This window comes from Lethenteron reissneri, chromosome 63 (genome assembly GCF_015708825.2).
Source record: "Lethenteron reissneri isolate LAM-NWPU_2019-01 chromosome 63, ASM1570882v1, whole genome shotgun sequence".
Classification (NCBI taxonomy): domain Eukaryota; kingdom Metazoa; phylum Chordata; class Hyperoartia; order Petromyzontiformes; family Petromyzontidae; genus Lethenteron; species Lethenteron reissneri.
In genome coordinates this window covers 2,743,327-2,886,105 of record NC_083841.1, presented here as the reverse complement: position 1 = coordinate 2,886,105, position 142,779 = coordinate 2,743,327, and the positions used below count along the sequence as shown (strand labels likewise).

At 54.1% G+C, this 142,779-nt stretch overlaps 7 protein-coding genes across 8 annotated transcripts; 3 read left to right on the top strand and 4 right to left on the bottom strand.

Moving 5' to 3' along the window:
• Positions 1-5,242: 5,242 nt before the first annotated feature.
• LOC133358701 (ankyrin repeat and SAM domain-containing protein 4B-like) lies at positions 5,243-14,703 on the bottom strand. The gene is made up of 5 exons (XM_061577132.1): positions 13,550-14,703; positions 9,681-9,939; positions 8,650-8,963; positions 7,591-7,800; positions 5,243-7,064 (listed from the first exon to the last, which is right to left on the bottom strand). Exons 1-5 carry the CDS (start codon positions 13,711-13,713, stop codon positions 6,686-6,688), a joined length of 1,326 nt encoding a protein of 441 aa, XP_061433116.1. The 5' UTR covers positions 13,714-14,703; the 3' UTR covers positions 5,243-6,685.
• A 13,540-nt stretch (positions 14,704-28,243) lies between these two features.
• On the top strand, positions 28,244-37,462 carry LOC133358708 (uncharacterized protein DDB_G0290587-like). 2 transcript variants are annotated; one of them, XM_061577147.1, is made up of 5 exons: positions 28,244-28,370; positions 32,809-33,050; positions 34,377-34,549; positions 35,180-35,613; positions 36,575-37,462. In XM_061577147.1, the coding sequence occupies exons 3-5, from the start codon at positions 34,491-34,493 to the stop codon at positions 37,072-37,074; spliced, it is 993 nt and encodes a 330-aa protein (XP_061433131.1). In that variant the 5' UTR covers positions 28,244-28,370; positions 32,809-33,050; positions 34,377-34,490; the 3' UTR covers positions 37,075-37,462. The 2 variants fall into 2 exon arrangements, with proteins under 2 accessions (XP_061433131.1, XP_061433130.1); XM_061577146.1 differs by lacking the exon at positions 28,244-28,370 and adding an exon at positions 29,426-29,518.
• Positions 37,463-38,080: 618 nt separating this feature from the next.
• On the bottom strand, positions 38,081-53,842 carry LOC133358698 (cytochrome b-c1 complex subunit 2, mitochondrial). Its single transcript, XM_061577128.1, has 14 exons — positions 53,711-53,842; positions 49,294-49,386; positions 48,618-48,767; positions 47,229-47,293; positions 46,329-46,385; positions 44,914-45,038; positions 44,435-44,532; positions 43,432-43,489; positions 42,344-42,439; positions 41,293-41,495; positions 40,166-40,246; positions 39,728-39,804; positions 39,138-39,291; positions 38,081-38,551 (listed from the first exon to the last, which is right to left on the bottom strand). The coding sequence occupies exons 1-14, from the start codon at positions 53,756-53,758 to the stop codon at positions 38,468-38,470; spliced, it is 1,389 nt and encodes a 462-aa protein (XP_061433112.1). The 5' UTR covers positions 53,759-53,842; the 3' UTR covers positions 38,081-38,467.
• A 3,077-nt stretch (positions 53,843-56,919) lies between these two features.
• LOC133358744 (NHP2-like protein 1) lies at positions 56,920-64,418 on the top strand. Its single transcript, XM_061577190.1, has 3 exons — positions 56,920-57,122; positions 58,143-58,263; positions 62,979-64,418. The coding sequence occupies exons 1-3, from the start codon at positions 57,120-57,122 to the stop codon at positions 63,239-63,241; spliced, it is 387 nt and encodes a 128-aa protein (XP_061433174.1). The 5' UTR covers positions 56,920-57,119; the 3' UTR covers positions 63,242-64,418.
• A 6,011-nt stretch (positions 64,419-70,429) lies between these two features.
• Positions 70,430-85,110, bottom strand: NATD1 (N-acetyltransferase domain containing 1). Its single transcript, XM_061577192.1, has 4 exons — positions 84,634-85,110; positions 80,663-80,796; positions 75,901-76,019; positions 70,430-74,891 (listed from the first exon to the last, which is right to left on the bottom strand). The coding sequence occupies exons 2-4, from the start codon at positions 80,763-80,765 to the stop codon at positions 74,775-74,777; spliced, it is 339 nt and encodes a 112-aa protein (XP_061433176.1). The 5' UTR covers positions 80,766-80,796; positions 84,634-85,110; the 3' UTR covers positions 70,430-74,774.
• Positions 85,111-92,213: 7,103 nt separating this feature from the next.
• Positions 92,214-102,911, top strand: TMEM11 (transmembrane protein 11). Its single transcript, XM_061577179.1, has 2 exons — positions 92,214-92,310; positions 100,059-102,911. The coding sequence occupies exons 1-2, from the start codon at positions 92,288-92,290 to the stop codon at positions 100,573-100,575; spliced, it is 540 nt and encodes a 179-aa protein (XP_061433163.1). The 5' UTR covers positions 92,214-92,287; the 3' UTR covers positions 100,576-102,911.
• Positions 102,912-105,974: 3,063 nt separating this feature from the next.
• On the bottom strand, positions 105,975-134,470 carry LOC133358663 (protein HID1-like). Its single transcript, XM_061577071.1, is given in 20 exon segments — positions 105,975-111,845; positions 112,588-112,733; positions 112,735-112,747; positions 113,570-113,661; positions 114,474-114,605; positions 115,347-115,558; positions 116,159-116,389; positions 117,731-117,895; positions 119,066-119,144; positions 120,070-120,221; positions 120,692-120,782; positions 121,468-121,608; positions 122,026-122,082; positions 123,177-123,432; positions 124,673-124,789; positions 125,536-125,642; positions 126,656-126,778; positions 127,499-127,669; positions 128,724-128,873; positions 134,303-134,470. Coding segments are annotated over 20 exon segments (2,565 nt in total). The 5' UTR covers positions 134,369-134,470; the 3' UTR covers positions 105,975-111,781.
• Positions 134,471-142,779: the final 8,309 nt, after the last annotated feature.

The window sequence follows — 142,779 nt, the reverse complement described above, 5'->3', positions numbered from 1 at the left end:
TCAAATATAGCCACTGTTGTTGGTCGCGAGCGGGAATCGAACTCTGGTCGGCGGGTGTCGTAGCGCAGCGTAGCGCTGACCTGCTCCGCTGCCGCTCCCAACAAGACCGCACGCACACCAACGGCCGCCGTTCACCACTCGGTGGCGGTGACGTCGCCACGCGCCCGTGCCTGTCCCAGGTGCACTTTGAGGCCGCGCGAAGTGTCGAAGGCTCGCTGGCCAAGAAGTCACGGGACTCGGTCAAGTTGCCATGGGTTGGCTGACTTGAGATGGCTGGCGGATGCACCAGCTGTGCCACACAACAACAACAACCGCCATTCGCCACTAAGTGGTTGTGACGTCACCACGACGCTTGTGCCACACACACACACACACAGGGACGCACTGACATACACCTCTGTATATAACACGACGTTGCATCCACAAGTGTGGGGGCGGGGAAGGAGTTGGGGAAGCGTTAGTGTCTCCTTCCTTACCCGCTTCCCTAAACAGGGTTTGACCACTCGGCAGTCAGGGTCAGGCGATCGCAGGACTTCCCTTCGACCAATCGCGCGCGTCGCCGGCAGTTTGCCGCGGCATTACCACCGCAAAAATAAGAATGTGTCTGTGTGTGTGTGTATATATACGTAAGCAAAAAAAAAATGATGTTAAGACGGAAATCGCTTTGGATGTTTATCGTTCCTGATCGCCGAGGGCTCCGAGCCACGTGGCTCCGATCCGCGTCGCTCCGAGATGCACAGATCAGAAAGTGGTGAGCGAGATGGAATGGGAGAGTTGAGAGAGCGGTCGACAGGAGGTGCAGATTCGTGAGAATGAAGCGGGATAGAGATAGCAGAGAGCAGTGGCAGATGAGGAATATAAACAAGACGTGCTGGAGAGATGTTAACTACTTCGCCCGGTATGCAGGAGGTTGCGGCTTCGATCCCGACCCTGACACCTGCTGTGAATTTTGGAGTTTGCGTGTCTCTCCCCCCCGTGGTAGCGTGGATTTTTGTCCTGGTCTTCCGTTTTTTTCCCCTTCACGTTTTCGAATCAACATCACGCGTTTCGAGTGTTTGGCTGCTATAAATGTTCACGTGGCGATGATGATGATGATAAACCCACTTCGTTGAGCTATCACTTGCGAAAGCCAGGTCACTTCTGAGAAAGAGCTACAAAGCTCGGTGAGCCTTATTCTACCTGGTTGAAATAATTAACAGAAATGTTCATAGTTTAGTTTAACGGAGAGGGCTGAGAGATCCCTGGAGCCAAAGAGGTTACCGATCGCGTTGCCGATCGCACGCGCGCTGCCTCACGGGCGATTATCCCTCTCTCCTTCGCGAGCGATGGGGACGGTTCAGTTCCGGCCGGTTCGTCTATTGCAGCCAGTTCATCTTCCTGTCGGCAGTTGGCTCCGGTGGGGCCGGGAATGCGTCTGCCGCACGCCAATCGTTTGATTCGACGCGTAATCAAGGTTGCTTGGGGTGAGGTCGCGTAAATGTGAGCCGTTAAACCCGCCGCCGTCATCCGACACGGCCAATCGGTTAAGATTTGTCGCATCAACAGAACGTGCCAATCCGGGAAACGCCGGTTGTGCGTTGGAGAGTAAAACCCACGGCGTACACGGTTTGATTTTGACGACGTTTCGTGGGGTGATCGCGACCAGCAGACTTGCCAGAATTGTTTTACTTTCCAACATTAGCCAATCGGCACCTTTTGTGTCACGTGACAAACCCTTCCTGATTGGCCATGTCGGGTGGTGGTGGTGGCGGGTTAACGGCACATTTATATATCACGCGATCTCACCAAAACATTGAAATAAACCTTTACGGCTAACATTGATCTGGAAACCACTACGACTACGACGACTACGACGACGAGCTTGCGTTAAACTGATTTGATGCACTTTACACAGGTCACCGGGATACACGGGTCACGGCGTTCTGGAACGACACCGGATGCAGCGTTCGATATATCTACTAGATTATATATACTACATTATATATATATATCCTCAATTGCAAACTCATTTATTTAAAACTTATTTTTGTGTTTAGTTTGTTGTCTTTTCCCCCCAACCGTGCTAACCTCCGATTAGCACGGCTGGCTACGTACGGCGCGAAAGAAGTTTAATCGTACGTACGTATCCGTAGACGAGTTACCCGTGCGGATGGAGTAGACGTGACGACGACGATGACGACGATGACGACGTTGACGTTCACACGGGACGTGTCGCCTCGCTCGGCCAGCCGAAGGCACCGTCTATTGAAGGCTTCCGTCGCGAGCGAGAACCCCCATCGGACGACGGCGCCGGTGGCGGCGTTGTTAATCCCCCCCCCCCCAGCCTGGACAGCGCTTGGGACGGAGCGGAGCTGCCCTCTCTTGACCGGATAGAGCCAGCGGTGACCGTGCCGGGTTTTGCTCGTTGCGAACTCAACAGATGTTGAGCGACGCTAAGCCCGGGGACGGTGCGGGCACCATTCGCAAACGCAGGCGCCGCCGGCCGCCACCTGCACGGGTCGCGGTGTACGGGACTTTGTGTACCTGTACGGGACGCGGTGTTTATACGGCGCACAGTAAATACTTCATTTCCTCTACGCTAACGAGCCGGCCCGGCACGGCTCGCTGGGCTCCAGGTTGTTTTTCCACCGCCGAGCCGTTGACCGTTGACGTCGCGCGCCGCGGCGAGCGAGCCGAGACGCGCGGTGACGCCGCGGCAGAGGTCGCAACCGGGTACCCGATACCCGTACCCTACCCGATACCCGGCTACCCGTACCCGGCCGGGTACGGGTAGCCATTTGCGACCCTGGTGCGGCCGGATACGGGTAGTCCGTGAGTCACTGGTGAGTAACAGTTTGTCACTCATTTCCCAACGTCTTGTCTCTTCTCACAATTCAAGTTCCTAGAATCAACCCACCCACGCCTGCAACATGGCTTCATCCCAGAGGTCGCAATCGGGTACCCGATACCCGTACCCTACCCGGCCGGGTACGGGTAGCCGGGTACGGGTACCCGTTTGCTACCGTGGTGCGGCCGGGCACGGGTAAGGAATCAAAACCCGTTTGCGACCTCTGCGCCGCGGTGACGCCGCGTCGTCATGGGGCCATACCGGCCGACGTCGCACGCGGTGAACGCGTCAGTGGCCACCGGCCCACTGGCCCTGGCCCTGCTCGGCCCCCCGAGCCAGATTCGGAAGTCTTCCTGCGAGGCCGGCTACAGCGGCGTAGCGCGGTTTCAGTTACCGGCTCGGCTCGGCGGAAAAAAAAATCTAATAAACTCGGCTCGGATGTGGCCAGCAGGGAGAAAAAAACCGCCTTTGAAAACGGACTTCATGACAAAGCCTGAAGAGAAGGCGGCCGCCATTCCTTCCTCCTGCAACGTATGCACGAATCCTCAATAAGCAGCCGGCCAAATATGACGTCTACTTAGACGCGAGCTTTCGCCTGGGCCAACGGAGAACGGAGAACGGGCCTCGCCGGATGCGTTTGGGTGTGCGCGCGATGACATCAAAAGTCCGTTCTGTGTGGTGTCTTCCGCGGCCGTCTAGAAAACGAGCCGTCGTGTTTCTCGCCCCGTAAACAAATGTTTGTCGTGTGTCTTGCGGTGCGAGTTTTATTTTTTTCATCTGTTCCGGCCGATTCGGTCGTCTCAGAAGCACCGGAGTTTCCGCTCGGCTCCTTTTTTTCTATTTAGCTTTTCAATTTTTGTATTTTATTTTTTATTTGGATCCCGCGTCGGTGCCAATCGGTCTGAGTGCGAGAGTCGTTTGGGGAATTTGACGAGGATGGATATTGCTGCTGCTGCTGCTGCACGCTCGCGCGCCGCTCCCGACAAAACTCAACCCTGACTTTTGGAACGGCGTAAACTATCCGGCTTCGACCGCCGCGCCGTCGTTCGGGCGCGACGTCCAACGTTTCCGCCGAGTGTTCCTCCTCCGCCGCGTGTCGGCCGCGAAACGTCGGACGTTGTGCCGATGACGGGAACGCAGGAAGGCCTCGCCGAGCGCGCTGCTCGTAGCAGCAGATGCGTTCCTGGAAAATTTCGAGGACACGCGTTAAGTGTGTTCTCGCAAACGGACGCAGAGCCAAACGCCGTCGTGTTCGCGTGCCAACGACGTCTGCCACGACGTTTAATGCCGTCTCGTCGCGATTGACGAGTTCTCTAACTTCCAAAAATATGTGATGCGGTTTTTTTTTATAATATATATTTAATATATTTTTGAACGCGTTGGAGTTGCGTTTTTTTTTTCTGTAAATTTCTTTTCCGGTTGTTATTTTTTTTCGTACGAGAGGAGAAATTATTTAGGGTGAAGGTGGAAAATGTGTTTTTTTACGCGCGGGCCCACCCCCAGAGTTTATACGAGGGATCAGAATGGCCCACGTGGCTGCACGTGGCACCGCGCGTGGTTCCGCTCGGCGCGTGTGGCTGGCTCTTCTGCGTCTACCAAAAGAACGCACGCGGGCGCGCGCGAGCGAGCGACGCGTGTATATAGTGCACCGGTGTGCCGTATGTCCACCACAGGTGGTACCGTATCACACCCAACTAAAGTACAATCTCATCGGGGACGTATCCATAAATATTTAGGTGCGCTGGGATCGCGATTCGCATACTCGCTTTGAATGTGAAAGCCAATTCGGTCTTCCTAATAAAGTCTGCCTTTCATTACACATTCACCTGAATCGCTGTGTGGTGATCATCCCCCTCCTGAGCTGCTCCTTTTACTCTTTAACCAGGACGAGGGGGTGGTGGTGTGGGGGGCGAATGGTGCATGACGCCTGCCTCTTTGATGATGCCACCACTTGTTCCAATCGTATAGTAGCGTCGTGTATAGTACTGGTAGAAACCTCCTGGTTAAACCAGCCCACAGGGGATTATTGTGTCCGTCTGTCGTGCATCCAAAAATGGGAGGGGTGGGGAGGGTGGGGGGTGGGGCTGGGTAGGGAGGGGCTGCTCACCCCGTGGTGCCCTTAAACGTTTAACCTACTCACACCGGCTTGTGCCTGCCCTCAGTCGGCCATATTTGCGGAATACACCACGCCGCCGTTGACCCTGGCCATTGACCTAGCAACCCAACGTTCCTACCAGCTCCCTCCGCAGGAATGTGTTAGTGCATCGTAGTATGTATGTTTAACTTCTTTCACACCGTACGTAGCCAACCGTGCTAATCGGAGGTGCGGGGGGGGGGGGTGAAGAACAAACTAAAAAGCACAAAAATCAGTTGTGAAGGAAAATCTTTTTAATTTACATTTAAAATTGCACAACTTGCAGTGGCTTCCTAACATCGGAAGGAAAGAGCATTCCAGACGGCCGCAGGTCCGCATCCGCTCTGCGAACATCTTAGCCGCACTGATCGGCTGGGGGGGGGGGGGTATATTTGTTACTTGGCAACAGCACAGCGGTCTTGCTAATAATGTCTAACTCGAGCTTGCTCATTCACAACCATTAACCCATCGGGTATCAGCCGCTTCGACTGCCATGGTGTGTGCAGTGGATGCGGTTTATGGGGTGGACCGTGCGCTTCGTGGCAGATCAAACCCCAGGCATCTCCTGCTTTGTGAAAGACCCAAAACAGAAGATCCCTTGGGTTCGATCTTGCGACCAAGCTCATGGGTCCATACTTTTTGTTTTTTTCGGTAAAGTCACGTAGGTAAAAAATAAAATAAATGAAAACAACTAAATAAAATCACGACTTTTCACTGTGGTAAGTGATTTTGGCTGTAACGGTTCCACCTGAAGACGGAAGCTTGTGTTGCCTCCGAAACGTCGTGATTTAATTTAATTTTCATTTATTTTATTTTTCTACCTACGTGACTTTACCGAAAAAACCAGAGTATGAATCCTTGCAGTCACGAAAGCTTCAAATCTAGAGCTCATGGGTCCACCCTAAACCGCACCCACTGCACAAAGCATGGCAGGAGATGCGGACGATGCCTGATGCGCAAATGAAAAATGTCAAAAAAGAAACTCTCCAGTAGCGGTGCGTGGTGACTGTGGTCGTCCAGAACGGAGACCGTAACAACAACAACGTATAACGCGCGCAATCAACCCCGGTCCACAAATACAAAGAAAACGTCGCAGGGGCGGTACACACTCACATCACGACCACTCCGCTGCTCGTGGTCGCGCTGACTTGGCCACCCAAATGTGAAATTGTAAGTTGTCGTCTCTGCGTCTCCATCGGCCGTACGACCGAAGACGAAGAAGTGGATCGTCGCGTTGCCTGTGGCGTGGCAACACGTGGGCAACTCCCGCGTTCAACGAGACACGTGACCAAGTGAGGAAGAGTAGGCCAAACACCCTGTAGAGGGGCTCTCCAGAGCTCACACTGGTGGAGGCCCCTCGCCTCTTCCCTCTGCGCCAGGGGCTTTCGAAGAAGAATCTACCGTTGGCACGTGGAGTGAAATGTCGGACGTCGCGCCGAAAATCGGTGCAACCCGGAAACACGACGGAGTGCTCATGACGACGATGTCGACGGCGACACGGCCGCCGCGGCATCGGCACGCGTTGTTGTTCGCCACGCTGGCCGGACGACGGCAAACCCAACGCGGCCGCTGGCGGGCGGCGGGGTCGGCACGACCACGGTGACGCCAACGGCGCAGTCGCAGCGGTGGCGGCCGCCGGGCACGAGCGTCCACGTTGGTCCCTCTCTTTCCTCTCTGTCCGCTCTTCTCTCTCCTCTCTGTCCGCTCCTCTCTCTCTCTCTCCGTCACAGCTTGGTGTCGCGAGCGACGCCCGCCGGCGCGGCCAGAGCCCTCCTGCGCTTGTCGACGGCCGCCATGACGCGCTTGCGGGGCCCGAGGGGCATGCCCAGGCTGGCGAGGTCGCCCTCGGAGCAGAGGAGCATCGCCTCGAGGTCGAGGCGCTCGCGGCGGCATGCTGGCGAAAACTCCTCCGCGCCGGCCGACGCCAGGAAGGCGTCCAGAGGGCCGCAGTCGTCGTCGTCGTCGCCGCCGCCGCCGCCACCGCCGTTGTCGTCCAGGCCCAGTTCCGCGTCCTCCCAAGGCATCTCTTCGCCGTCGCCCGAAGCCGGCTCGCCCTCCTCGTCCAGCATGTCCCACATGGCTTGCAGCGCCAGCGCGGACGAGCTTGTGGGTGGGAGACAAGGGGGGGGGGGAGCGAGGGGGGCAGTCGTCATTGGTGGATTTTTCTCCGGTCCTCCGGGTACGGGTAGCCGTTTGCGACCCTGGTGCGGCCGGGTACGGGTACGGGTAGGCCGTGAGTCACTGGTGAGTCACCGTTTGTCACTCATTTCGGGTAGGGTACGGGTAGGGTACGGGTACCCGTTTGCGACCCTGGTGCGGCCGGGTACGGGTACGGGTAAGGAATCAAAACCCGTTTGCGACCTCTGCATTCCGGTGACGTACATGGAACGTCATCGGAATGGGAGAGCGTCACGGCTCGGCTCCGACTCAAGCGAGCCGTGGCTCAGAGCCGCCGCGCTTACCTAGAGCCGGCCCTGAGCCAGGGTCCTGGCCAGGCTCAGGACTCCCAACGAGGCCCAGCCTGAGCCACGGCCGACCCCGAGCCCGCTACGTGCGTCCCGGCGTTTTTTGTGAATCGGAGAGGTGGCGGACCCCCCGCGCGCGTCGTCGCCGCCGCCGCGCTCTTTACCCGCCGCCTTCCCGGTGTGCCGGCAGAGCGCCGGGCCGCTCCGCGGAGCCGGCTCCATCCGCGGCGGAGGAGGAGGAGGAGGCCGGGACCGCGTTGCGCTGGCCCCTCACGCTCTCCGAGTCCACGTTGTACGCTCCGCCGCTCAGGAAGTTGCGACGGAACACCATGTTGCCGAGCCCCGGGCGGTTAAACACCGACTCCTCGCTCGCGCTGCGGAGAGAAAGGGTGGCGGAGGGCGAACAGTACTATGAACTAAACTATAAACTAAACTATGAACTAAACTGATCATTGGTTTTTTTTGGCGTCATCTGGTCCAACACCATGTGAGACTAGGCTCTAAGGAAACCTGTCTCGGGTGTGGACCAATCAACTTCAAGGACAGTGCATACATTATCAGAGTTGTGTTTTTTGTTTGCATTATGGCTGCAGATATTGTGGTCTATGCAAACATGACTCCTTGTAAAAAAAGGTGTCAGTTTTGTTGCCAGATAGAAGGGTAAAAAACCAATCTACTGGCAAATGAGGTTCCAATGGTATGAACTAAACTATGAACAGTACTATAAACTCAACTATGAACTAAACTATAAACTACTTTTATTTTAGTTTAAGGCTCCCCACCGAGTAGTAAGAAGCGTCATGGGCCATCACAAATGATGGCTCAGCGAAAGTGGCTCATCGGCACCGTGTTGGGAATTTATAGCAGCAGCTGAATACTCGGGGGATGGAGGGGGGGAGGAGAGATGGAGAGGGGGGGGATGGAGGGGGGGAGGGATGGAGGGGGGGAGGGAGAGGGGGAGGGGGGAATGGAGGGGGGGGCCCATGTTGTCACGCGCCGCTGTGTGACATTACTGCTCGATCTGCCCAAGTGGCCCCTCTGGTAAACAACAACAGCAGCAGCAGCCATAACTAACACCCCTCACTGCGCCTGCACGGCGTCTCCAGACGCGGTCGCACTCGGCCAGGGGACCACCCCAACCCCTGGGGGAAACCGAGCGAGCGAGCGAGCGAGCGAGCGAGTGCGCTCCTCATGCGGCCGCTCCCTCCCCGCCCTCCCCTTACTCTTCTTCCGAGTGCGGCTCCTCGGGCAACGATCCTCCCGCCGCCTTCTCCCATCCGCCTCCGCTCTTCCCCGGCTCCTCGTCCATCTCGCCGTCGCCGCCGGCTTCCTTCTGCCCGCCGGCGCGCGACACCGTGCCGATCTTGAGCTTCGCCTGGATGCGCGCGAAGGTGCCGAAGGTGCCGAAGCCCCGGCGCGAGCCGACGGCCGGCGCGGCCGCCCGGCCCTGGGTCCCCGACGCCGCCGCGGTTCGCTCCATGCGCTTCTGGTGCTTCTCCTGCAGCTTCGTGGTCTCGCCGACGCGCTTCTCCGCTTCCTGCGCGGCGAGATACATGGGAGAGTGCAGAGTCAACGATCGCGCGTCGCTTGCCGTCGCAACGACCCGCCACGCGGCCGCCGCCACGAGCAGTGGTCCAGGTCGTGCTGTGGCCGCCACCGTCGCGCGCATCCTCATTTCGGCGCGATGTCCGACGTTTCGCTCGGCACCCTCGGAGCTTCGGGAACGGATTTGGCATCGCCGTTGAAACAGCGCGTGGCCAGGGTCCCCTGGTGGCGATGGCGTTTTCACGCCGAACCGGTTACAAATATCGGCCACTCTTATAGGCAGTACGCCACCGCTGCCCACTCTTAAACACAAAGATCATCTCCCACGTGTAGCCTGTAACAGGCTGTTGGGGCAAGTGCTGTTAGCGAGCACCTATGAAAGCCAGAACGGCACACGAGGGGGTGGGTGGCCAGCATCACGCCAGTCCACCTTTGTCTCCCCGGTGGCGATGTTTTTACGCACCGCACCAGGTACTCATTTGAGGATGAGTCGACCTAGAGGAGGCCCAGGACCGGCTCAAATAATCGTCAGCGATGTTGGCCGTGAGCGGAAATCGAACTCGGGTCGCCGGGTTCGTAGCGCAGCGTGCTGACCGCTACACCACCTTCCGGCACACACACGTACACGCACACACACACACACACGTACACACACACACGTACACACGTATACACACACACGTACACACACACACACGCGCACGCTCACCCGCCGCGCCTTCTCCTTGGCGCGCGTGACTCCGCGCGGGTCCTTGCGCCCCTTGTCGGCGATGGCGGCGTCGAGCAACGCCACGCAGTCCGAGTTGGCGCGCAGCGCCGCCAGCTCCAGCGCCGAGTGGAAGTTGTTGTCCAGGGCCCAGAGGCCTGCGTCCATGTCGGCCAGGAAGGCCACGCACTCCAGGTGGCCCGCGCCCGCCGCCAGGTGCAGCGCCGAGTTGCCCCACAGGTCCGTGCGCTCGGGGTCTCCGCTGACGCACGCACGCACGCAGCATTCACCGACGGTGTCGTCGTCGTCGTTATTGGCGCCGTTGCTTCGCTAATAACGTCGGTGAGCACTGCCACAAGCGCCCGTGTGCCAGCGTTCACCAACATCGCCGGTATTGGCGCTGCTGCTGCTGCTACGCTCGTCGACCCAGCAAAGCGCTCAAAGCTGTCGCTCAGGAGTGTCCTGCCAGGTTTTTCGTAGTTACGAGGGCGACTTTTACTTGCGTGTGGGATTCCTAAGGTTAAACCCCTTTCCCATTCCGATGACGTACTCACACTCTGACGTACGTGTACGTCATCGGGTTTCCTTCCGATTCCATTCTGACGACGTACCGTGTACATCATCGGAACGGAATCTGAAGAAAAAACCAGGTAATTTTACCTGCACGTCTTTAGATTGGAAGACATACCGAGGCTCCCACAAGGCCATGCTGCAGGGGCGTGTGGCACAATTTGGCGCCAGCTGTCGTAGACAGCGGCGGTCGTGTCGCTACGGTTCTCTGCGGTGAGTAACGACGACTTTCTAAATGATATTAACGGCGAGCCGCTGGCGCGCGTTCCGAGATTCGGCGGTGAACGGGACGCACCACACCCTGCAACTTGCAGACGTCTCGGAAACGGGAGAGGGTTAAGGAATGTCCCCGTGATTTTTCATCATTTGTGATGTTTTGGCTATTACCGGTTACACTATGTGAGGTGTGTTTGTTTTAGCTATGGGAAGAAACTGGATCATCTGGAGGGAACCCATGCAGAACAGGAGGAGAGTGAGAAAATAGAAACTCCACTCTCTCACTCTGCAGAACAGGAGGAGAGAGAGATCATACAAACTCCACTCGCTCACATTCACTTACTCACACTGCAGAAATGGGAGAGATCATACAAACTCCACTCACTCTGCAGAACAGAGACACGCAAAGAGAGAGAGACACGCAAACTCCAAATATACAGCAGGCATCGTCAGGGTCGGGACCGAACCCACGATCTCCTGTATACCAGGCGAGGTAGTTAACATCTCCTAGCCACCGTGATGATGAGAGAGAGACACGCAAACTCCAAATATACAGCAGGTATCGTCAGGGTCGGGATCGAACCCACGACCTCCTGTATACCAGGCGAGGTAGTTAACATCTCCTAGTCACCGTGATGATGATAAGAGAGAGAGACACGCAAACTCCAAATATACAGCAGGCTTCGGGATCGGGACCGAACCCACGACCTCCTGTACACCAGGCGAGGTAGTTAACATCTCCTCGCCACCGTGATGATGAGAGAAAGAGAAAGACACGCAAACTCCAAATATACAGCAGGCGTCAGGGTCGGGATCGAACCCACGACCTCCTGTATACCAGGCGAGGTAGTTAACATCTCCTAGTCACCACACGCAAACTCCAAATATACAGCAGGCTTCGGGATCGGGACCGAACCCACGACCTCCTGTACACCAGGCGAGGTAGTTAACATCTCCTAGCCACCGTGATGATGATAAGAGAGAGAGACACGCAAACTTCAAATATACAACAGCAGGCATCGTCAGGGTCGGGATCAAACCCACGACCTCCTGTATACCGGGCGAGGTAGTTAACATCTCCTAGCCACCGTGATGATGATGATAAGAGAGAGAGACACGCAAACTCCAAATATACAGCAGGCCTCGGGATCGGGACCGAACCCACGACCTCCTGTATACCAGCGAGGTAGTTAACATCTCCTAGCCACCGTGATGATGATAAGAGAGAGAGACACGCAAACTTCAAATATACAACAGCAGGCATCGTCTAGGTCGGGATCGAACCCACGACCTCCTGTATACCAGGCGAGGTAGTTAACATCTCCTAGCCACCGTGGCGCCTTCTGCGAGAGCGAGTGGAACGTGTGTGGATGCAGAGACACGTTACAAGTCGAACATTAATGCATCATCTCATGAGATGGACAGAGGCGAGTGGCGTGCAGGTCCAGCTAAGTAAGCTGTATCTTATGTTGGGCTCACGGGATGCCCAGTGCCGGATGAAGCTAGGTGCGGGGCCTGTAGCATGATGTTATAAAGGGGCCCTAAATAAATAAAAACATTAATATTAAACACACGTATTTTTTTACTTGCACAGTAAAGTAATTGTATTTTTTCATTTGCTATACAGTCAGATAATACGACAAATCGCTAACCTTAAACACCCGCTCGTTCATAGAAGTCTAAGGGCAGTATAGTACTATAGTAATAGAGAAAGTACAGAATCACTGGTCCGGAATTGATAGCTTGAAAGCATTTAGCGTGGGGCCCTTGGAAGTGCGGAGCCCGTAGCATTTGCTACTTTTGCTACGAGGTGAACCCGGCACTGGGGATGCCCGCTATCATGGATGTGCACGTAGTTACATGTACACATTCGTCCACTGCTGGATGAGGACATGCCTCCTCCACCGTGCGGTCTCGTCGGATCTCGTAAGCTGTGGCGCGATGGTGGTGGTGATGGTGGTGGTGGTGGTGATGGTGGTTATGGTGGTGGTGATGGTGGTGATGGTGGTAATGGTGGTGGTGATGATGGTGATGGTGGTGATGGTGGTGGTGATGGTGGTGATGGTGGTGGTGATGGTAGTGGTGGTGGTGATGGTGGTGGTGATGGTGATGGTGGTGATGATGGTGGTGATCACAGTATCGATCTGGAGCCGTGTCGATGCTGACGTGGCGGCTAAAGTTGCCGCAGTGCCGGTGATGATCCTGATGGTGGCACCACGGTATTGACGACGATGGTGGATGGTGATGATGATGTGACCAATGACACAATGATGATGACGATGGTGGTGGTGATGATGATGTGACCAATGACACAATGATGATGACGATGGTGGTGGTGATGATGATGTGACCAATGACACAGTGATGATGGTGATGGTGGTGATGATGTTGTGACCAATGACACAGTGATGATGATGGTGATGGTGGTGATGATGTTGTGACCAATGACACAGTGATGATGGTGATGGTGGTGATGATGTTGTGACCAATGACACAGTGATGATGATGGTGATGATGATGTTGTGACCAATGCCGCAATGATGATGATGTTGATGGTAGTGATGATGTTGCAAATAATGACACAATGATGATGGTGATGATGATGATGTTGTGACCGATGCTACAATGATGATGAGATGATGGTGGTGGTGATGATGATGTTGTGACCAATGCCACAGTGATGGTTCTTGATGGTGGTGATGATGATGATGTTGCGACTAATGACATAATGATGATGATGGTGGTGGTGATGATGATGATGATGATGCGACTAATGACACAATGATGATGATGATGGTGGTGGTGACGATGATGATGATGATGATGTTGTGACCAATGACACACTGAAGATGACGATGGTGGTGATGATGTTGCGACTAATGACACAATGATGATGATGATGTGACCAATGACACAGTGATGATGGTGGTGATGATTATGATGTTATGACCAATGCCAAAATGAGGATGACGATGATGATGGTGGTGATGATGATGTTGTGACAAATGCCACAATGATGATAATGATGGTGATGATGATGATGTTGCCACCGATGCCACCGTGACGACGATGGCGACGCCACTCACCCACGGCTGACGCACAGACGCAGGGCCTCGAGGTGTCCCCGCGAGGCTGCCATGAGGGTCGGGCTGAGGCCCTCTGCGTCCGGAGTGTTGAGGTCACGGCGGGTCGCCTCCTTCAGCGGCTCCAGGAAGCCATCGCGGGCCGCGTTGTGGAATCGCACGGCCATCGTGACCTCTGCCACCACCAGCCACCAACCAACCACCACCCAACCACCAACTTTCACCACTACTCAACCACCAAGTCTCACCACCAACCAACCAACTCCCACCACAACCCAACCATCAACCAACCACCACACAACCAACTCCCACCACCACCCAACCACCAAGTCACACCACCACCCAGCCACCACCCAACCACAAACTCTTACCTCCACCCACCCAACTCCCACCACAACCCAACCATCAACCAACCACCACTACCCAACCAATCACCACCACCAACAACAAAGACAAGCGACACCACCGCCACCACCACCACGAGAACGGATGGCAGCGCTGAGTTGTGCCGGTTGTGGAGTCTCTTGTCCGTGGGGTGGTGGTGGTGGTGGTGGTAGAACGACGGATCAAGTCGCCTCCCCGCCGTTCGCGACCCTTCCCCACCCACCCCCTTCCTTCTCGTCACCTTCAAACGCCCAACAAAAACACTAACGGATTTATTAATTCGTATTTTTTTTGTTTTGTTTTACCGCATTAAAAAAAAAGTTTTTTTTACGCTAACCAATTCTTATTCTTCTTCATCTTTCGTATGGCATCGTGAAAAGCGACGGGTTTTTTCAATTTTGTTTTAATCCACTCAAAACCTCGCACGACCGCTCGCGCGTTCGAACCGATGGAAACTTCTCGACCGCGACGCTCACGGGCTCCAAAGGTCGCCCCCCTCTAATCGCGCGCTCGCACAAAAGACAAAGATCCCCCGTGCAGCCTTCGGCAGGTTGGGGGGGAGGGGCAAGTGCCGTCGAGGAGCGAGTAGCACCTTGCGAAGGCCGGCAACCCTCCGATCGTGTTTCGTTTGTTGGGCAGCTTTGGGGGGGAAAGAGCTTTATTGCTCATAAGATTCCTCCTCCAGTGTGAATAAAGATTCTGATGTGGGTTGGGTGGCCAGCACCACGCCCGGCCGACCTCGTCTGCCCACGGCGCCGATGTCCTGTGCACACGGCACCAGGTGCTCATTGAAGACCGAGCTGACCTAGGGGCGGCCCAGAACCGATATTTCCCATCGCCGGTGTTGGTCGTGGAGCGGGAGACGAACTCTGTCGGGTTCGCCCGGGCACCGCAGCGCCGTGCGCTAACCGCTGCGCCACCGCTCTCCACGCGCACGCGCGCGCGCGTACACGCGCGTGGCCACGTCAGCCACGCGCGCCTTGTTCGTTTTGAGTGAACCCCGCCTCGCACCCCCCCCCCACCTCTCCGTCCGTGGCACATCGTGGTGGTGTCCCTGCAATCCACACTGCGTCAAAGCTCATCACTGGAGCGGATGGGGAACGTTTGCATTCGTTTAAGGGCCGTCCATCCTATTAGGTTGTTTTTCGGTGAAGTCACGTAGGTAAAAAATTATAATAAAATAAAATAAAAAATTAACCCGTAAATCCTTTATATGCGTGGCGGCTAGAGTCATCTCGTCCTCTGGCTTGAGATGGCTGTCACCTATGGGTCAGATGATTGTCTGCCAGCATTAAGCAATTGGTAATTTCATATTTTAAAATGTTTCCCTAAACAGTGTAAAATTTTGGAAAAAAATTTTCACGAAAATTAATTGTCACGCACAACGAGTCTGTGTGCAAAATGTCAGCTCGATTGGATCACGGGAAGTGGGTTATAAAACGACCGAAAGATTTGCACGGGCGTAAGCAAGCAAGCAAGCACGCAAGCAAGTGAACTTAATATAAAGGATTTAAAAATAAATGAAAATAACTCAATTAAGTCACGACGTTTCGGAGGCAACACAAGTCTCCGTCTTCAGGTGGGACCGTCACCTTGCAGCATCTGGCTACGGGCCGTCCATAAATGACGTCACGCACCTGGGGAGGGGGGGGGTCAGACATTTGTGACGATGTGTGACGAGGGGGGGGGGGGTGAGAAATGTGACGTCACATCAAAATGCGCAACTTTAAATAAATATAGACGACACGTTCTACTTAATTAAATAGACTTTTTCATAAATGTTTTCTCCTACAACATCAGAGTGCAGCGCCACATTAAATACGCACTACAATGACAATAGTTTAAAGCGATTTGAAGCATGTTTTATTTTGGGGGGGGGCAGAGCTTTGTGACGTCATATTTGAGGGGGGGTCTGACTTTTTGTGACGCCGCGTGACGAGAGGGGGGGGGTCAAAAATCGTCCAAAATCGCGTGACGTCATTTATGGACGGCCCCTTATGACGATCGTGAAGAACACAATGAAAACTGTTGCTTTTCACAATGCCATGCGAAAGAAGAAGAGGAGTTCGAAGCACCCTCCCTCGTCTGGTATGCAGGAGGGTCATAGGTTCGATCCCGACCCCTGACACCTGCTGTATTATTGGAGTTTGCGTGTCTCTCTGTACAGAACGAGGATACAAAATGCTGCAAGGTGACACTGACGGCTGCTCCGGCTGGAGCACGCCATGTACCACACACGTGTCGGTGATGTGCACGTCTTCTTCGAACGCCCCTCTCTGTACCAGCGTGGACAGCACCCTCGTGTTCACCTTCTGAAGCGCTCGCTCGTCACCGTGGCGTGCGCGATGACCACCACAACCACCACAACCACCACCACAACCACCACCACCACAACCACCACCACCACAACCACCACCACCACCACAACCACCACCACAACCACCACCATCACAACCACCACAACCACCACCACCATCACCACCACCACAACCACCACCACCACAACCACCACCATCACAACCACCACCACAACCACAACCACCACCACCACGTGGCTTTTCTTTCGTGTTGTGCGCGGTGCGTTTAGCGCCACAGCGCGTGGATTTGTAGCGTTTGTTTGTATTGCTGGTGGCTTTGTGTGTTTCATATCGGAATCGTCTCCAGTGCTGTTGCTGCTGGCGGCAATAAAAGTTGTTTAAAAGTCAAAAGTCTCTCTCGATGTCTCGATGTCTCTCTCTACCCCTCGTGATCGCGTGGATTTTCTCCGGGACCTCCGGGTTTTCCCTGCCACGTTTTAGAATTAACGTCGCGCGTTAAAGACAGCATTTGTCTGCTGCTAAAAGCTCTACGTCATGAGGCCTCCTTTGCCAGTACCAAAACAGACTAATAGGGGTTTTCCCCTTTTTTCTGGCAACAAAACTGACACCTTCTTGGTTCTTTCGGTAAAGTCACGTGACTTTACCAAAAGAACCAAGAAGATGAATCCCTGCAGTCACGAAAGCTTTACATCGAAAACTGACACCTTTGGCAAGGAATCATGTTTACATTAACCACAATACTTGCAGTCAAATGCGTCATCTGGTCAAACACCATATGAGACTAGGCTCTAAGAAAAGCTGTCTCTGCTGTGGACCAATCAGTTACCAAGGACAATGCATAAATGATCAGAGTTGTGTTTTTTGTTTGCATTTGACTGCAAGTATTGTGATTAATGTTAACATGATTCCTTGCAAAAGGTGTCAGTTTTGTTGCCAGAAAAAAGGGGAAAACCCCTATTAGTAAGAGCTCTAAATAAAAAAAAATAGTCTTACTAAAATAGTATTCTCCATATTCTGTGGGTCTTTCGATAAAATCACGTAGATAGGTTCAAAGAAAATAAAAAATAACCAAAAACCACGTTTTTTTTTTATAACGACTGCTTGTGTTGCGATCGAAACGTAGTTTTTTGTTATTTCGTTATTTTCTTTGAACCTATCTACGTGACTTTATCGAAAGACCCAAAGAATATGAATTCCTGCAGTCACGAAAGCTTTAAGTCAAGAAATAGTATTATACTGGTAGGAGCCTCTGGTTACACCAGCCCACAGGGGATTATTGTATCCGTCGTGCAGGGAGGGGCTGGGTAGGGAGGGGAGAGTGGGGAGGGGCTGGGTGGGGAGGGTGGGGCTGGGTGGGGAGTGTGGGGAGGGGCTGGGTGGGGAGGGTGGGCTGGGTGGGGAGGGGAGGGTGGGGAGGGGCTGGGTGGGGAGGGGAGGGTGGGGAGGGAGGGTGGGGCTGGGTGGGGAGGGTGGGGAGGGGCTGGGTGGGGGGGGTGAGGAGGGGATGGGTGGGGAGGGTGGGGCTGGGTGGGGGGGATGGGAGGGGTGGGGCTGGGTGGGGAGGGGCTGGTCACCCCGTGGTGCCCTTATAAAACTCAACGTTTAACCTACTCACGCCGGCTTGTGCCCGCCACTCACAGTCGGGCATATTTGCGGAATACACCACGCCGCCGTTGACCCTGGCCATTGACCGAGCAACCCAACGTTCCTACCAGCTCCCTCCGCAGGACAATGTGTTCAGCGCGTGGACATTTACAGCAGCAGATAACGTATGCTCCCCCCCCCCCCCGCACCTACGATTAGCGCGGTTGGCTACGTACGGTGCGAAAAAACTTCTACAGGTGAGTCGCCTCGAGTTGTCGTGGGGTGGCCAGGGGGTTACCCCGCACAGAACCCTCCCTCCCCACCTCGTGGCTACCGAGGAGCCGGAGGTCACCGTCGCTGGGTCAACGACGACTGAACGACGACGGATGCATTGCAGCCCGTCCGCCCTTTGGACCTGCGGGTGGTCGTGGTGGTAATGGTGGTGGGTTGTGGCTTTGCTGTTAATAAAGTGAGCCAAGTTTTATTGTTCTAGCAGAATTGCACCTGGGCGGGGGAGTTTACTGCGGGGGTCTCGTGGGTTGGGTGGAAGGTAATGGCAGCCAATACACTCTGCCGTATGATAAGCGTGCAACTTAGTTAAGTTTTTGTGTTCCTTCTTGTTATTATGATGGGTTTTTGTTGTATGTATGTGAGTCGTGTGTGCGGTGATTCTGTGCGTTGCTGTGGGTTTGGACGCCGAGGCCTGGCGTACAAGTATGCAAAGTATGATCTGTATTTTGATTTAGTGTGCTGATATTAAAGGTGCATTGAAACATGTTGATACTCCGACTGATGCTCCTACTGTTGTGGAGTGACTCATGCAGCCAGCTATGGCTGCAGAGTTTGGTAGTACATGTTGTTTACGTCGTTTATTGTGAAAATTCGGTCACAGTTCCTGTGATCACTGTTTCATTGCTTTCATGGCTTTATTTTGGTGATTTTTGAAAAGTTTTTTGGTTTGGCCATGTTTGTTTGTTGTAGTGCGGAGTTAGACTGATGGCCTTAATCTAAGTTCTCTTGTGGTTGTTGTTGTTTGACTTGCATCCTACTGGGATATTTGCACAGGGTTGGTGTACGGTGATTTTTCTGCAATATTTTGCTGTCTTTTCTTGGATTTTCTGTTTGCACATAGTCACTTCAAGATGTTTTCTTGTTCATGTTTTTTTGTTTGTTGCGGTTGCATCCGATTCAAGAGCCGAATGGCTCACAGGGCTATACCTAATAAATGAACTTTTTTTTTTTAACAAGAAGACAGCGTGGAAACTAAAACTAAACACGTGTTTTGTTTTGTTCTAACAGGTAAAGGTCCCACGGGCTAAGCCGCTTCTTTTTTCAGAAGCGACCTCGCCAAGAAGGATAGCCCCAGTGAAGTGGCTTATCGCGTGGACATTTATAGCATTACGGACATTATAAACGTGGAGGTACAAACCGGAGGACCCGGAGAAAAATCCACGCGACCACGGGAGGAGAGAGAGACTGTGGGGGTCGCTAGCCCCCGAAATCCCTCCCTCGATAATGCTAACGGCCGGGCTAGCATCATCAATCGCCCCCCCGCTGCTAAGCGAACCGCTGCTAAGTTCCTCACCCATGGTGTGGGAGCCGTCGCCCGAGGGTTCCACTCCACCGCGGGTCCGCGTAGCAGGCATGGTTAATTACGTACGCGCACACCCACACACACAGCTCTGTACGGCACTCACTCTTGCGCTTCTCTGCGCCGCGCTGGCCGCTCACGTTACAATCGCGCACCTGGGGTACGCCGATTACGCACGCCGCGAGCTTACGCACACACAGTACCACACGCGTTCCCACACGCAACCCGCGCGCTCAGCTCCGCGCAGCGCTCACTCACGTGGCGAACCACTGTGCACACAGCGCACCCACACGCTCACACTGCACGACAAGATCACGCGAGACCACGCTTCGCTATTAATGATTTATTATATGCCACCTGCGAATTGATGTTGAATCAGTGAGTCGACGAGGCTGGCCTATTCCACTAAACCTGTACCTATTCCCTATTTATCGGCTATGATTCTAATTCCCCTTCTTACTCACTGTTAAGTGTCCACGGCGGTCCGCTGATCCTTCTGTTAACCGCGTGCCTCGGTGCGTCGCACGGACGTCCGGGTCGCTGGCTCGAGCTGCGTCTGGTCGCCTGGCGCTGGAGTAAGAGAGCGATTTCCCCTCTGCGCTCCTCTATTTATCCTCCCTACCTCCCAAAGGGGATGCTGCGCTGAACAATGGGCTCGTGCACCCCAAGCCCGCGCACCGCAGTCCCCAGGCGCTGTTGATATGCTAATCAGTGTGCTGCGTGCAAGGCGTAAATCCTAATTACTCCCTTACCCTTCCTACCAATGGGGCTTGCGCGCTCAAGCGCAATTATCCCAACCCTCCATGACTATGCGCAACAGCCCCTGTGACCCCGCTATTCATGCTGTCCCGTGCCTCCCCTGCTCGCCCCGTCGACCCGTGGGAGTGTGTGTGGGGGGAAATGCGCCTCAACCGCGGTGGCCGAATGCCCCACGCCACGACCTACCATATTAAGGCCGGCCGCAGCGCCGCGGTGCCACGTAGCACGGGGAGGTCATCCAATTCCCTGATCGCCGGAAACCGTGAGAATTAATCCCGATAAGGGTCTCTCGGATAAAAACCGGTCGATCAGGTGACCTTCCCTTCCAGCTCTATGGGGGGGGGGGGGGATGCGTGCGGGTGTGTGCTTATGTGGGGCGGGTGATGGGGGGCAGTGCGGTGGGGGAAGCCGGGCGGCTCCCTGGTTCGGCAGAGCGGCCCCGTCGTTGTGGCACCACATAGCCCCCCGGGGTGCCAGTCCCCGTCCCGGGTTGACTGGAGCACCTCGCCTGGGTTGCCCCCACGAGGTATCGCCGCGGGGTCCGCGGGATTCGCCCGGCCCTTGTGGCTGGCCTCGGGGGTGGCGGCTCCGTCTCCTGGGGCTCCGGCGGTGGTCTCCTCCTCCATTCCAACGGCTCCCCTCGGCCTCTGGCACCTGCGGGCTGGGGAACAAACTCAGAGGCGGTGGGGTTTAAGGGTCGCCGTCCTCGTCGCCCCCGGCCCCGCCCGGGGCCCCTCGGAGCCCGGGGCTCCGTGGGGCCCATGTACTGCGCGAGGCCCCCGGGCACGGGGGGTGGGGGGACCCCGGGGTTTCGGGGTACTTGGACGGCGGGGCTCCCCCCCTCGGGGGCTGCTCGCCACGGCTTCAGTCGGCGGATGTTGACCACCATCTCCCGGCCCCTCTCTCCTCCCTGAATCAGCACCGTCCATGGTGAGATCTGCCGTCTCACAATCCAGGGTCCTCGCCAGTAGGTGGTCAGCTTCCCCACCTGTCCGGCACCGACGCGGGGAGTGTACAGCCACACCTCGGAGCCCGCAGTGTAGAAGGGGGGCTCCATACGGGGTCGGGCGCCCTGCTCTTGCCGCTGGTGCGCGGCCTCTCCGTGCGGGCAGGCTCGGCCCCTGGCCCCTCGCAGGGTCTCCAGCAAGTGCTCCACGGGGTGGCTCCCTTCCTCCCGTTGCGGCGGAGGAACACCGAACAGCAGATCTGCGGGCAGGCGAGACTCGCGACCAAACATCATTAGGAACGGGGTCTGTCCTGTAGAGGTGTGAACGGCGGTGGTGTAGGCGAACAGGGCATAGGGAAGGTGTTCGTCCCAGTCCTGTTGATTCGCGGCCGCCATGCGTTTAAGCTTCCCGGCCAGAGTCTGGTTCATCCTCTCTACCATCCCGTTCGCCTGGGGGTGATACGCCGTGGTTCGGTCCTTCTGGATCCCGAACTCTCGGCACAGCGCCTGAAATAATTCGGCCTCGAATTCACTACCCTGGTCGGTAATGACTCGTTCGGGGATCCCGCACTTAAGTACATAGTTTTCCACGAAGGCCCGGGCCACTACAAGGGCTGTTTTATCTGGGATAGCCACCGCCACGGGGTAGCGGGTGAAGTATTCCACCGCTACGAGAATATATCGGTTGCCCCGGTGGGATCGTGGAAAGGGCCCCTGCAGGTCGATTCCGACCAACTGATTCGTCCGACTGACTCGGAACGGCCTCAGGGGTACCTGGTACCTCGCCGGCTTTTGCCCACACTGCTGACAGGCCCGGCAGCCCTGCACCCAGGCGGCCACATCTTGTGCCAATTTGGGCCAGAGATACTGGCGACGCAGGGTCTCCCGGGTGCGCCGTTCCCCATCATGGCCCCCGAGTGGGTGGTCATGCACCAGCCGTAGCAGCTGGGGTCGCACCTGGGCAGGAACACAGATGCCCCCCGGCTGGCCGGCCTCGGTTAACTCCCGTACCACTCCGTTCCGCACACACAACCGGGCATACAAACCGCTCCAGGGTCCTGGTAGGGCGCTCTTTTCCTCCCGCAGTGCCGCCTCCACTGCCGCCAGATCCGGATCTCGCTGCTGGGTCTGTCTCAGCTGCTCGTCGTTTAGGCCCGGGAAGGCGCAGCCGACGTCCTCCTGGATCCGTCCGATCGGGTCCCGAGCCGCGGGTCCCGCGCTTGCCGGGCGGTCGACGGGATCCTCAGTGCCACCTGTGAGGGTTTCTGTGGCGCACACTGCACTCTCCCTCGCTGGGGGGGGGTCAGTGGCCGCGGCCTCTCGGGGGTCCGTTGCCTGCCGGCAGCGTCCCGCCGTGAAACACGGGCAGGCCTCCTCCGCCCTCGTCTCGGCGTACACCGTGGGTCGCCTCGATAAGGCGTCCGCGTTTGCATGCGTCCGGCCAGCCCGATACTCGATTTGCAGGTTGTACTCCTGCAACTGCGCCAACCACCGGGCCATCTGCCCCCGCGGCTCCTTGAATGTAAGAAGAAACTGCAGAGCATAATGGTCAGTGCGTACGCGACATCTCCTGCCGTACAAATACGGCCGGAACTGTTTGCATGCGAAAATCACGGCGTACAACTCTTGGCGGGTCACGCAATAGTTCAGCTCGGCCCCACTCAAGGTCCGGCTGGCGTACGCGATGACTCGTTCCGTCCCATCCTGTACCTGTGACAACACCGCGCCCAGCCCGCTGCTGCAGGCGTCGGTGTCCAAAATAAAATCGGTGGTAAAATCGGGGAAAGCGAGGGTGGGGGCGTGGGTGAGGTGGTCTTTGAGAGTGGTGAAGGCCGTCTGGCAGGCCCCCGTCCACTGGTAGGGGTGCTTAGGGGAGGTGAGTTGGGTGAGGGGGCGTGCAATCTCGCTGAATCCCTTTACAAATCGACGATAATAGGTGGCGAGCCCCAAAAATGATCTGATCTCCGTCAGATTCCTTGGCCGTGGCCACTCCACTACGGCGCGTACCTTCTCCGGATCGGTGCGCACGCCTGCCTCGCTGACGCGATGCCCGAGGTACCCCACCTCGCGTTGTGCGATGTAACACTTACGTGGCTTGAGCTTGAGATGAGCCGCTCGCAGCCGCTGGAACACCTCTCGAAGCCTGGACCAATGCTCAGACAAAGATCTACTGAACACTATCACATCGTCCAAGTAAATCAGGCACTGTTCCCACTGCAAGCCCCGCATCACCAACTCCATCAACCGCTGGAACGTCGCGGGCGCGTTAGTGAGTCCGAACGGCAACACTCGAAACTCAAACAGGCCCATCGGGGTGGTGAATGCTGTTTTTGGCCGATCCTCCTCCGTCATCTCCACCTGCCAGTAACCGGACGCCAGATCGAGGGTGGAAAAATACCGCGCTCCTGCGAGACTGTCGAAGGTGTCGTCGATGCGAGGTATGGGGAAGGCATCGCCGAGCGTGACTGCGTTTAGTTTACGGTAATCGACGCAGAATCGGGTTGACCCATCCTTTTTCGTTACTAGTACCACCGGGGCTGACCAGGGGCTCGCCGAGGGCTGAATTATGTTATCGCGAAGCATGTCCCCAACTGCCTCTTTGATTTGGACGCGTTCGGGTGCGCCCACTCGGTACGCAGGGAGTTTGATGGGTCGGGCTGCACCGGTGTCAATTTGATGCTTAACAAGGTCGGTCCGACCCACGTCCGAGTCGTGTTCGCTGAACACGTCGGCATACTCCCGCAGTAACTCGCGCAACCGATCGGCCTCTCCCTTAGGTAAATCCGCCCATGGAACATGTAACGCGTCGAGCAGGGGAACGACCTCGGCTCGGGGAGTCGGGCCGACTCGCCAGGCCAGGTCCTGGTCACCCTCAGGACGCCCGGGGTCCTCAGCCCAGAGTGCGAACACCGAGTCGTTAGAGTGGCGTGCGTGCAGGGGGTGTACGGTGGCTATTGGGGTGCGCCGTCGCAGTATCGCTGGGGTATTGTGGGGGTTAAACATCCGCATAAACAATCGGTCCCCATCTGCGTTTACCAATGTGGCGGATCCCACTAACCCATACCGTTTTGCCAACTCCGGGTGAGGAGTTAGCATTACCTCTCCTGATGGTCGGAGCGCGGGGTCGATGGGGGATGTTGCCACCGGCACCAGCATCTCGGTGAGCGGGCCGATGGTGACTGCCGTCGCCAGGATAGCGGCCACAGGTGCGAAGCGGGGGCGCGTCGGTTCTCGTCCCAAGAATGGTATCCGCTCGCCGTTGCTCTCCATGGTGGCGCATCGCTGGCGGGGTTGCACGTTGAGTCCCAGCCGTTCTAAGAGGTCGGTACCTGCGATACACTCGTGACACAACGCACTCGACACGTAGAACTCCTGCGTGCACACCTGACTGCCTATGCGGACCTCTAGGGTGGCTCTCCCCAGCAGCCCCATTCCGGCTCCGCTCGCAGTGTGCAGCGCGCGGTCCGGTGCCTGCAGGTGACGCACGTCGACCCCGATCGCGCTGCAGTGCGCTGCGCTCACGAGCGAGGCCACCGCCCCCGTGTCCAGTAGGATGCGGGTACGCACTCCGTTTACCTCCCCTTCCACCAGCGACGTGGCCCCCGTGATCCCCGCCACCAGCTCCCGCAGCCAGTCGCCGGGAGTCACCGTTTCCGTGGGCGTTGTTGCTGGAACCTGTGTGGAGATCACTCGCTCGCCATTATTCTCATTATCGTCCATTTGTATCGGGACCGCGTCGATTGCACCCCTAGTTGGTCCGCTCACTAGGAGGCGTTGGAGTTTAACCCCCGCGCCTGCCTAGCTCGGGTGATTTCAGGACAGTCTCTCACTAGATGCCCTCGGCGATCGCACATATAACATGCCCGGGGAGGGGGGGCGGTTCCGTAGCGGGTCCCCTGTCCGCTCCCTCCCCCCCCATTACGCCGCTGTCCACCCTCTGCCTCTAGTCGGGCTACCCTCCCAGATAACCCTCCCACCGTGGCGCGTAGGTCCCCCATTTCGGATTGGATGGTCTCAACGGAGGATTGCAGTTGGGTCATATTTTTATTCGTTTCCTCGCGTACCTGGGTTACCCTCTCACCTACTTGGTTTACCTTGTTGTCTATCTGGGTTACCTGGCCGGAGACATCCTTTATACCCGTTTGTATACCGGCAACCCATCCCGGAGTTGTCTCGCGGGACACTGGAGGCTCTCTTTCCCGGCCCCTTACCGTCCTCGCGAGCTCCTGTTCCTCCTCCTCGTCTTCCGAGAGCAGGCTCGCAATGGCGCGCTCTCGTCCCAGCCCCCGGAGCTGCGCGCGTTCGCTGTGAATTCTTTCACACTTACGTGCGCGCTCGACAAGGGCGTTAAAGGGAAGACGTGGGCAGCTCATGTCTGGCTGCCACCACGCCGTGCGAGACAGGTACCGCTGGATTTTCTCGGCGGCCAGTTCCTCAATAACATCAGTTGCGTACCCCGGGCGTGCGATCTTTGTTAACTCGCGCACATCCTCGGCGTAATCACGTAGATCTTCGCCAGGTTGGCGCCGGCGCGCCTCTAAGGCCGATTTTGCTTCCTCCTCGTCACGCGTGCCAAACCGCTGATCGAGTCGGCGCATCAGCTCCTCTAGCTGTGTCTGTGCGCTCGCGGGTAACGCTTCTACAAAATCGGCTGCCCGCCCATCAAGATTCATATTAAGTTGACGTACTGCCTGCGCGTCCGTCCATCCATTAATTTCCTTGGCCCCTAAGAGATTGCGGGCGAATGCCTTCCACGAAGGGGCCCCCCGGCCGGTAAATATTAGTCTTATTTTAGCGTGAGGTAACGCGGGGGTCCGTACCGCTTCCGACACCAATTTGTGGGGGTCGCTAGCCCCCGAAATCCCTCCCTCGATAATGCTAACGGCCGGGCTAGCATCATCAATCGCCCCCCCGCTGCTAAGCGAACCGCTGCTAAGTTCCTCACCCATGGTGTGGGAGCCGTCGCCCGAGGGTTCCACTCCACCGCGGGTCCGCGTAGCAGGCATGGTTAATTACGTACGCGCACACCCACACACACAGCTCTGTACGGCACTCACTCTTGCGCTTCTCTGCGCCGCGCTGGCCGCTCACGTTACAATCGCGCACCTGGGGTACGCCGATTACGCACGCCGCGAGCTTACGCACACACAGTACCACACGCGTTCCCACACGCAACCCGCGCGCTCAGCTCCGCGCAGCGCTCACTCACGTGGCGAACCACTGTGCACACAGCGCACCCACACGCTCACACTGCACGACAAGATCACGCGAGACCACGCTTCGCTATTAATGATTTATTATATGCCACCTGCGAATTGATGTTGAATCAGTGAGTCGACGAGGCTGGCCTATTCCACTAAACCTGTACCTATTCCCTATTTATCGGCTATGATTCTAATTCCCCTTCTTACTCACTGTTAAGTGTCCACGGCGGTCCGCTGATCCTTCTGTTAACCGCGTGCCTCGGTGCGTCGCACGGACGTCCGGGTCGCTGGCTCGAGCTGCGTCTGGTCGCCTGGCGCTGGAGTAAGAGAGCGATTTCCCCTCTGCGCTCCTCTATTTATCCTCCCTACCTCCCAAAGGGGATGCTGCGCTGAACAATGGGCTCGTGCACCCCAAGCCCGCGCACCGCAGTCCCCAGGCGCTGTTGATATGCTAATCAGTGTGCTGCGTGCAAGGCGTAAATCCTAATTACTCCCTTACCCTTCCTACCAATGGGGCTTGCGCGCTCAAGCGCAATTATCCCAACCCTCCATGACTATGCGCAACAGCCCCTGTGACCCCGCTATTCATGCTGTCCCGTGCCTCCCCTGCTCGCCCCGTCGACCCGTGGGAGTGTGTGTGGGGGGAAATGCGCCTCAACCGCGGTGGCCGAATGCCCCACGCCACGACCTACCATATTAAGGCCGGCCGCAGCGCCGCGGTGCCACGTAGCACGGGGAGGTCATCCAATTCCCTGATCGCCGGAAACCGTGAGAATTAATCCCGATAAGGGTCTCTCGGATAAAAACCGGTCGATCAGGTGACCTTCCCTTCCAGCTCTATGGGGGGGGGGGGATGCGTGCGGGTGTGTGCTTATGTGGGGCGGGTGATGGGGGGCAGTGCGGTGGGGGAAGCCGGGCGGCTCCCTGGTTCGGCAGAGCGGCCCCGTCGTTGTGGCACCACAAGACACGCAAACCCGAAATATACAGCAGCAGCAGCAGGCGTCAGGGTCGGGGTAGAACCCACGACCTCCTGTATACCAGGCGAGGTAGTTATCATCTCACCACGGAGAGAGACGAAAACTCCAAATATACAGCAGCAGGCGTCAAGGTCGAGATCGAACCCACGACCTCCTGTAGACCAGGCGAGGTAGTTAACATCTCCTAGCCACCGTGTTGATGATGAGAGAGAGAGACTCGCAAACTGCAAATATACAGCAGCAACAGGCGTCAGGGTCGGGATCGGGATCGAACCCACGACCTCCTCTACACCAGGCGAGGTAGTTACCATCTCGCCAACCACGGCGCCCAATGTGGTGGACAGGCGAGGTTGGCAAATTAAGCATCGCTCCTCCGCCCTCCGTTGTTGCTGGAGGGCGACTGCCTCCAACTGCCCAGTAGCAGCGTCCTTCACGAGCCTCCTCCACAGAGGCCGATCTTGACACTGCTGGTACCAGTCAACGGCAAGTCCACTCAGCTCCACATCCTCCCGTACCGCATCAGCTCCATATCTTCTCCAGCCCGTGCCGCGCCCGTTGAGCCCCCTCTATGGGGCCAAACAGAAGCTGCTTGGACATGCGGTGGCTGGGCACACACGCACGCACACACGACGCGTGACGCACTCTAAAGACGACGATTCAAAACCGAGTCGGCTACGATTTATCTCCACTGCTGGATGGAGGTCTCCCCCCCCCCGCTCCCTGCCCCCCACCCCCCAACGCCTCGGGGCTGTCAACATTTCCACGATGCAAGAATCCCCCTACCCCCACCGCTCATTTGGAAGCAACGTTTCGACTTTGCGTGATTTTACGGTCACCACCAAAGTGTTGACAATAATTTGGGATTACGACAAGAGGGGCGGGGTGGGGGTGGGGGGTGACGGTTTTGCCGGTCGAAGCTCAGACTCGGGGTGACTCGGCGGGGTGACTCGGCGCGGTGACCCATCGTCCCCTGCCTTGCTCGGAGTCAAGCAGCCGCGATATTCACGACCGCGTGGGCGAGAGAGAGAGATGCGTGGGACGTCGGCTCAGGTTGGCTACGAGTAGGTGGATTACACAAAACGAACACGATTTTTTTTAAAACGAAACAATAAAATGCTTTAACCGTATTCGTATGAAAAATTAGTCCGAAGGCTTGAGTTGAAGATCAGTTCAAGGTGGACGAAAATGAGTGGTTTTGTGGGTGAGTGGGTTTGTGGGTGAGTGAGTGGGTGAGTGAATAGGTGTGTGGGTGAGTGGGTGTGTGGGTGAGTGGGTGAGTGGGTTTGTGGGTGAGCGGTTATGTGGGTGAGTATGTAGATGAGTAGGTATGTGGGTGAGTGGTTATGTGGGTGGATGAGTGAGTAGGTATGTGAGTGGGTGAGTAGGTGGGTGGGTATGCGAGTGGGTGAGTTGGTGGGTGGGTGAGTGGGTGAGGCGTGTGGGTGAGTGGGTGGGGTGTGTAGGTGAGTGGGTTTGTGGGTGAGTGGGTGGCTGGGGTTTGTAGGTGAGTGGGTGGGGTGTGTAGGTGAGTGGGTGAGTAGGTGGGTGGGTATGTGAGTGTGTGGGTGAGTGAGTGTGTAGGTGAGTGGGTGAGTGGGTGGGTGAGTAGGTGGGTGGGTATGTGGGGAGTAGGTGAGTGTGTTGGGTGTGTGGGTGAGTGGATATGTAAGTGTTTAACGAGAGTAGCCACCCTTCCGATAGTTGCCTATCGAGCATCCCATGACGAAAGAGATGTATGCACATGTTTTGAACTTCTTTCGCACCGTACGAAGCCCACCGCGCTCATCGGAAAGGTGTTCGGTAACATCGGTGTCCATCGTGTGCTCGAGTCCTCGCTTGCAACATCAACGCCGTGCGGTCAACCGCAACCGAGATCCGGGTACGAATCAACGCCGGCCACCCGAACACCCAAAACATCGCAACCGATGGACCGACCGTCCGTGCCAAACGCGGTCGGGTCAAACTCGGCCACGTGGTAACCCAACGACCACTTTGACGGCCCCCCCCCAACCCCACCCACCACTACCCCACACATCGACGGCCACCTTATCAGCGAACTGGGCTAGGATTCAAACCGGCGACCTCTGAACCATGAGGCAATTGCGGCGACCCTATAAGCCGCGCACGGAGTACAGTAGGCACACAGAGCGCGAGAGGAGCGCTGGCGGTGAGGGCGATGGGACCGAGGCTCGTGTGAATACGCGCAAAGGTAAACAACAACAACAACAAACAAACAAACAACCCACGACGCAGCGTCGCTCACCGGGTACAGCGCCGGGATGACGGCCACGGCATCGGGCTGCGCGCGTCCCAAGCCGCTGTCGTGCTCGGGTCACGGTCTCGTCGAGAGGGGAGCGCGTCTCTCGGATTGTGCCGCTGACAGAGAGGTCACGGGGATGGGGAGGGAAGGGGCCGGCGAGCGAGGCGAGATCGGGCGGCTGGCAAGCGCTGGGGGAAGTGCGTTCTTCAGCCTCGATTGAAAACTCGGGTCTTTAAAGCTGTTGGTTTGTTGTGTGTTCGTTTGCTGTACTTCCTCCAGCGCCTCCGATGTACGTTGAACTTCTTTCGTACCGTACGTAGCCAAACGCGCTAATCGGATGTGCGGGGGTGTAGGACAGCAACACTAAACACACAACAACAACGACAACAACAACACGCAGTTCTAAAGAAATTAGCTTTCAATCTCGACGAATTCAAAGTTGGACCGCTCCAGCGGCGTCCTCGTATCGGATGGAAGAGCGTTCCAGACGGCCAGAGAAGCGCGTCCTGAAGCACGCGACGCGGTGGCCGCCGTCTTTGTTCGACGTCTGAGCCAAAGGACACTTGCGTGATGATGGTTCACGTTCCTTGCCGAGATCAGCTCGAGTAGGGTGCGATTCAAGTTCAACATGCACGCGTACGATGACTCCGTACGCAGTTTGCACGGGTAGCCGAGTGGACAACGAAGATGTTGGTGATCATCACGGGGAGCTGTGGAGGCGTTACGCGTCTCGTCGCACTTGGAGAGTCGTACAAACCTGGGAGGGGCCGTGGGGCCTTTAGAATCAGAATCATAAACGGTTTTAATCGCCATGTAAGTTTGCACATACAAGGAATTCACTATGGCAGGACGGTGCATACATTTAACAAGTAGGAATCTTAAAAACTTATATACGAGGTATACATTCTAACTATACTAACGTTACAAAGTATAAGTAATACTAAAGGGCTAAAATATATAAAATTATGAATAAGTAGACCTTATAAAATGCGAAATGTAAAATGTTAATTAGCCGTATTAAACAATCTTGAGAGCAGGTCACGTCAGGAATGGCAAGTGGAAACATTGTAACTCACACACGGGTTCAGATTTAAAGCTTTCGTGACTGCAGGGATTCATATTCTTGGTTCTTTCGGTAAAGTCACGTAGAAGGGAAGTAATAAAATAATACAAATATAACGTAATAAAATAAAATTCTCACGACGTTTCGGCCACAACGCAAGCAGCCGTCCTCAGGTGAAGAACAGAGCTGGGACGCTGTCTTTCCGACAGCCCTGTTCTTCACCTGAGGACGGCTGCTTGCGTTGTGGCCGAAACGTCGTGAAATTTTAATTTTATCACGTTTTATTTTTATTCTTTTGTTATATCCCTTCTGCGTCACACACATGTATTCATGATAGAGGGTTTTTGGGTTAGATCGCGTAAATACGAATGTGTCGTTAAACCCGCCACCACCCGACACAGCCAATGAGTGAAGTTTGTCACGTGATCAGCCAGACAGCCACAACTCTGGCTGTCCGCCTGATGACGCCCGTTGTAATTACCGGCAAAACGCCGTACTCGAATTGTAAATGTTGTGGGTTTTATTCACTGACACATAACCGGTGCGCTTACGCCGAACGAAAATTCGGCGTGAGCACAACTGGAAAATCACGGAGACTTTTTTTTTATTCCGACAAACGACGCATAGACCACGACGCGTCCGGAAATCATCAAACGAGAGGTCACCCGGGGAGGCTGCGTCACGGGTGTCCCGTGGAGGTGTTGGGGTTAATTATTTTAAATTGTTTTAAATTGTTTCGCTGTCTCCCCGACAGACCTGGTCTTCACCTGAGGACGGCTGCTTGCGTTGTGGCCGAAACGTCGTGAGAATTTTATTTTATTATGTTTTATTTTTATTATTTTATTAGTTCCCTTCTACGTGACTTTACCGAAAGAACCAATAATATGTTTTACAGTCGTTTTAATATCCCATGGATTATTCTTTTTTTGTATTGTAGAAAGTTACATAGCTGGTGTATTTCTAGGTTAGGAGTCGCGTTTGCAATGACTGTCCCAAACATATCCCCAATGTTTAGTATTAAGCTAACGAGATAATTCGTGCCAATTTACGAAATGTCATTTTACGGGTCTTTTTTTTTGTTCTTTCATCGAAGAACGCATCCCTTTCGTAAAAATCGTGGGGGTGCCTCTATTATTTATTTCTTCAAAGTTTTTCTGGCTGGCTGGGCGGCCATGCGGGCGGGGGCTCGTGTCTGCGGGGGTGCTGGGGGCGGGGAGAGACAGCTGAGTGCGGGGTGCGGGGTGCGTGGGTAGGCCGTGGGGGTAGGCGCGCGCAGAGGAGGTACGTGGGTAGGGGGGCGACTGGTGGCATATGCGTCTGGGTGGGAGGGGGGGGGAGCTAGGGGTTGTCACGCACGCGAGGGGGACACCCAGGGGCAGGGAGGTAGGGACGCTGGGGGGTTGGACCATCATCCAACGACGGATACCTTCACTGCGTTATTTTTTCAAAGTTTTGCTGGCTGGCTGGCTGATTTAATATCCTGGCGTGGCAATTGAAACGGTACAAGCTCCTTAAATCCCTCCCCGCCCCACCCACTGCCTCTGTCCACCCATCAGTATAAAGAGGTTAACCCCCAGTCAAAGGTGCGGGAGTCACCCGCGAGTATTACGATTTGAGCGATCTGATTTTAGTGTTTTAGAGGTTTGGTCATCCTTCGCCTCGTCTCCTCGGTCGGGAGATCACTCGGTTACCTTTGCTGCCACCCATCGCCTGGAACTGCCTTGCCCCAGACATCCGCGCCGTCAGCTCCCCGCAACTGTGCAAGTCCACACCCTTAACCTTTCCCCCGTTCCATTGACGTACGCGGACATCGGTAAAAGGGCCACGCAGGAGGTGGCCGCGTGGCGCTGTTTCTGCGCCGGCTATCGTAGGGTGGCGGCGGTCGTGTCGCTACAGTTCTCTGCGGTGAGTAACGACGTCTTTTAAAACAAACGACGGCGCTGCTGTCCCCTGCGGCTCTCTGAAAAATGTTTGAATGCCGAACCGCTCGCGGCATTCCGAGATTCGGCGGCGGCGGCGGCGAATGGGACGCCCACCCAACGTCTAGGAACGGGAAAGGAGGGTTAAGAGAGTTTTCTCCTCCGAGCCACCCGCCCACCTCGGCTCAAGTGTCAGCTGTAATCGTTGTGAACCCCCCTCTCCTCCCCGCTATCTCTGACCCTAACCACCCCGACAGTTCGAGCTGCATTGCCGAGCCGCACCGCAGCGGTGGCCGAAGCTCGATAGGACGGACTGCTTCGGGAGATTCTGCACCGGCTGACGGCAGGAGCTGGTGCAGCGTGGGGCACCACCTGAGGCTTGCCGAGCCTTGGGGCCTGGCTGTGCAGGTGCAGCGGGGTGCAGGGGCAGAGCTGCTGCTGCTGTAAGCAGGCGCGACGACGCACGGAACACGCACGGGCCAAACGCGACCCACGAGAGGTGAGTATGTTGAACTTCTTTCGCACCGCACGTAGCCAACCACGCGCTAAAGTACTTTTAAAAACGAAACTGTTTTTATTTTAACAGGCAAGGTCCACTGGAACTGTGTAACTCTTTTTGCCGAAGCGACCTCGCCAGAAATGATAGCTCAACGAAGTGGGCTTACCACGTGAAAATCTATAGCAGGCAAATACTCTAAGACGCATGTTGATTCAGGGAAAACCCGGAGTAGCTCGGAGAAAAATCCACAAAAGTCTGCCTCAGCAGCAGACCATGCTTTCCCACCTGATGACAGACGCTTGTGTTGCGCCCGAAACGTCGTCATTTATTTTAGTTATTTTCATTTTATTATTTTCATTATTATTATTTCTATTTTTCATCTACGTGACTTTACCGAAAGAACCAAAGAGTATGGATCATTGCAGTCACGAAAACTTCAAATCTAGAATAAACCTAGTAAACTTAGAAATACAATGCAATACAACACACAGAGAGTCGGCTAACATAACAGTCAACACCCTACCTGGTTCATCTTGGGACCTCCTTTGCCAGTACCAAAATATACTAATAGGGTTTTTCCCCTTTTTTTCTGGCAACAAAAACTGACACCTTTTGCAAGGAATCATGCGTACATTAACCACAATACTTGCAGTCAAATGCAAACAAAAAACAATACTCTGATAATGTATGCATTCTTTAAAACTGATTGGTCCACACCAGAGCCAGCTTTCTTTAGAGCCTAGTCTCATATGGTGTTCGACCAGAAGACCCTACCTGGTTGATTACGTTCTTCAAAATATTGCTAAATTTGAGAGAGACAAAACAGACACGGAGACACACAGACAGACACGTAAGCAGAGAGTGATAACACAGAGACACACAGAGAGACACACCACCCGACACAGCCAACTAGGAAGGGTTGTCACGTAAACAAAACGTGGCCAATCCGTCACTCATACAGCACACCGGTGTGTTGGAGAGCCAAGCCACAACATTTACAATCAGAGTACAAGATTTTATTATCGATTATATTGGTCGCGAAAGCCGAGTTTTCCTGGAATTGCGTCGGAATTGAATGGCACACCACACTAAGAGTACACTCACCGATGTGTGTGCGTGCGTGTGTGCGCGTGCGTGTGTGCGCGTGTGCATGCGTGTATGTGCGTGTGTGCGTGTGTGTGCGTGTGTGTGCGTGCGTACGTGTGTGCGTGTGCGTGCGTGTGTGTGCGTGTGTGCGTGCGCGTGTGTGCGTATGCGCGTGTATGTATGCGTGTGTGTATGCGTGCGTGTGTCTGTGTGTGCGTGCGTGTGCGCCCACCCCTACAGGAGACTTGCTGGTCAAGTTGAAGGCGCGTGGCGGGGGGGGGCAGGGAGAAAACCAGGCTGGGCTACTCACACCGAGAACTCCGTCGTCTTCTGAGAGTCGCTGGGGGGGAGGGCATGCCGGTCACCGCGTGCGGTGATCACATGGCAACGACGGCAGCATGCGGAGACCAGACGTACGCACGCGCACGGGTGTCCGGTACTTGTAGCTGGCTAGAATCAGTGGGTGTCTGGTACTTGTGGGGAACTGGGTAGGATCAGTGGGTGTCTGGTACTTGTAACTGGCTAGAATCAGTGGGTGTCTGGTATTTGTGGGGTCTGGCTAGAATCAGTGTGTGTCCGGTACTTGTAGCTGGCTAGAATCAGTGGGTGTCTGGTACTTGTGGGGAACCGGGTAGGATCAGTGGGTGTCTGGTACTTGTAACTGGCTAGAATCAGTGGGTGTCTGGTATTTGTGGGGTCTGGCTGGAATCAGTGGGTGTCTGGTACTTGTGGGGACTGGCTAGAATCAGTGGGTGTCTGGTACTTGTGGGGTCTGGCTGGAATCAGTGGGTGTCTGGTACTTGTGGGGACTGGCTAGAATCAGTAGGTGTCTGGTACTTGTGGGGACTGGATCAGTGGGTGTCTGGTACTTGTGGGTGTCTGGCCGGGATCAGTGGGTGTCTGGTACTTGTGGCTGGCTAACTGGCACGGGAAGGCATTTTGTTGGCCCGTGTGCTGCACCCACGCACCAGATGCCCCTCCTCCTCCCCACAACGCGCCCATCTGGGGTTTCACCACCTTGTCTCTGTTCCTCGTACCCACAGCAGCGATAACTCTGCACCAGAGTCCACCGTGAACAAAGGCGCCGCTGCCACCACCACAGCCGCCACTACCACCGCCACCACCACCACCACCGCCGCCACCACCGCCACCACCACCACCACCACCGCCGCCACCACCACCGCCACCACCACCACCACCGCCGCCACCACCGCCGCCGCCACCACCACCACCACCGCCACCGCCACATCCGCCGCCACCACCACCACCGCCGCCACCACCACCGCCGCCACCACCACCACCACCGCTGGCACCGCCACCACCGCCACCACCGCCACCACCATTAACACCACCGCCACCACCACCGGCACCACCATTAACACCACCGCCACCACCACCGCCACCACCGCCACCCCCGCCCCTGTTCCGGATCCGGTTCCCCATCACCACGCGGCTAAGCACATCCCTGTGGTGCCAGGTAAGCCGTTGTCACCGTGTTGGAGTCAGGTAAATAAAGATGTTGTGGGGTGCTATCGCTTCGGACCCCTTTCGTTTACAATCACTTTACGTGGAGCGCTCTTGCCAACAACATCCGCTAAGCCGGCAGCGTGCATCTATCAAGACGGGCGTCCGCCGACGAAAACTCAAGATGCCAAAACCATATTCTTGGTTCTTTCGGTAAAGTCACGTAGAAGGGAAATAATAAAATAATATTGATATAAAACAATATCAATATTATTTTATTATTTCCCTTTTACGTGACTTTACCGAAAGAACCAAGAATATGGTTTTGGCATCTTGAGTTTTATATTAATATTCTTTTATTATTTCCCTTCTACGTGACTTTACCGAAAGAACCAAGAATATGAATCCTTGCAAAGCTTTAAATCAAGATGCCAAAACCAGTCGCGTTTGCTCGCTTTGAACAATCGCCGCTGCATATTTGCGTGTGGAATGCCAATAGGTCGACGGACTAAAAGGTACCGTTGCGTCGAGAGAGACGGAAGGAATTCTAAGTACGGTCCGTTTCTCCTACACCGCCGCGTGTTTTCACAACGCGAGTTGGATACGACGCGATGAATAAACATGGGGGAACGCAATTTTCATAACACGGATGAGAATTTGACATAACGCAATCAAGGAATAAGCAGTGGTACGGCTGCCTCGGCGTGGCGTCTCACAAGGCATTGGGATGCTGCTGGATGCTTCTAGATGCAACCCACACACCACAACCTTGGTTCAGCCCACATACGCATCTCGTGTTTTCGCCGACTGCGCTTACCGTATATTATTTATTATAACTTGAGGAACACAACTCCTACCGCGTTATAGGAGAACAGACTGCACTGCGTTTGTTCAACTGCTCTACGTTGGATTCCCTCCAGCGAAGCAGTCCCCCCGTTTCACCGCTCCCCCACCCCCCTCCTCCTCCGACCCAGTCCCAGCCGGGCGGCTCCACACCTTGACGGTGGGGCCGGCGCCGCACAGCGACGTGGTGCTGCACACGTGCGCGTGCGCGGAGCGGACGGGCGGCGCCGCCGTGGAGGAGACGCAGCCGATGACCTCCAAGACACAAACGTTTCGGCAGCAGCAGCAGCAGCAGCTGGGCCGGCGCGCGGAACGGACGCTCTTCGGACTGGACGGGCTGCAGCCCGAGAAGCCGCCCGCCGGTGCCGGCAAGCGCGAGCAAGCGCCGCTAACTCTGCTGCAGCAGCAGCAGAGCGCAAAGAGAAGCAAGAAGCTCGGCCAGTGGGAGCAGCTGAAGGCGGGCGCGCTGGCGAGGCTGGAGTGGCTGTGCCTGCAGCTGTACCCCAAGCGCGCCGGCGCCGCCCAGGGCACGGGCAGCGACAGGGGCGGCGCGCAGCAGCCGCTGCCGCGGCGAGGCGAGGACGACGAGGGGGCGGCCGGGTCGGAACGGCAGGAGGACACCGTGGTGTAGGCGGGCGGGCGGGCGGGACGTGGACCGGCGTGCCGTGGGACGCCGCGAGCTCGGCGGGCGGCAGCGGCCGTCGCCGGAACGGCGCAGGGAATCGGCTCGGACCGGTGCAACGCTCCGGTTGCCGGGTCGTCGGCGGCCCCCCGTGGATTCACGTACGGTCAGACTGTCGGCGGCACCACTGGATTGGTGGATTTTCTACTGCGAAAAAACTTTACATGGTGGAAAGTAAAACGAGCTCTGCTCGGAGAGCCGGGTGTTGAATGGCAATCGCGCGTCCGTCACGGGGACGTGCGGCGATATTTCAAGGCGTTGTTAGATCTACGTCGATGCTGCCACCGCCGCCATTGTCGTCATCGTCAAGTTTGAAAATACTAAATAAATTATTCATTGCGAGGGGTTGTTGTGGTTGTTGTGGTTGTTGTTGCTCTGGAGAACCGGTCCATGATCGACGTTCGGTCGCCGCGTCATCCGTCGCGATTTCCCACTCAACGGAGCGGTGCCGCGCGGAGGCTGCCGCCATCTTCCACTGGCTTGACTGCCCGAGTGCGACATTGCAGTCGTTGGCTCCGCATGGACATCAGCGGCTGTACCAAAGAAGACCATTGCCGGGTGGGGGAGGGGGGGGGAGTATACTGCGTCACGTTGGAATTCGTCGACACGTACTAATTCGTACCCGCCTTGTCTTTTTTGCAAGTGGCGGCTCACAAGCCTGGGCCCCTCCCCGGCCTTCCCCTCACCCCCCTAGACCCCCTAGCCCCCCTACCCCCTAGCCCCCCGCAAGCAGCTAACTGAAAAACCCCTGGCTCCAAGCCAAGCTCATCGGAGCAGCAGCTGACCCATGACGCTCGCCGTCGGCGCCGATGCCCAAGTGGCTCGGTGATCGCACAAACCGCCGCCGCCGCGAGTTTCGCTCGGGCAACGCGTGAGAGGGGGGGCGGTGCGTGGGAGGGAGCCCAGCTCACTCGGCCGGAGGTCTCAAGTCAGCTCAGCCAAGGCAACAACGCGGTCACACGGGGGACTCGCGCCCCGATAACTTTATTTCGTGAGGTGCACAGCGACGGCACATTTCATTGTACGAGGCTCGCCAAACGACGTCGTGGGGCCACTCAACACAGTCCCCCCCCCCCGCTCTGCCCCGGGCGTGCGCGAGCCAACGAAACGGCGCGGCGAAAAACCGCGATGGGAGCCGGCGTAACGGTTAAAACGACAACAGGACTTCGCTTCCCTCTCACTCGCTGTCGTGGAGGGGGGGAAAAAAACACCCGGCAAAGCCAGAGAAAGACAAAAAATAAACGGGGTGGGAATAGAAATGATATTATGATGTCGGAGACCAGCTGGTGACGACGGCGGTGGTGGAAGTGACGGCTGGTTCCTGGCAAGCGACGGTGCCTCCTCACAGCTCGTCGGCGAACGGCGTGCTGCGCAGATTTCCGCTGGCTGCCACCGTCTTCTTTCCCGTCACAAACTTCTTGGCGGCCTGGACGCCGCGCACGAAGCACACAGGGAGATCCACCACCACTCCCCCCACCACCACCACTCCCCCCACCACCACCACTCCCCCACCACCACCGCCGCCACCGCTGCGCAGCTGTTATCTGTGGCTCTCGAAGCAAAGTGCCGGTGCACGCCTGTCAAACAGCACTGTGCAGGCAACGAGGGACCACACAAAGGTCCCAGTGGGCAGCGAACACATCCCAAACCCCGGGGCTCCTTAACGTGTACGCGGCGGCTCGTCACACGCGGCCTTCCGAATTGCTCTTCGCCAAGCCACTAATCTGTTCGTGCGAACGGCAATTAATTCGGGAGCTAAATGCCAATGAAAGCGGGCTGCTGCTCGCCACGACGAGAGAGCTTCAGGACAGAGCGAGTCGGTTTGCTGTTCCTCCCGCGTTGTCGGAGCGCAGACTACAGTGGTGCACTGTACGTTCCATTCCCCAGGCCCCTAATGGGGAGCAGAGCGGGTGAGGCCGTCACCGGGCCGGCCCCCCAACCAGGGCGTACTCTGCCCCCCCCCCCCCAATCGCACATGCTCTCGGCCCCCCCCCAAATCGCGTGGAGCTTACAGCGATGACGTCGGCGGACTTGACGGCGTCGATGGCCTGCAGCACGCTGGGCGGTGCCGTGTAGGCGTTGGTTTCTATCACCTGGGTGCTGAGCTCATCCACCAGAGCATCCTTCCCCTCCAGCGCCATGAGGAAGCTCGCCTTCAGCTGGTTCCTGCACACGGGCCGCGGCCGTTCGTCAGTGATCGTGTACTTGACCTCGACGGTGGTGGTGGTGATGTTTAACCAGTTGACAGCCTGAGACATTGGTAGTGAAGATGATGACGGTGATGGTGACATTGACAGTGGTAGTGACGGTGATGTCGGCGGTAGAAATGATGGTGATGTTGGTGGTATTGATGATGGTGATTACCAAGACGGTGACATTGATGACAGTGAGGATGGTAGTAATAACAGCAATGGTAGCGACGATGATTTCGGTGATCAAGACGATGATTACGACGATGGCGATAATTACGGTGGCGATGACGACGGTGATGTTGATTATGGTAACGATGATGGTGGTGGAGGTGGTGGTGATACAAAAACCCAAATGCACACGCACGTACGGCACGGCTCATCGCCCCCCACCACACCAAACCCTCACTCACTGGGCCCGCTGGAATTCTCCGGCCGACAGATTCCCCTCGGCGATCGTCTTCACCTTCCCCACGGCGGCTTGCAGAACCTGCGGGTTATGCACGCGCGCGCACGCCTCCATGAAGGTACAGAAACTTAGAGGAGGTGGGGGGAGATTGGGCTCGCCGCTGCCCCAACCACTGAGTGGGGAAACCGCGAGCGGGGTGTTTGCACTTTTACGTGGGGAGTGAAGAACTTAAGGAGAGTAGAGGGAGGCGGGGGGAAGCAGTGGGGGGGGGGGGGGGGAGAGGGGCGAAGGGAAGGGAGGGGGGAGGGAGGGGGAATGGAAACAAGAAAAGGAGGAACACGTAGAAAGGAATCGCATGGCGCTTAACAAACTGATCAACCTCTCACAGTCCCATAGGGCGGTTACCACAGGTGTAATCACAGCGCATGTGGCGTGCACTCGCCTTGTCCACTTCGCCGCTGTTGCAGACGGCGTAGATGCCGAAGAGGCCCGAGTCCCTGTAGCTGCTGTTGAATGCGGATGCCTGCAGCAGACGCACACAGCCATGCCACCTTAATTCCGGGCGAGCCAAACGAAGAGACGCGACGGGAAGGCGATGGCACACGGACATCGTACAGAGTCGCCCGGCCCGGGTAAACAATGCTTAGGATCCCCGAATTAGACATGCAATGAATCGCAACCCCCGTGATCTAAGACTAAACAGCTGTAAAGAAACTATTTGTATTTTCCCAGGTAAGGCCCATTTGGCATTTAAAGCTTTTTTTCAGAAGCGACCTGGCCACAAACGACAGTTCAACGGTAGTGGCTTATCACGTGAAAATGTATAGCGGCCAAATACTCTAAAACGCGCGATGTTGATTTTAAATGTGGGATGGAAAACCGGAGGACCCGGAGAAAAATCCACGCGACCACGGGAGGGAGAGAGAGAGAGATGCAAACTCCAAATATACAGCAGCAGCAGGCGTCAGGGTCGGGATCGAACCCACGACCTCCTGCATACCAGGCGAGGTAGTCAACATCTCCCAGCCACCTTGATGATGAGAGAGAGACACGCAGACTCCAAATACACAGCAGCAGCAGGCGTCAGGGTCGGGATCGAACCCACGACCTCCTGCATACCAGGCGAGGGAGTCAACATCTCGCTACCGCGGCGCATTTGGGTTCAGGGCGCTGAACTGGCACCGCTGAAATCCAGCTATCAGCCGCCTCTAACTAAACCCGGTTCCCAAGTGCAGTGTAGTTGATGGTCTCGGCCCCACGTCACCAACGCTCGCACAGAAAAACCCGTGGCAGGAAATGTGGGAGAGCGCTTCACTTGCCTAAATTCCACCTCCCGAGGATAAAAAAATCGTCGATCTGACGGACGCGCGACGAAACATTTCTCTCGGCGAGAGGGGGCGGCCGGGAACGCTGCCGCCCCCCCTGGCTTTGGCGCAGCAGATCGGAGTTATCTCTGCGACTTCCGTTCTCAAAACACGACGGACGGCACCCGCTCCGCCCCGCGACAGACACGCTTGCGTCTCGCGGCGTGACGCCGACAGCACCGACCGCGAACACCGCCGGACTCACGGCGAAGGGGTGGCCTGCGGCCTTGGCGATGGCGCCGCCGATCTTGCCGCCCACGGCGTCGGTGCCGCGCTTGATGCAGGGCCCGGCGCCCAGCACGTGCTGCAGCAGGGAGAAGGCGCGAGCCTCCGGCGTGCCCCACGGCGCGCCCTCGCCCGCCACCGCCACGTGCGTCAGCTCACCGGAGCCGTGCACGCGCACGTTGCCTGCGCGCCACAGTTGCGTACCGTTTGCGCGCGCCAATCGGTGCACTCGTTGTTGCCGACGTTGGTGTTGTTACGGTCATTCAGAACAGACCGTCCAACGTATGTGAAGACGCGATGGCCCGATCGGCAAATACCAATGAGACATCAAAGCGGTACACTCCGCTACTCCTGACCCAGTCAAGTTCAAGTTCATTTATTAGGTATAGCCCTGTGAGCCATTCGGCTCTTGAATCGGGTGCAACCGCAACAAACAAAAAACATGAACAAAAAAACATCTTAAAGTGAATATGTGACTGAGTGCAAATAGAAAATCCAAGAAAAGACAGCAAAATATTGCAGAAAAAACACCGTACACTTTTGTACGGCTGCAGTCAGCAATAAATGTATTCGTTACTACGATTGCATTGGAATCGACCGCCGGTTCCTGACTTTTCCAGCATCGCTGCTTTTTGTGTTTATCGTTTGTTACCCTTTCCCCGTACCTCCCGACTAGCATGGTTGGCTATGTATGGTGCGAAAGAAGTTAAACATACAAACGACTGTACACTACACACTTCACTACTAAACAGTACACTGCACTACTATACACTCCATTACTATACGCAACACTGTACGCTTCGATTAGCACGGTTGATTACGTACCGTGCAAAATAAGCTTAACATACATCATCATAACGCCACGGCCCACGTCGATAATTCACGGGTAGAATTGCAGGCAGTGGCGCATGGCCTTACGAGTAGGCCATGCCCCGCTGGCTCGCTCAGAGACCTCCACGCGAACCTTGCCGATCAACTCCCTACCACAGGTGAGAATGCGTAGACTGCAGAGGCGTCAGGAAAGCGCTCACCTCCGACGTAGTTGGCCTTGACGGAGGTTGAGCCGATGCCTCCGCGCACGTTCAGGAACTGCTCCGCCAGCTGCTTGAGCAGCTTGTGTTCCACCCCTGCGGCGACGCAGAGTTTAGACGCGACGCGCGGCCAAACCCACGACTGAAAACCGTGAACACAGCGTTGGCCAAAAAATATCCCAACGCTTCAAAAAATTCAACTACAAATTACTCAATTGAGATCACGCGCACAGCTGTATAAAAGAGACTTGCGACTCAGTGCTGCTTTCCTGGCTAAGCAAGCGTAATGATTATCTCCTACGACTGATGTATGTGTGTATGTTGAACGTCATCGGCACCGTACGTAGCCAACCGTGAAAATCGGAGGCACAAAAAAATCGAAGAACGAATCTGTTACAGAAGCCACCTGCACCGCCACCATAAAGACAAGGCAGACGCAAGTAACCAACCAACGAATGCCAAGGCCCTACACTTTGAAATAGTTTTCAGCCAGTGCTCCCAAGAGCACCAATCCTAACCCCATAAGTAGGTGACCGTAAGAGCCACCGATGGCGAAGACCTCACGGGCTAGACCAGGGGTCGGCAAACCTACAACCCCGAAGCCACATGGGGTGTGGCTCTTTGGCTGCCCCCATGCGGGAAGCCGTTTTTTTGAAAGGGGAAAACAAAACCCTTAAATCTTAAAACATAATTTACCGCAAATATTTCTAAAATGACAGGGAATGGGTCACCATGGAATGTCTTGGTGGCAACAAAATGTACAGCATTGTTAACGAATAACTAATGGGGACAAAAGGTAAAGACGCAGTTTATCCCATCACGTATCTTGTTTATTTAAGCCAGAACCCGTGTTATCATCCGCTGCATACCCGCCGCTGTGCATGTGTACACGTAGCTCCGCGTGTGATGCGGCTCTCCCAACTATTTTGGTCAAGCACAAAAACAAAGAAATGGCCCTTCCTCTTTGCAAGGTTGCCGACGCCTGGGCTAGCCAACAACAATCTCCTAGGCCCTTAAGAGTTGTTTTGCTTCTGGTGAATTTACGCGGAGTGGAATCGACATTTGAGGTGAGGCGTGTGGGAGCTCACCGACGCCCACCAGTGCCATCCGCGCGCTGGTGTAGTGGTGTTGAACGTAGTCGTGCAGCTGTCCAAACACAGCGGAACACGCAGCAATCAACGTCGTGCACACGCACACAAAGACAAAAGATCCCGCCCCCCCCCCCCCCCCATGTAGCCTTAACAGACTGTTTAGCGAGCAGCACCTACGCAGGCCGGCACAGCACACGAGGGGGTGGTGGGTGGCAAACACCACGCCCGGCCGCCTTTGTCTCGCCAGGTGGCGATGTTTACACACCGCACCAGGTACTCATTTGAGGCCGAGTCGACCTAGGGGAGGCCCAGGACCGGTTCATATAATCGTCACTGGTGTTGGCCGTGAGCGGGAATCAAACTCGGGTCGCTGAGTTCACATCGCAGTGCGCTAACCGCTACAACTACCGCACTCACAAGACAAAGATCCCCCGTGTAGCCTTAACAGACTGTTGGGGTCAAGTGTTGTTAACGAGTAGCACATATGAAGGCCGGCACGGCACACGAAGGGGTGGGGTGGTGAGCACCACGCCCGGCCGCTTTTGTCTCCCTCGTGGCAACGTTTATACACCGCACCAGGTACTCATTTGAAGGGAGGCCCGGGACCGGTTCAGATAATCCTCACTGGTGTTGGTGGCCGTTAGCGGGAACTTGATTTCGACGCCCCCTTGTGGCCAACTGGACTGCTATTTGTCGCATAACGCTGCCACATACCGCCCCCCATAGTTACGCCCGTGACCAAACCCGGTGACTGTTTGTCCCCCCCGGTACTGACATTTGATAGAAACCAGCGGGACACACAGACATTCTTGGCCCATTACAGCAGTAAATGCCAAAACACCTCCCCCCTCCGTGCCAGTGACTCGATCAACCCGAGTTTCTCTACAACCACGATGTTCGCCTGACACTGCTTTTCTCATCGGGTGATACCGGGCTCTGTGTCTGGGCCACAGAGCCCGGTATGCTCATGCGGGTGCCATGTGCCAGGCCCCAAACTAACCATGTCGTGTGAGAAGGCCCCAATCATGAAGTCAGGGCAGTACAGCGAGTTGGCCAGAGTGTTTTTGAAGGCGGCTGCGTGCAGGTTCTCCATTACACCTGCGCACACAAAGACGGACACACACACACCCCCCCCCACAAGTTCTGTTAGCGAGCACCTGGAATGGAAGATGGCCACCTTCGCGCGGCCCACTCTGTTAAGCGAGAAATCATGACGAATTCCATCAACCGCGGTGACCGAACATCGTTCATCGATCTCCCGGTCTCCAGAGCAACAACCTACGAAGGTCGGCACGGCATACAAGGGGAGGTGGTGGGTAGCCAGCACCGCGCCTCGCCGCATTTGTCGAATTGGTGGCGATTTCTATTCGCGCTGCGCCAGGTACCGCCGATTGAGGCCGAATCCACTCAAGGCCCAAGAGCGGCTCTCGCTGTGGCCGTATCTCGCCGCGCCGGTGCGCGTGCCGCCGGTAGGCTCACCGACGGCGGGGTTCAACAGAGCGAGCGACTTCTCCAGCTGGAGACGCGGAGCCGCATCCTGCAGCTCCCACGGGCGGAACTCCTGCGCCAGCGTCACGTTCACCAGCACTTCCATCAGGTTGTCCCTGCCACGACGGGAGGGCATCGGACGCACACAAAGGTCAGTTCAGTCACTCGTTTTGACGTTCGCCGTCGCAGCCTCCGTGCAGTTTACGACATCCTGCGGAGTTTTAGTCATTCGCTGGCAGTCTAGACCAGGATTCGGCAAACCTGCGGCTCCCGTGCCGCATGCGGTGGCTCTTTGGCTTCCCCCCTTAGGGGCAGCCGTTCTTTGTTGTTGTTGTAAAAGCTTAAATCTTAAACGTGATTTAACGTAAAGATAACTGATTAAATAAGGCAGGGAATGAATGTGTCGCTCTGGAATGTCTTGGTGACGATAATACGTAAAAAAACTGTGTTGTTCAAGAATAAGGGAGGAAATAAACTTAAACAAACGCAGTTTATTCCATCACCGAATTTTGTTAAGAAAAGTCAGGATTTTTTGCCATCCGCTGTATAGCCGCTGCTGTGTTTGTGCATGCGCACAAGTAGCTCTCTCTGCGTGTGATGCGGCTCATTAGAAAGGTCAAAGACAAAAACATGGCTCTTCTTTTTTGAAAGGTTGCCCAGCCCTGGTCTAGTCGACTTAACACCGGCCCAGTGGCTCGGCGGTCAAGCGAGCGGCTCGCAATCGCAAGGTGTAGAGACGAAAATCCTGGTTGAGGGTTGTTAGTCAAGCCAATCATCCCCCTCTCCAAAGACAAACGAAACAGGTACCACCTTGTGGGAAAATCGGCAGTGGTTGTCCTATGCAAAGACTCGCCTCCACAATCACAAACGTGGAATTTATACTCACCCGAGGTAGGAAATGACAATCAGTTGGTCAAATGTCGAGTTGGTGCAATCACCCCAACGTTTAGAGTGCATTTTATTTTCCGGAGCATTTCATCGTCCAGACAAGACGGTATTTTACCAGGTAAGGCCCCACTGAGCTATAAAGCTCTTTTTCAGAAGCGACCTGTCCATCACAAATGATAGCTCAACGAAGTGGCTTATCGTGTGGAAAATTTATAGCAGCCAAATATTTTAATCGCACGTCGATTCTAAACGCGGAGGGGACAACCAGAAGACCCGGAAAAAATACGACCTTGGACAGAGAGAGAACTCCAAATATACAGCAGCAGGCGTCAGGGTCGGGATGGAACCCACGACCTCCTGCATAGCCGGCAAGAGAGTTAACATCTCGCCACCACGGTGGCCCTTTGTTCCAGGGATTCGAGACGTACGAGAGGTGCGGTACAATAAGTAATAAATGACGCCGACGACGACGATGATGATGATGAAGAGTAGCGTGCTGGCGTGGGAGGGGGACTCACACGTGGTCTCGCTGGCAGTCCAACAAGTACATTATGTGCTCCCGCGTCGTCAGAACACTGTGAACAATGGGCAGAGACACACGCGGCACGCTCAGCATCGCCGGCGCACTCAACACACACAGCACTGCCGGCACCGATGCCAGCAGTGAGCATCGCAGTCAAGGCAATGATGGTGAAGGCTGGGCGGGAGGTTTATGAAGGAAATTGCTCACGCCAAAACTGGAGGAAAGGTCTCCACTCACGGGAGCTCCAAAGGGGCGTATTTTTGATCTACTATTGCACACTAGCTAGACATCGGAAGAGATGGGGAGTACCCACGCTTTACCCCACCGCATGTGACTTGCCAATCGTCTTAACTGCGGTTGAACTCATTTATACTGCCAGGTGGACAGAGGCAGAGAGATTTAAGAAACGTGCCCGCCTTTTAATCTGCCACGCCGAGAGATCGAACCAGAAACCTCTGTTTGCAAATCTAGCGTGCTATTAAAACCACAGCAGTACCGACAAATGCAATAACAGTGGCACATTGGTTGGCGCACGGCACTCTTGAACCAGGTCAACCGAGTTCGATTCGTGAGCTTGCGGTGATGGTAAGGGTGATAGCGGGTGTGCGGTGAGGACATCGTTAATACTACTGTGGAGGTTTTCATGTTCGTGCTGTTTTAGCTCTCCGATGTTTTCGCCGCGATGCGCTGGATTTCGTTCCGCGAGCCGAGAGCTTCCTCAAAAACTGAAGGAACGTCAGCGAAGCGTCGGAGGGGACATCGTGTGAAAGACGCGGGTTCAACCAGAGAGCACGTTGGGAGAGCGAGAAGGCCCAACCACGAAAACCTACACGGCAGCGATTAAGAGGTTAAGGTGGTGGCAATGGGGGTGTGGTGGGTGAGTACAATGACTAACTTGAAGTTAGCGCCGAGCTCTTCGATGGCACGAGTGATCCTGAACATTGAAGCGCCCTTGGTAGTCTATGGGGACAAGGGACAGGAGGCACGTCACCTCAAGGAGCTGCTGTTTCTTCCACTTCATATTTTTTGTACGGGGGATGATGTAGATTGCAGAACTACAATTTCACAATCAAGTGGGTCAAGCCAGACAACCGTGTGAGGAATGCCTCAAGGAGCTCACGCACGACCATGAACATACGCACACATTTATCAAGACATGCTACCAAACACACACACACACATCTAATATGCAAACTCTGCGAGTGCCAGAGTGAACTGATGAAATTCCAAAGGGGGATATTTTCGACCTGGCAACACCCAGGTTTCGAATTTGAGCATGCTGTTGATTAAAAGTGGTTCTGAGCACAGAAGCATAGTTGTGATACAAATTATTTCATGCATACACTTTAGAATTTTTAGGGTAATATCTGTTTTTTAATAGCTACTAATTAATGAGTAACTGTTTGTATACGTTATTTAAGACTTTTCATTTAGAAATATTCTTTAAATATAATTTGTACCTAGGCCCCATGAGGTATATGGTGCATAGCACAAGCTCCAACATTATAAATCGATATTGACCGATGTAATGTGTTGTCTTTTTGTTATTCATACAATCCAAGCATGATCAAAGTTGAATATCAACTACTGCGTGGCCCTGTCATCGCACCTCTGATTAGCAGGGCTACCTATGTACGGTGCGAAAGAATTCCAACGTACGCACATCTGAAAATCATATTTGGCCCTCGGTGAGTTTAAGTTCAAGTTCATTTCAAGTTCAAGTCCATTTATTAGGTATAGCCCTGTGAGCCGTTCGGCTCTTGAATCGGGTGCAACCGCAACAAACAAAAAACTAAAACACGAACAAAAAACATCTTAAAGTGAATATGTGACTAAGTGCAAACAGAAAATCCAAGAAAAGACAGCAAAATATTGCAGAAAAAAACACCGTACACCAACGCTGTGTGCAAAAATCCCAGTGGGATGCAAGTCAAACAACAACAACCACAAGACAACTTAGATTAAGGTGAGGATTGGGCTTCCCATTCCTGGGCACACACAAACATCAACAATAACAACCGCCATTCGCCACTAAGTGGCGGTGACGTCACCACGATGCTTGTGCCAGGCCAAGTGCGCGGTGCCGGACGGGCAACACTGTCGTGGACAATGCTGTGTGGGGAGGTCCAATGCCCATTGGCCTCTCCCCTCATGGCGTCTGTGACCACCACAGTGGCTAAACGGGGGCTCTGGACGGGTGCGAGGGGCTGGTAACCCCTCCACCCTCAATTAATTACCACTAAGCTACGATATAAACACAAACATCGGGCACGCGCACACCTACCAGGTTGGCGTAGGTGCGCAGGCAGTGCGTGATGCCCAGGTTGTCTCCGGTTTCGTAGCGGCTGCCGGCCCTCACGAGCAGAGCCACCTTGGACACGGGCGAGTAGTCCTCAAGGGAGGCCACCACCAGGCCGCTGCTCAGCTTCGACACCTGAGGGTCGGGGAGGGGGTGGCGGTCGGTAGCTCATTTGACCCCAACCTGACGTCCCGGCCCTGCCCAACTGAGATGAAACACAGCAGCCTAGCACCAGACATGTTTTATTTTCATAGTGGCTGTGCGCTGTGAAGAGACTTGCCCGTTTTCTACCACTGACTGAGGGTTGTAAACAGGTGATGGCCAAAAATGGCTCAATGCTTATTCGAGTAGGAAATCACTTTTTTTTTACAACACTGCACTGGATTTGGGGGTGGGGTGTAATTGATCATGGAGGATCTGTGATATGCAACGTACTTGATCAGCCTCCTAGCTGTGGACATGAATTTCTTGATTGAAAACTAATTTGTTTAGAACTGCTTTTTGCGTTTAATGTGTCCTTCCCCCGCACCTCCAATTAACAGGGTTGGCTACACACAGTACACGTTCTCTCTGCGCCATGAACTACCATAACCCTCTCAGTGTCTCCACCTCACCCGCCCCCCCCGGCCGCCCACCACCTATAAGAGACACCGACACCCACCTGCACATCTTGGGGTGCTAGCGGAGCATGAGACTCCTTCGTGGACTTGAGCGGCTGACTCAGCGGCGATGCGAGCGCAGAGTACTGCCGTCTCTAATGAGGGAGGAGGGGGAGCGGAGGGATATGGGGGGGATGACAGCCAAGGCACAAACAGCGAGATGAAACTGTTAAGGTGCGTCTCTCAGCACTGCATCACCTAGACGTGGAACGGTCTGTAAATCAACAAAATTTATTGACTTAAATTCTAGATTTGAAGTTTTCGTGACTGCAAGGATTCATACTCTTTGGTTTTTTCGGTAAAGTCACGTAGTTAAAAAATAAAAATAAATGAAAAACTAAATAAAATCACTGATTTCATTTAGTAAAAATTTAAATTAATGAAAAACTAAATGAAATCACTGATTTAATTTCGTTTTTCATTTATATTTTACCTACGTGAGAACGTAATCAACCAGACAGGGTGTTGCCTGTTATGTTAGCCGACTATCTGTGTTGTATTGCATTATATTTCTCAGTTTACTAGGTTTTTTTTCTCTTTCATTTGTACCTGATGATGATTGCTTGTGTTGCAATCGAAACGTCGTGTGCTATTATTTCATTTATTATTTTCTCTTTCTACGTGACTTTGCGTATTTCGTTCTACACGAAAAAAAAAACCTCATGTATTGTGTGCAGGTATGCAGTTCAATGTCGGACACCTGATATAACTTGTCTACAATCTTCTCATATACCAGTTGTTCCACATTTACCCGACATAAAAAGATACAATCAATTAACTTTCCATGCATAAAACTACGTTTCGTCTTATTTGTGTCGGAAGGCACCATTTAAAAAGTGTGCTCCAATGTGATCGTGTGTCCTAGTTTCCTACGCATTTCTAACTAGTCGGTAGAAATATGAGTGTACAAGTGTCCGTAATGAAACCTATTCGTCCAGCTCATGTTCATTTCCCACCGGTGGTGAGATGTTATCTCCCACGCCTGTTATGGAAGAGGTCGTAGGTTAATATTTAGAAACATGCGTTTCGATTAAGTAGCTGCTATACATGTCCACATGGTGAGTAGCCTCGTTGAGCTATCATTTGTGGCCAGGTCACGACTCAAAAAGAAGCTGGTCGCTCAGTGGGCTTTACGTGGTCAGATAATAAGTATAACCCGTAAAAACAAAGTTTTTCACTATAAATCCTTTATATGCGTGGCAGCGAACTTAATATAAAGGATTTAAAATATATTCGCCTGTGGAGGACGCGGGGATCGATCCCGCAACCTTTGGCATGGGAAGCGAGGGCGCTACCAACTGCGCTACTCCGCCACGGCCTGTGGAGAAGCTACGCTCTGGGCTCTTATACTGTGACGTTCAGCCAAAGCGATGAATGAGTTATATTTAAATATATGTAAAATAATTTTTTTTTGTCTAAAAAGTGTAAAATTTTGGGAATTTTTTTTCACGAACATTAATTGTCTGGCACAACGAGTCTGTGTGGAAAATGTCAGCTCGATTGGATCACCGGAAGTGGGTTAAAAAACGACCGAAAGATTTGCACGGTCGTAAGCAAGCAAGCAAGCACGCAAGCATGCGAACTTAATATAAAGGATTTAAAAATAGTTTAGCTTTATTTGTATGTTTCATAAAGTGATTTACATTTACACTACTTTGCACTCTAATTGTGTTTTTATATTGTGTGTTGCTGTAACGTTCGTACCTGCCCCCACTGGACACCTGTGAAAAATAACTTTATAGCTCATCGTATTCCTCCAGTATAAATACATTCAGATTTTTTGTTTGATCCCAACCCTGACGCCTGTATATTTGGAGTTTGCGTGTTCTCCCCGTGGTCGCGTGGATTTTCCCTCCACATTTAAAACACATGTTTTCCTTATTTATGGTAGAATATAGTATTGTCATCGGTATGACATAAGTATACCAAGTTTGCAGTCGATACCACATTGGGAAGTGGGTAAAAATTGTGTTACAAGATTTGAGGATACAACAACGACAAGAACTTTTTTCAAATTTTCTTGCTGTGCATTTCACACCTGATGATGATTGCTTGTGTTGCAGTCGAAACGTCGTGAGAATGTAATTGTTTATTATTTTTATTATTTTATTGTTTCCCTTCTACGTGACTTTACCGAAAGAACCAAGAATATGAATCCCTGCAGTCACGAAAGCTTTAAATCAAAATATAAGACAGAGTGAGTTAAATAAAATCGTGTAAAATAGCTACATTGCCCAGTGACCATGATGTTTCCCCTCAATGGAAACAATAATCTAGCAATAAACAACGTTCTGAAAAGTGCTAGTATACACGTGTTGGTGCTTTAAGCAGTGTCTGTACGGCATTTGCCGCACACCGGTACATTTAGACTCACTGACCATAACATAATCATAGTTCACAAAGCGCCCAAATGTGACCACATCTCAAGAGATTGTTCAAATCCTGTAGTGGATATGCATGCAAGTTTATTTATTTCAAGTTCATTTATTAGGTATAGCCCTGTGAGCCATTCGGCTCTTGAATCGGGTGCAACCCCAACAAACAAAAACATGAACAAGAAAACATCTTAAAGTGACTATGTGACTATGTGCAGTTCCTTTGCCACGTGTATATGCTGTTAACGTCACCTGCGCTCAGGTCACGGGTGCTTTTTATCGAGGAAATTTATTTTGCTATCGTCAATCCACTGCTGGATGGATGAGGGCCTACCACCACGCCGTGCGACTGGGTCTACACGACCACACTTTACCACTAAGTTGTCTTGTGGTTGTTGTTGTTTGACTTGCATCCCACTGGGATATTTGCACAGGGTTGGTGTACGGTGATTTTTTCTGCAATATTTTGCTGTCTTTTCTTGGATTTTCTGTTTGCACATATTAACTTTAAGATGTTTACTTGTTCATGTTTTTGTTTTTTGTTTGTTGCGGTTGCACCCGATTCAAGAGCCGAATGGCTCACAGGGCTATACCTAATAAATGAACTTGAACTTTAAACCACTTCGACCTTGCGCACCTGGACAATGACTTCCATGTCTGTTCACTCTCGAATTACACGATTGCTGCTTCAGTGATTAACAACAGCTCTGCTGAACACACAGCCAATATATTTGACCATAACGCGTAGGCTGTCGCGACCAATATTATCGATAATGAAGGGTTTTCATCAGGCGACAATTCTGATGAGGCTGGTTGTAATCTCCAGCGCGAAACGTCGTTCACGAATTGTAAATGTTGTGGTTTAACTCTCCAACACACCGGTGTGCTCAAGTCGTAACTAATTGACACGTTTTATTTACGCGACAAACCTTACTAATGACCATACTTCACCACTCCGACCTTGCACACACAGACCTAACTTTAGCCTCTGAATTGCCTCGTGTAAGACGCTTCAAAGCACCGGTCACACACACACACACATCCCCGGCTTGCACGCAAGCCCGTCATCGCAAACTTGAAGTTTTCAAGTTCAACGAGAAAGAGAGAACGAGAGGGAGAGTCGAGGGTTGAAAGAGACGGTGAGGGGTGGTGGTGAGTGGGGTGGTGGTGGTGAGGGATGGTGGTGAGGGGGGGTGGTGGTGAGGGATGGTGGTGAGGGGGGGTGGTGAGGGGGGGTGGTGGTGGTGGTGAGGGATGGTGGTGAGGGATGGTGGTGAGGGGGGGTGGTGGTGGTGGTGAGGGATGGTGGTGAGGGGGGATGGTGAGGGGGGGTGGTGGTGGTGGTGAGGGATGGTGGTGAGGGATGGTGGTGAGGGGGGGTGGTGGTGGTGGTGAGGGATGGTGGTGAGGGGGGGTGGTGGTGAGGGGGTGGTGAGTGGGGTGGTGTGGAGCGATGGTGGTGAGGGGGGTGGTGAGGGGGGTGGTGAGGGGGGTGGTGGTATGGGCTGGTGGTGAGGGGGGTGGTGGGGGTGATGGTGGTGAGGGTGGTGGTGGTGAGGGTGGTGGTGTGGGCTGGTGGTGAGTGGGGTGGTGGTGAGGGTGGTGGTGAGGGTGGTGTGGGCTGGTGGTGAGGGGGGTAGTGGTGAGGGTGGTGGTGGTGAGGGTGGTGGTGAGGGGCTGGTGGTGGTGAGGGTGGTGTGGGCTGGTGGTGAGTGGGAGGGTGGTGAGGGGGGTGTAGGTGAGGGGGGTGGTGGTGAGGGTGGTGGTGAGGGCTGGTGGTGGTGAGGGTGGTGGTGAGGGTGGTGGTGGTGAGGGTGGTGGTGGTGAGGGTGGTGAGGGGGCTGGTGGTGAGGGGGGTAGTCGGTGGCCAACAGCCGAACGAAGCCTGTCCCGCTGGGCCGCAGCCGCGACCTCTGCGTGGACGAGCTCTTGCAGCGGCGGCAAAAGAGGTGTGGTACAGGGGAGTGGGTGGTGTGAAACCGCGGCCGAAGACTGTAACGAGAGAGTAGGAGACAAGGGGAGAGAGAAAGAGAGAGAGGCTCACGCCGAGTTGAGGTCCGAGCGCCAACGCCGATCTCCTGAGTGCCGCCATCGCCTCGTCTCTTGCCCGCAGCAGCCTCCAAGGTGACAGCGCAGCCGCACTTCCGCTACGTCACTTCCGTTGCCCCCCCCCCCCCCGCGAGAATTCGATTTACGACGATTCCGATTTATTGGATCGATTCATTTTCGCGCTGTCGATTCGGAGTCGATGATGATTATTGATTTGTGTGTGTGTGCGGTTGAACTTCTTTCGCGCCGTACGTTGCCCGCTCTCTCTCGCGCTGCGTCACTTCCGTTCCCCACACCCCCCCCCCCCGCGAAAACTCGATTTACGACGATTCCGATTTTATGCATCGATTCATAATCACGCTGTCGATTCCGAGTCGGGGATGATTATTTATTGATTTGTGCGTGCGGTTGAACTTCTTTCGCGCCGTACGTGGCATCAAAATAACAATAAACTAAAACAACAAAGAGCAGTTAGTGAGTTTTCGTGTCGAGATTGAAAAAGTTGCATCTGTAGACTGTACGGATTGAGATCGATTATGCGTTAAACTGTGATGGAAAACAGAATTTCTAAGCTGCTGCTATTTCACGCTGTATGTCGATTGTTATACCAGGCCGACGATGTCTTAATCGAATCGTGAGGGAAAATGTATCGATTAACGACTCCAGATTTTCCCTTCACATTTATAATCAACGTGGTGTTTTTGTATTTTGCTGCGATAAATGTGCAGGTGATAAGCCACTTCGTTCGCTTCTGACAAATAGCTAATAGCTCATTTTTAGTGATTTGCTTAGGGGCGTCCATAAATGACGTCACGCGATTTTGGACGAGTTTTGACCCCCCCCCCCCTCGTCACGCGGCGTCACAAAAAGTCAGACCCCCCCCCCCTCAAAAATGACGTCACAAAGCTCTGCCCCCCCCCCAAAAAAAATATAAAACATGCTTCAAATCGCGTTAAACTATTGTCATTGTAGTGCGTATTTAATGTGGCGCTGCACTCTGATGTTGTAGGAGAACACATTTATTAAAAAGTCTATTTAATTAAGTGGAACGTGTTGTCTATATTTATTTAAAGTTGCGCATTTTGATGTGACGTCACGTTTCTCAAACCCCCCCCCCCCTCGTCACACATCGTCACAATGTCTAACCCCCCCCCCCCCAGGTGCGTGACGTCATTTATGGACGGCCCCTTACCTTTCCTATACTTTTTACTCCATATTATTTTTTGTATTGTTTGTTGTTGTAACTTTCCTACTCGTCCCTTACTGGACATCTTCATAGCTCATCGTATTTCTCCAGGATAAATAAACATTCTGAATCTGTGTTGGGATTGGAAGAGCCATGGGCAGTCGTCCGTTGATGACGTTACGTCCTGTGCTGCAACACTTCCCTAACCAAGATGGCCACTAACACCCACGAAAGGTGACCACTCACACACCACTAAAGATAGCCGCTGACACACCCCCACTAAAGATGGCCGCTCACACACACCTACTAAAGATGGCCGCTCACACACACCTACTAAAGATGGCCGCTCACACACACCTACTAAAGATGGCCGCTCACACACACCTACTAAAGATGGCCGCTCACACACACCTACTAAAGATGGCCGCTCACATACGCCCACTAAAGATGGCCGCTCACATACACCCACTAAAGATGGCCGCTCACATACACCCACTAAAGATGGCCGCTCACATACACCCACTAAAGATGGCCGCTCACATACACCCACTAAAGATGGCCACTCACATACACCCACTAAAGATGGCCACTCATACACACCTACTAAAGATGACCGCTTACACACCCCCACTAAAGATGGCCGCTCACACCCCCACTAAAGATGGCCGCTCACACACACCTACTAAAGATGGCCGCTCACATACACCCACTAAGGATGGCCGCTCACACCCCCACTAAAGATGGCCGCTCACACACACCTACTAAAGATGGCCGCTCACATACACCCACTAAGGATGGCCGCTCACATACGCCCACTAAAGATGGCCGCTCACACACACCTACTAAAGATGGCCGCTCACATACACCCACTAAATATGGCCGCTCACATACACCTACTAAAGATGGCCGCTCACATACACCCACTAAGGATGGCCGCTCACACCCCCACTAAAGATGGCCGCTCACACACACCTACTAAAGATGGCCGCTCACACACACCCACTAAAGATGGCCACTCTCACACACCCCCACTAAAGATGGCCGCTCACATACACCCACTAAAGATGGCTACTCACATACGCCCACTAAAGATGGCCGCTCACACCCCCACTAACCTTTAACCTTCTAGAAAACAAACAAAAACTCAAACACGTTCGTCAATAAAACTGCGCCCTTAAAAGAAAGAGAAAAAAAACGTCCATCCTGCTCATACGCTCCATCTGTCACAGCTAATCGGAAGTGGGCGGGGCGAGCTTATCGGAAGTGGGCGGGGCGAGCTAATCGGAAGTATGGATGCTCGGAAGTGGGCGGGGCAAATCGGAAGTGAGTGAGACTACTCGAAAGTGGGCGGGGCTAATCGGAAATGGGCGGGCTAATCAAAAGTGGGCGGGACTACTCGGAAGTGGGCGGGGCTAATCGGAAGTGGGCGGGGCTAATCGGAAGTGGGCGGGGTTAATCGGAAGTGGGCGGGGCTAATCGGAAATGGGCGGGCTAATCAAAAGTGGGCGGGACTACTCGGAAGTGGGCGGGGCTAATCGGAAGTGGGCGGGGCTAATCGGAAATGGGCGGGGCTAATCAAAAGTGGGTGAGACTACTCGAAAGTGGGCGGGGCTAATCTGAAGTGGGCGGGGCTAATCGGAAATGGGCGGGGCTAATCAAAAGTGGGTGAGACTACTCGAAAGTGGGCGGGGCTAATCGGAAGTGGGCGGGGCTAATCGGAAGTGGGCGGGGCTAATCGGAAGTGGGCGGGGCTACTCGGAAATGGGCGGGGCTAATCAAAAGTGGGCGAGACTGCTCGAAAGTGGGCGGGGCTAATCGGAAGTGGGCGGGGCTAATCAAAAGTGGGCGGGACTACTCGAAAGTGGGCGGGGCTACTCGAAAGTGGGCGGGGCTAATCGGAAGTGGGCGGGGCTAATCGGAAGTGGGCGGTGCTAATCGGAAGTGGGCGGGGCTAATCGGAAGTGGGCGGGGCTAACCGGAAGTGGACGGGGCTAATCGGAAGTGGGCGGGGCTAATCGGAAGTGGGCGGGGCGTCGCATCGGCAGAGAACTTCACTCCACGTGGTCGCTTCTCCTCCTCCGACTTCCCGCGCCCGCGAGGTTCCTCCGTGAAGCGAATCGCCGCCGAGAGGAACCGAGCGGCTCGTTTCGTTCTTCCCGCGCTCAGAGAGAGACACGAGCACAGCATCAGCCCACCCCGGCCGCCTGGAACTTTCGCGATGGTGAGGAACAGTCGGGGAGGGAGCAGCTGCGGCGGCGTGGTGCGGCCTAGTCGCGCAGGCTTCACGGCGCACGTGTGCGAGGAGAGTTTGGGGTTGTAAGCGATGAACACTTTTAGTCGGCGACACAAACTTTAAACAACTAACTGTGGAAGAGGCGACGTTTTTAGGGTAGTGGATTTTAATATCGCGTTAGCGAGAGGGGAGGGATAATCTACGAAGAAAGGGGCCCTTGGCCCTGATTGTAGCCTGTTATATTTAAATGTTAAGGGACCAAACGCGTTGGTGGTTAATGTGTTGCGAGATATTTTTGTGCTATTGCTGCACAACCATTTAGTTTGTTTGGTGGTGATAGTGGTGCTGCATTTTAGCGGCGGTGCTGATGGTGAGCACTGCTTGTGGGAGACTCGTGGTGGTAGTTGATTGAAGGGGAGCGGTAGTGTAGCGGTTAGCGGCCAACACCGGTGACGATTAACTGAACCGGTCCTAGGTCGACTCGGCCTCAAATGAGTACCTGGTGCGGTGTGTAAACATCGCCACCGGGGAGACAAAGGCGGTCGGGCGTGGCGCTGGCCACCCACCCCCTCGTGTACCTGTTCCCCCACCCACTTAGGGCGCCGGCGTGCGCGACCACCAAAGGTGGAGTGGCTTTCTCGCCATGTGGGAGGTGGTGGGAATGATATTCTTAGGTTTTTTCGCTAAAGTCACGTAGGTAAAACATCAAAATTAATAAAAATAAAATAAAGATCACGACGTTTCGGAGGCAACACAAGTCTCCGTCATCAAGTGAGGCAATGAATCATTGCCTCACTTGATGCAGCTAATCTGGCTGTGACGGTCCCACCTGATGACGGAGACTTGTGTTGCCTCCGAAACGTCGTGATCTTTATTTTATTTGTATTAATTTTAATGTTTTACCTACGTGACTTTACCGAAAAAACCTAAGAATATGAATCATTGCAGTCACGAAAGCTTCAAATCTAGAAGTGGTGGGAATGAATTTATTTGTCTATTATTTTGCAGAGTGAAGCGGAGGTGAACCCCAAGGCGTACCCGTTGGCGGACGCCACCCTCACCAAGACGATGCTGGACTTGGTGCAGCAGGCGTCCAACTACAAGCAGCTGCGCAAGGGAGCCAACGAGGGTGAGAGAGTGTGGGGGGGGCTTACATGAACGGAATGTGCTCCCTCGGTTGTTTGCGATCGTCGCTGTCCGCGAAGTCGCAAACCTGGAACTTCTACACGGCTGCATTGAGAGAGCGGTAGAGCGATGAGAGGCAGAGGGATGGGAGGTGAAGCGATGAGATGTAAGGGGATGATAGGCAGAGGGATGGGAGGCAGAGGGATGATAGGCAGAGGGATGGGAGGCAGAGGGATGGGAGGCAGAGGGATGGGAGGCAGAGGGATGGGAGGCAGAGGGATGGGAGGCAGAGGGATGGGAGGCAGAGGGATGTGAGGCAGAGGGATGTGAGGCGGAGGGATGGGAGGCAGAGGGATGGGAGGCAGAGGGATGGGAGGCAGAGGGATGGGAGGCAGAGGGATGGGAGGCAGAGGGATGGGAGGCAGAGGGATGGGAGGGAGAGGGATGGGAGGCAGAGGGATGATAGACAGAGGGATGGGAGGGAGAGGGATGGGAGGCAGAGGGATGATAGACAGAGGGATGATAGACAGAGGGATGGGAGGCAGAGGGATGGGAGGCAGAGGGATGGGAGGCAGAGGGATGGGAGGCAGAGGGATGGGAGGGAGAGGGATGGGAGGCAGAGGGATGGGAGGCAGAGGGATGGGAGGCAGAGGGATGGGAGGGAGAGGGATGGGAGGCAGAGGGATGGGAGGCAGAGGGATGGGAGGCAGAGGGATGGGAGGCAGAGGGATGGGAGGGAGAGGGATGGGAGGCAGAGGGATGGGAGAGGGATGGGAGGCAGAGGGATGGGAGGCAGAGGGATGGGAGAGGGATGGGAGGCGGAGGGATGGGAGGTGAAGCGATGAGATGTAAGGGGATGATAGGCAGAGGGATGTGAGGGAGAGGGATGATAGACAGAGGGATGGGAGGGAGAGGGATGGGAGGCAGAGGGATGGGAGGGAGAGGGATGGGAGGCAGAGGGATGGGAGGCAGAGGGATGGGAGGCGGAGGGATGGGAGGCAGAGGGATGGGAGGCAGAGGGATGGGAGGCAGAGGGATGGGAGGCAGAGGGATGGGAGGGAGAGGGATGGGAGGGAGAGGGATGGGAGGCAGAGGGATGGGAGGCGGAGGGATGGGAGGCAGAGGGATGGGAGGCAGAGGGATGGGAGGCAGAGGGATGGGAGGCAGAGGGATGGGAGGCAGAGGGATGGGAGGGAGAGGGATGGGAGGCAGAGGGATGGGAGGCAGAGGGATGGGAGGCAGAGGGATGGGAGGGAGAGGGATGGGAGGCGGAGGGATGGGAGGCGGAGGGATGTGAGGCGGAGGGATGGGAGGCAGAGGGATGGGAGGCAGAGAGATGGGAGGGAGAGGGATGGGAGGCGGAGGGATGGGAGGCGGAGGGATGGGAGGCGGAGGGATGGGAGGCGGAGGGATGTGAGGCGGAGGGATGTGAGGCGGAGGGATGGGAGGCGGAGGGATGGGAGGCGGAGGGATGGGAGGCGGAGGGATGGGAGGCGGAGGGATGGGAGGCGGAGGGATGGGAGGCGGAGGGATGGGAGGCAGAGGGATGGGAGGCGGAGGGATGGGAGGCGGAGGGATGGGAGGCGGAGGGATGGGAGGCGGAGGGATGTGAGGCGGAGGGATGTGAGGCAGAGGGATGATAGGCAGAGGGATGGGAGGCAGAGGGATGGGAGGCAGAGGGATGGGAGGCAGAGGGATGGGAGGGAGAGGGATGGGAGGCAGAGGGATGGGAGGCAGAGGGATGGGAGGCAGAGGGATGGGAGGCAGAGGGATGGGAGGCAGAGGGATGGGAGGCAGAGGGATGGGGAGGCAGAGGGATGGGAGGCAGAGGGATGGGAGGCAGAGGGATGGAGGCAGAGGGATGGGAGGCAGAGGATGGGAGGCAGAGGGAGGGAGGCAGAGGGATGGGAGGCAGAGGGATGGGGGCAGAGGGATGGGAGGCAGAGGGATGGGAGGCAGAGGGATGGGAGGCAGAGGGATGGGAGGCAGAGGGATAGGAGGCAGAGGGATGGGAGGCAGAGGGATGGAGGCAGAGGGATGGGAGGCAGAGGGATGGGAGGCAGAGGGATGGAGGCAGAGGGATGGGAGGCAGAGTGATGGGAGGCAGAGGGATGGAGGCAGAGGATGGGAGCAGAGGCGGATGGAAGGCAGAGGGATGGGAGCAGAGGGATGGGAGGCAGAGGGATGGGAGGCAGAGGGATGGGAGGCAGAGGGATGGGAGGCAGGATGGAGGCAGAGGGATGGGAGGCAGAGGGATGGGAGGCAGAGGGTATGGGAGGCAGAGGGATGGGAGGCAGAGGGATGGGAGGCAGAGGGATGGGAGGCAGAGGGATGGGATGGCAGAGGGATGGGAGGCACGAGGATGGGAGGCAGAGGGATGGAGGCAGAGGGATGGGAGGCAGAGGGATGGGAGGCAGAGGGATGGGAGGCAGAGGGATGGGAGGCAGAGGGATGGGAGGCAGAGGGATGGGAGGGCAGAGGGATGGGATGCAGAGGGATGGGAGGGCAGAGGATGGGAGGCAGAGGGATGGGAGGCAGAGGGATGGGAGGCAGAGGGATGGGAGGCAGAGGGATGGGAGGCAGAGGGATGGGAGGCAGAGGGATGGGAGGCAGAGGGATGGGAGGCAGAGGGGATGGGAGGCAGAGGGATGGGAGGCAGAGGGATGGGAGGCAGAGGGATGGGAGGCAGAGGGATGGGAGGCAGAGGGATGGGAGGCAGAGGGATGGGAGGCAGAGGGATGGGAGGCAGAGGGATGGGAGGCAGAGGGATGGGAGGCAGAGGGATGGGAGGCAGAGGGATGGGAGGCAGAGGGATGGGAGGCAGAGGGATGGGAGGCAGAGGGATGGGAGGCAGAGGGATGGGAGGCAGAGGGATGGGAGGCAGAGGGATGGGAGGCAGAGGGATGGGAGGCAAGAGGGATGGGAGGCAGAGGGATGGGAGGCAGAGGGATGGAGGCAGAGGGATGGGGAGGGCAGAGGGATGGGAGGCAGAGGGATGGGAGGCAGAGGGATGGGAGGCAGAGGGATGGGAGGCAGAGGGATGGGAGGCAGAGGGATGGGAGGCAGAGGGATGGGAGGCAGAGGATGGAGGCAGAGGGATGGGAGGCAGAGGGATGGGAGGCAGAGGGATGGGAGGCAGAGGGATGGGCAGAGGGTGGGAGGCAGAGATGGGAGGCAGAGGGTGGAGGCAGAGGGATGGGAGGCAGAGGGATGGGAGGCAGAGGGATGGGAGGCAGGGGGATGGGAGGCAGAGGGATGGGAGGGAGAGGATGGGAGGGAGAGGGATGAGAGGTGAAGCGAATGAGATGTAAGGGGATGATAGGCAGAGGGATGGGAGGCAGAGGGATGGGAGGCAGAGGGATGGGAGGGAGAGGGATGATAGACAGAGGGATGGGAGGGAGAGGGATGGGAGGCAGAGGGATGGGAGGCGGAGGGATGGGAGGCAGAGGGATGGGAGGGAGAGGGATGAGAGGTGAAGCGATGAGATGTAAGGGGATGATAGGCAGAGGTATGGGAGGCAGAGGGATGATAGGCAGAGGGATGATAGGCGGAGGGATGGGAGGGAGAGGGATGAGAGGTAAGGGGGTGGGAGGTAAGGAGATGATTGCGCAGCAAAGTGATGCGCAGCATTCTCGTAGTTTAAGATAAGTTTATCCATAAATTATTTATTTTGTTTATTAAAAAATGTATTGTTAACATTTTCAATTATTTAATAGCTTTTGTATTTATCCGCAAAATTTGATATGCACGAGAATCTCCGGAACGTATCCCTCGCGAGTAACAAAGGGATACTGTGTTTATGTATCCACTATATACACAAATGCATACACAATATCCATACCTGTCAACTCATACGGTCTACCCGTATTCTTGTACAGGGAAATTTTATTTTCAGGTCCATACACCATACAGCCGTTTCAATACGGGCAAAAACATTTATTTGTTTGTGTTTCTCCCTTGTGATGGGACTTTGTAGAATAAACGTCGAGATTCACAAGGGGCGTGGGGTGACCAGTAAGGTCTGAATTGGTCTGTAATAAGGCAGTGGGCACTGATAACGGGTTGACGGGTATCAATAGATAAACGTACCTGCGGAGCGTGTCATGTTAGAACACGCGTGTTCTCGGTCAGCATGTTGAACAGCAGTGCGGTGGGGCTTGTGTGATGGGAGTTCGATCGCTCGCTACGGCCAATGTCGGTCACAGGTGAAATCTGAACTCCTCCTGGGGTCACATGCTCCCTCAATCTTTACCAAGCCACGCTTGACCAGCAGGGTGAAGTATGGTCAAACGGGCCCCCCCCCCCCCGCGACTGGCGTGGCCTTTGATCCGAGGATGGATTGACGGACCCGTAGCAAGAAAGTATTTTTTTTATTTTTTATGCGATGTGGCAAAACCACCTTGAACCCAAAAGCCGATGGGTGCAGGGCTTGTGAACCGTCATTCTAGAAATAATGAGAGCTTGCAGGGTGTGCCACTCGCTAGGTCATATAGTACATTATAATATGGCAATTAATAATCCGATTCGCACACCTCGAGAAATTGTCACAAATTGGACTCCCAATTCGATTCCACAAAACTGATTCCTCCCTCCCTTGCACCCTCACCTTCCCCTACTGCCGTTCCTCCACCCTCTTCTACCCCTCTGCCCTCCTACCTCGCGTATCACCCTCTCTCTCTCACTTTCCTCCTCGCTCTGTCGCTCCCTCCTCCCGCGCAGCCACCAAGACTCTGAACCGCGGCACGTCCGAGTTCATCGTGATGGCGGCCGACGCGGAGCCACTGGAGATCATCCTGCACCTGCCGCTGCTGTGCGAGGACAAGAACGTGCCGTACGTGTTCGTGCGCTCCAAGCAGGCGCTGGGACGCGCCTGCGGCGTCTCGCGGCCCGTCGTCGCCTGCTCCGTCACCATCAAGGAGGGGTCGCAGCTCAAGCCGCAGATCCAGGCGGCGCAGCAGAGCATCGAGAGGCTGCTCGTGTGAGGCGGTCGCCGCGGCAGGAGAGGGCCCCCCCCCCAGAGGTCGCAACCGGGTACCTGATACCCGTACCCTACCCGATAGCCGGCTACCTGTACCCAGCCGGGTACGGGTACCCGTTTGCGACCCTGGTGCGGCCGGGTATGGGTACGGGTAGGCCGTGAGTCACTGATGAGTAACTGTTTGTCACTCATTTCCCAACGTCTTGTCTCTTCTCACAATTCAAGTTCCTAGAATCAACCCACCCGCGCCTGCAACATGGCTTCATCCCAGAGGTCGCAATCAGGTACCCGATACCCGTACCCTACCCGTACCCGGCTGGGTACCCGGCTGGGTACGGGTACCCGTTTGCGACCCTGGTGCGGCCGGGTACGGGTAAGGAATCAAAACCCGTTTGCGATCTCTGGCCCCCCCCCCCCTCCCCGCAGCGGTAGATAGCTCAAGCCTATCGCCGTGGGGAAAATTTATAGCAGCAGCTGAAAAGTCTAAAATGCGTGATGTTAATTTTCTGAATGTGGAGGGAGGAAAACCGGGGGACCCGGAGAAAAATTCCACGCGGCCACGGGAGGAGAGAGAACATGCAAACTCCAAATATACAGATGTCAGTGTTAAAATCGAACCGACTCCGTCCTGTATACAAGGCGAGGTAGTTAACATCTCTTAGCCACCGTGGCGCCCCTAACGGCTGGGGTCAGTGGTGCCCAGGTGGTGGGGGGGTAATTGGACAGGCCCCACCACCCAATAAAAATTTCACTATTTAAAGAAACCTCGTGATTTTGTCAAATTGCTGAAAGTTGCTGCATGCGTCACCTGTGTGGGTTCCACGCTCTTGTGTTGCTGGCCCCGTCTTTGTTTTTTTTGGCAGAGGGTCTGCGACCGGTTCACGCTGGGACGGCGCAAAGCCAATCGGCCGTCGCTTGTTATATTTCCGTTGATGTAATGTCTCTCGTTCGTTCTGTGGGAGACTTTTGCGACGGTGGAGTGTGACGCACTGGGCCGCCTTAATTTGGCTTCGCCTTGGAAGCCAGCAGGTGAATGGGTGTGTGTAACAAGAGTAGAGGGTTATATTGCTTTTCCTTCAAATTTCTACTTATTTGGTTTTGATCAATGATTTCATCGTAAGCCTTTGTAACGATGCGTTTTATTCATTGTAAGCTTTTGTAATAAAACTACTGGAAATACGCGCGGAGAAAGAGCTGTCATTTTATTTTCATTTTGGTCCCGAGTGACACTGTTTGCACAATGGACCTGCTCCCCACACCTCGCCGCTTTGATTTTATCTCCTTAAGCCGCAGTTGAAAGGTAAGGGAGATAGTTTCCTAAACCTCCCCTGCATCTCCATCCAGCAGTAAGCAGGGAAACTTCTTCACAATTCTAGCAAATTGCCTGATGAAGCTGGTTGTAATCCTCAGCAAAACGTCACAGTACAGGTAGTCCCCGAGTTACGATCTTACGATGGCGATAGCGACAAAATTGCCATCAACAACCTAACATCGTTCAAGTATGCAGACGACTGACAGAATCTTGGTGAGTAGAGTACAATGATACGATACGTTCAAGGTATGTGAAAAGTTTTTATAGCAGATAGGATTGTTTCCTGAAAACTTTCTATTAAATTGCAGTTCATATAGGTAGGCTAAGAATTTACCTTGTTTTTTTACTTTAAATTTTACTGTGCAATACAGTATTGTACTTAATAAATACAGTATATAGTTTATACAGTACGGTACTGTAAATTGCTGTTTTGCTAAATTATCATCGTTCTTTGACTCCTGGGTATGCTAGCCCATCTTCGACTTACGATGGGGTCGTAATGCATCTCCCATCATAAGTAGAGGACTGCCTGTACTTGGATTGTAACAGTGAATTTACTCTTAACACCGGTTAGTGCCGTAGTAACCAATTGGCACGTTTTTTGTTCAAGTGTCGAAACATTCTAATTGGCTGAGGTGGGTAGACCCATATATCTAACCTGAAAAAAATCCCTTTTATGAATATTGGTCGTGAAAGCCTACTACGTATTAAACATGATTGGTGCACCAGGGTTTAAGGCACGTGCAAATCCAGCACTGGAGGCAGCAAGTAGCAAGGGTTGGTGGATTGCAGCCCATCAAGGAGATGCCATACCCTGGATTACCACCATCTGGCAGTTCAGCCAAAACTTCCCACTGGTTTCAGTGCTCCAGCTTCCTAGAGAGAGCAGAAGCAACAAAAGCAATCCTGGACTCGGAAATTATTCGGTCGTACAGTGGTACCTTGGTATACGACCGCTTTGGCATACGTCGAATTTGGTACACGTCGTGTTTTGACGAGACAAACATGTCTTGGGATACGATGTCTTGCTTGGGATACGAGGCGCTTGCTAGAACTTGTATGGGCCGGGATGAGTCACCGCGTACCCGCGGAACCCTGTTCACGACCGAAACAAAGCGCTGCTCCTCAGTCTGCCTGTAGATCTCGTTCATTCTTAGCAGAAGGCAAAAACAAACTTCAACGGAGAGGTTTTTAGTAAAACTCAAACCTGGTGAGCCTCAACCCAGTTCCAAGTCAAAAGAAAGACAGAAAAGAGAAAAGACCCCAGAATTTCAGCTTCCTGAAGTTTTAATGGAAGGGGACTCCTTCCAAAAAATAACATCTCCTCCCTCTCCTCTCCACCATCCTCCAGCAAGGAAAAGTGATATTTAAAAAAAAAGGCAATCTTAAAAAAAATATTTATGCATTTCTTTTAATTTATGTATGCATTTTAGTAATAAGTAGTGTCTAAATTATTTTATACAACCCCATTAATGTATAATATGCCATATAAAATATAATTTCTTATACTCTGGAACAGATTATTTCCTTTCGCTTTATTTCTTATGGGGAAATTTCGTTTGGTGTATGTCATTTTCGGTAGAAGTCCTACCTTCTGGAACGAATTAACGACGTATTACCGAGGTACCACTGTACTTCTTCGGCCGCGGTGCACGAAGAACAAACTCGCAAACACAACTTTGGTCAGCCGGTGCTCTCTGAAGAAGGCCCGTTGCCCAAAACGTTGCCCGTCGCAAGAATGTTTTTTTGTTTTTAAAGGCCAAACATTATTACACTGGTCAACAAAAATAAAAAACTTTTTTTTTCTGGCCTGGACTTTAGCAGCTGTTCTAGACTAATTTCAGGGTGCTGATTCCAAATCTGATCTCAGATTTGCTCTATCACATTTTTATGCTATCGGCATACCCCATGTTCATTGATTTTACCCAAAATTAACTCTGTCACTTATGATTGCAAGTTGTTGCCAGTCAGTGACTGCTTTAGTGTTAAAATATGGTGCTGTATTTTTAGGATAGTGTGTTTATAATATAATTTCATGTAGATATCCACATTTATTTAATATTTTTCTTCTGCAGTTTTTATTGAAAATGCAATATTTGATATCTCAAAAACCTGATGTGATAGGCAAAAACTGATGCCAGATTTGGAATCAGCACCCCAAAATTACCTTACAACCGTTGGAATACCTTATGCCAGAAAAAGTGTGTTGACCAGTGTTATTGGCGGTCATGCCGAGTTTCTCGGATCAAAAAAATTTACCCGTAAAAACAAAGTTTTTCACTATAAATCCTTTATATGCGTGGCATCGGGGCGGCTAGATTCCTCTTGTCCTCTGGCTTGAGATGGCTGCCACCATTAAGCAATTGGTAATTAAATATTTTTAAAAATTTCCCTAAACAGTGTAAAATTGTTGGAAAAAAATTTCACGAAAATTAATTGTCACGCACAACGAGTCTGTGTGCAAAATGTCAGCTCGATTGGATCACGGGAAGTGGGTTAAAAAACGACCGAAAGATTTGCACGGTCGTAAGCAAGCAAGCACGCAAGCAAGTGAACTTAATATAAAGAATTTTTAAAAAGGGGGTGGTGGGGGGGGGGCGACACTGACATTCGCGAATAAACGGAGAAAATTTTTAAACGGCCCGGCATTGTACACAGAAACTTTTAATCGTTTTTTTTTGTTTTGGACACACGAAATAGCAAAAAAATTACACATTGGTCTACGGGCAAACGACAAACATGGACATTCCCCCACGGACCGTGGTTATATACCGTGTCGCAGGCGACGCACAACCTGATCGCGCGCGGGTGCACAAAACTTGTCAGCTTTTGTTCCGTTTAACATGTTGTAGGCTTTCGCGACCAAAATCATCCATAATGTAGGTTTTTTTGGGGGTAGATTGTGTAAATATAAATGTGGTTAAACCCACCACCACCCGACACAGCCAAATTAGTGAGGTTTGTCACGTAAACAGAACGTGCCAATTCGCTACTAATACAGCACTAGTGTATAGTGTAGTGTGTGGTGTATAGTGTAGTACACTAGTACAGCACAATCCTCCTGTTTCGTTCCTTAAATAGAGGGGTAGATGTGATGACGTCACTTGTGAAACCTTTCACGTGCAAAGGGGGGGGGGGGGAGGGATTAATTAATGCGTATAAATTACAATGGGTATCCATTGCCGGTTGGAACGAAACAGAAGGATGTCTCCACAAATCTGGCTGTCGCCTGATGATGCTGGTTGTAATTACTGTCGAAACGTCGTACTCATTGTAAATGTTGTGGATTTGCTCTCCAACACACAACCGGTGTGCTGTACTAGTAACGAATTGGCCACGTTCTGTTTACATGACAAGCCTTAATAACTATCTGTGTCGGTTGGTGGCGGGTTTAACGACATTTATATTTACGCGACGTAACCAAAAAAACGAATATTATGGAGATTTTGTTCCGTTTTTAATCGTACGTCATCACAAAGCCCTCAAAACGACGGCCGCTGCCAGACGGCACGCTTAGTATTAAAAATATTAACCCCTTTCCCGTTCCGAGACTGCCTGGAGGTTGCAGGGTGGGTGGGTGTCCCGTTGACTGACGAATCTCGGAACGTGCGAGCGATTCGGCGTTAATTTTATTTGGAAAAGCGCAGCAGCAGCAGCAGCAGCTAAAGACGTTGTTACTCGCCGCAGAGAATCGGCAGCGACACGACCGCCGCCACTCTACGCTAGCTGGCGCCAGACTGCGCCCGCACGCCCTCCCGTGTGGCCTTGTGGGAGCCTCGGTATCGATAGAGTTACTTGACTTTTCTTTCCGATTATGTTTCGATGACGTACGCTTGACATAACTGCAATGGGAAAGGGCAAAAAAAAAATGTTGACATTGGAGGCCGAGATGGCTAGAAATGAGATGCGGCATTAACACTGTGCCCGAAATACTGGGTTACGTTCACATATCCGATGTTCACATATCCGCCTAGAGCACCGGGATAGGTGCTTGCGATTGGCCGAGTGATAATGACCGAAGAACATTTCTTTGGTTCTTTCGGTTAAGTCACGTCTAAAGATAAAATAATAAATTAAATAATAGCATATTATGACGTTTCGATTGCAACACAAGCAATCATCATCAGGCATAAAAGAAATGGCAACAAAAATCTAACTAGAAAACTATAGACAGACATACAAGCAGACAGACATCACAACGGCACACAGAGAGAGAACACATATCGGCTGATCTTAATTTTGGAGCTTTCGTGACTGCAGGAATTATTCTTTGGTTAGATACGTGTTCTCTCTCTGTGTGTCTTTGTGATGTCTGTCTGCTTGTATGTCTGTCTATAGTTTTCTAGTTAGATTTTTGTTGCCATTTCTTTTATGCCTGATGATGATTGCTTGTGTTGCAATCGAAACGTCGTAATATGCTATTATTTAATTTATTATTTTATCTTTAGACGTGACTTAACCGAAAGAACCAAAGAATAATTCCTGCAGTCACGAAAGCTCCAAAATTAAGATTGACCGAAGAACACTTTGCCATTGCATACGACGGTTTGATTTTCTGAGCAGCTGAACCCGAAACCACGACGCCATCGCCACCGTGCGACGTCGCCACTTGTGCGTGCGTAGAACTTCTTTCGCACCGTACGTAGTCAACCCGCGCGTCTGCTCTGCTCTCGGGGTCGTCGTCGACGCAACTTCACGACGGCAACTCCAAGTGAACTCTCAACATCAAATGCACGGATACGCGACTGGCCACGCTCGCCCTCACATCCGTTCTCGGGCAGGAGGCAGCGTGCGATGCGCTAAGACGCGTGGAGCGATCGCACGGCGGAAAACGTGCAATGTCTCTGAAAACGTTTTAAGACCTGGCATTGGCGGAGGCCAAAATGACCCAAGATGCACCGCACGTAGCCAACCGTGATAATCGGAGGGTGGGCGAGTGTGTGGCTGAGTGACTGTGAGTCTGTGTGTGTGTAGGTTCAACTTCTTTCGCACCGTACGTAGCCAACCGTGCTAATTGTAGTATTAAAGCCGTGAAGCGGTGTTGGAAATTCCACATTCCTATGGCGGGAGAACGAGTATTAAAAAAAATCGACAAGACAGTCGACCTTACCCCACAGCAGTGTTCCTTATTCTAGCAAACCAGGCGGGACGATGGGCTGCGCGTGTTACGACAGGCGGTCAAATAGTCGTGATCCCGATTTATTAAACCCCTTGGCCATTCTGGGACTGTCTGCAAGTCGCACGGTTGGGGCGGGGGGGGGGGATGTGGGGCGTCACGTTCACCGCCGTATCTCGGGAACTCGCGAGCGACTCGCCGTGACTTTTACTTAGAGAGGCACAGCAGCAGCAGCGGCAGCAGCGCCGTTGTTTGTTAAAAGACGTTGCCGCAGAGAGCCGTAGCGACACGACCGCCGCACTCTCTACGACAGCTTGGCGCCAACGCTGTGCCCACACGCCCCTCCCCGCGTGGCCTTGTGGGAGCCTCGGTACCAACCAAGTTATTTTATTTTGTCATCCGTTTCCGTTCCGATGACGTGCACGCACGCACGCACACGTACGTCACCATAACGGCATTTGGAAGAAAACGTGACTATGTCCACGTACGTCAGCGGAACGGGAAAAAGGGTTAAAATGGGCGAGGTCGCACGCAATCGTCAAACGCGTAATTTACCTCCTGGACAACGATCCTCCCTTAGCACCAACGCACTCCGCTCTAAGACGCCACAAACACGACCCCAGAGCGACCGCTTCCCCTCCATCAATCCTCCACCTTTTTAAAACTCACCGCCCCCCCTCAATTCCACCTCCCATTTGCCCCCCCACCACCGCGCCCCCCCACCACCGCCCCCCCCCCCCCCACCGCCCCCCAACCAACCCCGCTTACACGCACGGCGCACAGCACGATCACGAGCACAACAAAGACGAACCGCCCTGCTACGCCGCTGGCCGCCCATTCGCCCCGCAACTCCGAACCCACCAACCCCGTCACGTCGGCTCTCCGAAGCCGAGGCCCGGTCCTTCCCCGAGCCTGCGCGACGCCCCAGAAGGGCGCCCTCGCAGAGGATCCCGCTGTCCATTGCCGTCGGCGTACTGCAACTTCTACGCTCCCGCGTCTACCGCCCCCCCACCACCGCCGCCACTTCACCGACACCACGCGCTGACGCGGCGCCGACTGGCACGCGCGCGAGTGGCGTTGCGAGCCGCCCGTCCGGCGGTGGAGCGTCCCGAGGGCTGCACGTGTGCTCGACCTGCACACGGGTGTAAGACGGAAGCCGCAGTGCGCTGAAGTCTCCAAAATGGTTTGTGGACTGGAGGGGGGGTGTTGATGTCCAAAAACGAAACGACTCGTTGCGTGTGGACCACGGGGAGAGAGGGGGAGAGAGAAATATGCAAACTTCACACATACAGGCGTCGGGGTCGGGGATCGAACCCACGCCCGCTCCTGCACGTTGAACTGCTTTCGCACCGCACGTAGCCAAACCGTGCCAATGGGTGGGTGCGGGATGCTTACGCGCGTTCTGCAACAAAAGCTCAAGGGCCCCCATTGTTGCTCACGTCACGGACAAAATGTTTCCCCAGCCGCTGGCGCAGCGACTGGACCGCTCTCACCCCGTCGATGGGCATCTGTGATAGGTAATAAAAAAACATTGAAGCTTTGTAGCTCATCGGATTCCTCCGGTCTAAACAAAGATTCCGATTCTGGAAACATGCCCGCCTCCATCCCCTCCGCTGAACTCGGCGAGACCCATCTTCCACTGACAAACAATCATCGCCATCATCATCATCATCAATATCATCAGCCATGATCAATCCACTGCTGGACGATGACCGTCCCCGCACGGTCCTGCGATGTACCAACTTGCCCATTGCCCTGCGCATGATTGATAGTAGAAGTCTCCAGTGTAGCCCAAATAAAATCATTTTAATTAATACCAATACGATAGGGGTGTAGTGATGCTTTGGTCCATTGCACTGCTCGCCACAAATGAACCACAATACCTTTCAAACTCCGGTCATCATCGCAGCGGCAGCGGCTTTTGGCTAAGCCATCGAGCAAAGACGGTGGTGGTCACCACATCGCGCGGCGCTTTCAGATGCGCTTCTTTGGCCGTCTGGAAACGCTCTTCCTTCCAATATTCAGAAGCTGCTGGAGCTATGAAACTTGAAAATCGTCGAGATTGAAAAGTAATTTCTTTCGAAGTGCTTTTTTGTGTTTAGTTCGTTGTCCTTCCATTGCACCTACGGTTAGCACGATCGGCTACGTACGGTGCGAAAGAAGTTCAACGTACATACGTACGCAATCCAATCGTACGCGCCGCATAAACCGCGGAGGCCGCTGCCATTCGCCGCGGCGTCAAAAGCCATTTTTGGAATCGGTTTTCTCCCATCGGCCGCGGCGACGATTAACCGCGGCGCGACTGCCGCCGGGGACGGCCTTGCGGCACGCGGCCTACGCCAAAGTGCTCCGTGGTTGAAGGCGCCGCCAAACCGTGGCGCGCGGCCCAACTCGACGCAACGTCTCTCCGGGAAGTCGTCTCCGCCCGGGAGAATTTGCGTCTCTCCCAAATCGCGTTTCCTCGCCGTGGAGTTTGCAGCGTCGCCGCCGCTCCCCCCCCCTCCCCTACCTCTCGCACCCGCCGGATCTGCGGACGAACGTGAACGTGGACGCCGGGTGTGACGAACAGGGCGGACGTTCAAATAATAAAAGCTCGGGTACTACAACGACGACGACGAGCCATCGAATACGGTTACAGGCCAGAAAGACTACAATGCGGTAAAATAAAAAAATAACAAAAAATAGCACCACAACAAATCCAACACGGAAAACACGCGCACGCACGGACACGCGGACTTACAGATGCGCGGACACACGCACGCACGGACTTACGTGCGCACGCAAACGGACACACACGGACTCGCAGACACACACGGACACGTACTAGCTACCTAAGACAATAAATAAAAACTAAGGCACTAAGTCGAGGATGGCAGGGGGAGAGTGGTGGGGGGGGGCGGATGCGAAGCTTGGACCATGCTCGCGACAGTAATAACGACGTCAAACGGGGGTTGTGTGCACGACGATTCAAATAAACCCGGGGAGATCGTGACGGAGGGAGTGAGGAGCAGAGGTCGCAAACGGGTTTTGATTCCTTACCCGTACCCGGCCGCACCAGGGTCACAAAAGGGTATCCGTACCCGTCCGTACCCGTACCCTACCCTACCCGGCCGGGTAAGGGTAGGGTACAGGTATCGGGTACCCGGTTGCGATCTCTGGGATGAAGCCATGTTGCAGGCGCGGGTGGGTTGATTCTAGGAACTTGAATTGTGAGAAGAGACAAGACGTTGGGAAATAAGTGACAAACAGTTACTCACCAGTGACTCACGGTCTACCCGTACCCGGCCGCACCAGGGTCGCGAACGGGTAGCCGGGTATCGGGTAGGGTACGGGTATCGGGTACCCGGTTGCGACCTCTGGTGAGGAGCGTGAGATACAGAGGGAGAGAGAGCGCGAGAGTGTGGAGAGATCAAGAACCTACAGAAGCTCCAGTGATTTTATGGCCTTGCCCTCCAAATTCAAACTCCTCCTGCCTCCAGCAGAACTCACGGGTGTGGCCGGCCATTTGCAACGGGGAGCGGTAGCGCAGCCGCACTACGAACCACCTGCGGCCCGGGTTCGATTACCGCTCACGGACAACACTGGTGACGATTATCTGAACCGGTCCGGGGTCTCCCTCTAGGTGGACTCGGCCTCAAATGAGTACCTGGTGCGTTCCGTAAACATCGCCACCAGGGAGACAAAAGCGGCCGGGCATGGCGTTGGCCACCCATCCCCTTCGTGCGCCGTGCCGGCCTTCGTAGGTGCCGCTACTCGCTAACCGCACTTGCCCCAACAGTCTGTTTACAGGATACACGGGGGGATCTTTGTCTTTGTGCAGCCCAACGATTCTCTACCCAGTCCCTTGACGAATCACTTCGCCCAGTTGCACGACACCACGATGCCGTTACCTCACCCACCGACTTTCTCACCAGACACCACGACATGTTTACACGGCTCAGTGACTTCTCTACCCCAGTGACTCTCTACCCAGTGGCTAACCTCCACTGTACTTTTCCCCAATCAATGTCTACTTAGCCCAATGACCGCACAGCCAAATGACTCTCTGCACAGCCCCATGATGCGTTCCTAAAACCAACGACTCTCTTACCCATCCAAAACACTTTCCACCCAGTACAATAACTGCCCACCCCAATAACTGCCTCTCCAGTCCAGCTATATGGCTCTGCGCAGACAAATGACTCTCTGATCCAATGCCGTGACGCATCCTTACCTCGATGTCCCTCTGCACAACCCCGAAAAAACTTTTCTTTGACAGGCCAATTAATTTCTGTCCACTCCCAAATCACTCTGCCCGACCCAATGACCCTCTACACCCGGTCTCGTTATGCGTCGCTTCGCCCAAACACTCTAACCCAGCGCGGCGACTCCCTCGTCCAGCCCAAGCGCACGCTGCCCGAAACCGAAGGGACAGCATGGTGTGTCCCCCGCCCCACCCCGGGAGGGCCTACGCACAACCCTCAACGGATCACCGCTCTCCGCGACAACGCGGGCAGCCGGGCAATCGCACCGCGGGCTCCAGCGCCCGCGACCGCGACGTCCCCCACCGCGGTGAAACCGGGATTCCGAAGCGGCGGGAGTAAAAACGGCGGCAGCGTCGTCGTCGTCGTTGTGTGTCGAGTTAATCCGCCCCCGTGCCTTCCGCCCGGCGTGTGGCTACGGTGGGCCGCCCTCCTCAACGGCCGTGCCATCGCACGCTTCCCAAAGTTCTCTCTCGAGCGCCGCCGCCGCCGCCGAACAGTTCTGGAACCACCCCACCCCTGCGTCCTCACCGCCTCTTCCGCCTCCGCAGCGGCGGTGGCGGCGGCAGGGGCCGTCCATCGCACGCGCGGCACGAGTCCCACGCGTCTCCCGGCAAACGCTCGGGCACCATCGCCAGCGCCGGCGAGGAGATGGCAGCTCCCCTCCACCACCACCACCCGACCCCCGCCGCCCTTCACCGCCGCCCACCGGAGGACCGGACGTACTAACCAGGGCGACGCAGCCGAGCACCGTCGGCGTTGCCCGGTTACCGTTGCCGGGTTACCGTTGCCCCGGTGGAGGCGAGGGAAGGGGGAGGGGGGGTTGCCGTGGGCGACGAGGCGGCGGGAGGAAGAGGCGACGGCGGCGTCAGTTCTGCACCCGCTGCAGGTACTGAGGTAAGGGGTTGTCCTTGATGAACTTCTGGATGTACCAGCACGTGATGTGCGCCTTCAGGTCCTCCTCCACCACGAAGTCCATGGAGGCCTTGGGCCGGAGGGCGAGGCGGTGGGGGTGGCGGCACGGACGGGTGGGAGGGGTGGGGTGACAAGAGGAAAGATCCACACAGATCCCCCGTGTAACCCGATAACGGGCAAATGCTCTATAAATTTACACATTTCAACTTAAAACGAAACTTTTTTTATTTTATTTGACCAGGTGAGGCCCCGCGGAGCCACGTAGCTCTTTTGTCAGAAGCGACCTGGCCACCAATGACAGCTCAACGAAGTGGATTATCATCTTCTTAGGTTTTTTTGGTAAAGTCACGTAGGTACAAAATGAAATTAAAAATAATAAAAGTTTCAGAGGCAACACAAGTCTCCGTCATCAGGTGGGACCGTCACAGCCAGATTTACTGTATCAAGCAAAAACGTCGTGATTTTTTATTGCTTCTTATTTTATTTCTATTATTACTTTTATTAATTTTAATTTCATTTTTTACCTACGTGACTTTACCGAAAAAACCTAAGATCATGAATCCTTGCAGTCACGAAAGCTTCAAATCTAGAATGTATTATCATCATCGCTTGGAAATTTAGAGCATGGCGATTCTAAAATGTGGAGGGAAAAAAAACGGAGGCACCAGGATAAAAATCCATGTGACCACGTGGAATGAGAGCACGCAAATTGCAAATATACAGCAGCAGCAGGCGTCAAGGTCGGGATCGAACCCACGACCTCCTGTACACCAGGCGAGGTAGTTAACATCTCGCCACGGAGAGAAATGCAAACTCCAAATATACAGCAGCAGGCGTCAAGGTCGGGATCGAACCCACGACCTCCTGCATACCCGGCGAGGTAGTTAACATCTCACCACCACGGCGGATGGCTTTCATAGTCGAAACCATGACCCACGCATGGTTCACGATTAAGTTTTGGGTCAGCTTGCTGCTGGGTGAGTAAAATGTGAGAGACGTGCTGGTTTCACCGGGACAGCCGTGTGGGTTCACCGGGAGATGGAGACAGAGAGAGAGTTAAGCGCCGTGTGCCGGGGCACCTTGGCGAGCAGGCGTGCGATGCCGCGCCCGCGGTAGCCGTCCGGCACCTCGGTGTGCTGCAAGTCCACCGTCTTCTTGCCGATGTACTCGTAGAGCAGCACGGCCCGGTCACTGTAACCTGCGCGGCACAAAGGTGAAAATCCTCCCACCCCCACGCTCCCCCCGCGTAGCCTCCACAGGCTGTTGGGGTGAGTGCTGATAGCGAACAACTCCGAACGCAGTGTGGATGGGACGGAACAGGACCAATTTTTTATTTTATTTTACCAGGTAAGGCCCCACCCGAAGCGACGTGGTCACAAATGACAGCTCAACGAAGTTGATCATCATCGCGTGAAAATGCGTAGCAGGGAAATACTCTCAAAGCGCGCCGATTCTTAATGCGGACGGAAAAACCGGAGGACCCGAGAGAAAAATCCACGCGGCCACAAGGAGAGAGAGAGAGACACGAAAACTCCAAATATACGGCGTCAGGGTTGCGGTGCGAAAAAAAGTTCAACATGCACACACACAAAAAGTCGGGATCGAACCCACGACCTCCTGCATACCAGGCCAGGGAGTCAGCATCTCGCCACCGTGGCACCCCCTGGGTAAGACGGTCACTCTGGCAGACCGAGTCCTCAACAGGCGTGGCGCATTTCGATTTAAAGCTTTCGTGACTGCAGGGATTCTTCTTCTTGGTTCTTTCGGTAAAGTCACGTAGAAGGGAAATAATAAAATAAGAAAAAAAAGAATTTTTATTTTATTATTTCCCTTCTACGTGACTTTACCGAAAGAACCAAGAAGAGGCAATCAAGGGGGTGGAGGAATCAAGGGGTGAATGTCAGAGCAAGCGTCCACGGCAGTAGCGACAGAAGAGCGCAGATCCCAGGCCTATCCCCTCTCGTTCTCCAGTGCCCGCCAGCTGGAGAGCACAGCAGAGGTACCAGCAGAGGTCGCAAACGGGTTTTGATTCCTTACCCATACCCGGCCGCACCAGGGTCGCAAACGGCTACCCGTACCCGGCCGGGTACGGGTAGCCGTTCCCTACCCGTACCCGTACCCTACCCGAAATGAGTGACAAACAGTTACTCACCAGTGACTCACGGCCTACCCGTACCCGTACCCGGCTGCACCAGGGTCGCAAACGGCTACCCGTACCCGGCCAGGTACGGGTAGCCGGGTATCGGGTAGGGTACGGGTATCGGGTACCCGGTTGCGACCTCTGGGCACCAGGCACGGCCTTTAGCCTTTGCAATCCATCCTGAGAATCCACGTTGTGCCTCGCCACCTTCACGGCGAGGAGGGATTCAAGCCACGGCGGCCACTGAACGACCTGACGATGGGGGCGGTGGGGGGGGGAACCTACGTTTGGCTCCGTGAGCCTTTGTCTTTGCGGGCGGAAGCCCAAGGATTCGGACAAAGATGCAGTTTGGCAGCACGAACCTTAGTTGTCTGGTGATAATTGGTTTTATACCCTTCTATCTGGCATCAAAACTGACACATTTTTTACAAGGAGTCATGTTTGCATAGACCACAATACCTGCAGTCATAATGCAAAAAAAAACCATAACTCTGATAATGTGCATTGTCCTTGAAGTTGATTGGTCCACACCCGAGACAGCTTTCCTTAGAGCCTAGTCTCACATGGGTTGGACCAGATGACGCCAAAAGGCGCACAACTCAAAGACAATGTATCATCACAGTATGAAAGCTCGGGGAAAGCATTTACACCATTGGAACCTCCTTTGCCAGTACCAAAATAGGGTAATTGTTTTTTTACCCTTTTATCTGGCAACAAAACTGACACATTTTTTGTAAAAAAAGGTGTCAGTTTTGATGCCAGATAGAAGGGTAAAAAACCAATTATCATATTTTTACTGGCAAATGAGGTTCCAATGGTACCTTGTCTGGTATACAGGAGGTCGCGGGTTCGATCCCAAGCCCGACGCCTGCTGCTGTATATTTGTAGTTTGCGTGTTCTCCTCGTGTTCGCGTGCATCGTTCAAGTATGCAGACGACGAACAGAATCTTGGCGAGTACAGTACAATGTGATACGTTACGATACGTTCAATGCATGTTTACGATACGTAGCTTTAGCGATTTCATTTTAAGGTTACCACGATACGATACGTTCAATGCAAGTTAAAAGTTTTCATGGCAGATAGGATTGTTTCCTGAAAAAACTTTCTATTAAATTGCAGTTCATATAGGTAGCCTAAGAATTTACCTTGTTTTTTTAACTTTACATTTTACTGTGCAATACAGTATTGTACTTAATAAATACAGTATATAAAGTTTATACAGTACGGTACTGTAAATTGCTCTGTTTTGCTAAATTATCACCGTTCTTTAAGACTCCTGGGTAGGCTAGGCCATCTTCGACTGACGATATTTTCGACTTACGATATTTTCGACTTACGATGGGGTCGTCGTAACGCATCTCCATGCTAAGTAGAGGACTGCCTGTATTACGGTGTACTGCAGTTCTGTGTGTGGTTTGTCCAAGTTGTGTTGCCGCACCCCAGCAGAAGCCGTTGTTCGACTGCTGTGGGTAGGTACAATCAACGTCAAACACATAGTGGTGTGTACGTATGATGAACTTCTTTGCACCGTACGTAGCTAAGCGTGCTAATCAAAGTATATAGTAGTGTAGTGCATAGTAGTGTATAGTAGTGTAGTGCATAGTAGCGTATAGTAGTGTAGTGCATAGTAGTGTATAGTAGTGTAGTATATAGTAGTGTATCGTAGTGTAGTGCATAGTAGTGTATAGTAGTGTAGTGCATAGTAGTGTATAGTAGTGTAGTGCATAGTAGTGTATAGTAGTGTAGTATATAGTAGTGTATCGTAGTGTAGTGCATAGTAGTGTATAGTAGTGTAGTGCATAGTAGCGTATAGTAGTGTAGTGCATAGTAGTGTATAGTAGTGTAGTATATAGTAGTGTATCGTAGTGTAGTGCATAGTAGTGTATAGTAGTGTAGTGCATAGTAGTGTATAGTAGTGTAGTGCATAGTAGTGTAGTGCATAGTAGCGTATAGTAGTGTAGTGCATAGTAGTGTATAGTAGTGTAGTGCATAGTAGTGTATAGTAGTGTAGTGCATAGTAGTGCATAGTAGTGTAGTGCATAGTAGTGTATAGTAGTGTAGTGCATAGTAGTGTATAGTAGTGTAGTATATAGTAGTGTATAGTAGTGTAGTGCATAGTAGTGTATAGTAGTGTAGTGCATAGTAGTGTATAGTAGTGTAGTGCATAGTAGTGTATAGTAGTGTAGTGCATAGTAGTGTATAGTAGTGTAGTGCATAGTAGTGTATAGTAGTGTAGTATATAGTAGTGTATAGTAGTGTAGTGCATAGTAGTGTATAGTAGTGTAGTGCATAGTAGTGTATAGTAGTGTAGTGCATAGTAGTGTATAGTAGTGTAGTATATAGTAGTGTATCGTAGTGTAGTGCATAGTAGTGTATAGTAGTGTAGTGCATAGTAGCGTATAGTAGTGTAGTGCATAGTAGTGTATAGTAGTGTAGTATATAGTAGTGTATAGTAGTGTAGTGCATAGTAGTGTATAGTAGTGTAGTGCATAGTAGTGTATAGTAGTGTAGTGCATAGTAGTGTATAGTAGTGTAGTGCATAGTAGTGTATAGTAGTGTAGTATATAGTAGTGTATAGTAGTGTAGTGCATAGTAGTGTATAGTAGTATAGTATATAGTAGTGTATAGTAGTGTATAGTAGTATAGTATATAGTAGTGTATAGTAGTGTATAGTAGTGTAGTATAGTAGTGTATAGTAGTGTAGTGCATAGTAGTGTATAGTAGTGTAGTGCATAGTAGTGTATAGTAGTGTAGTGCATAGTAGTGTATAGTAGTGTAGTGCATAGTAGTGTATAGTAGTGTAGTGCATAGTAGTGTATAGTAGTGTAGTGTATAGCAGAGGTGTGGACTCGAGTCATGTGACTTAGACTCGAGTCAGACTCGAGTCATGAATTTGATGACTTTAGACTCGACTTGGACTTGCATAACAATGACTTTGTCCCACCTCTGGTGTATAGTAGTGTAGTATATAGTAGTGTATTGTAGTGTAGTGCATAGTAGTGTATAGTAGTGTAGTATATAGTAGTGTATCGTAGTGTAGTGTATAGTAGTGTAGTGTATAGTAGTGTAGTATAGAGTAGTGTAGTGTATAGTAGTGTAGTGTATAGTGTAGTGTATAGTAGTGTAGTGTATAGAGTAGTGTCGTATAGAGTAGTGGAGTGTATAGTAGTGTATAGTAGTGTAGTGTATAGTGTAGTGTATAGTAGTGTAGTGTATAGTAGTGTAGTATAGAGTAGTGGAGTGTATAGTAGTGTAGTGTATAGTGTAGTGTATAGTAGTGTAGTGTATAGTAGTATAGTATAGAGTAGTGTAGTGTATAGTGCAGTGTATAGTAGTGTAGTGTATAGTGGTATAGTATAGAATAGTGTAGTGTATAGTGTAGTGTATAGTAGTGTAGTGTATAGTGGTGTGTACGTGTGTTGAACTTCTTTCGCATCGTACGTAAACAACCGCGCTAATCGGAGGTACGGAAGTCGGACTAAAACAACCGAGTGACTGAATCAATGAATAGGCTCAATGAGACAAATTACTGAATTAATTACCGAAAGGATGAGTGAATAAATGTGCCAATGAACGAGTGAATGGCTGTGCGAACGGGTGACCCGTTGACCGAGTTTGACGGAATAAGTGACCGAATGACCCGGCATGACTGAAAGTCAATGAATGACTGAATGACAGGGAATGAGCGCGCAGGCCTCACCATTGAGGCGAATGAAGAACTGCCTCTTCTTGCGGTCGTGCTCAACCCTGACGAGGCTCCCGTTCTCGGCCTGCATCAGCACGTACGACGCCGCGTCCGCCATCTCCTCGTCGCCCTCCTCCTCCTCGTAGTCCCTGCAGCACAACCGCCACAACCGCAAATGTCAACCACCGAACCATGACTGACCATCACCAGCACGTGCGACGCAGCATCGGCAATCACCGCCACCGCCACACAGCATAACATAACCGCCGTTCACCACTAAGTGTCGGTGCCAGGGCAGGTGCACTGAGGCCGCGTGAAGTATCGAAGGCCCACTGGTAGGAGGTCACGGAACAGACCCAGCAGGTGCCATGAATTGACTGAATGAGATGGCTGGCAGATGCCACCACCTGTGCTTCCCACTGTGCCAACTCCCTGCGCTTGAGCCACCCGGCACTCCGTGAGCGTCACTCCTCTGCCCTCCATTGAGTCATTCACGAGCCTCCTCCAATAACCATCATCAGCTGATACAACTCCACACTCCTCCTGCACACTCCTCCACATCCACACTCACACTCCTCACTCACACTCCTCCACACTCCACCTCCTCCACACTCACACTCCTCACTCACACTCCTCCACACTCACACTCCTCACTCACACTCCTCCACACTCCACCTCCTCCACACTCACACTCCTCACTCACTCCTCCACACTCCACCTCCTCCACACTCACACTCCTCACTCACTCCTCCACACTCCACCTCCTCCACACTCACACTCCTCACTCACACTCCTCCACATCCACACTCCTCCTCCACACTCCCCCTCCACATCCACACTCACACTCCTCACTCACACTCCTCCACATCCACACTCCTCCTCCACACTCCCCCTCCACATCCACACTCACACTCCTCACTCACACTCCTCCACATCCACACTCCTCCTCCACACTCCCCCTCCACATCCACACTCACACTCCTCACTCACACTCCTCCACACCCACACTCCTCCTCCACACTCCCCCTCCACATCCACACTCACACTCCTCACTCACACTCCTCCACATCCACACTCCTCCTCCACACTCCCCCTCCACATCCACACTCACACTCCTCACTCACACTCCTCCACATCCACACTCCTCCTCCACACTCCCCCTCCACATCCACACTCACACTCCTCACTCACACTCCTCCACATCCACACTCCTCCTCCACACTCCCCCTCCACATCCACACTCACACTCCTCACTCACACTCCTCCACACCCACACTCCTCCTCCACACTCCCCCTCCACATCCACACTCACACTCCTCACTCACACTCCTCCACACCCACACTCCTCCTCCACACTCCTCCTCCACACCCACACTCCTCCTCCACACCCACACTCCTCCTCCACACCCACACTCCTCCTCCACACAACTCCACACTCCTCCTCCACACCCACACTCCTCCTCCACACTCCGCCCTCCACATCCACACTCCTACAGCACGACCATCAACAACCACCACTAACCGCCAGCACACACGATCCAGTATCCACCATCCCCCCTCCTCCTCCTCCTCCATCCTGGAGCGCAAACACTACAACCACTATTGCCCGCCATGGCCTCCACAACCATCACAACCACACAGCACAACAACCACAACCAACCACTCACCAGAATTACCATCGACCACTCACCATCAACACCTCCATTAACTATCACCACCTACAACAACTACCACAACCAACACCATCAACCTCTAACCACAACCAAATAAACACCACAAACCGCCACCCGCCAATAATCACCACCGCTATCAACCACTAAAAACCACAACTATTAACCATCGCTAACCACTACCTCCAACAACAATTCCCAAACGCCACCATTCACTAACCGCTACCATCATCAACAACCACCACCGCATTAAACAACCGTCATCACACCACCACAATCATCTTCACCCTCAACTACATCTACCACACAACCATCTTCACCCTCAACCTCAACCACATCTACCACACAACCATCTTCACCCTCAACGACATCTACCACACAACCATCTTCACCCTCAACAACATCTACCACACAACCATCTTCACCCTCAACCACAACTACCACACAACCATCTTCACCCTCAACAACAACTACCACACAACCATCTTCACCCCCAACTACATCTACCACACAACCATCTTCACCGTCAACCACAACTACCACACAACCATCTTCACCCACACAACCATCTTCACCCTCACCCACATCTACCACACAACCATCTTCACCCTCAACAACAACTACCACACAACCATCTTCACCCCCAACTACATCTACCACACAACCATCTTCACCGTCAACCACAACTACCACACAACCATCTTCACCCTCACCCACATCTACCACACAACCATCTTCACCCTCACCCACATCTACCACACAACCATCTTCACCCTCAACTACATCTACCACACAACCATCTTCACCCTCAACTACATCTACCACACAACCACCTTCACCCTCAACAACATCTACCACACAACCATCTTCACCCTCAACAACATCTACCACACAACCATCTTCACCCTCAACAACATCTACCACACAACCACCTTCACCCTCAACAACATCTACCACACAACCATCTTCACCCTCAACAACATTTACCACACAACCATCTTCACCCCCAACCTCAACCACATCTACCACACAACCACATCTACCACAACCATATTCACCCTCAACCACATATCCCACACAACCATCTTCATTCACCGCCACATCTACCACAACAGACAAAGATCCCCCCCACAGTATAGCCTGTAACAGACTGCTGGGGCAAGTGCTGTTAGCGAGTGGCACCTATGAAGGCCGGCACAGCACACGAAGGGGGTCGGTGGCCATCACCACAACCATCACCACAACCATCACCACAACCAGCACCACAACCACCTTCACGAGCACAACTAAAACTAAACTTCCCTGGCAACCACCGTCACAACCACTGAGTGCACAGCCTGCAAACACACACACAGCACATCTCAGCAGTCACCACCACCAACATCAACAACAACAACCACTAGGCCTGCCACCACAGCCAAAGCCCCACCACCACCACCACCAAAGACAAAGACACCCGTACAGCCTTAACAGACTGTTTGGGGCAAGTGCTGTTAGCGAGTGGTACCGATGAAGGCCGGGAGGACGAACTCTGTCTAATCCAACAACACCAGCACCACCACCACTGCCACCATGACCACCACCTCCACCCGAACCCGGGCCACTCCGTCAGCACCTCACGATGCCGAGTGGATGAGGTCACCCGATCCGTTTGGTCCACACGGAGAGGCCACCAGACCCGTGCCAAACCCACCAGACCCGTGCCGAGCCCACTAGACCCGTGCCAAACCCACCAGACCCGTGCCTAGGCCACCAGACCCGTGCCGAGCCCACCAGACCCTATCCCACCAGACCCGTGCCGAGCTCACCAGGCCCGTGCCTAGGCCACCAGACCCGTGCCGAACCCACCAGACCCGTGCCGAGCTCACCAGACCCGTGCAGAGCTCACCAGGCCCGTGCCTAGGCCACCAGACCCGTGCCGAACCCACCAGACCCGAGCCGAGCCCACCAGACCCTATCCCACCAGACCCGTGCCGAGCTCACCAGGCCCGTGCCTAGGCCACCAGACCCGTGCCGAACCCACCAGACCCGAGCCGAGCCCACCAGACCCGTGCCGAGCCCACCAGACCCTATCCCACCAGACCCGAGCCGAGCTCACCAGACCCGTGCCTAGGCCACCAGACCCGTGCCGAACTCACCAGACCCGTGCCGAGCACCAACCAGACACCAGACCCTATCCCACCAGACCCGAACCGGGCTCACCAGACCCGTGCCGAGCCCACCAGACCCGTGCCGAGTACCCACCAGACCCTATCCCACCAGACCCGTGCCGAGCCCACCAGACCCTATCCCACCAGACCCGTGCCGAGCACCCACCAGATTCAATCCGACGAGCCGAACAAACGTGACCCGGCCCCGACTCGTTCCGTCCCGCACAGCGGAGATCCCGGGGTCGACTCGGCACCAACCCCCACCACCCACCCGATCTCGGTCCACCCAAACCCCGGGGGGGGTCCGGCCCGGCCCGCTCCGTGCAGGCAGCCTCAGCAGCACGGGGCAGTGGTTGTTGTTGTTGACGACGATGATGATGAAGACGCAGGGCCGGTGTGGGTTGTGTGCGTCGCGTTCAGCTGTCTTAGTTCGCGGCTGGGACAAACAAAGCCGTGATGATGATGATCCTTCTTTTCTCTCCTCCTTCTCTCTTCCTTTCTCCTCCTCCTCCCGTCCCGCGTATCTCGTCCTCTCCGCCTCCTCCTCCTCCCTTCTCTTCCTCCCGTCTCGCGTCGTCCTCCTCCTCTCTCTCCTCTAGTCGTCCTCTTCGTCGTCCCGGGCTGGGCGACTCAGCGGGGACAGCGGCGGTGATCAGCTGGAGGACCACGTGACCGGGCCCGGGCGAAACCATTACGGAGGGGGGGGAGGCGTGGTGATTGAGTTTAAACGCCCCGTAATTAAGCTAATTAATATAAATGTGTTACATATTTACATATTAAATACAAGTAAGTTTATATATATCCATAAATGTCCCTTCACGTAAAAAAACATTTTTTTTCACGTAAACCATCAGCCACACTGGCTCCCTCGTTGCAGAGCTGAAGTTTTAATTGAAAGCTTTCGTGACTTGCAGGGATTCATATTCTTGGTTCTTTCGGTAAAGTCATCACGTAGAAGGGAAATAATAAAATAATAAAAATATTAAACAATACAAATTCTCACGACCTTTCGACTGCAACACAAGCAATCATCATCAAGGTGTGAAATCCACAGCAAATTTTCTTGCTGTGGATTTCACACCTGATGATGATTGCTTGTGTTGCAGTCGAAACGTCGTGAGAATTTTTATTGTTTTATATTTTATTGTTTTATATTTGTATTATTTTTTTTCATTTCCCTTCTACGTGACTTTACCGAAAGAACCAACAATATAATGTTGAAGTTCTTCAGCGCCGATTGGTTCAGCACGAGCACAAACCTCACATTGTCTCAGCACATCAATCAAGCGGAACTCCGAGCCGGCTTTGACATTAAGTGTCTCATCGGCAGCCTTGAACCAAAGCACCGACGTTTTGAAAATAACATTTTGTTTCCTCCCTTATCGTAAATATTCATTTTTTTTATTTTCAAAAAAATATCACCGTAGCGCAAAGATTGGTGCTTGGATACAAATCATCACATTTGCAAAATGTGATGATTTGTATCTGAGATCCTTACCCGCGTATGGACAGTTCAAATTATCACGTGCAATTGTATCGAGGGATTATTTTGTGTTGTCTTGGTGTGGTCTGGGACTATTTTGTTGTTGTTGTTGTTTTTCCGCCTTGCCCAAGCTTGCATTTAGTGTTGAAACATCGGCAGGAATGTATTAACTCCTGCAGTTCGGAATTGTATACATTTGTTGTTTTTATAAATGTTTCGTCATTTCATTGCCTCTTTCTCTATTGTGCACTACTATCGGGGTTTTTTCTACTGTGTTTGTTGTTGTAACTTGCTGACCCCGTGCCCCTGCTGGACATGGGTCAAAGTTCAACACAAAACGACACAAAATAATCATTACTGAAAGAGGTAATGTGGCTTGGGGGGGGGGGGGGTTCATCCAGTAGTGGATAGATCATGGACGATGTTGATGATGTGGAGCGAGGATGTTTGGGTCTCAAATGTAATGCTTATTCTGGACGTCCACATTGCCTACGGTGGCTATGAGATGTTAACTGCCTCGCCTGGTATACAGGTGGTCGTGGGTTCGATCCCGACTCTGATGCCTGCTGCGTATTTGGAGTTTGCGTGTCTCTCTCTCTCATCATCATCATCACGGTGGCTATGAGATGTTAACTACCTCGCCTGGTATACAGGAGGTCGTGGGTTCCATCCCGACTCTGATGCCTGCTGCGTATTTAGAGTTTGCGTGTCTCTCTCTCATCATCATCACCACGGTGGCTATGAGATGTTAACTACCTCGCCTGGTGTGCAGGAGGTCGTGGGTTCCATCCCGACCCTGACACCTATTAACCATCGCTAACCACCACCTCCAACAACAATTCCCAAACGCCACCATTCACGAACCGCTACCATTATCAACAACCACCACCAGCAATCACTAATTATCAGTAACCACCACCTAAAACAAATCGCTAACCACAACAACCTCCAACAACTTACAATCAGCACCCACTAAGCACTACCACCACCAACCTCCAATAACGTGGAGTTCAATCCCGACCCTGACGCCTGCTGCTGCTGTATATTTGGAGTATGCGTGTCTCTCTTCCCGTGGTCACGTGGATTTTTCTCGAGCTCGTCAGGTTTTTCCGTCCACATTTAGAATCAACGTACAATTTGTATTGTATTTCATTGCTCTACATTTACACGTGATGATGATGATCCAAATTTCGATTTAAAGCTTTCGTAACTGCAGGGATTCATCTTCTTGGTTCTTTCGGTAAAGTCGCGATCTAACCCAAAAAAACCCTCTATCATAGATACCTGTGTGTGACGCAGAAGGGAAATAACAAAATAATAAAAATAAAACGTAATAAAATAAAATTATCACGACGTTTCGGCCACAACACAAGCAGCCGTCCTCAGGTGAAGAACAGGTCTTTCGGAAAGACAGCGTCTGAATGAGCACCACCAGGCTTGGAAGCGTATATTTAAGCTGGGTTGAAGGGGGAAGGGCGCCTTGGCAAATAAATTTGCATATCAAGAGGAATCTAGAATAAATATGCTAAATTCCTCTTGATATGCAAATTCCTTTGTCAAGGCGCCCTTCCCCCTCCAACCCAGCTTAAATATACGCTGCCAAGCATGCTGGTGCTCATTCAGACGCTGTCTTTCCGACAGACCTGTTCTTCACCTGAGGACGGCTGCTTGCGTTGTGGCCGAAACGTCGTGAGAATAATTGTATTATGTTTTATTTTTATTATTTTATTATTTCCCTTCTACGTGACTTTACCGAAAGAACCAAGAAGATGATGATCCACTCCGTTCTGATTGAATTTCTGATAGCCAGATCGCTTCTGAAAAAGAGCTGTATAGCTCAGTGGGGCCTTAATAGGTAAATTAAAAAGTTTAGTCGAGTCGGAGGCAACGTTAATTAAGAATGTTAAAAAAATATATTTATAAAGAATGCACATTACGATCAGTTACACAACATTAGGGGCCGTCCATAAATGACGTCAAGCGATTTTGGACGATTTTTGACTCGCCCCCCTCGTCACAAAAAGTCAGACCCCCCTCAAATATGACGTCACAAAGCTCTGCCCCCCCCCCCAAAATAAAAATGCTTCAAATCGCTTAAAACTATTGTCATTGTGGTGCGTATTTAATGTGGCGCTGCACTCTGATGTTCTAGGAGAAAAAAATATCAAAAAGTCTATTTAAGTAGAACGTGTTGCCTATATTTATTTAAAGTTGCGCATTTTGATGTGACGTCACATTTCTCACTCCCCCCCCCCCCCACTCGTCACACATCGTCACAAATGTCTGACCCCCCCCCCTAGGGTGCGTGACGTTATTTATGGACGGCCCCTTATTAATTGATTTAACTTATGATTGACTGTAACCACGATGACGTCACGTAACATATTATTTAAATTGGTAACAGCAGTTTAATTATTTAGATCTTTAATTACAATAAACACGATGACGTCACGTAACATATATGTAAACTGGTAACAGCAATTTAATTCTTTACATATTTAATACCAATAGTGTGCATTCGTTTCATTGTACATTTCCTCAGGAAATGAAGAACAGGGGTAGAACAAAATATCGATATGAGCCAATTGATATCACGATATTGCACACAAAACGAACGGTACGATTATCGTGGGTCTAATATCGTACGATATATTGCTGGGGAAGGTCGGGCCGAGGAGAGGGGGGGGGGGGTAGCCCAAGTGGAGTTATCCACAGCGAGTGAGGACTCTTGACGTGGTGTGCCGAGTTCAATACCAGCTCGCCTGGCCGGACCAGACCAGCTGGAATTGAACCCTGGGCGAGACCATTGTGGCAGTCGGGGCAGGGGGCGATTGTGTTTGTGTTTATATATTTTTTTTGGACGAGACCATTTGTGCAGGCGTGAGGGGGGGGGGGGCAAGTGGAGTCATCCACAGCGAGTGAGTGCTCTTGGCGTTGTGTGCCGGGTTCAATTCCAGCTCGCCTGGCCGGACCAGACCAGCTGGAATTGAACCCTGGGGGAGACCATTGTGGCAGTAGCGACAGGGGGGGGGGGGGTTGTGTTTACATTTAATTTTTTGGACGAGACCATTTGTGCAGGCGTGGGGGGGGGGGGGTAAGTGACACCCGCAGCGAGTGAGGACACTTGACGTTGTGTGCCGGATTTACTTCCAGCTCACCGAGCCAGACCAGACCAGCTGGAATTGAACCCTGGGCGAGACCATTGTGGCTGTAGCGAAAGGGGGGTTTTATTAAGTTTTGATTTGAAGTTTTCGTGACTGCAGGAATCCGTACGCTTTGGTTCTTTCGGTAAAGTCACGTGGGTATAAATTTTTTAATATTATTTTTTAAATGTTATACTTAGGTGACTTTACCGAAAGAGCCAAAGAGTATTGATTAAGTTTGTTTACATTTTAGTTTTGGGACGAGACCATTTGTGCAGGCCTGGTTTAGGGCGTTGAAGCTTAAATGTTAAGATTTATTGTTCCCGGGACGGGGATCTTTGATGCAGATACAGATCAGAATCAAATCATAATGTTTATTATTATTGAATGAATACGATTAGCTATAAAGTTATTTTTCAAAGGTGTCCAGTAAGGGCGGGTCAGAACGTTCCAACAAAAATATAAACACACGATAAGAGTGCAAAGTTTGGGAAAAGTAAAGAAATCACTTTAAAAATATATACAAATAAATGTAAACTAATATTTTTTAACTTACTGAGCTATTAACTTTTTTCAGAAGTGACCTGGCCACAAATAATAGCTCAACAAAGTGGTTTATCACGTGAAAATTACCAGAAGCAAATTAATGTAATCTAAATACACGTTTCTACTATACAATAGGAGGGGGGGGGTTTGAGTTTAAATAACACATTCCTGCGGAGGGAGCTGGTAGGAACGTTGGGTTGCTCGGTCAATGGCCAGGGTCAACGGCGGCGTGGTGTATTCCGCAAATATGGCCAATTGGGAGGGCGGGCACAAGCCGGCGTGAGTAGGTTAAACGTTGAGTTTTATAAGGGCACCACGGTGTGACCAGCCCCTCCCCACCCAGCCCCACCCCTCCCACCCCCCACTCAGCCCCACCCCTCCCACCCCCCACCCAGCCCCCCCCGCCACCCAGCCCCTCCCCACCCTCCCCACCCAGCCCCTCCCCACCCTCCCCACCCAGCCCCTCCCCTCCCCACCCAGCCCCTCCCTACACGACGGACACAATAATCCCATGTGGGCTGGTGTAACCAGGAGGTTCCTACCAGTATTAAGATCTGTGGTTGGGGCTGTACTATTATGCTTTGGACGAGACCATCATACAAGCAAAGTGAATGAGGGGAGGGGGGGCAATGGTTAAAAGAGTTTTGATTGAATGGGATTAACTAATTTATTGATGAGCTAAATCAGGGGAATCGACCAGGTTTATTTGAATGGTTGAGGGTAGATGTTGAATTAATGTAGTGTTTAAAAATAAGTACCGTGTCGCCTTCATCCAAATGGTGGGGTGGGTGTGGGTGTTAATGGGACGCGACCAATTGCGTCAGTGAATGGGGGTGTTTCGCTCGCAGTGGTCGTGCCAATGCTTGGCAGAGAACGACAATGTAGCTCATTCATTCACTCCTTCGTTCTATTAATAGCTTTAATTCGCGGCACGGTGCAGCAGATGGGCTGCGTGCTATTGCTGGCGCGCAACGCGTGACAACAATGGTATATTTATAGCGTTTTAGGGGCCGTCCATAAATGACGTCACGCACCTAGGGAGAGGGTCAGACATTTGTGACGATGTGTGACGAGGGGGGGGGGGGTGAGAAATGTGACGTCACATCAAAAGGCGCAACTTTAAATATAGACAACACGTTCTACTTAATTAAATAGACTTTTTAATAAATGTTTTATCCTACAACATCAGAGTGCAGCGCCACATTAAATACGCACTACAATGACAATAGTTTAAAGCGATTTGAAGCATGTTTATTTTGGGGGGGTGGGGCAGAGCTTTGTGACGTCATATTTGAGGGGGGGGGTCTGACTTTTTGTGACGTCGTGTGACGAACGGGGGGGGGGGGTCAAAAATCGTCCAAATTTGCGTGACGTCATTTAGGGACGGCCCCATAAAACGGTCGACGGAGATTCACATTGCTAGATTTCATATCAAATTAACTATTTTTATTTTAGCAGTGAAGGCCTACTGAGCTGTATAATATGCTCTCGTTTCAGAAGCGACCTGACCACAATTAATCGCTCATCTAAGTGGCTCATGATCTCGATTTAAAGCTTTCGTGACTGCAGGGATTCATCTTCTTGGTTCTTTCGGTAAAGTCAAGTAGAAGGAAATAATAAAATATATTTTTTTGTTTATTTTAATTATTTTATTATTTCCCTTCTACGTGACTTTACCGAAAGAACCAAGAAGATGGCTCATGATCGTCGTGTGGACATTTAGAACGGCAAAATAAATATTCTAAACGCACGTTGAGTCTAAATGTGGTGGAGGGGTGATGATGATGATGAGAGAGACACGCAAATTCCAAATATACAGCAGCAGGCATCAGGGTCGGGATGGAACCCACGACCTCCTGTATACCAGGCGAGGTAGTTAACATCTCCTAGCCACCGTGATGATGATGAGACACGCAAATTCCAAATATACAGCAGCAGGCATCAGGGTCGGGATGGAACCCACGACATCCTGTGTACCAGGCGAGGTAGTTCACATCTCCTAGCCACCGTGATGATAATGAGAGACACGCAAACTCCAAATATACAGCAACAGGCGTCAGGGTCGGGATGGAACCCACGACCTCCTGTACACCAGGCGAGGTAGTTAACATCTCCTAGCCACCATGGCGTATCAACATGCAATGGGTGCGTCAGTGTGTGTTTTTGACCATTGAAATTGCCGCGTATTTCGCTCACTTGCTCGTACCACGAACAAGAACGTATCGAGCACCACGACGGGACAGACAAACGCACAGATTTTGTAAACGCACACGAGAATGGTCATGCGGATGACGGTTTTACAAACGCGTCACGCGCGAACGCGTGCGCCGTTTGACCTCGCGGCGTCCCGTAATAGGGGTGGAGGGTGGGGGGGGAGTGGGGCGGGGGGCGTGGCTTAGAAGGTGGGGGGGGCGACCACTCGCCCGTGCCCTTGCGCCAAGGTAAACACGCGGCGGCCATGTTGCTACGGGATGTGAGTGGCGGGTAGAGTGTGTGTGACGTCACGCGAGCACTCCACACAGGGGGGCGGCTGTCCCTTACAAAGATGGCCCCCCCCCACTTCCCGCGCGTGACGTCACAACCGAAGCACCGCCCCCTCCCCCCGAACGCCTCAGGCGCTCCCGCCCGTGTGAGTCCGCGCCGACGAGATGGCGGCCCTGGAGGCAGCGAGGTGAGTTGCCAGACGTTACTTCTCCACCTCATCGTCCACCTCATCGTCCTCCCCTCACCACCACCTCCTCCTGCTCGCTCACACGGCGACCGCGTGTGGGTTCAGTGCCGCAGCCGCCCGCTTCGCCATTCGAGGGTGGTGGTGGTGGTGGTGGTGGCGGGGAGAGACGCGTCCCTTGCGGTGAACGCCATTACAAGGGGTGGTGGGGGTGGTAGTGGTGGTGGTGGAGGTTGGTGGTGGAGTTGTTGACCCTGCTACCGTGGAGGAGAGAGAGGAGGAGGGGGGGTAGTGGTGGTTGGTGGTGGTGGAGGTTGGTGGTGGTGGAGTTGTTGACGCTGCTACCGTGGAGGAGAGAGAGATGGGGGGGGGGTAGTAGTGGTGGTTGGTGGTGTTGGAGGTTGGTGGTGGTGGAGGTTGGTGGTGGAGGTTGGTGGTGGTGGAGGTTAGTGGTGGAGTTGTTGACGCTGCTACCGTGGAGGAGAGAGAGGAGGAGGAGGGGGGTAGTGGTAGTTAGTGGTGGAGGTTGGTGGTGGTGGAGGTTAGTGGTGGAGTTGTTGACGCTGCTACCGTGGAGGAGAGAGAGGAGGAGGAGGGGGGTAGTGGTAGTTAGTGGTGGAGGTTGGTGGTGGTGGAGGTTAGTGGTGGAGTTGTTGACGCTGCTACCGTGGAGGAGAGAGAGATGGGGGGGTAGTAGTGGTAGTTAGTGGTGGTGGAGGTTGGTGGTGGAGTTGTTGACGCTGCTACCGTGGAGGAGAGAGAGGAGGAGGAGGGGGGTAGTGGTAGTTAGTGGTGGAGGTTGGTGGTGGTGGAGGTTAGTGGTGGTGGAGGTTGGTGGTGGAGTTGTTGACGCTGCTACCATGGAGGAGAGAGAGGAGGAGTAGGGGGGGGAGTAGTGGTAGTTAGTGGTGGTGGAGGTTGGTGGTGGTGGAGGTTGGTGGTGGAGTTGTTGACGCTGCTACCGTGGAGGAGAGAGAGATGGGGGGGGGGAGGGTAGCAGCATGGAGCCGCTTGGTTTCCCCGCTCTAACCGCGTCCCCCGAGGGGGTTCAACGAGGGAGACGGCGGCGGGCGAAGTCGCTTCGAGTTTGCGGGACGAGCAAAAAGAGCTCTCAGATCGGCCTCGACTGCCTGCCGAATTCCATACAGCGCACAGGCAGCGGCCGCCTCGTCCTCGCCTCCCATTGGTCGCGGCGGAGCGCCTCGGCCAATCGGAAGCGAGAACCGGGCGCGCGTTGCTTATCCGCGCTATGGATTTTGAAGCGGCCTTCCCCCACCCCCCCCTACCCCTCCGGCCGTTCTTGTGAACTTTGCGGGGTTCGTTGTCGGCCGTGGTCTATCCACCGCTGGATGAAGGCCCCCCACCATCATCACCACCATCACCACCACCGCTTTAGCCACCACATCTCGAGCGCGTCGTCACCACGACAGTGGAGACGAAACATTGTTTGTGTTCGTCGCTCCGTCTCTACGGGGAACGTTCCCGAGCGCGATGGCCCTCGCACGAACTCTGAGCCGCTCGCTCACACCACGTTCCATGTTCACCTTGATGGGCACGTCCCCCAACACCAAACACCACCACAGACACCACCACCAACACCACAGCCACCAACCACAGCCACCAACCACAGCCACCACCAACACCGCAATCACCACCGCAGCCACAGCCGCCGCCGCCACCAACCACCACTACCGCCACCACCACCACTAACACCGCAGCCACCACCACAGCCACCACCGCCACCACCACCAACCACCAACACCGCAGCCACCACCACAGCCGCCACCACCACCACAACCACCACAACCACCACCACAGCCACCACCACAGCCACAACCACCAACGCCACCAACCACCACCGCAGCCACCGCCACCACCACCGCAGCCACAGCCACCACAAGCCGCCACCACCAACCTTCACCACCAACCGTCACTGCCACCACCAACCACCACCACCCGACAAAGCTCCTTAACCCACGCCGCTACACGCGCGCCCTGCACAAAGTCGCCCCTCTTCCCCACCCCCTTCTTCTTCTTCTGCTGCTGCTTACCAGTCGTCACGATGTAAACAAGTGGTTGCACAACTTTGTAAATCGCTCCCGTCCGTCGGTCACGCTCAATCGATCCACTGCTGGATGAGACCTCCCTCCGCCAGCACCCCCCGAACTCCACGAAACGTCGTCTGCCCCCCCCCCACCCCCCCACGAATGGTCATTCACTGAATCCGTCACCCCCTCTGAACGCGTTCTGTCCTTCGGGGGCTGTTGTACCCTGTCCCATTGCCCCATTGCCCATCACCATCATCCTTTCTAAGCCCATTGCGTGCTCCCCCCCACCCCCTTCATTGAGTCAAGCTCCCGTTGACTTGAATTCAGTGTTGCGAACGGTGATTATACAACGTTTAAATATCGGCCGCGATTACACAACGCGTAAAACTATCTACGGCTGTCCCCTACAGCCAAGCCGGTCCACGCTTATCCGCGACCGCCTTTCGCATGCGAGCAATTTGACTCTCTCAGCCTTTCACTTTATCGCTCTTACTTTCTCTCACTTTCTCTAACTCTCTCACTCACTCTCTCTTACTTTCTCACTCACTCTGTCTCACTCACTCTGTGTCACTCACTCTGTCTCACTCACTCCGTCTCACTCACTCTCTCACTCACTCTCTCTTACTTTCTCTCACTCACTCTCTCACTCTCTCTTACTTTCTCACTCACTCTGTCTCACTCACTCTGTGTCACTCACTCTGTCTCACTCACTCCGTCTCACTCACTCACTCACTCTCTTACTTTCTCTCACTCACTCTCTCACTCACTCCCTGTGTCTCACTCTCTCACTCACTCTCTGTTACTTTCTCTCACTCTCTCTTACTTTCTCTCACTCACTCTCTCTTACTTTCACTCACTCTCTCACTCACTCTCTTACTTTCACTCACTCACTCTCTCACTCACACTCTCACTCACTCTGTCTCACTCACTCTGTCTCACTCACTCTGTCTCACTCACTCCGTCTCACTCACTCACTCACTCTCTTACTTTCTCTCACTCACTCTCTCACTCACTCTCTCACTCACTCTCTCTGTCTCACTCTCTCACTCACTCTCTCACTCTCTCTTACTTTCTCACTCACTCTGTCTCACTCACTCCCTGTGTCTCACTCACTCTGTCTCACTCACTCCCTGTGTCTCACTCACTCTGTCTCACTCACTCACTCACTCTCTTACTTTCTCTCACTCACTCTCTCACTCACTCTCTCACTCACTCTCTCTGTCTCACTCTCTCACTCACTCTCTCACTCACTCTCTGTTACTTTCTCTCACTCTCTCTTACTTTCTCTCACTCACTCTCTCTTACTTTCACTCACTCTCTCACTCACTCTCTTACTTTCACTCACTCACACTCTCACTCACACTCTCACTCACTCTGTCTCACTCACTATCACTCACTCTGTCTCACTCACTTTCACTCACTCTCTCTCACTTTCCATCACTCTCTCTCACACTCTCTCACTCTCTCTCGCGCTCTAAGTTTTAAAAAGCGCACCGCTGCCAAATTAATGCGATTTTCTCGGGAGATTTAATTCGTCGTCCACACTTCTTCTTACATTGCCGCCCGTGTCGCTCGTTCTTGCCCGTGGGGTTTTGGTGGAAGTGCAGTGCGGGGCCTGTAGCATGGTGTTATAAAGGGGCCCGAAATAAAACACGTAAATATTAAACGACCAATTTTTTTACTTGCACAGTAAAGTAATTGTATGTTTTCATTTGCTATAGATCCAGAAAATACGACAAATCGCTAACTTTAAGCACCCGGTCGTTCACAACAGTTGAAGGCGGTATAGTACTATAGTAATAGAGCAAGTGCAGAATCACTGAACCGGAATTGATAGCTTGAAAGCATTTAGCGCGGGGCCCTTGAAAGTGCCGTGGCCCGTAGCATATGTAGCTACTTTTGCTACTACGATAATCTGGCATTGGCCCAGTGCTTTGCGACACGTGGATTTCACCCCCCTGCTGCCACTGACCGTCGGGGGCTGCAATCGCCCGCACGGCCTCGCAAGCCCGTCCACCCAGGGACGCAACTATCCTCCATCCCAGGGGCTCGCTCTGCTCAGCTTTTGAGATCTGGCGAGGTCTGGGACCCCCCACCCTCCCGAGTGAGTTGGTCTCGTAGTCCACGAAAAGCTGTTTTGTTGTAGAATGTAATTGCAAGGAACGGCGTCTGTGCACAAAGTTGCGAAGGTCAAAGGGGTCAAAGGGTCGTCATTGTCAAGTCCAGTGGTCCGATCACAGCTGCTGCTTCTCCCCCCCCCCATTCACCCACCCCTCATCTCTTTCGTCTGCTACATATCACCCAACTGTTGCACGGTCAACGCGTATCCACGCCCCATGGTCCACTCGGTCTCGTCACCACCGCCATCTGACACATTTCGGCTTTGCCTTGGTTGCCAAACTCTGGGTGACACTCCAATGCCTGGGCGCTGCAGTGGCGAGGAGATGTTAACTACCTCGCCTGGTGTACAGGAGGTCGTGGGTTCGATACCGACCCTGACGCCTGCTGTATATTTGGAGTTTGCGTGTCTCTCTCCGTGGTGAGATGTTAACTACCTCGCCTGGTATACAGGAGGTCGTGGGTTCGATACCGACCCTCACGCCTGCTGCTGTATATTTGGAGTTTGTGTGTCTCTCTCTCCGTGGTGAGATGTTAACTACCTCGCCGTGTATACAGGAGGTCGTGGGTTCGATCCTGACCCTGACGCCTGCTGTATATTTGGAGTTTGCGTGTCTTTCCGTGGCGAGATGTTAACTACCTCGCCTGGTATACAGGAGGTCGTGGGTTCGATCCCGTACCTAACGCCTGCTGTATATTTGGAGTTTGCGTGTCTCTCTCCCCGTGGTCGTGTGGATTTTTCTCCGGGTCCTCTGGTTTTTCCCTCCACATTTAGAATCATCGTAACGCCTTGGCTGTTATCAATTTCCCCGTGATAAGCCACTTCGTTGAGCTATCATTCTTGGCCAGGTCGCTGCTGAAAAATCAGGCTAATAGCTCAGTGGGGGCTTACCTGGTAAAATAAAAATAAAATACTTTAGTTGAATCCACCCTCCTCCATCCTGCATACTTGTCCCATCCACCGCAGCCTCCCCAAGGGGTCACTAGGGTCACTCAAATGAGGTTATCCTGGTCCCATTGTGATTCTCACCTGGTTAAAACCACATTTTTTTTACTTGACTTAACACTTTCATGCCAACCTCCCAAGTTGCCAACTCTTGTCATCCACCTGCCCTGCACACGTGTCCCCACTCCTCAAGGCAAGGGCACACCCATGTCATTATACGACACTTAAAGGTTAACCAAAGCGCGTACGGCGTACTAACTGCCCGATTAATACTCGTAAACCACCGTGGGCTTTGCCCCGCCGTTCGAAGGCTTTTGCATCGGACTCGGATCGCCGATGATGAGGGTCATATGTTTGGTAAGTGTTTAGCACGAGACTTTTAAGCCGCCCGTAACTTAAGGCTGACCCTGCCCTGCGAGTAATATTGCCTCAAATCCAGTTCGAAGAAGCTCAGGCAATAACTACATTTGTAACCTACATCGGCTCTTTCAACCTTCCAGCACATCGTTAGAATTTACGTAAGTCTCTTCTATGCTGGACGGACTATCATTGGATGTAAGTGTCGGCTTAGACATTTCCCAATACAGGCAGTCCTCTGCTTACGATGGAGATGCGTTACGACGACCCCATCGTAAGTCAAAAATATCGTAAGTCGAAGATGGTCTAGCCTACCCAGGAGTCTTAAAGAACGGTGATAATTTAGCAAAACAGAGCAATTTACTGTACCGCGCTGTATAAACTATATACTGTATGTATTAAGTACAATACTGTATTGCACAGTAAAATGTAAAGTTAAAACAAGGTAAATTCTTAGGCTACCTATATGAACTGCAATTCAATTAAAAAAAGTATTTTCAGGAAACAATCCTATCTGCTATGAAAACTTTTAACATGCATTTTGTCACCATCGTAAGATCGAAATATCCTAAGTCGGACCATCGTAACTCGGGGACTATACTGTACTTTGCAGTAACCTACCAACAAGGCAGCAAGCACGTTGCACAATTGTACATGACAAGGGCACGTGGCTTCACTAGATCAAGTCTGAGCATTATCTTTTCCATGCTTTTGTGCCCCATTTTACATGCCCCTCCCATTTATATACACAGCGTATACAAAGATAAAGAACCCCCCCCCCCGTGTAGCCATGCAGACTGTTGGGGCAAGTGCTGTTAGCGAGCAGGGCATTAAGGCCCGGCACTGGGCACGAAGGGCGGTGGTGGTGTGTTGTGGCCAGAACCACACCCAGGCACCCCAAGTGATTGATTTCTCTCGCTCAGGCTATAATGCCACCGTGCTGTCAGCGAAATGAATGGAAGTTTTAACCACCAGTGTTGGTAGAATTGACTCCTTTAAAGTATCGGCTGGCTCTCGCCATGGCAGTGTGGAATTTCCACCACAGGGTCTGGCTCACCGTGCTTATTTCCACGCGGTGATTAGCCCGCTTCGTTGAGCTGTCATTTGCGACAGCCATGCGCTTCTGAAAAATAAGATGGGGCCTTATGCGGTGAAATAAAACATGATTGATAGTTTCGTTTCACTGGGCAGGGAAAGCGAATTTGAGCGTTTAAACTTTCGCAGCCAAGTTGGGGGTTTCGTGACGTGGACGTGGGTGTCCTCGCCGTTTGTCCTCCGCGCCTTCATTTCGCAGAGGAGGCCACGCGGCGTCGCTTGCAGAGAGAGAGGGGGGGGGCCTGTGGGTGCCGAGCGATCCGTGAGCGGCACGCGACCGGTACTGCCGTTGTCACAGCGCACGTACAAACGACGCGTTGATGAATGCGTTGACGTTGAATCCCCACACTCGCTTGTCACGCGTGTTGAGTCAAAGTGTTATTCGCAATTTGTGCAAATTAACACGTGGAGGATATGCCCCTGTTTGCGTTGATAACTATGGAAGGTTGTCTTCGGAGGGTATAATCGTCGCCGAGTCTCCAGGCACCATTGTTTAGGAGGGTCCTGCATTTGCACGTTGGGCCCGATTTCATTCGTTTGGTGGCTAATGGAGTGGACGAAGCTGTGCAAACAAGACGGTAAAACAAATCAAGACCGAATAATAATTCGTTCTGGTATTCGCATCGAGACCCTCCAGTCGTGACGGTTCATGTGATCGCTGTTGGTTGGCGGTGGTTAGTGCGTCACGGTGGCTAGGAGATGTTAACTACCTCGCCTGGTGTGCAGGAGGTCGTGGGTTTGATCCCGACCCTGACGCCTGCTGCTGCTGCTGTATATTTGGAGTTTGCGGAAGTCTTCCTCCCCATGGTCGCGTGAATTTTTCTCTGGGTCCTCCAATTTTTTCCACTCCGCTATAAATTTCCACGTCATTATAAGCCACTTGTTTGAGCTGTCGTTTGTGATCGCCAGGTCGTCACTGAAAAAATAGCTCTATAGCTCAGTGGGGCCTTACCTGGTAAAGTAAAAAAATCGTTTAGTTTTAGCGCAAGGTTGCATTCATTGTAACTTGCCCAATTGCCACGCTTCTAGCCTGTCACCGGAGCGGCGGAGAGTGACGGCACCACGGGCGTCCACCAAGGCCGCCGAAAGCCAATGCTCTCCTTGCTCCACCTCCTCCCGGCACGTCCCCTGTCTACCCCCCCCTCGCCCCAACCCCATCGCCGTCCCCACCCGCCCATCCCCGGCAGCGCGCCTCTGTCGCCGCTGGAGTGCCACATCATCCACGAGGTGTACGACAGCGAGTACGCGCAGGAGCAGTTCGAGCTGGAGCTTGAGCGCGCGCTCGAGTCGCAGTTCAAGTACATCGTAGTGGAGCCGGCACGGCTCGGCGACGAGACGGCCCGCTGGATCGCCGTCGGCAACTGCCTGCACAAGACGGCCGTGCTGGCGGGCGCCTCCTGCCTGCTCAGCCCCTTCCTGCTGCCGGCGCCGCACGCCCACCTGCTCAGCCTGCCGGCGGGGCTTCTGTCGGCGAGCTGCGCGGCGCTCTACGGCGTCTCGTGGCAATTCGACCCGTGCTGCAAGTACCAGGTGCAGTACGAGGCGCGCGAGCTGGCGCGCCTGCCGCTGCACACGCTGCGCTCCGCCTCGCCCGTCGTGCTCGTGCGCAAGGACGACACGTACCGCAAGCGGCTGCACAACACGCTGGCGCTCGCCTCCCTCCTCTACTGCGTGCACAAGGTGTGGGAGCTCTACCTGCAGTGAGGGGGGGGGGCTCCGGGTTTGGGTGGAGGGGGGGCGGTGGTGCCACCTGGCTGGGGGTGGGAAAGGGGGGGAGGGAGTGGGCAAGGGAAGATCCTCGCCAATTTCCCGCCCACTCGCTCACCACCCGCCCACTCACCGCCCGCCCACTTTCCTGGTCACCCGCCCACCTGGTCGCCTGCCCGCCCACCCGCCCGGCGCAGCACAGACTTGTTAAGACCGTGGCCACCGGCCTCGGGGTGCAGGAAGGGCAGACGTGTGAGTGTGTGCGTGTGTGCGCGTATGTATGTGTGCGCGTGCGTGTGTGTGTGTGTGTACGTTCGCCGGGTCACAAGCGGCACGTGGGCCGTGACCCCCCCCCCCCAACGCAACTGGGAACAGTCGGACAAGGTCCTGACGTTGTGCGCGTCGGTTGAGCCGCAGAGCCCAGGATTTGCGTCGTCGTCGTCGCTACGAGAGTGGAAGTCCGCCTCCTCCTCCTCCTCGGCTGCTGCTGCAGCAGCCTTGGCCCGGCGGGCAGGGGTGAGTGTAGAGGGAGCCCTGGTGATTATAATAGTGTATTATAATAATCGCAAGCAAAGCCGCACCCTGAATGTGTAGGAGGGAAACAAAACAATAAATTGCAGTAACCATGCGAGATGTTATTTATTTGTTTGCTCCGAATGATGATGACGATGATTATGTAGATCGGCAGTCGGTCGTGTTCCTGTGTAGCTGCTTCGTCGTCACCTCTGCCCCGGGGGCGGCGGTGGGGGGGGGCAAGAGCTCTTGAGCGTCGCGCAAATAGCGCCGACGGTGGCGCCGCCCGCCCACCTCGTGGCCTGCCTGGGGGCCAGACGGATCCCCGCATCCGTTGCGGCCGCGCGCCATTGGATCATGCACGTGGTCCTGCCCCCCCCCCCCCCCGCCCTGCCCAGTTACGCGCTCGCGAGGTGACGCTCAAAAATGGGGGTTGGGGCGTGGATGAGGGCCCCCCCTCCCCCCCTCCCCCATCCACCTGTGTGGTTTGGGTTGGGCAGCCCTCCCCTGGGGGTAACGTCTCGTCTGCGGCGCTTGTGACGCACGCGTTCCTTGGCTCGGGAAGGAGAGGGCGTTCGTGTCGTTGCTACCGTTGGGAGGATGCTGCCGCGTAGGTTTTTTCGCGGCACAGCCTCGCGGTGCACAAGATGGCGTTGAACCTGTCCACCAACCCCCTAGGGTAGCGATTCGCCGAATAGCCACGATTCAGGGTTGTGATCCGATTATTATTTTCTTAAGCTTCGACGTCGGTGTTGGCATCCCTTGAAGCGGCGGAGCGATTTCCCCCGCTTCGGCGCGCGGCTGCTCGCGTTTGATGCGAGTGGCCGACTAGCACGGTCGACTACGTACGGCGCGAAAGAGGTTCAACGTACGTACTTGACCGCCGACGTTCGGCTTACGAGACGCTCAAAGAGTCGTAAACGTAGCGAGAGACTTGCCCGCCCCCCCCCCACCCCTTCCCGATCACCTGCGGTGGATGGGTTAACGGCTCATCCCACCCATCGCTCGGGTTTCCCACCAAATCACGCAAAAACATTTCAGCCTCGCCCTCCCACCATGTCTTGACGGCCACGCAGAGGGGGGGGGGGGGGGGAGGCTCTACACACGTGTCTTCTGACCGCCCGTTTAATTTTTTCGACGGCGTCCCGTCGCGCCCGGTCCGATCGTGCGTTGTGGTGTCCAGCGGAATTTCACTCGAGGTCCCGTGCGCCGAGCTGGGGGCGGCGTGGTAAGAGTTCCTCTCCGCGCCGTTCGCGATGCGCGAGACGAAGCACGAAGCTGCCCCTGCCCCCTGCCCCTGCCCAGCCACCTGGACCGGAGCCCGATGCCGCGTGGCGTTAACGCCGCGCGCGAATTAACCGCCGAGAACACCGCGCCGCCGCCACCGCCTGCCGCACAGTGAATGTTCAAGATCCCGCCGTGATGTCGTTCGGAAGAGTGCAAGCCCGCTCGCGGGGCGGTGTCGCGGTTCAAATTTTTGCCAAAACGTGAAGAAAAAAAAATCTCCGCAAGGGCGAATTGCTTGGGATGGATATACGGACGGCGAACACCGTCCCTCCCGACAGGACGCCCCTGGAAGGAGAGTGTCGAGACCCAGCGAAGCTCTCCCGGGCGACGGCGTTCGCCCCCGATCGTAAAATGTCTTCGTCAGCTCGACAGCAGTAGCAACTGCCACCAACCAGCACCAGCACCACCAGGCTACTGCCCGTAAAATGTGTTACTTGTTGATTTTTTTTGTTTTTTGAAAAAAATCGTTTTATTTTTAACTTGCAAAAAAAAAGTTGCTAAAAAAAATTAAACACTTTTTTTTAAAAGCGTCACGCTGTGCGCCGTCTCGTGTCCGCCGTTGCTGCGATTGCCGCTACCTTCTGTTGCCGAGACAGGTTTGTTCTTTACGCTGCTGTTGTTGTCTGCTGATGCTGCAGTTCTTTCCACTGTTGCTGCTGCTTCTACAGCGCTGGGTCACAGGCGTGTGCCACAGCGCTGGCTATAGTAGTATCGAGAGGTCACGGTGGCGAGACGTTAACTACCTCACCTGGTATGCAGGAGGTCGTGGGTTCAATCCCGACCTTGACACCTGTATATTTGGAGTTTGCGTTTGTCTCTCCCCGTGGTCTCGTGTATTTTTCTCCGGGTCCTCCGGTATTTTCCCTCCACATTTAGAATCGACATCCATTTCGAGCTTATTTGGATGCTATAACTTTCCACGTGATAAGCTTGGACACAAATAATAGCTCGCTTGTGGGGCCAGGCTTATCATTAGTGGCAGGTCGCTTCTCAAAAAAAGAGCTATACAGCTCAGTGGGCCTTACATAGTAAAATAAATTCTGTGTTTTTTTTTATTAAGTTTCAACATTGCTGTTCTTTGCACGGCTGATGCTGCGGCCGCCGGGAACGGTGGCGCACGCAGCCCTGGTCCACACCGGCCGTTGAACAAATCGTCCGTCGACTTCGGTTGTGGCCGGACGAAGAGTAACGACCGCAAAATCGGCAGCCTTTGAGACTCGATCAATATCCTCTCGAACCCACTCCACCCCACGCACGCGCACAGGTTGTCGTCAACTTCAGACCCGACCAAAATAAAACATGCTGACCCACATCCAGCACTGCAGCAGCACGCGTGTGGGAAGTGGGCACGGGGAGAATGGGGCACGGTCAGCTCCCCTTGCCCGGTGACCTTGATGTCCGTTGACCTTGATGCCCGGTGACCTTGGCACCCGGTGACCTTGGCACCCGGTGACCTTGGTGCCGGTTGGCGCCAGCCCCCCCCCCCCCCCCCGGTTAAGAGGAGCCTTTTGTTTGTAGAGAAGTGAGGTGGGGGGGGGGGTTGGACCCCTCCCAGGGGCTTTGACGGCCTGCGATTAAAAGCAGCGGGGTTCTCTCCAATCGGGGTGGAAGTCTCCCTTGCGAGTCGTAGGTTGATTGGGTAGAGAGAGGCCTGCAACTCGCTGTGCTCTGGAGGCGTTTAATCGTTGAGTACGTGTAAGTCTATGGGATATCTTAAGTCTGTGGGTCTACGTGAGTCTGGGTCTCAAGTCTGGGTTTCTATGCGAGTCTGTGGGTCTCTCTCTAAGTCTGTGTCTACGTGAGTCTATGGGTATGAAGTATGGGTTTCTATGCCAGTATATGGGTCTCGATGTGAGTGTCTAAGTGTGGTTCTCTGTGAGTCTATGAATATTTAAGTCTGTGGATCTGCGGGTCTCTAATGTCTGTGGGTCTCTGTGAGTCTGGGTCTCTAAGTCTGTGGGTCTCTAAATTTGATGGTCTCAGCCCGCCACCGGTGACTGCACACACACACACACAAATATACCCCCCCCCCTACCCCACATCGTAATACATTCAGCGCCACCCATCGTGGACGAAACACGACTATGCCGTGTGCATATCGGGTGCGGGTGGCTGTCCTCTGCCACGTGGACCAGAGGTCACCTCAGGGGAACGCGTGAGGTGCCGGGTTGTTAATGTGCCTGGAGCGGCAGTCATCGCAGCAGCAGCAGCAGCACCAAGTCGTTGTTAATCTCGAACATGGGCTTCCTGGGGGGGGGGGGCAGGAGAAGCGACCAAGAGGGGGGCACATGCGACGCTTGCAGGCCCCGCACGGATAGATTCAAGGAATCCACGGCCGACTCGCAGCCGAAGCGCGTAACGCGTGGGGATTGGCAGGTAGCCTGGGGCCACGGAGACTCGGGACTGTCCGGGGCACGTGTGTTGGTGTGTGCACGTGTGTGTGGTGGTGTGTGAGTGTTGGTGTGTTGGTTTGTGTGCACACGTGTGTGTGTGTGTTGGTGTGTGCACGTGTGTGTGGTGGTGTGTGTGCGCACGTGTGAGTGTTGGTGTGTTGGTGTGTGTGCACGTGTGTTGGTGTGTGTGCACGTGTGAGTGTTGGTGTGTGTGCACGTGTGAGTGTTGGTGTGTGTGCACGTGTGTGTGTGTGTGCACGAGTGTTGATGTGTGTGGGTGTGCGCGCATGTGTGTGCACGTGTGTGTGTGTGTTGGTGTGTGCACGTGTTTGTTTGTGTTGGTGTGTGTGCACGTGTGTGTGTTGGTGTGTGTGCACGAGTGTTGATGTGTGTGGGTGTGTGTGTACGTGTGTGTGTGCACGTGTGTGTGTTGGTGTGTGTGCACGAGTGTTGATGTGTGTGGGTGTGTGTGTACGTGTGTGTGTGCACGTGTGTGTGCACGAGTGTTGGTGTGTGCACGTGTGTGTGCACGTGTGTTGGTGTGTGCACGTGTGTGTGCACGAGTGTTGATGTGTGTGGGTGTGCGCGCATGTGTGTGCACGTGTGTGTGTGTTGGTGTGTGTGCACGTGTTTGTTTGTGTTGGTGTGTGTGCACGTGTGTGTGTTGGTGTGTGTGCACGAGTGTTGATGTGTGTGGGTGTGTGTGTACGTGTGTGTGTGCACGTGTGTGTGTGTTGGTGTGTGTGCACGAGTGTTGATGTGTGTGGGTGTGTGTGTACGTGTGTGTGTGCACGTGTGTGTGCACGAGTGTTGGTGTGTGCACGTGTGTGTGCACGTGTGTTGGTGTGTGCACGTGTGTGTGCACGAGTGTTGATGTGTGTGGGTGTGTGTGTACGTGTGTGTGTGAGATGGGGAGCGGTAGTGTCGCGGTCAGCGCGCTGCGCTACGAACCCGGTGTCCCGAATCTGATTCCCGCTCACGGCCAACACCAGTTGACGATTATCTGAACCTGTCCTGGGCCTCCCCTAGGTCGACTCAGCCTTAAATGAGTACCTGGTGCGATTTGTAAACATCGCCACTGGGGAGACAAAGGCGGCCGGGCGTGGTGCTGGCCACCCACCCCCTTCTGTGCCGTTCCGGCCTTTGTAGGTGCTACTCGCTAACAGCACTTGCCCTAACAGCCCGTTAAGGCTACACGGGGGATCTGTGTGTGTGTGGGGAGCGGTGGCACAGCGGTTAGCACGCTGAGCCCCGGCCACCCGAGTTCGATTTCCGCTCACGGCCACCCAACACCAGTTGACGATTCTCCGAACCGGTGCTGGGGCCTCCCCCTAGGCAGACTCGGCCTCAAATCGAGTTTTGGTGCCTGGGAAAACATCGTCTCTGCAGTTGGAACAACAATTCACGCTCGCTCACTCACTCGTAGCGCGTCTTCCTTTGCACATATTTTTTATCTCTCTCCCTCTCCCCCCCCTCCTCTCTCACACTCACACGAAGCTGAAGACCAACGCGCCCATGGCTAAACGCCGGCCCGACTATTGAAGGTCGACCCGGCGAGGTCAAAGTAGTGGTGGTGGCGTGGTGGTGGTGGTGGCGTGGTGGTGGTGGTGGCGTGGTGGTGGTGGTGGCGTGGTGGTGGTGGCGGCGTGGTGGTGGCGGCGTGGTGGTGGTGGCGTGGTGGTGGTGGCGTGGTGGTGGCGGCGTGGTGGTGGTGGCGGCGTGGTGGTGGTGGCGTGGTGGCGGTGTCGTGGTGGTGGTGGTTGCGTGGTGGTGGCGTGGTGGTGGTGGTGGCGTGGTGGTGGTTGCGTGGTGGTGGCGGTGGTGGCGTGGTGGTGGCGGCGTGGTGGCGTGGTGGTGGTGGCGTGGTGGTGGTGTGGTGGTGGTGGCGTGGTGGTGGTGGTGGCGTGGGGGTTAAAATCATCGGCGAGATGACACGGCACGGATGCTGCTGGGGGGGGGGGGGGAGGGGGTCTACGTGGCCACCCGCCCCCAAGATGCCACTCCGTGAGCCACCTCCACCACGGAGCGCAGTGCAACACGAAATAAACGACGACTCGGGTCTCTCCGCGTTGCCCTCGGCACGTCGTGGAATCGCGAACAGAGGAATCTCCCAACCACCAGAGTCAACCCGCACGCCAACAATAACACAGCACTACGACTAATCATGACACCTCTAATAATAACAATAACAACACAATACTACTAATAACACAATACTACTAACAATAACAGTACTCTTCTTGGTTATTTTGGTAAAGTCACGTAGAATGTAAATAAAAAAAATAAAAAAATAAAACATTATAAAATAAAAAAATATGTTTTATTAGTTTATTATTTAATAATAAAATAATAATGAAATCAAAGAATGTAATATTTTTATATGGTTTATTTTTAATATTTTATTATCTAATAATAAAATAATATATTATTTTATTACGTTTTATTTTTATTATTTTATTATTTCCATTCTACGTGACTTTACCGAAAGAACCAAGAAGATGAATCCCTGTAGTCACGAAAGCTTTAAATCGAAAAATAACAGTACTACTACTAATAATAAAGTTAATACCAATACTAATAACCAGCAGTTCAGAGCCCAGTGCACCGACGCATCCGCAGTGAGGGCCACACACCCGAGCGATCAATCACGCAACTCTTGACGGTCGCCTGCAGCATCACAATAAGAAGAATCATTATCAATAAGAATAATTATTAACAATAAGAATCTTTCTTATCAATAATAAGAATTCTTAACAACAAGAAGAATTCTTAACAATAAGAATCATCATTCTTAACAACAAGAAGAATTCTTATCAATAAGAATCATTCTTAACAAGAAGAATTTTTAAGAATAATCATTATTAACAATAAGATTAATTATTCTTATCAAGAAGAATCATCATTCTTATCAATAAGATGAAAAATCATTCTTAACAATAAGAATCATCATTCTTCTTATCAAGAAGAATCATCATTCTTATCAATAAGATGAATAATCATTCTTAGCAATAAGAATCATTCTTAATAAGAATCATTCTGACCAATGATAAAAATAATTCTTAACAATAATCATTCTTTACAATTCCCTTGTTTTTGTCACCGCGCCCTCGCCTGGACGCTGGGCATCTCGGTGTGGGTGGTGATGGGGGCCCCCCCAGTGCCAGCTGCCTCCCCGTGCACCACGAGGTGGCTGGACAGCGCCTGGCCGACCGAGCGGGCATTCAATTATCTGCCAGGAGAGGCGATTGATGCCTCGCGAAATACCCATGGAATCATTTCCTTGTAACAAAAAATCAGCGAATTCGTGCGGACGTCCCCCCCACCGGGAGATACCCAGGTGGGGAGCGGTGGTGCACCGGTCCTGGGCCTCCACCCTCCCCCTAGGTCGACTCAGCCTCAAATGAGTACCTGGCGTGGTGTGTGTAAACATCACCACCCCGAGAGACAAAGGCGGCCGGGCGTGGTGCTGGCCACCCGGCACAGCGCCACAGTGCCGCAGTACCGGGCCCTTCATCGGTGCTGCTACTCGCAAACAGTACTTGCCTCCAACAGCCTGTGGGGGCAAGTGGCTGGGGGTGGGGGGTGAGGGCCAGAGGTCGCAAACGGGTTTTGATTCCTTACCCGTACCCGGCCGCACCAGGGTCGCAATTGGGTACCCGTACCGGCTGGGTACGGGTACCCATTCCCTACCCGAAATGAGTGACAAACGGTTACTCACCGGTGACTCACGGCCTACCCGTACCCGTACCCGGCCGCACCAGGGTCGCAAACGGGTACCCGACCGGGTACGGGTAGCCGGGTATCGGGTAGGGTACGGGTATCGGGTACCCGGTTGCGACCTCTGGTGAGGGCACGATATGCACCCACGTCCCCACGTGATTGCGCTACAACTCGCCCAGACGTGGACAAAGCAGTTGCAGGCAACCGTGGGGTGGAGAGAGGCGGGGGGGGGAAGTTGCAGGCGACCGATCGCTCGGCTGTGGAGTGGAGACGATTTGGCTCAACTGAAACGATACAACAGCAACAAGAACAAAAAAATACAGGATACCCGCTCACCCGACGGCTTCCGCGTGTTAACAGCGTCGCACAATCCAGTGTTGTGACACTAAAAACTAAATGCACCCACGCGCACACACAGGAGCTGGGTGGGCGAAACCCGAGTTACAGTAGTGATCTCACAGGTCGAAACCCGAGTTACAGTAGTGATCTCACAGAATCAAACCCCGTCCCGTCGTTTACGGAATTTGTTTAACCCCCCCCCGCCCCCCCGCCCCCCCGCCCCCCATGCTGTAAAATGCAAGAGAGTGGGGCGGAAGAAATTTTTGGTTCCACGTGATTTTTGGGAGTTGACGGAATCTCCCGGCGGAACGCAGCGGCGAGGCTGCTCCATCGGTTGGACAGTCGCGTCGTCCTCCAGCACCCCCCCCACAGCTCAGTCGCGGCTGTAAGGGGGCCCCCCAAATGCTTAACCACAAATTAACCACAGCAACACCTTGCCCATCTCAAGGAGCACAGAACCGTCGAACCAAAGGCGGCGGTGCTTTCAAATGCGCTTCCGCGGCCGTCTGGAACGCTCTTCCCTTCCGATATTAGGAAGCCGCTGGAGCTGCGGACACTTTTAAATCATCATCTCAATTGACAAACTCATTTCTTTAGAACTTAGTTTGTTGTCGTTCCTCCCTCCCACCCACCCCCGCACCTCCAATGAGCACGGTTGACTACGTACGGTGCGAAATAAGTTCTATATACTGTACATAGATATGTGGAGTGTTGAGATTTCACAATACTGGAGTGGAGGGGGAAGGTCACGGCCCGTGGTAAAGGTCACGCGGTGAGGTCAGAGCAAGCAAGGGGCGACGATATTTTTAGTGTCAACCGTTGGGAGGACCGCTCCCCGCACGCTCGCCCGTCACTCCGCTCTGCTCGCCCCGCGTACGCCGAGAGCGCAAAGAAGGCGCGCTCCCGCGAACACCCGTACACACCCGTACACACCCGTGCCTGCCTTCCTGGGCCCTGGAAGTGGGAGCCAGGGACCACACTCTCTGCGGCAGTCCCACGGCCCCTCGGAGATCCAGAACGATTCCAGCCACAAAGCCGATTCTCGTTTTCGGTTTGCCTTTCCGCAGCGAGCAACAGCTTCTGCACCCCACGGCGTGCCAGGCTCTCCACGTGGATCAGAGGTCGCAAACGGGATTCGATTCCTTACCCGTACCCGGCCGCACCAGGGTCGCAAATGGGTACCCTGTACCCGGCCGGGTACGGGTACCCGTTCCATACCCGTACCCTACCCGAAATGAGTGACAAACGGTGACTCACCAGTGACTCACGGCCTACCCGTACACGTACCCGGCCACACCAGGGTCGCAAACGGCTACCCGTACCCGGCCGAGTACGGGTAGCCGGGTATCGGGTAGGGTACGGGTATCGGGTACCCGGTTGCGACCTCTGACGTGGATCCTACCGCTGTGAATGGCGTCACAGCCGGTTTCCACTTTCGAGAGAGATGTAGACTCCACGGTGGTGTGAATACGGAACTGAATAAGCGGCGATGTGACTGTAGTGGAGTGAATATGTAGAATCTAAAGTGCTACAAATGCATGTCGGTGTAAGCCTACACACAGTATAATGGCGTGATAACAAAAAACATAAACGCAAGCATTCAGACTATGGTGCGGTGTGTAAAAACATCGCTACTGGGGAGACAAAGGTGGCCGGGTGTGGTGCTGGCCACCCACCCCCTCGTGTACCGTTCCGGCCTTCATAGGTGCTCGCAAACAGCACTTGCCCCCACAGTGTGTTAAAGACTATATACGGGGAATCTTTGTCTTTGGCCTACACGTGGACCCGTGTGTGAGTGCGCGTGTGGGCTACATGTCGACCCGTGTGTGTGTGGGCTACACGTGGAGCCGTGTGTGTGTGTGGGCTACACGTGGACCCGTGTGTGAGTGCGCGTGTACGAGCTTAAAGAAATGAATCCGCACAAAGACAACGGACGAAACTAAATAAACGTCCCACCCTGAGACAGGGCCCTCGGACACGCGTCACACACGGTTACCCCCCCCTCCCCCACGACAGCCGCCCTGAGTGCCGTCTAACGGCGCCACAAAGTTCCCTGTGAGCACACGAGACGACCCCCCCCCCCCCCCACCATAACACGGATCCCACCACAACCCAGACCCAACACCCACCACCCCCCCCCACGACTGTCACGTGACCCCGCGGTCAGCGAGCGGCGAGCGTGGCCGACACGAGCCGTGCGTGGAGGAGGAGGCCGCACTCACGCCCCCCCTCCACCACCCTGGTCAACAGTGGCCCCCTGGTGTCGGCGGGTACGTCACGCGCTGCCACTCGATCGCGCTCACTCGCTCGCACGCCAACGCAGCGACTCGCTCACACGCTCGCCCACACGCCAGCTCATACGCTCGCTCGCACGCCAACGCAGCGACTCGCTCACACGCTCACACACACGCCAGCTCACACGCTCGCACACACGCCAGCTCATACGCTCGCACGCCAACGCAGCGATTCGGTCACACGCTCGCACACACGCTCGCACACACGTTCGCACTCACTCATAGTGGCTCGCTCACACGCTCGCTCACACGCTCGTACTCACTCATAGTGGCTCGCACACACGCTCGCTCACACGCTCGCACACACGCTCGCACTCACTCATAGTGGCTCACTCACACTCTCGCTCGCACGCGGTGAAACGCACTCCACGCCATCGCACAACGCCAGCCGGATGAACGCACCACAACCAACACCGCTTGCCCTCCCAACCCCCCGCGCGCCACCACCGCCGCGACCACCGTAGCCGCGGTGTGGGTGGCCGTGTGGGCCCGGCGTGTGGCTCGGCACCCCGCGCGCTGCAAACGGGCGATCGCGGCGAGCGACGGCAGAGGCGGCGAATCGGAGGACGGATGGACGGACGCGCACGTGGGCGCACGGCCGGACGGAGTGGTGCTGGCGGTGGTGGCGGCGGTGGATTCGGCGTGGGAGCGAGGAGCTCACACGCGCTGGATCTCAAAGAGCTTCACGTCCGTGTCGTACCACACGGGCGGGTCCACGTTCCTGCGGGTGGCACGGTGGCACCGTGAGGACACGCGCACGCACGCGCTCATACTCACACACACGCTCATACTCACACACACACGCGCACACACACATGCACTCACACGCGCTCATGCACACACACATACTCAGGCACATGCTCACACACACACACGCGCACACACACATGCACTCACACGCGCTCACGCACACACACATACTCAGGCACACGCTCACACACACACGTGCTCACACACACACACGCTCACACTCACGCGCACACTCATACAGGCAAGCACGCACACACATGCACTCACACGCGCTCACGCACACGCTCACACACACGGACACGCTCACACGGCCGTGCGCGCGCACACATCCACAACAACAGCAGCAGCAGCCACCATTCGTCACTTAGTGGAGGTGACATCACCACAGCGCTTGTGCCAGGCTAGGTTCACTTTGCGGCCATCACGTGAAGGGTGGAAAGGCTCTTGTTGTCAGGAGGTCACGGGACAGACCAAGGTGCCATGGGTCGACTGACCGAGATGACTGGCAGATAAAGCCACACACACGCACACAGGTACGTGCGTGCTGTGTGTAATGCTTGCGTGTTTAGTGAGTGTTGTGCGTGTGCGCGCGTGTGCACGTGTATGTACGTTGTACTTCTTTTCGCACAGTACGCAGGCAACCGTGCTCATCGTAGGTGTGGTGATTTGTGCGGTGCGAGTGGTGCGAGCGGTGCGAGCGGTGCGAGCGCTACCGTAGGTAGATGACGCCCCACATGTAGGTGCGGAACCAGGCGGCCGTGCCGGCGTTGGCCTGGTACTTGCGGATGAGGATGGGGTGTGGCACGGGCAGCAGGCCCACCAGCGTGCCGTGCTGCAGGAACTTGAGGATCTCCGTCTCAGTCCGTCAGACCCCTACACGCACACACGCACACACAAGCACACACATGCGTACACACACGCGTTGGCATGGAGATACACAAGCACACACACGTACACATGCGCACACAAACAAGCACGCACACACGTACACACGTACACACACCGTCAACGACACAACCGTGAACCTCACTTTAACCAATACCAACAGCATCGTGACCATCATTACCACCACCCTCTACCACAACTACCCCAACGCCACCGCCACCATCAGCACCATGACAATCTCCTCCGCCACCAACACCAGCTCCACCGTGGCTCTGTCAGGGCCCAGGTGTATGTGCATGTGTGTGTGCGTGTGTGTGCGTGTGTGCGTGCGCGTGTGAGAGTGTGTGTGTGCGTGTGTGTGCGTGTGTGTGCGTGTGTGCGTGTGTGTGCGTGCGTGTGTGTGCGTGTGTGTGTGCGTGCGCGTGTGAGAGTGTGTGTGTGTGCGTGTGTGTGTGTGCGTGTGTGTGCGTGTGTGTGCGTGCGTGCGTGTGTGTGCGTGTGTGTGCGTGTGTGTGCGTGTGTGTGCGTGCGAGAGTGCGAGAGTTAACGCCGCGATGCGCCACTAACCCGGCGACACCCGAGTTTGATTCCCGCTCACGGTCACCTCGGCCTCAAATCAGCACGTGGTGAGATGTGTAAAACATCGCCACTGGGGAGACAAAGGCGGCCGGACGTGGCGCTGCCCACCCACCCCCCTCGTGAGCCGTGCCGGCCTTCATAGGGTGCTGCTCGCTAACTGCACTTGCCCCAACAGTCTGTTGAAGGCTGCACGGGGTACACGTTTGTCTGGGTGTGTGTGTGTGAGATTACTTGTCAATGCAGATCTTCTCCACCTGTGGCACCAGCACCTGCAGCAGGCGCATGATGGTCTGCAGCGGCAGCTTGGCTTTCCAGGACATCACCTGGCGGACATCACCACATCAACATCACCATCGTCGTCAGCGTCATCGTCGTCATCGTCGTCATCGTCGTCATCGTCCTCATCAGTGATGTCTGATGAATCCGCTAAAACATTTTGACCGGTGCACAGAAGCAATAGACTTCCACAGGGCCCATCGACTTACAAAGAAGCCATAGACTTACAAAGGACCCATAGACTCACACTGGACCCATAGACTTACATAGAGATCCATAGACTTACACAGAGACCCACAGACTCACACAGGGCCCATAGACTTACACAGAGACCCATAGACTAACACATAGACTTACACTAGAGACTCATAGACTCACACAGAGACCCATAGACTTATATATATAGATATACACACGTAGATTTACATCAAGACCTATATACTTACATTGACATCATCATTATCGCCATCATGGTGATGATGGTGGTGGTGGTTGTGGCAGTGGTGATGTTATTTTTGTGGCTGTGGTGATTGTGGTAGTGATTGTGGTGGTTGTGGTGGTAGTTGTTGTGGTGGTCGCGGTTGTGGTCGTGATGGTGATTGTGGTGGTGGTTGTGTTGGTTGTGGTGGTATTGGTTGTGGTGGTTGTGGTTGTGGTGGTGATTGTGGTGGTTGTTGTGTTGGTTGTGGTGATGTTGGTTGTGGTGGTTGTGGTGGTTGTGGTCGTGGAGATTGTGGTAGCGATTGTGGTGGTGGTGGTCGTGATGGTGATTGTGGTTGTGTTGGTTGTGGTGGTATTGGTTGTTGTGGTTGTGGTGGTGATGGTGGTTGTGGCGATTGTAGGTGGTTGTTGTCCTCACCCACTCGGTGGTGGGTACCCACTGCCCAGAGCTGGAGCTGGAGACGCTGCTCGAGCGTTTCATGTCTCTCCGCGTCGTCATCACCACCGACTCCTGCTGCTGCTGCGGCTGCTGCTGCTGCTGCTGTGGCGGCTGCGGCGGGGACGGTGGGACACGGCCCCAACGGGGAATCACTCTCGCACCGCGCACCACCACCGCACTACCACCACCACCGCACCACCAACACCACCGCACCACCACCGCACCACCGCACTACCACCACCACCACCGCACCACCAACACCACGCACCACCACCGCACCACCACCACCGACACCGCATTACCACCACCACCACTACCGCACTACCACCACCACCGCACCACCAACACCACGCACCACCAACCACCACCACGCACGACCACTCCGCACTAACGAACCCCACAAAAAACTTCACAGCTCAATCGCACCACTCCCTCTGCAAACTGACACCATCACTCCTATCAAGACGCTCGCTCACACTCGCTCACACTCGCTCACTCTCTAGCTCACACTCGCTCACTCTCTCGCTCACTCTCTAGCTCGCTCACTCTCTAGCTCACACTCACACTCGCTCACTCTCTAGCTCACACTCGCTCACTCTCTAGCTCACTCTCGCTCACTCTCGCTCACTCTCTAGCTCACACTCGCTCACACTCGCTCACTCTCGCTCACTCTCTAGCTCACACTCGCTCACTCTCTCGCTCACTCTCTGGCTCGCTCACTCTCTAGCTCACACTCACATTCGCTCACACTCGCTCGTGCACTCGTGCGAGCACGTCACTCGCTCTCAAGCACCCGCAGCATTCGTATTCGCGCCCGCCCAGCCGCCCAGCCGCCCAGCCGCCCACACCAACCCCGACGCTGGACTCGTTGTCGCTGGCGCTGGCGCTGGTGCTGGCGCTGGCGTTGGCCGTGATGCTGCCCGTGCTGGAGGTCGTGGTGTTCACGGTGGGGGTCGCGGCGGCGGCGCCACCTTCCCCTCCCCCCGCTGCCTCGCCGGCGCCGTCCAGCCGCTGCGCCGAGCCGTCGTCCGCCACGTGGGCGCGCTCCGTCAGCTTGTCCAGGCCTGCGCCGCCACCGCCACGCACGCGCAGACAAAGGTGCCCGCTCGCTCAGTCGCTCAGTTGCTCAGTCGTTCAGTTGCTCACTTTATCAGGCACTCAGTCGTTCAGTCACTCTGTCGCTCACTTGATCAGGCACTCAGTCGCTTGCTCAGTCGCTCGCTCAGTCACTCAGTTGTTTAGTCACTCAGCCACTCGCTCACTCAGTCGCTTGCTTGCTCAGTCACTCAGCCACTCGCTCGCTCGTTCAGTCACTCAGTCGCTCGCTCGCTCAGTCACTCGCTCAGTCACTCTGTCGCTCACTTGATCAGTCACTCAGTCGCTTGCTCAGTCGCTCGCTCAGTCACTTAATCGTTCAGTCACTCAGCCACTCGCTCACTCAGTCGCTTGCTTGCTCAGTCACTCAGCTGCTCGCTCGCTCAGTCACTCAGCCGCTCACTCGCTCAGTCACTCTGTCACTCACTTGATCAGTCACTCAGCCACTCGCTCACTCAGTCACTCAGTCGCTTGCTTGCTCAGTCACTCAGTTGCTCGCTTGCTCGTTCAGTCGCTCGCTCGCTCAGCGACTCAGTCGGCTGGCTCAGTCACTCAGTCGGTTCGCTCACCGGGCGTGGCGGCGAGCGTGGCCTTGAGCGTGCCGGGCTCGGCGGGGGCCGCGGGCCGCGAGCCCTCCATGGAGGTGCCGTCCTGGGAGCCGCGCCGGGAGCCGCTGCTGTCCGAGGCCTTGCGGCGCCGCTGCAGGGCCTTGTGCACCGAGGCCTGGTCCGTGGGGAGGTTTGCCAACGCGTGGAACACGGCGCGCTTGCGGATGATGCTGTATACCAGGTTGCAGTTGCCTGGCGGAGCGGGGGAGCTGGTATAGTTGTCGTCGGCCGCGATCGATTTATCTACCGTCAGCTGTGACTGATGTATCGTCGTCGATAAAGTCGAAGTTTGCCCTGGCCGAGAATCTCAACTCGGGTCGCGTGTGTGGTCGTGTGCATGCGTGTCCGTGTGTGCGTGGCCATGTGTGTGTGGGGAGCGGCAGTGTAGCGGTTAGCGCGCCTCGCTATGAACCTGACGACCCGGGTACGATTACCGCCAACGGCCAACACCGGTGACGATTATCAGAACCGGACCTGGACATCCCCTAGGTCGACTGAGCCTCAAATGAGTACCTGGTGCGGCGTGTAAACATCGGCACTGGGAAGACAAAGGCGGCCGGGCGTGGTGCTGGCCACCCACCCCCTCGTGTACCGTGCCGTCCTTCATAGGTGCTACTCGCTAAAAGCACTTGCCCCAACAATCTGTTCAGGCTATACGGGGTACCTTTGTCTTTTGTGGCCATGCGTGTGTGTCGAATTGAGAAAATCACTGGGACAGGCTCGGGAGGAGAGAAGTCGGATTTGAAGATTTCACAGGACACACCGTTCCCAAGCCGCGTCATCATCAGCCGTGTGATCTTTCCGCCGCCGGATGGACGCCTCTCCAGGCCGGAGCCGTTCCTCGCTGGGCTCAGGAAGCGACGATCCGTCAGCTCGCACGCACGGGACGGTTCCAAAGCCAACCTCCGCCCCCTTAACGTTGACCGCTAACATCCACAACCGAGGACGCTGCCGTAGCAATTTTGGAATTTCCACCGAGGGCTTTAGAGCCACCACGATTGGCCGAGGGCCGCCCCAACGATTCTCCGAGCTTCGAAGACGCTTCCGGCCGTCGGGCCCTCCCGTCGTCCGAGCGTCACCGCAGCGGGATGCGGCCGTGTGACCCCACGACCTCACGCTCCTGCAACCGTGGGACCTCGTGACCTCATGACCCCACGACCTCGCAAACCAGCGACCGTATAACCCCACGACCTCATGACCCCACGTCCCCACAACCGTGTGACCCCACGACCTCACGCTCCTGCAACCGTGGGACCCCGCGACCCCGTGACCTCATGACCCCACGACCTCGCAAACCAGCGACCGTATGACCCCACGACCCAATGACCACACGTCCCCAAAACCGTGTGACCCCACGACCTCACGCTCCTGCAACCGTGGGACCCCGTGACCCCATGACCCCACGACCTCGCAAACCAGCGACCGTATGACCCCACGACCCCACGCCCCCGTAACCATGTGACAGCACGACCCCAAGACCTCTCAAATCCAGCGGTTGCGTGACCCCGCGACCATGTGACCCCCGCGACCCACCATCGAACTGGTACTGGATGATGTTGTTGAAGGCCTCGAGCAGGAAGAAGACCAGGTGGTGGTTCTGCGGCGCCGAGTAGAGGAACCAGGTGGTGGAGAAGGCCTCCAGCAGGTGCAGGAGCTTGTTCGCCGCCACCATGGACAGGCTCTTGAGATACGGGGACACTGCAGGGGGTGGCGGAGATGGGGGGGGGGAGGGTGGTGGAGCAAACGGCGGAGCAGCGAGGGTGAGCGGAGCAGCGAGGAATCACCGAGTGCCGTCTCTCGTCCGCTCTCCGGCCGGCAGAAGCGCTCTCCCGGCCCCCCGTTCCGCGCAGGGCCCGTCCCCGTAGGGCAGGAGCGGGGAACCTTTTCTCTGCCAAGGGCCATTTGGATATTTATGATATCATTCGCGGGCCGTACAAAATTATCAACTTAAAAATTAGCCCGTTATATTCGGTCAAACATTTAATTAACTCGACCTTAATGCGATGGCTGGAAATGCTTCTCTTTGGTGAGGCGTGCGATGTTAGCTGGTCTTGGTGATGTTGTTGCTACTCGCAACTGCTTTTCCAGGTTTGCTCCTAGATTTATTGAATTTCGAGTCCCGCCTGCGGTTGCCTTGGCAGGGCCACATCAAATGATTCCGCGGGCCTTGTATGGCCCGCGGGCCTGGACGTTCCCCACCCCTGCCGTAGAGAGAGAGCGAAAGACAGCAAGAAAGAGAGGGACAGGGAGAGACTGGGAGAGACTGGGAGAGAAATGGAGAGCTCTGCATGCAGATATAAGCTACCCGTCGGAGGCCGTTGGCCTGCTAGAAGGGCGGCGTGCAGATGCAGCACTTGTCTTAGTAAAAAAAAAAAAAGAGAGAGAAGAACGAGAGAGAAGAACGAGAGAGAGAGCGAGAGAGTGAGCAAGAGAGTGAGCGAGAGGGTGAGCGAGAGAGAGAGCGAGAGAGCGAGAGAGTGAGCGAGAGAGTGAGCGAGAGAGTGACCGAGAGAGTGAGCGAGAGGGTGAGCGAGAGAGTGAGCGAGAGAGAGAGTGAGCGAGAGGGTGAGCGAGAGAGTGAGCGAGAGAGTGAGCGAGACAGAGAGCGAGAGCGAGAGGGGTAGAGAGAGAGGGAGTTTACATAAAGCAAAGCATAAAAAAAACTAAAAACCGAAATGATGAACGAAGCAAAGTGTCGACTACACCGAGCATCTTCTTGTTTCCTCTGATCGTAAAAAAAAGAGAGGAGAGAGAGGGAGTGAGAGACAGGAATAGACAGGGAGAAACAAGGAGAAACAAAGAGATGCAGGGGGAGAGAGGGAGAGACAGCGAGAGAGAGAGACAGGGAGAAGGAGTCTGGACACAGACCGTTGACGATGACCGTCAGTAGGCAGTCGAAGAGCGGCTGCAAGCGCTGGTGTCCACTCGTGATGATCTTGTGGAACACCTGAAGGCCCAGAGGGGATGGCGTGGAGATACAGGGAGTGAGCAGGCGGGCGGGCAAGCGAGTGAGCGAGTGCGTGTACGAATGGGCGAGCGAGTGAGCGAGTGAGTGAGTTAGCGAGTGAGTCAGTGAGCGAGCGTGTGTGTGTGTGCGCGAGTGAGAATGTGAGCGAGCGAGCGAGTGTGTGTGTATGAATGGGCGAGCGAGTGAGTGAGTTAGCGAGTGAGTCAGTGAGCGAGCGTGTGTGTGTGTGCGCGAGTGAGAATGTGAGCGAGCGAGTGAGTGTGTGTGTACGAATGGGAGAGCGAGTGAGTCAGTGAGCGAGCGTGTGTGTGTGAGCGTGTGTGTGCGTGTGAGTGTGTGAGCGAGCGTGTGAGCGAGTGAGCAAGTGAGTGTGTGTGTGTGTGTAAGTGGCGGAAGCTCGTGAAGGACGCTGCTACTGGGCAGTTGAAGGCAGTCGCCCCCCAGCAACAACGGAGGGCAGAGGAGTGACGCTCACAACAATGTGTGGAGCGCCGGGTGGCTAAAACACAGCAATTTGGCACAGTAGCGGGCACAGGTGGTGCATCGGCCAGTCATCTCAGTCGACCCAAGACACCTGGGTCTGTCCCGTGACCTGCTGCGACCGGGCGTTTCACACTCAACGTGCACATAGCCAGGCAGAAGCTCCGTGGTGACGTCACTGCCACTTAGTGGCGAATGGCGGTTGTTGTTCTTGTTGTGCGAGTGAGTGCGTGAGTGAGCGAGCATGCGTGCGAGCGTGTGCATGCGTGTGAGTGAGCGAGTGTGTGTGTGTGAGTGGGCGAGCGTGCGAGCGTGCGCGAGTGTGTGCGAGCGTGTGCATGCGTGTGAGTGAGCGAGCGTGTGCGAGCGTGTGAGCGAGTGAGTGAGTGAGCGAGCGAGTGTGTGTGTGTGTGCGGGTACGCACGATGACGAGCAGATCGGCGTGCGTGCCGGTGAACACGGGGATGTCCATGGGCACGCGCACAGAGTACGGCTTGTTGAGGCGCACGCCAAAGTTGCGCTCGCCGCTCAGCAGCAGCAGGATGAACACGCCGATGTGCATCAGCCCCACACGCGCTGCGGGTCACGGGTCACGGGTCACAGGTCACAGGTCACATTCAGCATCACGGGTTACAGGTCACGAGTCACACAGGAGGGGACTCGCTGCAAGATCCGACCGTGTCTGTCCAGTGCTTGCCGAGCTCCAATGGGCTTTCGGTTGCCGAACGAATCCACAAAGTCTTGATTTGAAGCTTTCGTGACTGCAGGAATCCATACTCCTTGGTTCTTTCGGTAAAGTCATGTAGGTAGAAAATAAAATAAATCACGACGTCTCGGGCGCAACACAAGTCTGCAGTCTGCCTCAGCAGCAGGCCACGCTCTCCCACCTGATGACGGATGCTTGTGTTGTGCCCAAAACGTCGTGATTTATTTTATTTTATACCTAAGTGACATGCACGTGCGTGCATGTCCGTGTGTGTGTCTGTGTGTGCGAGTGTCCGTGTGCGTGTGTGCAGCCCACCCCCCACGCTCACGGACACACTCACACTGATCGGCGCGTGCGTCGTTCAGGTAGTAGAGGATGGGCACCAGGATCTCCAGCACGTCGCTGCTCTTGAGCACGTAGAAGAGGAATTTCTACAGCGCGCACGCACACAGACCAAGACCCCCAGGGTAGCCTTAGCAAGTGCCGTCAACGAGTAGGAGCACCTACGAAGGCCGGCACGGCACACGAGGGGGGGGGGTGGCCAGCGCCAAGCCCAATGACACATTTACACATCGTACTGGGTACTGATTTGAGTCGACCAAAGGGAGGCCCAAGACCGGTTCAGATAATCGTCACCGGTGTTGGCCGTGAGCGGGAATCTAACTCGGATCACCCAGCTCACAGCGCAGCGCTAAACCGCTACACTACCCCCCCCCCCCGTTCTCTCCCCCCCCCATTCTACCCCCCCCCCCCCGTTCTCCCCCCCCCGTTCTTCCCCCCCCCCGTTCTCCCCTCCACTCTCCCCTCCACTCTCCCCCCTGCTCTCCCCCCCATATTCTGCCCCCCCCCCCCCCCGTTCTCCCCCCCCCCCCCCGTTCTTCCCCCCCCGTTCTCCCCCCCCCCCCGTTCTCCCCCCCCCCCGTTTTCCCTCCCTCCATTCTCCCCTGCCAACCTCCCCCCCTGCCCTCCCCCCGCCCTCTCCCCCCCCCTCTCTCACCCCCCCTCTCTCACCACCCCTCCATTCTCCCCCCTCTCTCACCCCCCCCGCTCTCCCCCCTCACCCTCCCTCACCCCCCTCCCTCTCCACCCGCCACTCTCTCCCCCCTCCCCCCTCACCTTGTTGAAGTCCGCGAGCTTCCAGAAGAGGATGAGCAGCTCCTGGTGGTAGCTGATTCGCTTGCACGAGTTGGGGAGGTACGTCTGCAGCAGCGGGTTGTTCAGCAGGAGGCTGATGCCCTTGAGCACGAACTGGAAATCCTGGGCGGCGCGAGGGGCGCAGGGGAGGGGCGGGGGGGAGGGGCGGGGGGAGGGGCGGGGGGAGGGGCGGGGGGAGGGGCGCAGGGGAGGGGCGGGGGGAGGTGGGCGGGGGGGAGAGCGGAGGTTGTGAGGCAGGGGAACGTTGGGACGACGTGGGATTCGGAGGTATCGCACACGCTCGGGGTTCTGTTTTAAGTCTTCGTCCGGGCCGGGGGTCTGGAAACCTGGAGCCGATTCGTGATGTAATGTACAGGGACTCCTCGACCTACGAACATTTGACTTACGAACTTTCAGAGATACGAACAAGCCCGTCCGTACGTCCAGTCGCCTGTTCGGACCGCGAGTCGTAAGTCGGCCTGTTGAAGGCTACGCGGGGGACCTTTGTCCGCGTTCGAGCGAGCGTCTCTCCCTGCTCACCTCCTCGCGGTGGATGCGGGAGAGGTAGTTCACAAAGAGGTTGTCCGGTCCGGCGGCCTGCGGGATGGAGAAGAGGTCGTTTAACGCGGGGGAGTCACGTACACCACGCCACGCCACGCCACACTATGCCACACCGCCTACGAAACACCACAACAAGCCACACACACCACACCACCCCACGCCACACACACCACACCACACACACCACGCCACACACACCACACCACACACACCACGCCACACACACCACACCACACACACCACGCCACACACCACACCACGCCACACACACCACGCCACACACACCACGCCACACACACCACGCCACACACACCACACCACCCCACGCCACACACACCACACCACACACACCATGCCACACACACCACACCACGCCACACACACCACGCCACACACAACACACCACGCAACACTATGCCACACCGCCCACGAAACACCACAACAAGCCACACACACCACACCACCCCACGCTACACCACACCACGCCACACCACACCACGCCACGCCACACACACCACACACACCACGCCACACCACACCACACACACCACACCACGCCACACCACACACACCACACCACACCACACACACACCACACCACGCCACACACACCACGCCACACCACACACACCACGCCACACCACACCACACACACCACACCACACCACGCCACACCACACACACCACACCACACCACACACACCACGCCACACCACACACACCACACACCACACCACACCACACACACCACACCACGCCACACCACACACACCACGCCACACCACACACACCACACCACACACCACACCACGCCACACCACACACACCACACCACACACACCACACCACGCCACACCACACACACCACACCACGCCACACACACCACGCCACACCACACCACGCTACACCACACACGCCACACACACCACACACACCACACACACACACCCCACACACACCACGCCACACCACACCACACACACCACACCACACCACACACACCCCACCACGCCACGCACGCCACACACACGACACACCACCCCACGCCACACACACCACACCACACCCCACCACGCCACACACACCACATCACAACACGCCACGAATGCCACGCCACATCACGGCGAACCTCTGGGTCGTCAGCACCGGCGCCGCCCGGTCCCCCGCCCCCTCCGCCGGCGGCCCCCCCTCCGCCGGTGGCGGCGGCGGCGGCCCCGGCCGTGGCGGCGTCGCAGTCGAGGGTCACGACGAGCACCTGGCAGGCGACCTCCACGAGCGGCTCGCGCGAGTCCGAGAAGAGGAGGTGGTTGTAGGGGAGGCCGTAGCCCACCGGGTCGTAGGCGCACACCACGTTGAGCAGCGACGTGAACAGCGGGAGAGCGTGCCTGCCAACACCACCACCGCCACGGCCACGGAGAAAGAGTCACCATGGAGATGGTACGGAGACGACACGGAAAGAGTCACCATGGAGATGATACGGCGACGACACGGAAAGAGTCACCATGGAGACGGAACGGAGACGACACGGAAAGAGTCACCATGGAGATGATACGGAGACGACACGGAAAGAGTCACCATGGGGATGAAACGGAGACGACACGAAAAGAGTCACCATGGAGATGATACGGAGACGACACGGAAAGAGTCACCATGGAGATGATATGGAAAGAGTCACCATGGAGATGACATGGAGATGAAACAGAAAGAGTCACCATGGAGATGAAACAGAAAGAGTCACCATGGAGATGAAACGGAGACGATACGGAAAGAGTCACCATGGAGATGACACGGAGACGCACAGAGAGAGAGAGCGTTGTGACGAGTGCTGGTGGTGGTGGTGGCCCTCAAAGTGCACCTGGCCTGGCACAAGCGCCGTGGTGACGTCACCGCCACTTAGTGGCGAATGGCGGCTGTTGTTGTTGTTGTTGGTGGTGGTCGCGTGGAGCGGTGGTGCAGTGGTTGACACACTCCGAGTCCGGTTCTCGCTCACAACCACCAACACCGGTGATGGTTATCTAAACCAGTCCTGGGCCTCCCCTAGGATGACTCAGCCACAAACGAGTACCTGGGTGGGTCGGCGAGTACCCGGGAAGGTACGTAGGTGAGTACCTGAGTAGGTAGGTAGGCAAGCACCTGGGTAGGTATGTGAGTACCTGGGTAGGCGAGTATCTGGGTAGGTCGGAAGGTGAGTACCTGGGTAGATAGGTAACTACCTGGTTAGGCAAGTACCCGGATAGGTATGTAAGTACCTGGGTAGGTATGTGAGTACCTGGGTAGGCGAGTATCTGGGTAGGTCGGAAAGTGAGTACCTGGGTAGATAGGTAACTACCTGGTTAGGCAAGTACCTGGGTAGGTATGTGAGTACCTGGGTAGGTGGGTGGGTATGTGAGTACCTGGGTAGGTAAATATGTGAGTACCTGGGTAGGTATGTGAGTACCTGGGTGGGTAGTTATGCGAGTACCTGGGTAGGTATGCGAGTACCTGGGTAGGTGGGTGGGTATGTGAGTACCTGGGTGGGTAGGTATGCAAGTACCTGGGTAGGCAGGTAGGTATGTGAGTTCCTGGGTAGGTATGCGAGTACCTGGGTAGGTATGTAAGTACCTGGGAAGGTAAATATGTGAGTACCTGTTTTCAGCGGAGCAGAAGAAGGAGACCCAGGGGTTGGTGGGGGAGCCCTCGCTGGGGGGGGGCTGGTAGATCGCCTCCGAGAAGCAGGTGAGCAGCAGCTTGAGCAGCTCCGTCCTGCGGGCACCGCCAACACCACCATCACCACCATCACCACCATCACCACCACCGCCACCACCACCACTATCACCGTCACCATCACCACCACCACCATCACCACCACCACCGCCACCGCCATCACCACCACCATCACCGCCACCACCACCACCATCACCGCCACCGCCATCACCACCACCATCACCACCACCACCACCACCACCGCCACCACCACCACCATCACCGTCACCATCACCACCACCACCACCATCACCGTCACCATCACCACCATCACCACCACCATCACTACCACCGCCACCACCACCACCACCACCATCACCGTCACCATCACCACCACCACCGCCACCACCACCATCTCCACCACCGCCACCACCACCGCCACCACCATCACCACCAATACCACCGCCATCACCACCATCGCCGTCACCTCCATCATCACTGCTATCACCACCACCGTCACCATCAGTACCGTCACCATCAGTACCGTCACCATCAGTACCGTCACCACCACCACCACCGCCACTGTCACCACCACCGTCAACACCACCGTCAACACCACAGTCAACAACACCACCACATCATCATCATCTCCATCGTCACCACCACCGTCACCACCACCACCGCCATCACCACAACCACAGTCACCACCGTCACCACTATCACCACCACCACCACTATAATCATCACCACCACCACGGACGTCACCACCACCGCGGCCGGCATGGTGCCGGGGCGAGCGGCGTCACCTGTTAGCGTCGTGCTGGGCGCTGGCGGGCGGCGACACCGCGAAGCCCACCCCCGCCTCCCAGATGAACTCACAGCTGTCGATGCCCTGCCCCTCGTCCGCACACTCCTGCAGGGGAGGGGAGGGAGGGAGGGAGGGAGGGAGGGACGGAGGGAGGGGAGGGAGGGAGGGAGGGGAGGGAGGGACGGAGGGAGGGGAGGGAGGGAGGGGAGGGGAGGGGAGGGAGGGGAGGGGAGGGAGGGGAGGGAGGGAGGGGAGGGAGGGACGAAGGGAGGGACGGGGAGGGGAGGGAGGGAGGGAGGGAGGGAGGGGAGGGAGGGACGGAGGGAGGGGAGGGAGGGGAGGGAGGGAGGGGAGGGAGGGACGGAGGGAGGGGAGGGGAGGGAGGGGAGGGGAGGGGAGGGAGGGGAGGGAGGGACGAAGGGAGGGACGGGGAGGGGAGGGAGGGAGGGAGGGAGGGAGGGAGGGAGGGGAGGGAGGGACGGAGGGAGGGGAGGGGAGGGAGGGGAGGGGAGGGGAGGGAGGGGAGGGGAGGGAGGGGAGGGAGGGACGAAGGGAGGGAGGAGAGGGGAGGGGAGGGAGGGAGGGAGGCAGGGGAGGGAGGGAGGTATGTAAAGTGAGAGGCACGGTGCCAGCGCCACCGCGTGCAGAGCCAGCCCCACACGGCCACAGAGACGAGTTCACGGAGTTCCATGAACTCCGTCCTGCGGTCACCGCGTCTTTGCCGAGCACCGGGGATTGTTGTCGGTTGTGGCGGACGGTACGTCCAGCCGCCCCCCCCCCCCCACCCCCCCCACCCCCACCGTCACCACCGGATGTCGCGTGGTTAGCGGCGATGATTGTGGATTTCGATTTAAAGCTTTCGTGACTGCAGGGATTCATCTTCTTGGTTCTAATAATACAATTATATAATAAAATGTTTTGTTTTTATTATTTTATTATTTCCCTTCTACGTGACTTTACCGAAAGAACCAAGAAGATGATTGTGGAGTTAATCGGCGGCGATGATCGATCGCGGCGATTAACGGTAGAGGTGGTAAGTGCAGGTCAAGAATGAAGCGGCGAGTGTAGCGTAGCGGTGGTGGCGGCGGCGGCGGTGCGGGCGGTGCGTGTCGCCTCACCGGGCCGGCCTTGCGGTTGGCGTGCACGGTGAAGTCCGGGCAGAAGAGGAGGTCTGAGATGGCGAGCAGCAGCGAGCGGGCGAGTGGGCAGGCGTCCACCTCGTCCTCCTCCTCACCCTCGCTCTGCCACAACGACAACACCACGGCGGGTCAGGGTGCACGCAATCGCAGCAGCAAACGATGAAACGCAATTTTTTTTATACTCGTTGGTTCTTTCGGTAAAGTCACGTAGGTAGAAATGAAATAAAATAAAGATCACGACGTTTCGATAGCTACACAAGCCGTCGTCTTCAGGTGACAATCGCGACAGCCGCGATGTCTGCTGCCTTGTGAAGAGAAGCTGTTACCAGCAAGAGTTTATAGAAGTACTTGAGAACAAAGGCAGCCAAAGGAGTGTCAATGGGGTGTTATAGTGTCAAGGTAATAAATAGCGTGGCATGTTAAAGGAAATGAACTTAGATTGACATTCTAGATTTGAAGCTTTCGTGACTGCAAGGATTCATGCTCTTAGTTCTTTCGGTAAAGTCACGTAGGTAAAAAATTAAATTAAAATTAATAAAAATAAAATAATAAAAATCACGACGTTTCGGAGGCAACACAAGTCTCCGTCATCCGGTGGGACCATCACAGCTAGTTTTGCTGTATCAAGTGAGGCCTCACTTGATACATTTGATACAGCAAATCTGCCTGTGACGGTCCCACCTGATGACGGAGACTTGTGTTGCCTCCGAAACGTCATGATTTTTATTATTTTATTTTTATTAATTTTAATTTAATTTTTTACCAACGTGACTTAAATTGACATGCCCACCCGCCCGCCCGCCCGCCCGCCCGCCCGCTCACCCCGGCTCGGCCAGCCCCAGACACGCTGGACCAGAAGAAACCCCTCCAGTCGGGGTCTTCGAAGATGTAGGGCAGCGTGCGCGTGAGCAGCCGCGTGCAGTTCAGCACCACCAGGCGCTCCTTCTCCGAGGGGCAGCCGTTTTGAGCTCCCTGCACCAACTTCTCCACCGCCTGGGCACGGCGGGGGGGGGGGGGGGTAACGGGGGGTAACGTGGGGTAACGGTGGGTAACGGGGGGTGGGAGGGGGGAGGGGCGAGGTGGTGGGGACAGAGACACTTTGCCGTCGTGCCGCTTAACGAAAACCTCGCTCGCGTCATCCTCGCCCGGAATCCCCAGCCGCCCCCCCTCGCTCCCCCCCCTCGCTCCCCCCCCACCGCACCTCTTCCCCCCACATCTTCCCCCCACCATGACGCAGACTCCGACCATCCGAGCAGCGGCGGCTTCTGGCTCAGCCATCGAACGAGGACGCTCACCGCATCATCGCGCAGCGCTTTCGGGCGCGCTTCTGCGGCCGTCTGGAACGCTCTTGTCTTCCTTCCGATGTTAGGAAGCCGCTGGGAGGTGCGCAACTTTTAAATCATCGCCGAGATTGACGAACTCATTTCTCTAGAAGTGCTCGGCGTCGCGGTGTTTAGTTTGTTGTCCTTCCCTGCGCACTGTGACGCGAAGCTCGCGACCGCGTGACGCAAAACCACAATAACGCAACCACAGTACAGTGGGGATGGCGGGGGTGACGACGATAATGCCGCTGCTGATGACGATGACGACGATACCGGCGCTGCTGCTGCTGCTGTCGATCCTGCTGATGCTGCTGATGCTGCTGATGCTGGCGATTACGACGATGTAAACGCCCGATCCACAAATACAAAGGAGAAGTCGCGGCGATACACTGCGGTGCTCCCGACGTGGTTACCTGGCTTCACCAGCCGAATGTGGAATTGTAGCTGTTGCCCTGCATCTACATCAGCCGTAGGAAATAAGATTACGACGACGACGACGACGACGAAGATTATGACGACGATGACAACGACGATGATAACAGCGATGATGACAATGATGACGAAGATGATGATGACGAAGATGATGATGAAGATGATGACGACGACGATGACAATGATGACGAAGATGACGACGACAACAATGACGACGATGACGATGAAGATTATGACGACGATAACGAAAATGATAACAACGATGACGATGACGACGACGACGAGAATCAGACCTTGTAGCAGAGCGTGGCGAGGTTGGAGGGTGACTCCTCGCGCACAGCGCGGATCTCGGCTCCCGGCACCAGCGTGAAGACGTCCTGCACCGACGTCGCCGTCTCTGCCCAGAACTGGTCCCAGAACGCGTCGTCCGTTGCCTCCACAGGCTGGTGGGGGGGGAGGGGGCGAGGGGGGGGGCGCGGGGGGGGGGCGCGGGGGGGGGCGAGGGGGGAGCGGAGGGCGAGCGGGGGGGGGGGGGCGGTTGAGTAAACTAAACTAAAAACTATTTTTATTTAACAGGTAAGGCCCGCTGAGACCCGTAGACTCGCACAGAGACCTGTAGACTCACACAGAGACCCATAGACTCACACAGAGACCCAAGACTCACACAGAGACCCATAGACTCGCACAGAGACCCATAGACTTGCACAGAGACCCATAGACTCGCATAGAGACCCATAGACTCACACAGAGACCCATAGACTCACACAGACCCCATAGACTCACACAGAGACCCATAGACTCGCACAGAGACCCACAGACTCACACAGAGACCCATAGACTCACACAGAGACCCATAGACTCACACAGACCCCATAGACTCACACAGAGACCCATAGACTCACACAGACCCCATAGACTCACACAGAGACCCATAGACTCACACAGAGACCCATAGACTCACACAGACCCCATAGACTCACACAGACCCCATAGACTCGCACAGAGACCCACAGACACACACCACCGGGACCCCTCCGGAGCCGTGCCGGCTTGGCTAAGAGGGGCAGCACGCAATGGTGGCGTGGGTACCTCTATCGGGGAGTTTTAACAGGGAAAGCTCCGACTCCCCCCCCCACACCCCCCGGGTTTTTACAGAGCGGGGGGCGCGCTCCCCCTCCCCTCCCCACCCCTCCACTCCTTCGAAGCCCAGTTCCCGCAGCCATCAGCGTCAGCGGCGTTGGTGACGCCGTGGCTCTGCCGGACAGGGGAGCGGGAGGATTCCATCGACGTCGGGCAGGGCAGCAGCTTTAATGTGAACACTTGCCAGGGGCGATCGGTCACGTTTCACTCAAATACTTCACGTAGCGCGGCGGCGTCGGCGGCTACGGCGGAGACACTCACCGCTTAGTACGGTAAGGGGGGGGGGACAGGGTTTCCGCACCGTCTGCACTCTGTCCGGCTGCTGCTGCTGATGATAATGATGATCTTATTAAGGATTCGAAGATATCAGGAGGAGACCAGGTGGCTCATGGGTCAGAGACGCAGAGGCAGCACCGCTGGGGTCCTGGGGTCCCAGGCGCAGCAAGTTGATGGTCTCAGCCCGGTCACCAGTGACTCGCACAGAGAGCCATAGACTCACACAGAGAGCCATAGACTCGCACAGAGAGCCATAGACTCACACAGAGAGCCATAGACTCGCACAGAGAGCCATAGACTCGCACAGAGAGCCATAGCCTCACACAGAGACCCACAGACTCACACGTCATTAACCAGGTTCTTATTTCACCAGGTCAGGCCCACTGATCTACATAGCTCTTTTGTGACCAGGCCACAAATGATAGCCCAACGAAGTGGCTCATCACGTGGAAATTTATTGTAGCAGCTAAATACTCTACAACGCGGAAGGGATAAACCAGAGGGCCTGGAGAAAAATCTACGCGACCACGGGGAGAGAGAGACACACGCAAACTCCAAATATACAGCAGCAGGCGTCAGGGTCGGGATGGAACCCACGACGTCCTGTATACCAGGCGAGGTAGTTAACATCTCACCACGGAGAGAGAAACACGCAAACTCCAAATATACAGCAGGCGTCAGAGTCGGGATGGAACCCACGACGTCCTGTATACCAGGCGAGGTAGTTAACATCTCACCACGGAGAGAGACACACGCAAACTCCAAATATACAGCAGCAGGCGTCAGGGTCGGGATGGAACCCACGACGTCCTGTATACCAGGCGAGGTAGTTAACATCTCACCACGGAGAGAGACACACGCAAACTCCAAATATACAGCAGCAGGCGTCAGGGTCGGGATGGAACCCACGACGTCCTGTATACCAGGCGAGGTAGTTAACATCTCACCACGGAGAGAGAAACACGCAAACTCCAAATATACACCAGGCGTCAGAGTCGGGATGGAACCCACGACGTCCTGTATACCAGGCGAGGTAGTTAACATCTCACCACGGAGAGAGACACACGCAAACTCCAAATATACAGCAGCAGGCGTCAGGGTCGGGATGGAACCCACGACGTCCTGTATACCAGGCGAGGTAGTTAACATCTCACCACGGAGAGAGACACACGCAAACTCCAAATATACAGCAGCAGGCGTCAGGGTCGGGATGGAACCCACGACGTCCTGTATACCAGGCGAGGTAGTTAACATCTCACCACGGAGAGAGACACACGCAAACTCCAAATATACAGCAGCAGGCGTCAGGGTCGGGATGGAACCCACGACGTCCTGTATACCAGGCGAGGTAGTTAACATCTCACCACGGAGAGAGACACACGCAAACTCCAAATATACAGCAGCAGGCGTCAGGGTCGGGATGGAACCCACGACGTCCTGTATACCAGGCGAGGTAGTTAACATCTCACCACGGAGAGAGAAACACGCAAACTCCAAATATACACCAGGCGTCAGAGTCGGGATGGAACCCACGACGTCCTGTATACCAGGCGAGGTAGTTAACATCTCACCACGGAGAGAGACACACGTAAACTCCAAATATACAGCAGCAGGCGTCAGGGTCGGGATGGAACCCACGACGTCCTGTATACCAGGCGAGGTAGTTAACATCTCACCACGGAGAGAGACACACACACGCAAACTCCAAATATACAGCAGCAGGCGTCAGGGTCGGGATGGAACCCACGACGTCCTGTATACCAGGCGAGGTAGTTAACATCTCACCACGGAGAGACACGCAAACTCCAAATATACAGCAGCAGGCGTCAGGGTCGGGATGGAACCCACGACGTCCTGTATACCAGGCGAGGTAGTTAACATCTCTGACAACCCATTGAGTGCCGTGCCGGCCTTCATAGGTGCTGCTCGCTAACAGCACTTGCCCCAACAGTCTGTTAAGGCTACACGGCGGACCTTTGTATGTGTGTACTTCTTGCGCACCGTACGTAGGTTAGCGACAACCACAACGTGGGACTTTGAAGATGATAGCTTCCCAAAACTAATCAGTTGCAGCAACTGGAAATTACAGCAACAATCATCAGCACGTAAAGACAAAGTTCGCCCGTATAGCCTTTAGGGGCAAGTGCTGTTAGCGAGCACGGATAAAGCCGGCACGGCACACGAGGGGGTGGGTGGCCACCACCATTTCCGGCCGCCTTTGTCTCACCTAGTGATGTTTACACACCGCACCAGGTACTCATTTGAGGCTGAGTCGACCTAGGAGAGGTTCAGATAATCGTCACTGGTGTTGGCCGTGAGCGGGAATCGAACCCGGGTCGCCAGATTCATAGCGCAGTGCGCTAAACGCTACACTACCGCTCCCTACCACACAGATACACACACACGTACACACACGGACACACACACGCACGGACACACACGTACAAAGACACGTACACACACGTACACACACATGCACGGACACACACACGCACGTAGACACGCACGTACACACACACACACGGACACACGTACGCGCAAACGTGCACACGTACACACACACACACACACGTACACACACACACACGTACACACACACACACACACGTACACACACACACGTGCACGTGTTGGCTAGTGCTGACGTCAGAGCCACTCCCTCGGGCCCCACACATCCACGTGGCCGATTGCCACATCGAGTGGCAGCCACGGAGGCTCTCAACCACCAACGCGTTCACCATCATCATCATCACCATCATCACCATCATCATCACCACCATCATCACCACCATCATCATCACCATCATCATCACCACCATCATCATCATCACCATCATCACCATCATCATCACCATCATCACCATCATTATCACCATCATTATCATCACCATCATTACCTTTATCATCATCACCATCATCACCATCATCACCATCATTATCACCACCATCATCATCAACAGCCATGATCGATCCACTGCTGGCTGAAGCCCTCCTCTTTAAAACTACCCCCCATTCCCCATCCAGACTGTTGTGGCAAGTGCTGTTAGCGAGCACCTATTAAGGTGCTGGCACGTACGGCGCGAAAGAAGTTCAACATACACACGTGCAGATGGGTGGGTCAGTAACACGCCCGGCCGCCTTTGTCTCCCCACTGTTGACGTTTTCGCTTCGTGCCCTGCAGCCTCACTGTGCACCTAGCCTGGCACGAGCCTCCTCCTTCTCCACAGAGGTTTGTGTCTTATGCCAAAGACAAAGACCTCCCGTGTAGACTTGCTAGACTGCTGGGGCAAGTGCTTTCACGCTTTTCGCGACCAATATCCCATCCATAATACAGGTTGCTTTGTAAATCTATAAATGTTGTGTCGTTCAACCCGCCACCACCCGACACAACCAACTCGTAAGGGTTTGTCTCGTCAACAGAACGTGGCCACATCGTTATTGGTGCAGCAACGCCGCTTGTGTGTTGGAGAGAAAATCCACAACAACATCCACAACATTTACAGTCTGAGAACTCAGATCGCGATGTGCTGTAACGAATTGTCCACGTTCTGTTTTCGTGACAACCCCTTACCGTGTTGGGTGGTGGTGGGTTTAACGACACAACATTTATAGATTTACACGATCTGACCCAGAACAAGAAGCTATGAGCACGGCACACGAGGGGGTGGGTGGCCAGCACCACGCCCGGCCGCCTTTGTCTCCCCAGTGGCGATGTTTACACACCGCACCAGGTACTCATTTGAGGCCGAGTCGACCTAGGGGAGGCCCAGGACCGGTTCAGATAATCGTCACTGGTGGTGTTGGTCGTGAGCGGGAATCGAACTCGGGTCGCCGGGTTCGTAGCGCAGCGGAGCGATAATCACTACACCACCGCTCCCCACACACACACAAAGATAAACAACACACACACACTGACACACACAGACACACACAGATATACACTGACACACACTGACACAGACAGACACTGACACACACGCTGACACACACAGACACACTGACACACACACACAGACGTACACGTAGTACAGTCCATACTACACACACACACAACAGACACGCACACAGACTCACACACTGACACACACACACTGACACACACAGTCACACAGACACACACACACAGACACACACACTGACACAGACACACACTGACACACACACAGACGTACACGTAGGTACAGTCCATACTACACACAGACACAGACACACACACTGACACACACACACATACGTACACGTAGGTACAGTCCATACTACACACACACTGCCGAGGCAGCAAGTGCTGCTGTTCGCGAGCGCCAATCAAAGGCGCACACAACACGCAGAGCCACACACCACCACCACCAACAACCACAACCACCACCACCAACCACCACCATCCACAACACACGTCGCTTGTGCCAGGCTAGGTGCACGCACGCGAGACCGACCATGTACATTCAACACAACGCACCTGCGTCTTAGTCGTCAGCTGTATCACGGCTTTGCGGAAATTCAACTTGGTGTCCGTGTTGCCCATGCCTGCTGCTGTTGTTTATTGCTGTTGTTGTTGTTTATTGTTGTTGTTGTTGTTGTTGGTGGTGGTGGTGGCGGCGGCGACTCCTTGCAGCATTCGCAGAGACAAAACGGCCTCGCGGTGACGTCACGCCACTTCCGGGTGAGTGATGACGTCAATCTGGAGGCATGGCCTCCCATCTCGTGCATTTAAACAATTCATTGTTTTTTCATTATTTTTCATTATTATTAATTTTTCATTCTTATTTTTTCTCGTTCTTGTTTGTTCATTCTTATTTTTTCCCCATTATTATTTTTCATTCTTATTTTTTCATGCTTATTTTTATACGTTGCGACTGGCAAAAAGGTAGCCCATGATAGCTGCTCACATCAGCTATAAATGCCCTCTGATAGGTGGTAGCATTGTTTTTGTGCTGTTCGCCTTTTGGCGTTGTTCTCTGGTCTGACACACAGACGAGGCAATGAAGAAGGCTGCTGTCTCTGGTCCAGGCCAATCAGTTTCAAAGACAACGCATCAAATATGATCAGATCCACGTGTTTATTTTCACGTCCACCACAAAAAAACTGTGCATGGTTAATGCAGACAGAAAATATTAAAGCTATTCTATTTCTTAATTCATCCACTCACTCTTTCACGCGTTGTTCACACATTGATGAGTAACATTAGTCACGCATGTATACGCACCACCCATTCATTCATACACGCGTGATCACGAATCGATCAATGGCATCAATTCATGCCTCACTCATTCACTCACACACAAGTTAATCAATGCCATTATTCACTTCTACGTCCCAGCCATTAATTCACTTATTTACATGTTCACGAATTGATCAATAAGATTATTCATTCATGTCATATAAAGTTATTCACTCACTCACACACGTGTTCACGAATTGATCAATAAAATCATTCACTCACTTTCGATTTAAAGCTTTCGTGACTGCAGGGATTCATCTTCTTGGTTCTTTCGGTAAAGTCACGTAGAAGGGAAATAATAAAACGTCGTGAGAATTATTTTATTATGTTTTATTTTTATTATTTTATTATTTCCCTTCTACGTGACTTTACCGAAAGAACCAAGAAGATGAATTCACTCACTCTTTCACGCGTGTTCACGAACTGATGGGTATCATTCTTCATGCATATGACCCGCCCATTCATTCACTCACTCACTCAGACGTGGTCAAGAATTGAGCGATAATATCATTCATTCATAGGGCGCCAAGTTGACGAGTTGTTAACTACCTCGCCTGGTATGCAGGAGGGCTATGGGTTCGATTTCCGACCCTGGCGCCTGCTGCTGCTGCTGTATATTTGGAGTTTGCGTGCTCTCTCTCTCCTGTGGATTTTTCTCCGGGTCCTCCGGTTTTGTTTCCCTCCACATTTAGAATCAACGTCACGGGCTGAGAGTATTTGGCTGTTGTATATTTCCACGTGATATCAGGCGCTTTGTCGAGCTAGCATTTGTGATAACCAGGTCGCTTCTGAGAAAGAACTACATCGCTCAGTGAGGCCTGACCTGATAAAATAAAACACATTGTCCTGCTGCGGAGGGAGCTGGTAGGAACGTTGAGTTGCTCGGTCAATGGCCTGCAGGGTCATCGGCGGCGTTGTGTTTCCGCAAATATGCCCGACTGTGAGGGCGGGCACAAGCCGGCGTGAGTAGGTTAAACGTTGAGTTTTATAAGGGCACCACGGGGTGACCAGCCCCTCTCCACCCAGCCCCACCAACCCCACCCAGCCCCTCCCCACCCAGCCCCTCTCCACCCCATCCCCTCTCCACCCAGCCCCACCCTCCCCTCTCCACCCAACCTCACCCCTCCCATTTTTTGATGCACGACGGACGGACACAATAATCCCCTGTGGGCTGGTGTAACCAAGAGGTTCCTACCAGCAAAAAATAGCAGTTTAGTTTTTGCCCGGCTGTGGTTGCTGAGCGAGTGGTTGACATCTGGAGGCTTGTGTTCAGCTGTGCACGTTAAGCACGTTCACGTTCCACTTCTGGACCGATGGAGCTTCTGAATAGGGTCGGATCTCAAGTGCTTTGTGGTCGTGGAGACCGATTAGATCAGCGGGTGGGTCATAAGGAAGGGAGCGGAGTATAAAGATGAGCAGATTAGCGCGATGTAATCAGGAGGTAAGAGTGTGGTCGGTTTAAGGTTCTATTATGGGACCTTTTTGGCAGTATCAAAGTATGAAAAAATAATAATAGATTTTACCCTTTCTTTTTCCGAGATTGAGGTTCTATGTACATGACGGTAGTTCCTGTTCCATACACATTTCGAATCGACGCCACGGGTTTAGAGTATTTGTCTGCTTTTGATTTGAAGCTTTCGTGACTGCAGGGATCCATACTCTTTGGTTCTTTCGGTAAAGTCACGTGGGTAGAAAATGTATTTTATTTTATACAAACGTGACTTTATTTTAGTATTTATCTGCTGATCTAAATATCCACACGATGATGAGAAACCACTTCGTTCGGGCTATCATTTGTGATAGCCAAGTAGCTTCTGGGAAAAATAAGTTGATAGCTCAGTGGGCTTTACCTAAAATAAAAATAATAGTTGCAGTCATACAAATCATAACAAAAAGTTTGGGAATTTAATTGCGGTGGGGAGTGAATTATTACAAGCTTGGTTGGGTTGTCCAGATATAATTAAATTATAACATTATCGAGTTTATCTTCTTGGTTCTTTCGGTAAAGTCACGTAGAAGGGAAATAATAAAAATATAACATAATAAAATATTTGTGAGAATTATTTTATTATTTCCCTTCTACGTGACTTTACCGAAAGAACCAAGAAGATGAATCCCTGCAGTCACGAAAGCTTTAAATCGAAACATTGTCGAGTTTATGCTTTGATACTTTCTATGATTTTCTTTGTTTTTCGTTTCAAATTCAAGAAGCGACGATGATTGCGACGCGTCGCTACTTTACGGAACGATTATTGGTGCCTCTTAATGAGCGCAATATATTTCGTAGTATCGGCACACCTCGGCCACCACAATTCTTAGTTAAGTTGTACCATCAGCAAATGGGGGATGTCTAGTCGATCTGAGGGGCACTTAAAGGTGAACCGTTAGCGAACGTCACGGAACCAGCGAACGCCACCGAACCAGCGAACGCCACCGAACCAGCGAACTCCACCGAATCAGCGAACTCCACCGAACCAGCGAACTCCACCGAACCAGCTAACTCCACAGAACCAGCGAACTCCACTGAACCAGCGAACGCCACCGAACCAGCGAACTCCACAGAACCAGCGAACGCCACAGAACCAGCGAACTCCACCGAACCAGCGAACGCCACCGAACCAGCGAACTCCACCGAACCAGCGGACTCCACCGAACCAGCAGAAGCCACCGAACCAGCGAACGTCCCTGAACCGGCGAACTCCACCGAACCAGCGAACTCCACAGAACCAGCGAACGCCACAGAACCAGCGAACTCCACCGAACCAGCGAACGCCACCGAACCAGCGAACGCCACAGAACCAGCGAACTCCACCGAACCAGCGAACGCCACCGAATCAGCGGACTCCACTGAACCAGCAGAAGCCACCGAACCAGCGAACGTCCCTGAACCGGCGAACTCCACCGAACCAGCGAACGCCACAGAACCAGCGAACTCCACCGAACCAGCGGACTCCACCGAACCAGCAGAAGCCACCGAACCGGCGAACTCCACCGAACCAGCGGACGCCACCGAACCGGCGAACTCCACCGAACCAGCGGACGCCACTGAACCAGCGAACGCCACAGAACCAGAGAACGCCACCGAACAGAGCGAACGCCACAGAACCAGAGAACGCCACCGAACCAGCGAACTCCACCGAACCAGAGAACGCCACCGAACCAGCGAACTCCACCGAACCAGCGAACGCCCCAGTCTCACATCAGCAGTAATTCCGAGCGACGATGGCGGACGAACATGTAAGACGGAAACGACACACCGAGAGGGGGGTTAAGATTCCGCACTTGTTTTTAATCATTAAGTTAACACTCTTCCCGAAGCGTCGATCCACGTACAATGTCCAACTCGCGCGTATCCCAGCGATGGGGTTGGGGGGGGGGAACAAAAACACAACTCCCACACCACCACGCACCCTGCAACAAAACACACCGTCGAGATCCATCGGCGGCGAGCGGAAAATCAACGATCGCGGCGCCTTCGCTCGCCGCTACGCGCGCGGGACACATCAGCTCGGCCAACTCGGCCAACTCGGCACGGCAAGGCCCCCCAACCCCCCCCCCCCCCCCGGCCTGGAATAAGTCGCAAAATAACCGGAAACGCTTTTTGTACCAAAAAAAAAACCAGTCCGCGTGTCTGCGTCCATATTGTCCGTGTGTACGTTGAACTTCTTTTGCACCGTACGTAGCCAACCGTGCTAATTTCGGAGGTGTGCGCATCAGTCGGCCTGTTTGTTGACGTTCCAGTGTGGGTTAACGCGCTACGCCAGCGTCTTCGCGGGAGACTGTCAGAGCCAGGAGGGTGGTGCGGATGTCTGCGTGACACGCGGATCACGGCAGAACAGCCCTCGTCAAATCGGGCCGCGGGTCTTCGGGCGCAAGAGCTGACGCAGCTCGACGCAAACAAAGCCAAGGGCAACCAGCGCAGATGGTCAACCCGGCCATCGGCAACTTCTTTCGCACCGTACGTAGCCAACAGTGCTAATCGAAGGTGCGGGGGGAGGACAAACCTAAACACAAAAAGCAGTTCTAAAGAAATGAATTTTCAATTTAGATTATTTAAAAGTGCATAGCTCCAATGGCTTGCTAATGTCGGCAGAAGTGTGATTTCCAGGTTGATCGAACCGGCAGAATGCGTTGCCTTCAAATTACAATCCGCCGTCTTGATGGTCACTATTTTTGCGGTCGAAGCACGTCGCTATAGTCCTGTGCACGCGCTGGCCTGACGAGTTGGAGGATGGTTGGGCGCGCAGCAGGACCCTTCAGGAGCACAGGGAGGTCACCAGCCGACACTGCAGAACGACTCAACAGCGAGTCGGGCGGCTCTGCAAGCCGAGTTGTCAGAGAGTCTGGAATCCAGTTGTCTTCCAAAAGACGCTCCCCAGTCCTCCTCTTCGCAGCGACCGCCACCCGGTGACGAGCCAGTAGCTGCGCATTTCCCCCGTTCCGTTTGCGCTCGTCCGCGTGTGTGTCGCCGTCTCGCGCGACAAACGCGCCCCATGTCGCCGTTTCTGTCCCCAGTCTCAGCTACGGGGGAGCGAGTCGTGGCGCACGAGGGCAAACTGAGCGCAGGTCTTCTTCTTGGTTCATTCCGGTAAAGTCACGTAGAAGGGCAATAATAAAATAATAAAAATAAAACAATAAAATACAATTCTCACGACGTTTCGGCACAACGCAAGCAGCCGTCCTCAGGTGAAGAACAGGTCTGTCGGAAAGACAGCGTCTGAATGAGCACCACCAAGCTTGGCAGCGTATATTTAAGCTGAGTTAGAGGGGGAAGGGCGCCTTGACAAAGGGATTTGCATATCAAGAGGAATTTAGCATATTTATGGAAAATGAGTGTAGCTGTCACCAGGAGCAAATTTAGTACGAGCAACGATTGCAACCCATGCTGATGTCGGACAGCATCAGTCTGAATTATAAAACGAAACTAGAATTTGTTTTACTAATAGGGTTTTTCCCCTTTTTTCTGGCAACAAAACTGACACCTTTTGCAAGGAATCATGCTTACATTAACCACAATACTTGCAGTCAAATGCAAACAAAAAACAATACTCTGATAATTTATGCATTGTCTTTGAAACTGATTGGTCCACACCAGAGACAGCTTTCTTTGGAGCCTAGTCTCATATGGTGTTCGACCAGATGACGCCAAAAGGTGCACAGTTCAAAGACAACGCACTACCAGAGTAATGAGAGCTCGGGGTTGCCAGAAAAAAGGGGAAAACCCCTATTAGTATATTTTGGTACTGGCAATGGAGGTCCCATGATGTAGAATTTTTTTTAATTTTACCCAGGTAAGGCCCCAACTGAGCTGCATAGCTCTTTTTCCAAAGCGACCCGACAACAAATGATGGCTCAATGAAGTGGCTTATCACGTGCAGATTTATAGCAGCCAAATACTCCTGAACGCGTTGCGTCGATTCTAAACGTGGAGGGCAAAAGCGGAGGACCCGAAGAAAAATCCACGCGACCACGGCGAGAGACACACGCAAACGCCACATATACAGCAGCAGGCGTCAGGGTCGGGATCGAACCCACGACCTCCTGTATACCAGGCGAGGTAGTTAACATCTCCTAGCCACCACGGTGCCCACTTATCCAGGTGGCAGATTAACCGTGCTTGTGACATCTAAAGGAAAATACAGGGTGACCTAAAAGTTACGACACGTAGAGTTATATTTGGTATTGAAACTTTTCATATTTTATTCTTTAAGTAAAATGTATGTTTTATTTTTATTATATTATTATTTCCCTTCTACGTGACTTTACCGAAAGAACCAAGAAGATAAAATGTATCTATTATCGTGAATATCTCTTCATTTTCATATGGCATTTAAACATGGAAAATACAATTTGCTGGATTGACACAAAACACAATTGAGGACTGTTAAAAGATGACACCTTTCATACATTTTTAACTGCCTAAATTTATTTCAAAAGATAATTCGTGCACGCAGTTAATATTAACAGAAGTCAGGACTGGACAAATTAAAATAAATAAAATGACCCGATGCGATTTGTTTGAACAAATAATAACCCGCGTCTCGACTTTTGGGGCCACCCTGTTTACAGGCACGGTGGTTCGCGACTCAGAGGCCCAAGTAGCCGCAAAAAGTTCTCGGCAAAGAAAGCGATGGACTTTATTCACAAATAAGAAGATAAACGTCGCATTCCACACCGCCGAACCTATTCCACGCAGGTAAACAATCAACATGGCGAGACAGTAACAGCCAGATTTACTTCTAGATTTGAAGCTTTCGTGACTGCAGGGATTCATCTTCTTGGTTCTTGCGGTAAAGTCACGTAGAAGGGAAATAATAAAGTAATAAAAATAAATCATAATAAAATGAAATTCTCACGACGTTTCGGCCACAACGCAAGCAGCCGTCCTCAGGTGAAGAACAGGGCTGTCGGAAAGACAGCATCCCAATGAACAATGCCAAGCTTGGTGGTGTTCATTGGGATGCTGTCTTTCCAACAGCCCTGTTCTTCACCTGAGGACGGCTGTCTGTACTAATCCGATCGAAACTTGCCCGCCTGGCTGCCCACTAAGGGGGAGAAGCGATAACATTTTTCCTGATTGGGTGGCGGAATTCTTTTTCGGAACGGAAACCGCAGCAGCGGCGGCGGTGGCGGCGGTAGCAACTACGAAAGTGCCCGAAACGTGAGCTGGTGCATCATGGCCTTGCAGGCGCAAAGCGGCATCCGTCGCCCATCACGAGTCGTTCACCGGTGGCCCAGCAAGCTAGAACTATTTTTCATTTTACCAAAGTAAGGCCCACTGAGCTATAAAGTTCTTTTTTCAGAAGCGACTTGGCTATCACAAATGATAGTTCAACGAACATGGCTCATCATGTGGAAATTTATAGCAGCCAAATACTCTAAACTCACGTTAATACTAAATGTGAAGGGAAAACCGGAAGACCCGGAGAAAAATCCACGTGGCCACGGAGAGAGAGACACGCAAACTCCAAATATACAGCAGCAGGCGTCAGGGTCGAGATCGAACCCACGACCTCCTGTGTACCAGGCGAGGTAGTTAACATCTCACCACGGAGAGAGACATGCAAACTCCAAATATACAGCAGCAGGCGTCAGAGTCGAGATCGAACCCACGACCTCCTGTGTACCAGGCGAGGTAGCTAACATCTCACCACCTTTGCGCCTAGGGGTCGGCAAAGCTGCGGCTCTTCAAGGGACTGCTTCGTGACGGTGATTTATTAAGGAATCGCGGCTCTTGAATAATTATCGAGTTTCTTTACCGCATTCCAAAAGAATGGCTGCTCTTGTTAATTTTTTTCGTTTTGACGCCCCCCCCCACCGAACTTATCCCGCGAGGACTCGATCTGGGCGTCTCAACTCTCTCACCGAGTTGAAACAAAGTAAACCCGTGCCCGTCGCGCCCGCACGCTCCTTCGCGGTTGCAGTCACATTAACGACACCCGCGCGCGCCCCCCCCCCTTCTGTCGTCATCGTTACCCCCCCGCCCGCCCGCCCGCCCGCCCGCACGCACGCAACGCAGATTAGCCCCAGGGACCGTCACTAATCAAAGGAGGTGTGGGGGGGTTCTCTCTCTATAATATATTTACATATTACAAATGCATACCATAATAAATTAAAAAAGATAGCAAATACTTACATGACCCACGTGCGATATCTACATGTGACCCTTACGCAAGTTGCAAGGGAGTGTGTGCATTAGTGCGAGGAGCGGCTAA

Bases quoted from the DNA above. Each gene is read 5' to 3' on its own strand.
- LOC133358701 (XM_061577132.1), bottom strand. From the start codon at position 13,713: ATGGCCGTGCGATTCCACAACGCGGCCCGCGATGGCTTCCTGGAGCCG. The intron at 8,964-9,680 runs GTGAGCGTGCGC...CTCGCCGCGCAG, and splicing joins CCAAGGAGAAGGCGCGGCGG to GAAGCGGAGAAGCGCGTCGG. The intron at 7,065-7,590 runs GTAAAGAGCGCG...CCCACCCACAAG, and splicing joins GCACACCGGGAAGGCGGCGG to CTCGTCCGCGCTGGCGCTGC.
- LOC133358708 (XM_061577147.1), top strand. From the start codon at position 34,491: ATGCCGGTCACCGCGTGCGGTGATCACATGGCAACGACGGCAGCATGC. The intron at 34,550-35,179 runs GTACGCACGCGC...TCGTACCCACAG, and splicing joins GCAGCATGCGGAGACCAGAC to CAGCGATAACTCTGCACCAG. The intron at 35,614-36,574 runs GTAAGCCGTTGT...CCTCCGACCCAG, and splicing joins GCACATCCCTGTGGTGCCAG to TCCCAGCCGGGCGGCTCCAC.
- LOC133358698 (XM_061577128.1), bottom strand. From the start codon at position 53,758: ATGGCGGCACTCAGGAGATCGGCGTTGGCGCTCGGACCTCAACTCGGC. The intron at 49,387-53,710 runs GTGAGCCTCTCT...CTCCCTCATTAG, and splicing joins CGCTCGGACCTCAACTCGGC to AGACGGCAGTACTCTGCGCT. The intron at 45,039-46,328 runs GTGAGTCCCCCT...CCGTCGTGGCAG, and splicing joins GACTGCCAGCGAGACCACGT to GGACAACCTGATGGAAGTGC.
- LOC133358744 (XM_061577190.1), top strand. The intron at 58,264-62,978 runs GTGAGAGAGTGT...CCTCCCGCGCAG, and splicing joins GCGCAAGGGAGCCAACGAGG to CCACCAAGACTCTGAACCGC.
- NATD1 (XM_061577192.1), bottom strand. From the start codon at position 80,765: ATGGCGGACGCGGCGTCGTACGTGCTGATGCAGGCCGAGAACGGGAGC. The intron at 76,020-80,662 runs GTGAGGCCTGCG...TGTGCCGCGCAG, and splicing joins GTTCTTCATTCGCCTCAATG to GTTACAGTGACCGGGCCGTG. The intron at 74,892-75,900 runs GTGCCCCGGCAC...CTCCGGCCCAAG, and splicing joins TCGCACGCCTGCTCGCCAAG to GCCTCCATGGACTTCGTGGT.
- TMEM11 (XM_061577179.1), top strand. From the start codon at position 92,288: ATGGCGGCCCTGGAGGCAGCGAG. The intron at 92,311-100,058 runs GTGAGTTGCCAG...CATCCCCGGCAG, and splicing joins GCGGCCCTGGAGGCAGCGAG to CGCGCCTCTGTCGCCGCTGG.